The 144,179-nt window shown below is 47.8% G+C and overlaps 4 protein-coding genes across 5 annotated transcripts in view; all 4 read left to right on the top strand.

The window, feature by feature from the left end:
* The first annotated feature begins 54,787 nt into the window (after positions 1–54,787).
* Positions 54,788–56,413, top strand: LOC135910769 (glycerophosphodiester phosphodiesterase 1-like). Its single transcript, XM_065442857.2, has 2 exons — positions 54,788–55,556; positions 56,391–56,413. Exons 1-2 carry the CDS (start codon positions 54,788–54,790, stop codon positions 56,411–56,413), a joined length of 792 nt encoding a protein of 263 aa, XP_065298929.2.
* Positions 56,414–61,222: 4,809 nt separating this feature from the next.
* LOC135910796 (disintegrin and metalloproteinase domain-containing protein 10-like) lies at positions 61,223–108,346 on the top strand. Its single transcript, XM_065442895.2, has 14 exons — positions 61,223–61,367; positions 69,208–69,364; positions 73,046–73,164; positions 77,338–77,594; positions 80,960–81,205; positions 86,653–86,805; positions 89,949–90,141; positions 92,241–92,425; positions 95,461–95,638; positions 98,583–98,742; positions 101,343–101,441; positions 102,083–102,273; positions 106,140–106,345; positions 108,082–108,346. Exons 1-14 carry the CDS (start codon positions 61,238–61,240, stop codon positions 108,244–108,246), a joined length of 2,439 nt encoding a protein of 812 aa, XP_065298967.2. The 5' UTR covers positions 61,223–61,237; the 3' UTR covers positions 108,247–108,346.
* Positions 108,347–112,917: 4,571 nt separating this feature from the next.
* On the top strand, positions 112,918–137,248 carry LOC135910797 (serpin B4-like). Of its 2 annotated transcripts, XM_070538481.1 has the most exons (7): positions 112,918–113,161; positions 118,351–118,457; positions 123,029–123,293; positions 124,288–124,479; positions 131,833–132,051; positions 132,530–132,569; positions 136,933–137,248. In XM_070538481.1, exons 1-7 carry the CDS (start codon positions 112,982–112,984, stop codon positions 137,217–137,219), a joined length of 1,290 nt encoding a protein of 429 aa, XP_070394582.1. In that variant the 5' UTR covers positions 112,918–112,981; the 3' UTR covers positions 137,220–137,248. The 2 variants fall into 2 exon arrangements, with proteins under 2 accessions (XP_070394582.1, XP_065298970.1); XM_065442898.1 differs by lacking the exon at positions 132,530–132,569.
* A 6,641-nt stretch (positions 137,249–143,889) lies between these two features.
* The window catches only part of LOC135910770 (WW domain-binding protein 2-like), a 16,947-nt gene continuing 16,657 nt past the window's right edge, over positions 143,890–144,179 (top strand). The window contains exon 1 of the mRNA XM_065442858.1: positions 143,890–144,031. Coding sequence (XP_065298930.1) covers positions 143,976–144,031 — 56 coding nt within the window. The 5' untranslated portion in view covers positions 143,890–143,975. The remainder of the gene's footprint in view (positions 144,032–144,179) is intronic.

Here is a 144,179-nt window from a genome sequence, read left to right as displayed (position 1 = left end):
TCCTGCAGACCATCAAGACCAAGTCGGCTCCGGGCCCCGACAAAGTGACCAACAAGATGCTCCAGAACCTGGACGACGAGGCGACGAGCCGCTTGACAGACTACATCAACGAGGGCTGGCGGAACGGCGGGATACCCGACGAATGGAAGAGGTTCGACGTGATTGTCATCCCCAAGATGGATAAATCCTTAGAAATACAGAACATACGGCCGATCTCTCTCACTTCTTGCGTTGGTAAAGTGATGGAGCACGCTTGCCTGAGTAGAGTTAACGGCTGCCTGGAGTCAAGCGACCTGTACCACAGCAACACGATTGGCTTCAGAAGAGGGCTCTCTACCCAAGGCGCCATGATACAACTCAAACAGCAAGTCGTAGACACCGCGGGGTGGGGCTTGAGGGCAATACTTGGACTTGATCTAAAGAAGGCCTTCGACAGGGTCGAGCACATGGCCATCCTCGACAGAATCGCGCAACTCGGCCTGGGCTAACGAACGTATATTTTTATTCGAAATTTCCTTACGGGAAGAACAGCCAGAATCAGACTGGATGAGGAGGACAGTATCTAGGTGGACATGGGCAGCGCTGGCGCACTGCAAGCGTCCGTCGTGTCACTGATGCCCTTCAACCTCGTCATGATCGGACTATCGGAAAAACTGGACCGAATAGAAGGCGTTAATCACACCGTTTATGCAGACGACATTACGATTTGGACCACGAAAGACGCAAGCGAGGGCGATATGGAGAAAATACTTCAAGGGGCCCTGGAGGCAATCGAAAATCATCTGGAGGACACCGGACACCGGACACTGCACTAGAATGCTCGCCGGAGAAATCGGAACTGCTGCTCTGCTGCCCCAGAAGGCTCGGCGAACCGTCCAGAGACGTAGCGGTACTACACAAAAGGGGAATCAGGCTAAACACGAGGAAAGACACGGAGATACCCATGGTCAGAAAGATTAGAGGCCTGGGTGCCTGGATCGAAGCCAGGGGAACAAACACGGAAAGTATAACACGCCTGGAAAAGAAAGTCACGCTGACCATTCGGTTAATACAGAGAGTCAAAACAGGAGGGGCATTAAAGAAAGAAACGTCGTAGGGCTCGTCCAGGCCTTCGCGATCAGCCACGTCGCGTACGTCGCGGCGTTCGTCCACTGGAACAAGGCTGAGAAAGACAATATCCACGCGCTCATTAGAAAAGCGTACAGAACAGAACTGGGTCTCCCTCAATACACAAAAAACGAAAAGTTAATACAACTCGGGGTACATAACGCGCTGGAGGAAATCGCGGAAGCACAGATGATAGCGCAACTCGAAAGACTCTCCGGAATCAAGGCGAGCAGAGAAACCATGGAAAAGATCGGCATAAACTACCATGGAATGAACGGCCCCAAGATGCAGATTCACCCAGGCGTCCGAGCCGCAATTAACACGGAAAATATTCCGAAGAACATGCACCCCGTGCACAATGTCTAGAGAAGAAAATGCTGCACGAAAACGATTCTCAAAAACCACGACGCGCGGGAGCGGGTGCTCTTCGTAGACACCGCGCGGTACCCCTGAAACCAGGACGACAATGGGGGTGTCGCCGCTGACAAAGGTAACTCCCTCTTCGCAATAGCGCTCGTATGCACAACAGGAAAGACCGTGACTGCGGGCTCCGTAAGGACCAGACCGTCGGACGCAGCGGAAGAAATGGCAATCGTATTGGCTGTAATCAACGGTCGGCAGCAATACAGAACAATAATCAGCGACTCCAAGACGGCTATTAGGAATTTCACAAAGGGCTGGGTCTCCACCGAGGCGGCCAAAATCCTGAACCGCTGAGCAGCAGCCTTTGAGGACGGCACAATTACACACAAATACCTCAAATGGGTCCCGGCACATATGGGAGAAATGTATTTGCTCGTGGTGTCTTCTTGTCTCGTCTCTTGTCTACATTTTGCGCTGTTACTAGCAGAATATGGGAGAAGTTACCATGAATGCCCCTTCCAGCCTCAACAAGAAGGCCCACCGAGTTGCGCGAAAACTAACCCACCGTGGCACGGATAGTGACGGCCCAACACCCCGCAACCCCCGGAAAAGGAGGAAGGACTGCGACGGAGGCGATGGAGAAGGCGGAGGAGGCGAGAACGACGACGAAGCGATAAAAGACGACAGGGACAGACTGGTCACGCACCATGACATACTGACACACTACACGAAACAAAGAGAAGCATACCCACAACCCCACAAACAACTCGACAGATCTCAAGAAACAGATTGGTGAAGATTGCAAACCAGAACGTTTCGAAACCCAGTACACTTAAACAGAATAAATTCAACACAATATCCTGACGCGAGCTGCAAGCTCTGCAAGCACGAACACGCAGACATCGCACACATTATATGGAAGTGCACACAGATGAGATCAGTATATGTACACGCCAAGATAGAACCGGGCCTTCTCGAGGAGTGATGGCTAGGCGCTCTGACTAGCTCAGAACTACACGAACAATTATGGGCTATCCAGCGGGCCCGGGCAGTGATGGAAAGGCTATGCCTCATCGCACATAATGCCCGGGTGGCCTGAGCCCGGGCTGGCAGCCTCGCAGGTCCTTTTCCCATTAAATTTTTTTCCGTCCGCCCGTTCTTTGAGTGAAGCCTGTTTTACAAAGCACAGGTTCGCCCAATAAAACGCTAGTTTCGTCCCTCACACTTCTGCTGCTTTCGTCACCCCCACTACTACGCCACAATATGTTAGAATAAAATGAATAAATGAGTGGAATATAGTAGAATGTATTTCTGTAGCATATATAAAAACATTACAGGCTCGACGTGTACACGAAGCGATTCCCTATGTTTCCAACAGCCTCGTCGTAGTTCAACGCATAAAGGAGGTAAGCAGTAATGGTACTGCCCATTCGTAAATCTGCGTTAGGGTATTGGAGAAAATAGCCAACTTTTCTTCTCGCTTCGATATTTGCTGTTAGCTTCCTCATTTTCTGTTGGATCACTCAATCAGTCGACATTCAATGGTGTCATAGAATTCACCAACATTTAAAGAAAGGACGGCAAGGAGATAGGAGCAACATTTGGAAGTCAATGTTGGATTTATTTCAAATTAATCTCATCAACTGTCTCCCACGGACCGAGGTTCGCGGAAAGGCAGCTGCACGTGTCGCCATGGCAGCGGCTGACGTCAGCCTCAGAAACAGAAATCTCTGCCATTGAAAAGAAAGTAATGTGCGTAAAAAGCTCTCAGTCTGGGGTTCCACTGGCAGCTTTCATGAGGACTTCATTGATGTAGGCTGCCAGGTACTCTCCATCCTTCCGTATATAGCTTACCGGTGGTCAGCCACTCAGAGGAGAATATGCCGACGTTAAAGAAATGACGCCGACTAAATGGCGCGCCAGACGGGAAAAATATCATTAAGACATCACGGTCCCTTTGTAGGATTTAGGACAAAAGGTAAGAGCAACGTTGTGGCCGGCCTTCATGTCCCGTGTGCTTCTTAAATCTGAGCAATTCAAAAGGAAGGCGGCTAGCATTTCTTATAAACGTAAAGTAAACATGTAAATTATTATTTTTTCGTCATAATAGTCTGTTTTACACTATGCAGTCTCGCATTATGCAGCTTCCTGCATGGTGAGCAAATGAGAAAGCGAAGAGCGTGGCTATTTGAGCCCTTGTACAGGAATTGACAATGTACCGCCCGCGATTTCCCCTTAAAACGGCTAAGTATACTTAGTCGGAGGTCTTGTTTACTGGTATCATATGCCTCTGCTCTGAACGACAGCGGCCGAGAAAAATGCCTGCCGCCTACAAGCAGAAGCGCACATGTGCGAAAATTCACATTCCCACTGCCGCGTACTTAAGGTACTCAAGAGACTGTCCGAAAGGTTGCGCGTCTTTGGGCGCGTCAATGGATAGATGATATCGTGTTTAACCGTACAAACGCAGAAGAGAGTTTGGGTATAAAAGAGCATAATACGTTGAAGAACGCAGACACATACTTATACATTTATATTCACACGTGGGCTTGTTTATCTTTTTCGGGTGACCGCTTTTCACCGTCTAACAAATGTTATCGCTCAGCGCGGTATGTGCCGGCATGTATCGGAAGTTTATCGAATGTTATGGATGGTCCTGTTGTCATCGAAGCTTCTGTAATCTGATTGCATTTCCGACGCGAATTGTGTAGAACTTTCTGGAAGACACGCGGTCACCCCCGATTACTCTGGAACCTTCAATGACTCGTGTATAAAAGCCGACGCGCTTGATCGTCAGAGCAGATTTTCAGCGATCGCCGACTGTGTTCGCCGCTATCGTTGTTCTTTGATTGTAGCCCCTTCTTGAGGGCACTGTTCCGCCCAATAAAACGCTAGTTTCGTCAATCACAGTTTTGCTGCCTTCTTCGCCGTCACTACTACGTGACAATATTCATATATATGTGTGCTCGTACACAACATATACACACACAAGCATATACGCCGCGGCTTCGTTTTCTTCAAGAGAGCGCCAAATCACTTCCGCAGGACAGGCATCGACATAACAGGAGTGGGAATGGTGAGTCGTGTGGGTGAGCTAACTGGGTAAGGTTGGTTGAATGGCGCGCTGTGGGTAGCGCATCCCGTCACAAATGCATCCTCGTCGTAAGTCGTTTCTGCATACTATCTGATGGGCTCTAGTGTCTCGTTCAATTCGTAAGTGGCGCTGTGGCCGAGAAATTGCGGCCAACCTTTGGAAGGCTTGGCCCGCCTTTAGCTGTGGTTGTTGTAGCCTGTGACACGTGTGATTCCTACCCACGATGGGGGATCGGCCAAGAAATGGGTGGATTATTCCAAATTAATATGGAGCATAAATTTCCTGATATCTAGGGGAATAGCGTTGAATAGGGTAGAATTACTTGTTAAAATAAAATCAGGAAGGTCATGTTGAATGAGTAATTAATAATTTAAAAGTAAAAAAAAATAAGAATTTAGCAGGGCGTTCGTTTAGATTCTGTAAGGAATGTTTGGACAGCGAAGCATGCATCCCTGCGGCTGAATCCCAACGTTGACGCCCCGAACGAGAGGATTGCACGTTCTGTAAAGTCCAGGCCAATTATTCGAAAAGGTATCTCCAACAATCTTTATCTTAACTCAGTAAATCGGCGACAAGATAGAAGAAAGTGCTGTGTCGTCTCCTCCTCTTCACAAAAAGAACAGAGGGCAGAGGGAACCAAACCCGACCTGTGCAAGCAGAAATTTCAGGGAGGGAATGCGACAGCGTAATTTGGTGAGGCAGACCTCAAGCATCTTTGCGTAACATGATTCGCTATATGCCAGGGAAATGCCAGGTGATTATACTCTAGAGAAGCAGTCAAATGTGGGTTTGATAACGCTAATCTAATTGATCGCGTCAGAAATCTTGCCGCCGTGATCTGTGCTGTCACTGGTAGAATAGGAAGAACAGGGCCGGATAGTGATGCATGTGCCAGGGAATCGGCAGTTTCATTAAAAAACAAACCTTTATGACCAGGCACCCAAATCAAATGAACACTTTGCACATGGGCAGGAACTAGTAAGTGGAAGGGTTTTAGCATGAGTTACTCATTAGTAGCGATAAGGCAAGAGCATACAGAAAGGAAGTCAGTAAGAATAGCAACCGTTGTAATCATTCGGTCTAATTTACGTAAAGCTAGGATTACTGCTAACAACTCGGCCAGAAAAATAGGCACAAAATCAGGCAATCTTAAAGAAAAAGACCAGTCTAGCCCAGGACAAGATATTCCAATGCCAGCTTTTTCCTCGCACTGTGAGGCATCTGTTTTTTTTTTTTTTTAATGCGAGGATAAATGCCTCAGGGCATACAAGGGTATGGGATGGGGGTGAACAAGGATGATTAAATGAATGAAAATAGATTTGCTGACCTAATGAAGTCCAAGAGGGATCGATAATGCGGTCCCTGCGTCCAAGCAGTGTAATGGCTTAGATTATGCGGCGAGAGTCCCGCTGCTGCGAGGTGCCGGAGCCTCGTCGGTTTCAGAGCAGGGCAAACCCACAGCAGGTGGTGGATGTCGGCTTCAACGTTTGGCGACTTGCATAGTGGGCACTCAGGACGAGGATATAGCGGGCGAAAGTGCGGCCACTTCCTAGTCACGGCAGGAGTGAGGGCAACCCCGACCCGGATCCTCCGAAGCGCAACCTCCTCTGCACGGGTAAGACCGCGGGGAAGGTTTACCGCACACGGAGGTATGAGAGCACGTGTGCGGCGCCGGAGGTGCTCCTTTCTTGTTAAAAGGAGGGTGGCATCATCTAGGTGAAAGAGTTGAGGCGGTGACGATGGAGAGGTCGTTAGACGGGTCGCAGAATCCGCACGGCTTTGGAAGCTTAGAAGATCGCGTGGGATCCACTCGACAGATATTGACTGCGGGATGCGTGCCGCCAGAAGATGGATCTGTTGGCATATGTCAGGGCTGCGACTGACGCGTCGCAGAAGCCGCGTCGCCTGGACAGCATCAGTGCGGATGACGATGCGGGCCGTGGGGACCAAGGGAAAGGCGGCCACAGAGCACAACGCTTCTCGGACAGCAAGGAGCTCAGCACAAAAGGAGGAAGGAGGTTCTTGGACTTGAAACCGGGTCGTCTTATTAAGGGCAGGTGCGCATGGGCAATAAATTGCAGTGGTTGTTTCACAGCCCTTAATGCTTGCATCAACGTAAAGGACGATGGAGCCAAGCGGCAGGTGGGCATCTTGATCTACAATTCGGTCACGAAGCGATGCCGCCGCGTGAGTTGATGTCGGGCGATGTATATCAGTTGGCTTGTTGTCACTCAGCTGTACAAAACTCCAGGGAGGAAGAACTGGCGATGGTGGTGGTAGAAGCGAGTTCGAGAAAGCGTAAGCCCTGAGAGCACTCGTTGCGTGTGAAAGGCTGGCCTTAAGCCTGCGAGCATCACGCCGCTGCTGCACCAGCTCATCTAGTGTGTTGAGCTGCGCATTTTCTTGGAGAGCCACGATCGGGGTGATTCGGGGAAGGCAAGTGATGACCCTCATTGCCTCGCGATTAACAGCCTCAAGGCGATCCCATTGTGCCCTCGTCAAATGCTGGAATTGGGCTTGATAAATAAGGCGTGGTTGCACTACCGCCTTTACCAATTGTCGCGCAACATACGAGCTGGCGCCGCCCATTTTAGGGGCAATGCGCCTAATCAGACCCAACGTTTGAATTGCCTGCTTTTTAGCGCTGGAGAGCCAAGCAGTTCCGGTTCCCGACTCGTGTACCGTCAGACCCAGAATTTTTATAGTGGAACATTGTTGAAGAGGGGTTCCGGATAGATGAAGACGAATGGGTGTTGCAGAGAGTTTACGCCGGCCCCAGCGATTGGCGACTGACATGTAAGCAGATTTGCTGACGGAAAGCCTAAGGCCGACCGAAGAAGCGTAAGTCGCCGTGATATCTAAAGCTGATTGAAGGGCAGCGGCTTGAGTCAGCAGGTCGTGATGAGTGCTCCATACCGTGATGTCATCAGCGTACAACAAGAACTTTATGTCGGGTACATCGTGTAAGCGCCATGCAAGCGGGATGAAAGCAATATTGAATAAGGTGGGTGATAATACAGATCCCTGGGGTACGCCACGAAGAGGGACAAATGAGCCGACAGCGTCACCACTGAGGCGAATTGCAAAATGTCGGTCTTCAAGGAAAGATTTGACAAAATTCCGTACTCTGGGGGGAAAATGCAGCATGTCAATTGAAGCCAAGATGGCAGCATGACTGATGTTATCATACGCCTTTTCGACGTCCATAGCGAGGACAGTACGGACACTGTGGCTACGAGTTGACGATAAAACCGAGGATGCCAAGACAGCCAGCTCATCTTCAGTACCTATGGATGGACGGAAGCCAATTTGAGCAGGGTGGTAGAAACCGTGGTGCTCTAGCCACCACGACATTCGTGTGGCAAGCATTTTCTCAGCAAGCTTGCACAACGTGGACGTTAGGGAAATGGGTCGGAAGTTGCCAAGGTCAGTCGGCGGCTTGCTTGGTTTCGGAATCGGGATCACAATAGCTGACTTCCAGCCTGGAGGGACAACGCCATCTAGCCATACCTTGTTAATGGTGTCGAGGAGTTGAGGCAGCACAGCGGAGCTCAGGTTCTTGTAGGCCTCATAAGTAATAGAGTCTGGACCTGGTGCTGTCTTGCGACTGGTACCATCGATCGCTGCAAGCAACTCAGGCATGGTGAAAGAGCTTGCAATCCCCTCGGAGTCTGCCGTAGATGGTAACCTGTCGATATGTGTCGGAAGGCCTGCCAAGGAAGCACCATTGGCTGGTCGAGGCAACACGTCGTACTGCGGGAAGAACCTCCGGGCTGCTTCTCTGGCGAAATCATCCGGCGACAAGCCAGCAGCGAAGCAGGCTGTGGCTGCCGCGTCTGGACGGCTACCACCGTGTTCCATGGCGCGGAAGGTTCGCCAGAGAGAAGCATTCGATGTCTTGGATGAAAACCGTTCACACCACGTATGCCAGTGCCTCCGCGAGAGGTCGCGTTCATACCTGCGGGCTTTAGCAGTAAGGAAATTCAGTCTTGTACGTGCTTGTGCAGAAGTGGGGTCTCGGGATGCTGCCAGCTCAGCTTGTCTGCGAGCAGCCCACAAGTTGAGCAGGCCGATATCCGGTGCCGGTCGATTGACGTCTACCCAGCTGATGGTTGTGGCTTCATTGAGCGCGCTTTGTATGCGGTCAACAAGTAGTGATGACGAGTCCACAGAGGTGTCTACAAGGTGTCCACAAGGCATCTGTTGCAATGATAATGTTTGTGCTTAGGGTGCTTAGGTGGTCTTGCAACGTGGCTTGTAAGATGCCGTAAGGGAGTAGTTTCGCGTGGTTTGGGAAAATGTCATCGAACGTGATCTCTGGGTAATTTTAATGTGTATTATTAGGAAGCGCATCACTAATTTGCACATTTAGTGGTTCAAGTAATGTTTGCACAAATATAATCTGTTGTCTATGAAACCTGGGCCGATTAACAGGAAAAAATAATTCTGGATCGGAGATGAAAATTATTTAAGGACGGTTTAATGGTGATTCATATACCCTCAAGAAGGTCTGAACGGTCAGAAGGTGAAATCGGCATAATATGGGTGGGATTCTTGCTTCCAGGTATAATACGGCATTTGCAACGTATTTTGGAAGGCCTAAACACAGACGTAGTGCTTCTCGTTCTAACAAAACTAGCGGCCGAAGCTTGTATGATGTAACACCTGAGAATAAAACACATCCAAATTCTAACACCGGACAAACGTACATTTTATATACCATCAATAGGCATTTTCTTCGCATACCTGTTCTTCGATTGCTTAACTTGCGCAAAATGCCCATTTTACGAGCTCCTTATATATTGAATATGCGGCCGCCTGTTAAGACTCCCGTTGTAAATAACTCCAAGGTACTTTAGTAACTCTACTTTTGGGATATCTTCGAGATGATAGTTAAGCGATATGTATACTGGGTCTTTAATGGAAAAACAAGTATAGCACACTTATTAGCATTCAGGTTTAAGTTTAAGCTATCCAGCCAGTGTTCGAGGTCCCTTAGATACGACTGCGAAATTTCGTAAAGAGAGTATATGTCACTAGCCATACCAGAAAAGGCAATGTCATCAGCATAAACGTAGGTACTGACACCTGGGTGAACGGGGATTCTGCTCAGTAAAATATTAAATAATACTGGTGAGAGTACCGATCCCTGAGGCACACCTCTTGTTAGCTTATGTTTACTAGAAGAATAGCCGCTTCGAAAACAATAGAATTTCCTGTCCTTTAAAAATTCATGCGCCCATGCTACAATATAGCCTGAAAAACAATGGCTCTGTAACCGATTTGTTCACATTGTGTGTTCATTGCTGTCATAGGCTTTACATATATCTAAGGTGACTAAAGCCACCTATTGCTTTTTCTGTCTGGCGATGTTGATTCCACTTTCAAGGTCTACATGCGCGTGCCATATTGAATAGCCAGATCAAAATCAAATTCGACAAGGACTCAACAATTGATTTTCGACAATAAACTCTATTATGTGTCCGAGAAGTACTCTTTCAATAAGTTTCACAATGTTTGATGTCAACGCAATTGGTCTGATGTTGCCGATAGTGTAACCTGCCCCTGCTTTTTGAGTACCGGAATAATTTTGGCGACCTCCCATTCTTGTGGAACCCATGCATTGCTAACAGAGTAGTTTACGAAGTTCAGAAGCTCACGTGGAGCCTCTTGAAAGAAAATCTTTAACATTGCATTTGTTATTCCGTCCGGGTCAGGCGCTGCAGTTGGCAACCGTAACATAACTTGTGCTTCTTCCGAATAGGATATTTCTTTGTAGTCCAAGAGTGCAGGAGTAAAAACAGAAGTTTGATGGCGCGTTGCGAACCGGCTCTCCAATCCTTTAGCCAATAGCTCTAAGGACTCCTGCATTTCCTGTGAGGTATAGACGATTGAGTCTACATTAACGCTCATTGGGAGTCTGTTACGAAGGTAATTACATAAAGGTAATTAAATTAAAACGAAGGTAATTAAATAAAGCACGCTTGTTTTTAGATTTAGATAAGTAATCGAAATGGTTTTTATCGTACACATCTTTTGCGTATTTAATAGTACGTTTGAAGGTTGCCGAAATAGATTGATAATCTTTCCAATTTTGTGGGCTCTGATTATGTAGAAGCTTTTTTCCAAGCAGCTTTCCTTCTACGATAAACTCGCGTGCACTCACTGTTCCACCAAGGACTAGATGGGGAACGCTTATCGGGACATCTGTAACGCTGAACAAATATTCAAGCCAATTTCTTCGTCGTTACTATTAGTTAATGATCCAATGGTGGATCGCAAGCAGTCTTTAAATTTTTCGCAAAAAGAAATATTCTGCCTTGTCGTTCAACTGATGTTAAAGGGCATGCCATTTCAAAGTATACCAGGAGATGATCACTGTTTGTACCGAAATCAATCGTAGTGCAAGATGTCACGGCGACACTTATGCTAGAAAACGTCAAATCTAACACTGAGCAAGATTGCCCACGGAGAAATGTAGGTCGTGAGACATTACGGCATGAAAGATATTTATCTATGGTCCAATCCCACAGACATGTCCCACATGCATCTGTTTTGTAACCCCATGACACGCGATGCGAGTTGAAGTCACCAGTAAGGACGATTTCATTTTTCTAGCTGGCAAGCGCACTATCCAATTGGTATGTACTGTGTACGTCTGTAGGGAAATAAGCAGTTCCCACTTCGGTATAATTAAGCAACCACTTTATAACAGAACCAAACAATATGTTATATAAGTCATGATCAGCAAGCACTTCGGCATCGTCGTTATTTACAATGTCCCCGCTTTAAGCACTCTAACAATCTGTACTAGAGCCGACAAATATTTCCCGCATCCCATTTAGGAACATCATGAATGCTATAATAAATAGAGTCAAGAAGCCCTATTGGATGGAAAAGACAAAAAAGTAAAATAAAGGTGCTCTCCTGAATTCTATGGAAGCAAAAAGCGAAGAAAGATACATTCCCGCGAGCTATCGAATCATCGCATGGAAAGTAAGCATTCTGATGGGGCATACTTTGGTGGGGGTGTCCACAGTATTTCAACATTTCTTTCTGGTAACCTGGCTGTTCGTATGCGTTGTGCGATTGTTCCACAACGCTTCAGCGTCCTGTGATTCACTGAGTGTTTGCAAGCACGCACAAGTTCGCGAAAAGAACGAGCAAAAAATGCAGCCACTAATGCGCGAAGGTTAATAGAAATTTCTCAATAAAATGGGGAGCTTGATTGATTGAAAACATCTTTATTTGCAGGATATTCGTAGAACTCGTGGGTGGGCCGCGTAGTCCGGTAGCCCACTGGTTACTGCTGCTGCGCTGGCCCTCCCCACCAGCCAGTGCTGACGGTCAGGATCATCGCTGAGCAGAATAGCCTCCCACTGTTCTTTTGAGGGATTTGGAATGGGGTCAACTATGGGATTAAATCGACAAGCCCACATCATGTGGTAGAAGTTAGCTACCTCTCCACAGTGTGGGCATTGCACGGAGTATAGTGTAGGGTACCACTGGTGTAATTTAGCTGGCGTTGGGTATGTATTAGTTTGTAGTCTTCTAAGAGTGTTCTCTTCCAACTTATTGAAGAATTTATGCGGTGTTGGGTACTCCTTCCTGGCTGTTTTGTATGGCGCGAGATTGTCAGCATACACTGCTAAAGCAGTTAGGTCGCAGCACCCTTCACGGTCATCAGGGGGAGACGCCCGGTATAGAAGAGCTCGGGCATGCTGCTTCATTTCCTCCTGGTGGTTCCAGGTGACCGGGAAGCAAGATGACTGAGGCTTGGCTGGGCGGATGCTTAGTCAGCAATGACAACCCTGACCCGTGAATTAATCCATTATTGAAGTTGCGACAGGCGTTCTGGGAGTCAGTGAGCACATCGGCGTTGGGGTTAGATGGTATAGCTAATGCAATAGCTGCTTCCTCTACCTGAGTGGGGTTGGATGTTTTCACCGAGACGCAATTGACCATCGATCCTGAAGGCGTTGAGACCACAATAGTCATCGCTCCATTCCTTGTCCCTGCGGCGTCCACATAGAGGGTGTTAGGTTGCTCGTCCCATTTCTTCTGCAGGGCTTCCCCTCTTGCTTTTCTTCTTTTGATGTTATACGCGGGGTGCATGTTCCGCGGAATGGGGTACACGTTGATGCGTCTCCTCACATCACGTGGTACCTCTTCCCTTTGGTCTATCGTATAAGGGCAGATTAATATGGATCTTTTCGAGCAGATCTCTACCAGGTTTTGTAAGTGCGAGCCTATTGAGTTGTGAGAGGCATTGGGCTTCCCACATCTCTTTGAGGGTATTATGTACTCCTAGAGCCTTGAGCTTTGCCGTTGGCATGGAGTTGGGTAGCGCCAGTGCCGTCTTGTAGGCTTTACGGACCAGTGTCCCCAACTTTTCAATTTCCGACTTGGAGAGGTTAAGGAATGCCGTCCCGTACATTATTCGAGAAATCATGAAAGCCTGCACTAAGAGGATGGCGTCCCTTTCCTTCATACCATGGTGCTTATTTCTGATACGATGCATCATCCGGAGGATTTGCCCAGTTGATGTTGTAAGCTTCGTCATAGTGGTGGTGTTCTGTTGCCCCTGCGGAATATACAGCCCTAGGATCTTGACCTCCGTGGGTTTTGGTACTGAGTGGTTGTGTATATAGACCGTGATGTTCTGCGCCAGGGGTGTCCTCGGTTTCTTCAGGATGAGCGACTCGGACTTTTCCGACGCACACTGAAGGCCTCTTTCCCTGGCGTACTGGTCCGCCACGTCCGCTGCTGCTTGAAGACGCTCCTCGATCTCGGCGTCACTGCCCGAGTTGCACCAGACAGTGATATCCTCATACAATGTGTGTTTGATACACGGGATTTCGGAGAGAAGGCCTGGGAGATCTTTCATAGCCAAATTGAACAAAAGGGGTGACAGTACAGCCCCTTACGGAGTTCCTCTCGGGCCTAGAGTGATGGGATCTGATTTTATTCCACCGAAGTTTATAGTGGCTTGCCTTGCTGATAAGAACTTTTTGACATAGTTGTAGGTTCTGGCGCCGCAGTTGATGTTGGCGAGGCTTTGAAAAATATTTTTATGCAGAACGTTATCAAACGGTCCTTTCAAATCAAGTGCCAAGATGGCCCTTGTCTGTGACTTGGGACGTGTCTCAAGGAGATCCTTCTACATGTACAAGAGGGCGTCCTGGGTCGATAGGTGAGGGCGAAAGCCGAATTTTGTGTTAGATAGGAGGTTGTTCTCTTCTAAGTATCTACTGAGCCTCGTGTTGATGACCCTCTCTATGAGATTGCCCAAGCACGAGGTCAGCGATATCGGTCTTAGATAATCCAGTTTAAGGGGTTTTTTCAGCTTCGGAATGAACCGAACCTCGGCCATCTTCCAGGATATTGGTAGCGTTCCTGTAGCCCAATGCTGCTCGTTGAAGCATTCCACCAGCGAGGTGATGGTGTCATCGCTGAGGTTAAATAAGAGCTTTGCTGTTATTTGATCTGGACCTGGAGCTGCATTTTTTCTCTTGGCCCCTATTTCTGCTTTCATCTCTTTCGTGAGTGGGATGTCCAGCTTCGCATTCGGCAGCCCAGAACACTCCGGTTGTTCCACGACTGGGTCGGTGCACAGATACCTGGTCTTGAGCTTTTCCATCAACTCTGTGTCCGTACCCAGGATGGTGTGTATAATCTTCGTGAGCCTGTCTTTAGTGGCCGACTTGCTGTTGCTGTGGTCGATTAGGACACGCAGGAGCTTCCAAATCTTTGACACACCTAGCTTCCCCTGAATACCATCGCAGAGCGTATTCCAGTTCTGTCTGGCCAAGAATATGGCGTTGGATTCTGCCTTTTTGTTTATCTCCTCTATATTTTTCCTGAGTTTGCGGTTAAGCCGTTGTCTTCGACATCTCTTTGGCAATGAGTGTCTTGCTACCCATAAATGTAGAAGGTGCAGATCGACCGCTGGGCAATCTTCTGTCGTGCAGACCTCTTTCGTAAAGGCTTTCAAAGCTTGCACCTCACCCTTAACCCATTCCTCTAGGTTTGTTATAGGGTTTGCAGTAGATTCCCGGGCCTGTCCCCACCTGTCCCAGTTCGTAATTCTTGCGAAACCTATTTTGTGTTTGCACGCGTTTGTGCTTACCTCCAGAGAGAGGATGAAGTGATCGCTTCCCAGGTGCTGTTCGGTATTCTTCCAAATCACGCTGTTTATGTTCTTGGTGAACGTCAGGTCCAGACACGTATCTCTGCTAACACTGTTTCCCAGCCTCGTAGGGTAAGAGGGATCGGTGAGGATTGATATCCCTTCTTGCGTCACTAGTTCTTCCAGTTTTCTGCTTTTTGGTGTCGCCGCCGGGTAGCCCCATGAAGGATGCGGTGCGTTGAAGTCGCCCCCAATCACGCAGGGGGCATGGCCCGCCAAGCTCAGAAATTTCTTTATGAGGGGAACTCAATCTTGCGTGCCTGTCTTTGGGAGGGCAGTAAACATTCAATACATGCGTGCTTGTCGCTCCTCTTTGGAGAGGAAGAATAGTAATATAGCAGTGCGCAATATCCGGCTCGAAAGGGTCGTGCAGTATGGCAGTGTATAGTCTGTGCACTAACGTGGCAGTTAACTGGTCTTGCTGATAAGTCACATAGTCTTGGAGTTTGATAGGTTTAGGTGGGGTTCTTGAATTAGGATAGCTGCCGGTGGGTCAGATTACTGAGATAGTAGGAGATTAAGAGCCGCCTGCTTTCTCCTGCAGCCCCGGCAGTTCCACTGCCAGATCTTTATTCTAGGTTTGGCTGGCATGGTGAGTCCGTATCGGAGGGCTCGTCGACTTGCATTGTACGAACAAATTTGGACTTATGTCTTTTATCCGCATGTTCCTTCCAAAGTGCAGAAATTGCCGTCTCAGTGTATCGTCTGTTGTTTGCAATCTGCTCTCGAATTTCTTGGAATTGGGCGTTCACGTAAATTGGAAAGGCTCGAAACTCCTCCTTGAAGGATCGGAGTTCTTGGATAATTTGTTGGTAGACCTCGCCTAAGGCAGGCTGGGAGCTAAGTACCTGTTGTGTTTGGCTTTGAGGAGTCGGCTGAGTTACCGGCGTTATTGCATTAGTAGTGGCTCGCTTAAACTCTTGGTTTTGGATTGTTAAAGCGCTGACTTGTTTTTTAAGACTTTATATCTCTTTTTTAAGTGCTGCCAACTGCGTGTTATTCCGCGGGAAGGACGAGAGGAGGGGAGGCCACTCTGCAAAGCTCACCTTCGAATCTGAGAGCTGACCCAAGGACGTCTTCTACAGCGCCCCGGTGGTCGTCGTGAGGTTCTCCTTCCCTTGTTCTTTACCCGCCTCCACGTGACTGCCGTTCTGGTTGGAGCCGGTTGCCCGGCGTCTCGAGCTCGAACGGCCAAGAGGGGTGGAACGAGAGTGGGAGACTCCCCGCCGTGGTTGCTCAGTGGCTATGGTGTTGGGCTGCTGAGCACGAGGTCGCGGGATCGAATCCCGGCCACGGCGGCCGCATTTCGATGGGGGCGAAATGCGAAAACACCCGTGTGCTTAGATTTAGGTGCACGTTAAAGAACCCCAGGTGGTCAAAATTTCCGGAGTCCTCCACTACGGCGTGCCTCATAATCAGAAAGTGGTTTTGGCACGTAAAACCCCAAATATTAGAGAGTGGGAGACTGATGATGACGCTCCTCGCCATCGCTGTTCATGCCTCGGCCTGCTCCTACCTTCTTCATCTTAAAGTTCCGTTGTTGATGCCGCATTTGATGACGTGGCACTAGCGTTCTTGTTCAGGGGTCTGTGGGATTTCTCCTTGCAGTCCCTTGAATAAGTCTTGTGCGGACTTTTGCAAAGCGCGCAAACGGGTGCGCACTCGTGCGTGTCATCTGGACTCGGCATTGCACAGTTCTGGCAAGCAGCCCCCCTGGGTTTCAAGCAGACGTCTGCTCGGTGACCTGACATTTTACAGTTGATGCAAGCCGCCCTCGTTTTCCGGTAGATGTAGCAGCGGCACTCTGCCCACCCGTAGTTGACCGTGAATGGAACTTTCTGGCCGGCGAAGACGGCCAGACGGGGAGACGGCCAGACGGGGAGCTTGAAAGAAATAGCAAAGTTTGCCGTTGCGTTAAAGATACTCATACATTTCTGAAAATGTTTTTATTTATTTTATTGTTATAATACTCATACGGGTTGTCAAGGCACAAAAGCTCCCTCGATGCAGCCGCCGCCGTTATCGTGCTGTCCTGCTCTGGGACACTAATTGCTCTTAAGTTACAACTTCGGTTGCTCTTAAAGGCTTCCTGAGAATTTCCAAACACTGCAGGTTTGTCAGGTCTTTTTAGAGCGCACCTTTTCGGCGCCCGTTCTTGCGACGAACGTCGGCGTGGCCCCTCGTAACCGAGCGAACGAGCACAGCAAAGATGAAAGGGATCGCGGAATGCAACGAGAGATGAAAAACATCGATAGCAAAGAGAATGCGAGGAGGAAAACAGAGGAGGAGACTGCAGTGTGACCATGAGGCGGAAAGCGGAGGAGGACGGCACGGCGAAAGCGTGAGAACAAAAGCGTACTAGCGCGCAAGACGGGCTTTGAGGCGATGATGGCTACGAGATGGCGCCAGGGTAGCATGCACCGCATGATGGAAAAAAAAGCGCTGCATGAGCGGGGGTCCATCTGCGGCGGGTACTGTGAATCGCGCCCACGCGTCACCCACTCGCCGCCTTTCGCAGTATTCCAATAGCGACGCAGTCGCGACACACTTCGCTCCGTTTCGGACGTGTCGCACGAGACAGATTGCCCCCGACAGCCAATATATCACGAAGTGAAAACACGTAAACAGCTGCAAGCAAATTTCGCTGTATGTAGAATCGTAATCGTCGGTGATATTGTTGTTGCCGTTGTTGTTCCATAGCCTTGACGCCGGCACAAAGACCGCCTAGTTCAGATCTCGTCATGTTGCGATGTGCAAATGATTGAATTATTGAACAACGCGAGCTAGAACAACAACAGCGCTGGCAGAACTTGCCGAAATCCGACTGTCCGCGCAAACGTAAATTCTCTCAGTCTATAAGGTTTGCAACTGCAACCTGCTTGGGAGCGTCTCAGGACAGGCTAGCCGTCTTCGCGATTCTGGAGGCTTTCAGGTATGCACATTACCTTTTTCTGGTCCCGAAAAGCAGGTCCCTTCCTTGCTGCCGGCGAAAACTCAATGAAGTGGAGGTCTCGTAGGTTACATTCATTCTTGAAAATGCAGCCTTGCAGTGTCTTCCCTGACGAGCGAGCGAGGTACTTAGCCCAGCTGCTAAATAACAATCGGCACGATATGCGACTATGGAAACAACGGGGTTTGTCCGCTACCTGTATAATTCTTGCTCACTTATTACCTGCCTAACAAGAATATTTAAGCAAGCATTTTAACTTTTAATTATGGACCGCACTTCCAAGGAGAAAGCCGTTATTGCCTACTAAAATATCCTATTGAGTCGTTTTCAACGCAATTTGCCCTGCGCGACTTACTTTCCCGCGCTTTACTCGTAGAGCGCGAAATACGAAAAGTGCTGGCATTATTACGCGTCCGCGCGCCACGAAACCAGCAGTTCCAAGCTACAAACGCTGACGCTTTTTCTCTTCGCCCTCATCTCGTGCATCACTGAGGTGAGAATCCTTTTCAACGCCGGTGGCGGCGCTCGTGGTCAGGCGAGCATTGCGGGGCACCTGGTAGCTGCCACGGTGCTGTTCCTGCTGGGCAGCAGAAGTTGCTTCGTTGTGTCACTGCTAACATACTCCCCTCTTCCCTCGTGTTCTACGAACACCATCTAAGTATCTTGAACGCAACGGTAAGCTTTACTATTTATTTCAAGCACCCCGTTTTATTGAGAAATTTCTATTAGCCTTCGCGCATTAGTGGCTGCATTTTTTGCTCTTATTTTTGGCGAACATGTGCGTGCTTACAAACGCTCAGTGAATCACAGTATGCTGAAGCATTGTGCAACAATCGCACAACGCATACGAACAGCCAAGTTGCTAGAAAGAAATGTTGAAATAGTGTGGACACCCGCACCAAATTATGCCCCATCAGGATGCCTACTTTCCATGCGATGATTCGATAGCATGTGGGATTGTATCTTTCATCGCTTATTGCTTCCATAGAATTTGGGAGGGCACCTTTATTGTAATTTGTTTTGTCTTCTCCGTCCAATAGGGCTTCTTGACTCTATTTCTTATAGCTTTCATGATGTTCCTAAATGGGATGCGGGAAATACTTGTCGGCTCTAGTAAAGATTGTTAAAGTACTTAAGGCGGGGACATTGTAAATAACGACGATGCCGAAATGCTTGCTGCTCAGCCTTATATAACATATTGTCCGGTTCTGCTATAAAGTGGTTCCTTGAAAATGCCGAAGTGGGAACTGCTTCGGCTACTTCATTTTTTCGCGTTCTTCGGCAACAAGGAAGAACGTGTAAAGCGATGATAAAGATAATGACAAGAAATACTACGGTATACTACGACATAACGTTCAATCACCGCCTAACTGCGCCCAATCCGCTGCCCCAAAGCCGAGGTGAACTTTGCATTCTTCAACTTGTGGTGAAGGAGGAGGAGGAAGAAGAGGATGTAGTATTGCTGCTTGCTAAAGGCGGGCCTAGTCTTCCAAACATTGCCGGCAATTGCTCGGCCACAGCGCCACTTACGAATAGAACGAGACAATAGAGCCCATCAGATAGCATGCAGAAACGACTTACGACGAGGATGCATTTGTGACGGGATGCGCGACCCACAGCGCGCCATCCAACCAACCTCAGCCAGTTAGCTCAACCGTACGACTCACCATTCACACTCCTGTTATGTCGATGCCTGTCCTGCGGAACTGATTTGGCGCTCTCTTGAAGAAAACGAAGCCGCGGCGTATATGCTTTTGTGTTTATATCTTGCGTACGTGCACACGTATGAATATTGTCACGTAGTAGTGACGGCGAAGAAGGCAGAAAAACTATGATTGACGAAACTAGCGTTTTATTGTGCGGAACGGTGCCCTCAAGAAGAGGCTACAATAAAAGAACAACGATAGCGGCGAACACAGTCGGCGATCACTTAAAATCTACTCTGACGATCAAGCGCGTCGCCTTTTATACACGAATCATCGAAGGTTCCAGAGTAATCGGGGGTCACCGCGTGTCTTCCAGAAGGTTCTACACAATTCGCGTCGCAAATGCAATCAGATTACATAAGCTTCGATGACAACAGGACCATCCATAACATTCGATAAACTTCCGATACATGCCGGCACGTACCGCGCTGAGCGATAACATTTGTTAGACGGTGAAAAGCGGTCACCCGAAAAAGATAAACAAGCCCACGTGTGAATATAAATGTATAGATATGTGTCTGCATCCTTCAACATATTATTCTAGTTTATACGCACACTCTCTCCTGAATTTGTGCGGTTAAACACGATATCATCTATCCATTGACGCACACAAAGGCCCGCAACCTTTCGGACAGTCTCTTGAGTATCTGAAGCATGCGGCAGTGGGAATGTGAATTTTCGTGCACGTGTGCTTCTGCTTGTATACGCGGCAGGCTTGTTTCTCGGCCGCTGTCGTTCAGAGCAGAGGCATATGATACCAGTAAACAAGATCTCCGACTAAGTATATTTAGCCGTTTTAAACGGAAATCGGGGGCGGTGCATTGTCACTTCCTGTACAAGGGCTCATATAGCCACGCTTCTTTGATTTCTCATTTGCTCACCATGCAGGAAGCTACATAATGCGAGAGTGCACAGTGTAAAACAGACTATACTGAAAAAAAATTATTACTTTACCTGTTTACTTCACATTGATAAGAAATGCTACCGCCTTCCTTTTGAATCACTCAGATTCAAGAAGCACACGGGACATGCAAGCCGGCCACAATGTTGCTCTTACCTTTTGTCCTAGATCCTACAAAGGGACCGTGATGGCTTAATAATATTTTTTTCGTCTGGCGCGCCATTCAGTCGGCGTCGTTTCTGTAACATCGGCATATTCTCCTATGAGTGGCTGATCACCGGTAAACTGTATACGGAAGGATGAAGAGTATCTGGTAGCCTACATCAATAAAGTCCTCATGAAAGCCGCGAGTGGAACCCCAGACTGAGAGCTTTTTACACGCTTTACTTTCTTTTCAATGGCAGAGATTTCTGCTTCTGAGGCTGACGTCAGCCGTTGCCACGGCGACACCTTGCAGCTGCCTTTCCGCGAATCTCGGTCCGTGGGAGACAGTTGATCAGATCAATTTTAAATAAATCCAACATTGACTTCCATACGTTGCTGCTGTCTCCTTGCCGTCTTTTGCTTTAAATGTTGGCAAATTCTATAACATCAATGAAGGTCGACTGATTGAGTGATCCAAGAGAAAATGGGAAAGTCATCGGCAAATATCGAAGGGAGAAGAAAATTTCGCTATTCTCTCCCACACCCTAACGCAACATTACGAATGGGGAGCATCATTCCTGCTTACCTCCTTTATTCCTTGAACTACGGCGAGGCTGTTGAGAACATAGGGAATCGCTTCGTGCATGTCGAGCCTGTAATATTTTTATATATGCTAAAGAAATACATTCTACTATATTCCACTCATTTATTCATTTTATTCCAACATATTGTGGCGTAGTTGTAGGGGTGAAGAAAGCAGCAGAAACGTGAGGGACGAAATTAGCGTTTTATTGGGCGAACCTATGCTTTGTAAAACACGCTAGACTCAAAGAACAATGACAGTGGCGAACACTGTCGGCCATTGTCGAAATCTTATCTGTCGGTCAAGCGCATCGGCTATTATACAGAGGAGGAGGAATAAACGTTTATTTACGAAACATTATCCGGGGTAAGCCCCGGTTCTACTCTAGGTGCGAGGTCTCCTCATTCCTGGAACCCTCTGATCTTCACTGCCACCTCGGCCCTGGTGACGAGGCGTCGTTGTTGTTCCAGGTCCACCCGGACTACCTAGGCGAAGCAAACGAGTGGCTAGATCGAGACATTGAAGTAGGGAAGTAAGAGTTGCCCTTCACGATCTCAACAGCAACTCCGCCGCTGGTCCCGACTGCGTTACGAACAGAGCGCTAAAACATCTTAACGAAGCGGCCATCGAGAACCTCACGGCATACTTCAACACTTGCTGGCGAGCCGGGTCATTACCCCGGCAGTGGAAAGCAGCCAAGACCATCTTGATTCCCAAGCCGGGCAAGCCACCCAACATTGAGAACCTCCGGCCGATCTCGCTTACGTCCTGTGTGGGCAAAGCGTTGGAGCATGTACTCATGAACAGGTCGCAGAGGTACCTGGAAGATTCGGGCCTCTACCCAAACACCGTCATCGGGTTCCGAAACAAGCTCGGAACTCAGGACGCCATGATACAACTGAAAAATGAAATCCTCGATGACACTACCAACACGAAAGACAAGCGAGCCATCTTGGGTTTGGACCTGCAGAGCGCTTTTGACAAAGTGAGACACTCTGCGATTCTGGCCCAGCTGTCACGGCTAAACGTGGGCAAGAGAACACATGCGTACATCAAGGATTTTTTGTCGGAGCGGACTACCGAAATCATCGCCGGTGACCTGCGGTTCCCAAAGAAGAAGCTCGGCACTGTCGGGACCCCCCAGGGCTCAGTCATCTCGCCATTACTTTTAAACCTTGTAATGATAGGAGTGGCCGAGTGCCTCTCACGAGTCGCGCGGGTCCGACACACCATCTATGCCGACGACATAACGCTCTGGGTGCCAGGAGGAAGTGACGGACACATCGAGAATACATTGCAAGAGGCGATTGACGCTATCGAGGAGCAGATGGAAGGGTCTGGGCTCGTTTGCTCCCCAAGCAAGTCTGAGCTGTTGGTGATTCCTCCGAAAAGGGCAGCAAAGAAGACGAAAGGCAACGAACCTGAGAGAGAGCACGACACAATAAAGATCAAGACGAGCGGTGGTCACATGATAAGGGTTGTCGAGAAGATCCGAGTGCTGGGGATGCTGATTGAGCGCAAACGAGTCAACGGCGAGACGGTCAACCGTCTGGCGGCCAAAGTCACCACGGCCATCCGCGTCATTAAGAGGGTGTCGCACAGAACAGCAGGCATGAAGGAAGAAAGCCTCACCCGGCTAGTGAAATCCTTCGCTATAAGCCACATTACATACGTTGCTGCTTTCCACAACTGGAGGCAGTGCGAGCGAAATAAGATCAATGCGCTCATACGCAAAGCATACAAGGCTGCACTCGGACTTCTCGACTGCACAAGCACAGGCAAGTTCCTGGCCCTGGGAGTGCATAACACCCTGGAGGAAATCGCCGAGGCGCAGAGGACCGCTCAGCTCGCGCGGCTATCGGAAACAAGAACGGGCAGACAAGTGCTGCGTGACCTAGGCCTGGGACCAAAGGAAAGGGGACCCGGAAATACAGAAGTGCATGTACCGGACGCAATTAGTAGACGGCTACGGGTATGTCCGGTGCCAAGAAACATGAACCCTGATTTCAACAAAGAGCGGCGAGCGGCGTGGGCCAAGACAGGGGTGCCGTGTTTGCGGACGCGGCAAAGTACCCACATGACAGAAAGGCATTCGCCGCTGCAGTCGTCGGGGCATCAACCGGTGCAACGAGAACAGCGGTGAGTGTGCGGACTCGAGGGGCGCATCAAGCCGAGGAGGTGGCCATTGCTCTGGCCAACGCCGGCCCCGAGTGCACGACTGCGCTCTGTGATTCTAGGACGGCAGTGAAAAATTACGCCAGAGCAAGGGTGTGTGGTGAAGCCGCGCGTGTGTTGCGTGTGGTCGATCTCGCGAGTGAAAGTCGGTGTGTGGTGATAAAGTGGTTTCCGGCCCACATGGGCAGTGATGTGTCGGATCGCGGCAACGCTGACCACAACGAGAAGGCGAACGCGGCGGCGCGAGGACTAACCAACCGTGCCACTGCTACTACAGCCGACCCGTCGTGGTGGCGGGAAACCAATTACGATAAGATTTCCTACAACGAAATTTTGAAATGGTACCGACTAGAGCGAAGGACTATGCCGCCACATCATCCGGGCTTGACCCGTAAGGAGGCGGTTTTATATCGACAACTTCAAACGGGGTCGTTATTCACCCCGGTGCTGATGAGGCACGTGTGTCCAAGTGTTTGTGAAACTGATCTGTGTTGTGTATGCCGAAAGGAAACAGTCACTGCAGCTCACATCCTTTGGAACTGTGCTAAGAAGCCGCATGAAGCTGCAACGATAACAACAATCCCACCGCGGCTCGAGGCCGCAACGAGGTGCTATAGCCAAGATGTACAAACCCAGGCCGTCCAGCAGATCTCGGCGGCCCTCGAAAGGCAACGACCGAGCGAAACCGGAGGGAGGCTGCCACCCCAAAAGAGGGGCAGGCGTGGTCGACCAAAGGGAATAGTGCGGCCGCGGCTGAAGTAGAGGTGCCACACGCCACGAAGACGCCATGGCCGCGTCACGGTAACGCCTCCCTAACATGGGGAAGGCTAACCGTTCTCCAGGCATTCACAACAAAGTTTCTTCACTCACTCACTAACTCCAGGTCCTCGGAGACGAGCTTGGCATTCCACGTTTCGATGAAGTCTTCGCTTTCTTGTCTGGCGTTATACTCTTTCGGTAAAGGCGATGCGTCTATGTCTAAATGCCATGGATACTCGAGCATCAGGTGCGCCAATGTGTCCTCTCCGCCGTACATTGGGCAGTCTATCCTCATAGCGGTGGGTAGAGTCTGTGCATCAGTATTCCGTGGGTGAAAGTGGTAATTTGTAGTATTTTGAGTGCGGTACTTTCTTCTTTGTTGAGCTTTGGGTGAAGTGGTGTGTACACCCTGCGTTCCAGCCTGTGATGTTGAACGATCGCTGAGTAGGTGATGGGTACGGTCTCTGGCCCCGCTGAAGCAGGCAGGGCTTCTCGACACTAGGAAGGATTGGCCCGACAGGTCTGGCCCCGTACCGCTTCGTTTCCTTCCAGCCCCTCGTGCCGAGGAAGCCACGTCACGCAAGTGCAGGGGATCGGAGTGCTGTGGTGCTTCAATATCTTTAGCGCTACTGTCGGCACGCGACCTTTAGCATAGTTCCTGACAGCTGCTTCATAATCGGAAAAGGCGACAGCAGCGTCTATGCATGTGGTAGTTGCTGGGGCGATCGCCGTCTCTTCCGCAGTTTCAGGGTTTTGTGCACGGAGTGTGGCAGACGCTAGCTCTCTGCTCTGAGAATCTACGACGCTCAGGGCGTAAGCGTTTGCTTGCAGGTATTTGGCTGCGTCGGTGTATCTGGCGCCCGGATATTGCCTGTTTCTTCGCCGTAGGGCATCCAGTCGCGCATGTCTTCTTTCCTTGTGGTACGCGATGTGCATAAAGAGTCATCAACGGTTCCAGAGCAATCGGTGGCACCCGGGTGTCTTCCAGAAAGTTCTACGGAATTCGCGTTGCACATGCAGTAAGATTACGCAATATCCGGTGACAACAGAGAGCACATTCGAGAACATTCGAGAAACTTTCCATACATGTCAGCGCGTCCCGCGCTGAACGATCACATTTGTTAGACGGTGAAAAGCGGCCCCTAGAAAATGATAAAAAGTACATGTGTCACTGCCCCCCTCTCAAAAAGCATCGTCGTGATGCTACAAACATGAGAGCGAAAAAAAGGACACGTAATAAACAAAAGTAACAAACCAACAAAAAATAACAAAGTCGTAAGTAACGCAGTCCCCAAAAGAGATAGTCCGAAGTTCATCTAGGCAAAGTCCCAAAGTTCGTTAGCGCTGGTAGAACGACTTAACGTGCCTCATAATCAGAAAGTGGTTTTGGCACATTAAACCCCATATATTATTATTATAGAACGACTTAAGTCGCACAACATGGACTATATAAACTCGTGAGCGGCACCGCTGTGATAGCGAAATGCCGCCTGGCGTCTGGAACCACCTCATATTCGAGTGTGCCAATATGTCAAATGATCTTGTATTGTCCGAAAAACCTGCATAAAAGCTCCCCGCTCAGTCCTTGTCGGGGTATCGGTGTTCAAATCGAAACACGTTCACCGGGCTGGTACTCCGCGTAGCATCGTCGAAGGTTGTAGTGTAGGATGTTGGTCCTCTGCTGGTTCTTGATCTGCAGGCGGTTGAGCTGTCGAATTTCGGCGTGCTGGAAATAGGTGGCGACGTCAAGGTTCTCTTTATCAGTGACGTGTGGCAACATGGGGTCGAGGGTCATCGTAGGGCTCCTACCGTAAACCAGCGTAAACACCGTGATTTGTGATGTTTTTTGCACCACCGTGTTGTAAGCGGAGGTTACGTACGGCAGGACCACATCCCACGTCTTATGCTCGACTTCGACGAACATTGCTAGCCTGTCGGTGAGCGTCTTGTTCAGGCTTTCCGTAGAACCATTCGTCTGCGGGTGGTAGGAGTTGTCCTCCTGTGGCTTGTCTGGCTGCATTGCTGAATGGCTTGGGTGAGCTTTGCTGTTAAAGGCCGTTCCTCTGTCGGTGATGCGAACTTCTGGGGCACCATCTCGCAGAAGGATGTTCTCGACGAAGTTCGCAACTTTGGCTGCGCTGCCTTTCGACAGAGCTTTAGTTTCAGCGAAGCGGTTGCGGTTAGTCCGTCGCCACGACGATTCACTTATTTTCGGCTGTTGACGCCGGAAAGGATCTCAAGGAATCCATTCCGATCTGCTGAAATGGTCGGGAAGAAGGTTTGATCAGCTGTGGTAATCCCGCTGGCCTTGTCGATGGTGTCTTGCGTCGCTAATCGCTAACAGTCTCGACATCTCTTGACTTAACGGGCGACGTCGGTGGTTAGGCGCGGCGCGGCCAGTAATATCTTTACTGTATCCTAGATAGCGCCCGGGAGAATCAAAGGTGCCCACTGGTTGGATCGTCACGTAGGACTTGCAGTACTTCTGGAAGGAGTGTTGAGTGATGTTGCGTACTCCAGGGTAGCGTATCGTACTGCTCCCGAGTTGTAGCGACGCCTGCCTATCGAAGCTCGACCGACGTTACTTATTGGGTAGCATGGCGTTGTCGGCGGGCTGCAAGCATCCCGTAGACCATGGCGACCAAACAAGGGTGAGACGATTTCTACTGCGAAACTCGCACGGTTTATTTAAAGGTAGATGAAAGAAAATGAGAAGAGCCTGAAGTGACGAAGCACATTTCGGAGCCCCTAAATAGGCTCTCTACAATCATGGGCGGGATCTTGCTTCCGTCGACGCCACGTGACCAGCACAGAAAGAGGGCCCCGCCTCCTCTGGTCATACGAAGCTTGCTGCAGAGAGGAGGTCGTCAGGCCTCCTGGAATTGTAGACGCTTGTCCGTCTCTTCAGCGCGTTGCGGGTTCGTGGAACTTCTCCTCTAGGTCCAATTTGAGGAAAGGGCCTCTCTAAACTCGCACATCCACACACACATACACACACAAAAGATGCCTGTACACTGCGGGGCTTCCGGCAGACAGGGAGACACTCGAAACGGTCCCGGTGAATTCGAAAGTCACTCTTCATTTTGACAAGGCCTGGTGGAAGAAGGTCGGGTGAGAGAAAGTTCTTTCTGCACGTGGTGCCAGACGCCAACCCTAACAGGGAACAGCAAGAAGGAACTTGGCGTGGACTGGGAAGAAGGTCTTCTTCCCGAGTAGGTTGTTTTGAAGCAAAAAACGAAGACAATTTCCGCTTAAATGTCTTACGGATAACGTCGGCGTTCCCTTCCAAATACTCGACGAGGCCTTTTACCTCCGAGTCTGCTCGTCGCTGTTCAGCGAAGCCTTCAGCACTTATTATTCCAAGGAAGGCGTCGTCACGTTCGCCATCTTGCCGCGGAGGGTCAATGGGGGCGCGTGATAGGCAGTCGGCATCAGGGTGTTTTCGTTCGGACTTATAGATTAGGGTGATGTCATATTCTTGCAGTCTGAGGCTCCACCAGGCCAAGCGTCCTGAAGGGTGTTTTACATTCGCTAGCCAACAAATAGGATGATGGTCGCTTACGGCTTTGAACGCTCTGCCATATCGGTAAGGGTGAAATTTTACTGTAGCCCATATGATGCCAAGGCATTCCGTTTCAGTTGTACCATATTTACATTCCGCTTTTAACAGTGACCGACTAGATTAAGCTATTACCTGTTCAAGTACATCTTTGCTCTGGGACGGCGCAAGGGCTTAGGCTGCTGGCGTCAGTGTGGATTTCCGTATAGGCTTCCTCGTCGAAGTGCGCAACTACCGGTGGCGTCTGCGTGCGTCGTTTGAGTTCTTGAAGTACATCGTCCTGTGGCGTTTCCCACTTGAACTAAACATCACATTTAGTTAGCTTTGTCAGCGGCGCAGAGATGCGTGAAACGTCCTTGACAAAGCTTCTGCATTAGGCGCACATGCCAAGGAATCCACGCACTGCCTTCTTGTCAACGGGCTCCTTGAACTTTGCGACGGCAGCTGTCTTCTGTGCGTCGGGCCAGTCTCCAGGCTTGCTGATTACGTGGCCTAGGAACAGAAGCTCATCGTAAGCGAAGTGGCACTGTTCTGGCTTCAGAGCGAGCCGTATGACTTGATGACCTCTAGTGCTGTCGCAAGCCGTCTAAGGTGATCGTCCAAATTTCCGGCGAGGACAACCACGTCATCCAAGTAGACAGGACAGGTCTGGCACTTCAACCCTGATAACACCATGTCCATCACGTGCTGGAATGTTGCATGCGCCGAGCACAGACCGAATGGCGTGACATTGAATTCTTAGAGGCCGTCTGGCGAGATGAAGGCGGTTTTTTCTCGATCCCTCTCGTCGATTTTTCATTGCCCGTATCCAGACTTGATATCAATGGACGAGAATTATTTTTCGTTGCAGAGCCGATCCAATGCATCGTCTATCCGGGGCACGGGTATACGTCCTCCTTCGTTATCTTGTTCAGTCGAGTATAATCGACGCAGAAACGTAGGTTTTCCTCCTTTTTCTTCAACAAGACCACAGGAGATGCCCACGGGCTTTTCGACGGTGATTATGTCCTGCAGCAATTCGCCAACTTGCTGCCATATAGCTTTACGTTCTCGAGTCGAAACTCGGTATGGGCTCTGTCGGAGTGGTAGAGCACACTCTTCGGTTATTATGCGATGCTTTTCAATTGGTGTTTGTCGAATCCATGATGACATCGAAAAGGAGTCTGTGTCGTCGGAGAAGACTTCTGAGCTGTTGCTGCTTTCTCATGGGGAGACTGATTTATATGGAAGTCTGATTCGGGAATAATGGTCATCTAGGTAGATGCTGCACAATATAGGAGGACAAATGCATTGCTGGTTTCGAGAAATTACTCGATATATGCAATCGTCGTGCCCTTGTTGATGTCCGTGAACTCGTGGCTGAAATTTGTCAGCAAGACTTTGGTTTTTTCTCCACGCAGTCGAGCGATCCCTCTTGCGACGCAAATTTCACGATCGAGCACTAGACGTTGGTCACCCTCAATGACGCCTTCTACATCTCAAGGTGTTTCGGTGACAAATGACAGTGCTGTAGTGGTGCGGGATGCCGACTTGATTTTCGAGCACACTCGAAGCATAGTGACTTCGAGAGCCCTCCGGCAGTACCACTTGATCTTCGGATAGCGTTATCGACTTCGACTTCAGGTCGATGACTGCGCCGTGTTTGTTCAGGTAGTTCATGCCGAGAATTACGCCTCCTGAACTCTGCTGGAGGATAATGAAGGCGGCCGTGTAGGGGCGGTCATTAATTGCAATTCGGGCCGTGCAGATTCCAGTCGGCATCATCAGGTGTTCTCCAGCTGTCCGTATTTGAGGGCCTTACCACGAAGTCTTAACTTTCTTCAACTGGGCGGCAAGGGTTCCACTCATCACGTAGTAGTCGGCTCCTGTGTCAGCTAAGGCAGTGATTGCGTGGCCACCGAGAAGCTCGTCGAAGTCGGTGGCTCTTTGCCTTGCGTTGCAGTTAGGTCTTGGCGTCGCATCACGGCTGCGTCGAGTTGATGTGTCGCTGGAACGGCGCGTCGTCAGGCCTTCTTTCTTGGCGTATTCTTTGCTTCTAGGCTTTGTCGGTGTGGCGGCGTCTCGTTCATATATCTTCAAGATATACTTTTCAGCGTTTTCGTAGGCGGCGGGGGATCATTGTCAGTTCGACGAACATCAACCGCCCCTCCATCGGCTGCTGCATTTAGTTTTCCGGATATGGGCTCGCAGACCGGCCCCGGGCTGGGCCAGTGTATGGTTGGCGTTGCAGCAGCAGGTAGCGGCCTGTTGACGGCGAACGGAACGGAAATCGAGAACTCCACTGAATGGTGGCGAGGTAGTCTGCGATGTCACGAGGGCGCTCCACAAGTTGTGGACGCAGCGCGTTGACGGCGAAACCTCGCAGTCCCAAGTCGAGGTACGGGCATAGGCGGTACACAATGGTATCAGAGCAGGTGGTGGTCGGGACTGCTCTAAATGACTATCTTCTTCGGTGCGCTTCGCTGGCCGACAGGTAGGCTGAGTGGCAGCGGCGACTGTGGCTGCGTCTGGCGACGGAATCTGCGTATGATGGGGCCCTGGCGCGGGCGCGCAGAGGGAACCTGGCGGCGGGCGAAGGCGGCACAGGTGATCGCTTCCTGCTGAGGTCGCGGCGATTCAGGGACTCCAAGGGACTGCCGAGTCTCCTCTCGGACGGCGTCGGCAATGGGTGCCAATTAAGGCTGCGATCTTGGGAACTTCCTCTGAAACTCCTCTCGCACGACCACTATGATGGTCTCGCGCCGGTCGTCGGTACCCACTGATTGAACTTCGGCGTAGTTCGTTGGGAGCTTGCGTCAGTTGAAGGGCCTGTTCGTAATTTTTAGTGTTTCTTCGATGCTTGTAGCCTCGGAAGCAAATTCAGCTGATGTCTTGGGCGGGTTGCACTTCAATGCGGCGAAGAGCTCTTGCTTGACATCCCTCATCAAGGAGGGACCTTTTTTGCCTTCTGGTATGTCGGGGCCGGTGTCTCCTCTGTGAAGATCGCGATGCTCTCATTGGGAAGTAGCATTCGGGCTTCTAGCAGAGTTTTGGCCTTTTCAATGCGCACGAGACTCGTAAAGGTCTGCAAGATGCCATTGCGGAACAAGTCCCATGTTGTCAGGCTAGATTCGCGGTTCTCTAACTACCTTCTGGGGGCGTCTACTAAGGCGGAGTATAGATGCCGCACTTTGTCGTCAGAGTTGCAGCTGCTGAATGTGGCGATTCTTTCCTAAGTCTGCAGCCAGGTTTCTGGATCTTCAGTCGATGATCCAGGAAAGGTTGCTGGATGCCGAGGTTGTTGCAGCAAAATGGGGGACACTGGGGCAGCCGTTGTGGTTGTTGACTTGGGCTTGACCCTTTTGTCTTCTCAGGAAGAGTACCGTATTCCGGTAGCAGTCTTTGCTTCCTACGGCTAGCTTGCTGGTACTTCGCGACATTGGTGTGGTCGTCGCGCTTCGGGCTTCGACCGCGGCTTTGCGGGAGCGTTTGGTAGACGAACGCACTACCACCTCCACCTGATGTCACGAAGTCGCCGTAGTCGTCGTCATCATCATCATCATCATCCTGGTTATGACCACTGCAGGGCAAAGGCCTCTCCCATACTTCTCCAACAACCCCGGTCATGTTAATTGTGGCCATGTCGTCCCTGCAAACTTCTTAATCTCATCCGCCCACCTAACGTTTTTCCGCCCTCTGCTACGCTTCCCTTCCCTTCCCTTGGAATCCAGTCCATAACCCTTAATGACCATCGGTTATTAAGGGTTATTAAGGGTTATTAAGAGTCACGAAGTAGTGACGGTGAATAATACAGCGGTAAAACTGTGAATGACGAAACTAACCTTTTATTGGGTGAACTTGTGCCCCCAAGAGCAAGTTACACTCGAAACAGAGCAACAGCGGCGAAAACAGTCGGCGATCACCGAAAAACTGATCTGTCGGTGTCGGTCAAGCGCGTCGCCTTTTATACACGAGTTACCGAAAGTTCCAGAGTAATCGGCGGTGCCCGCGTGTCTTCCAGAAAGTTCTACCCAATTCGCGTCACACATTCAATCAGATTACATATACTTCGGTTAGAACAGAACCATCGATACTATTTGAGAAACTTCCGATACATGGGGACGCGTCCCGCACTCAGCGATAACATTTCTTAGACGGGGATAACGCTGACCCGTAATAGATAAACAAGCCCGCGTGTCAATAAACAAGTTGCTTGATTAGTTGGACGAGTTCATAGGGTAGTCATCTAATTCTTCGGGGAACACTTTTAAGATGGACAGAAAACTAGTGTTCTGTAAATACTCAGCTTGATTGTAGTTACGTCAGAAAAGCTACATTTTTGTCGCATATATTCCCTTTCATACATATTAACATTTTTACTGAACGCGGCCCTGGCTCCATGCATAATTTTACACGAGGAAGCAGCGAATAACGGCCGAATGCTTTCAGACACTTTCATGCAATTTTTACAGCTGCTAAAATTTAGCAAGACACTTAACGTCACGTTATCATCGGCCATAATGTCCCCTCTCCCAGCCCCGCTCCACATTTTCAATACAATCGATGCTAGCGGCTAGTGCAGTTCTCTTGGTACAGAAGACTAAGTTCTGCACCGTTCGTTTAACACACGTATAAGGCTACGGAGAACTTGGATACGCAGTTTACTGCAAAGACTGCTATTAGTTTATAAACTTTGTACTTCGCACATTACATGGTTAGGGGGCCACCACCCCCCTCGTAATAAAAGAGAGACATCACAAAAAAGAAGGAAAGGACGCGCCACAATTAAGTGCTACTCCCAACTGTTTATTCCTCGCCATCGTCATGTAATATACACAGAATGTTTTACAGCGAAGCTGTACATTGCGCTGTTTATATATATATATATATATATATATATATATATATATATATATATATATATATATATATATATATATATATATATATATATATATATATATTACAGTGAAGTAGACGCGCGTATGAAGCGGCTTATTGACGTTTCGGCCGGGCTCCGGCCTTCATCCGAAGTCCGGACTATATATATATATATATATATATATATATATGTATATATGTGCCACTAACGTCCAAGAGGGACATTGAGACGTTTTCGACCGACATGTTTGGTTGAATCATTCCTATCGACTCGCATCATCATGTAGGCGATTTCAACATCGAGTCGCTATTGTTGTTCCTGCTGGACAGCTTTGACATTCAATACTATACACATGTCAATATACTAACTACGTGTCATCGTTTATGTTCGGACTTCACGTTTGCTAAAATATTTCCAGCAACGTCGTTCAGCCCATGGCCGTCTACCATGATGACCATAAAGCGATGATCACTATCGTAACAAAATAAAATGAGATGATAGCATCAAGAAGTCACGTGTAAGTGCACTTATTGAATACATATAGTAATGAGCATATGTTAAATCAATTTAGCCATCACCATACACAGCTTCGCTGGTCAGCCACATTCACAGTAGAATGGCACTGAATTGTTTTTTAGACAATACATATTTTTTTATAAAGAAAGCTATAAGCGCGGTAAACGTGGTGTACTTGTAAAAGAGTTCTCAGTCGAGGCAGCCAATTATACTTTGCTGATAATAACGGGATCTGCAGAAAAATAATTAACAGTAATGTGTTCATTAACATTTCATTAATGTCTTAATTGGGCGCAGTTGCTTAATGGCAAATTTGGCGCCAGTCACATTTTATTGTACGTTTCATTTTATTTCAGCAGTAAACGCAGAAAACCCGGCCTCGGGAGCGTGAGCACCTGAAAGGCGGTCTCGCTAGCATATGAAACGGGAACGCCGCGTGAAGAATAGCGTGACAATCTTCATAAAGGAAAATCACGACCACCCTCGGCAGGTACTGATACATCGCGCTTTGCTTCGCAAGCTTATACGGCCTGTTGCCATGTCAGGATCTTCCGCAAGGTGCCATCGCCTAAACTTCGTCACACCCCTTTTTTTTTTTTGCACGGTGTTGTCGTCTGACTTAACACCTTGGCACGCTCGGTTTTCATAGGGCTTCAATGGCGCTTTGCAATATCCTGACACCCATCTTTTTCATTTGAAGCTTAACTAAGCCTTCCAATTTTTTATAATAAAAGGACCTGCAACCATCCCTTGTTTTAAATGTTTCAGCTGAAATTCACCAGCGCAGAGCTGCCACCAGCTCTTCTAGCTCATAACACAACTCAAGGAAACGTGCCCGTTGTGAGTTTTCTGCTGAATAAATACTTGCAACGCTTTTGCAGAACGTTTGCCTGTACTGCTTGCCAGCTTATTAAAGTTAAAGGGCTTTCACAAGTGCTCAAAGGCTTTCATAACCCACGTTCGTTTGATGTTACAACTGACTTGCCTGAAGTTCTTGCGAAGTGTTTGTTGCGCTTTGTTTTTGAACTCAGAGTTGGGAAGGGTGGCAAGTCCACCTTCATTCATGAGCGTTTATTATGCAGGCTCACACCACATTCACGGAAGGTGCAAAGTACTTGCCCCCTCGTCACATTTTCTCGTCTGGGCTGTTGTGGGTACCAGGACTTCACAGGGCCCTCAATATCTTGCAGAAGGCAACTTTCGGTGGATACTGGGCGGACCTCTTTCTTGCTTGTTTCCCTAATTTTCACAGAAGATAAACAAAGTAGCTCAACTTATTCACTGAAGATATCGGGGGAAACCGACTACGAACGTCATATAGCGCATGAAAGTAAAAAAATGCAGTACGCATAATCGAGCTTTAAACGCTGAAGTTATAGCCACTCATTACAAAGAATATGACCCTCTTTTTTCACCAAACTTAAACTCGCCGCAGAGTATAATTCGCTCGGGACACTGGGAAGCACACCTGATAACAGCCGTGTAGCGCTTTGGAGCACATAGTTAAACAAAATTGCAAACAATGTGATTAGCTGATGCCCTTCAAATATTTGCCTTTTTAAATATGCCTCCTGTTGCCTCGGAACGCTAACATTGTCGCAAGCTAAGCTTTTTCAGAACGATGGGAAAACTTCCTACCCGATTCGTAAAATGAGGTTGTAAAGCTTTCGATACACGTCAGCGATAACATGGCACCCATTCTATGCAAATATAGATTACTACCACCTATTCTCCTTTCAGGTCGGCGGGGTAGCTTTCATAACGTTTTATTATCTCCTTTACACAGTAGAAAATCCGAAGGTTTAGTAGTTCCGACTTAGTGAATAGCAACCTTCATAATTGAACATGTTTCTCTGTATTCCCTCTATTGCTCTGCACATTTCCTCGAAATATAGGTCAGATAGATATTCAGCGCATTAGGAAAAAAAATCACGTACACAAAGAAAAAGTCGGCGGTCACTTTAGCATGCGCTAAACAGGATGAAGGCAACCAATAAATTACTTGGCATTCTCATTCGCATCCGTTGTCACCTCCTATTGCGGTTTCTCCCGCCATAAATCGCGAGTTCGAGCGTCATAAATAAATATTCCCTCATTAACTCTGTCTTAGGTAAATTGGCCCTAATTAAAAACAAAGGTCCAGGGCTCAACTCTCACCGAAGGCCGCTTGTTCGAGCACCATAATTAAGTTTATCTAGCCCCCCATGGTTGCTTAGTAGCTATGGTGTTCGGCTGCTGAGCGTGAGTTCAAGGGATCGAATCCCGGCGATGACGGTCACATTTGGGATTTTTTAACTTTATCTTAATTTACTGGGCCTTAATTACCGTCACCGTAAGTAACATCGAAGGCCGTGGGATCGACTCCCACCAAAAGCCAGGCGTGGAACTCGCCGCAAAGGTCATGGCTTCAAGTGTAATAATTACCTACTTCTTAATAAATTATTTCGTAGTAACCTGCGTCTTCGTTAACTTCGCCTTAATTAACACCATAGGTAATATCTTTGACGACAACCGATGGTCGTGGGTTCGACCATTAGTAGTGGCACGATCAATTTTGGTGTCGTCTAATTTTGGCGCCATTGAATCCCGGTGGGGTGGGTGGCGGCTCAAAAAGGTAGCCACAGAATACAGAATGCAGCTACACAGAATAATCACCTATGATTATGCACGCCCTATCGACCAGCATCCGTATGTTGTCTCGCACAAGGAACGCGAGGCAAATAAAGCCCAAGTAAAGGACATGAATGACAATGGCGTTATCGAGCCTTCAAGCAGTCCGTGATCATCACTGCTCGTACTCGTCAAAAAGAGGGATGGTACGCTTCGCTTTTGTGTTGATTATCAAAAGCTCAACAACGCCAAAAAAAGAAGACGCAGACGTTTACCCGCTGAAGCGCGTTGATGACTCTCTCGACCGGCTACAGCGAGCTAAGTATTTTTCACCTCTTGCTTTAAAAGTAGCTATTGGCCGACTGAGCTCGATGAGCGGGACCATGAAAAAAACCACCTTTTTCACTCCGGATGGCCTTTACGAGTTTCAGGTGCTTCTCTTCGGTCTCTGCTGTGCTGGAGCAACGTTCCAACGAATGATGGACACTGTGCTGGCCGACCTGAAGTGGTAAAGCTGCCTCGTTTACCTAGATGATATGGTCGTTTTTTCAGCCAGATTTTGTGATCATCTTATGCAACTACGTCAACTACCTGGGCCAATCCGATCGTCCAACCTTACACTCAAGCCTCAGAAATGCCACTTCGGCTACCAAGAGCTAAAGTTTATCGATCATGTCGTGAGCGCGCAAGGCGTCTGTCCCGATCCCGACAAAGCTGTCGCGGTGGCCGCTTTTCCTACCCCTGCCAATAAGCGTCCGACCCTTCCCGGGTCTGCGCGGGAACTACCGGCGGTTCATAAGCTTATAAGTAATTTTTCGAAGATTTCTGAACCACTTACTCGTCACACAGCAGACGATATGCCGTTCATTTGGAGCGCTCAACAAGAAGCAGCTTTCACCGATCTCCAAAAACGCGTGGCATCGCCGGCCATTCTTATGCACTTTGACGAACAGGCCGAGACTGAAATTCATACAGACACCAGTAACATTGGTCTGGGCGCGGTGCTCGTACAGCGGCAGGAGGACGTTCAAAGAGCTATCGCTTTCGCTAGTCGCACTCTAACGCGCCCAGAGTCCAACCCAACCACTATGGGGAAATAGTGCCTTGCCATCGTATGGGTACTTGCAAGGTATCGACCTTACCTTTAAGGCCATGCATTCATGATCGTTACAGGTCACCGCTGGTTGTGCTTGCTCGCAAACTTAAGGGATCCTTCTGGACGACTAGCACAATGGAGGCTACGCCAGCAAGAATACAACGTAACCATCGCGTGCAAGTCCGGACGCACGGACGAAGACGCCGACACGTTGTCGCGTGCGCCTGTCGAACCTGCGGATCAAGGCATTGATGACGACAGCGCTTTCCATGGGGCTGTAAGCGCGACATTTTTGTCGAGACAACAGCGCGTAGATAAGGAATTACGCCCTATATCACCATAACTATCGAAGGCAGTAACGCCTCTCTGCCCCGGCAAATAGTTCCCGGACGGTCGTCCTTTTGTGGATAATTATGTTGCTAGCAACAAACGCTACCTTCTTGACATGGCAGCAGAGCTACACGTTGAAATCCTGTTCCCCTGCCACGACGAACCTCCACCTGGCGAGCTAAGCTACAGAAGAACCCTTGCTAAAGTGCGAAAATCGTACTACTGGCCGAAATTCGCCAGTTGTGTTAAATGGTATGTCCAAGCCTGTCGTGAGTTCCAGTGCCGGAATTCGCAAGCTGTGACACCTGCAGGGTCACTGAAAACAATTGACCCACCGCGAAGACCATGTGAACAAGTCGGTATGGATCTCTTGGGCCCGTTTCCTAGGTCATCGTTGGGAAGTCGATAACCATCGCCACAGATTATCTAGCGCGCTATGCTTAGGCAAAGGCTAAGAAGCACTGCTTCCGAGGTTGCGCAATTTTTTTTACACAACCTCATACTTTGTCATGGCGCCCCATCGTTCGTCATTACCGAACAGAAACATCATGTATGGCACGGCTCATTGAAGACGTTTTCCAATTAAATTACACGACGCCTATCACCCCAAGGTCAAGACCGAAAGGCTCATAAAAATGATGACTTACATGCTGCCTATGTATGTAGACGTACAGCACAAAACGTGGGCTGAAGTTCTTTTGTACGTAACGTTTGCATACAACACCGTTACGCAGGAGACCACATGCTGCCCACTGTTCCACCTTGTTTGCGGTCATGAAGTCCAGACCATATGCTTGAAGCGATGCTCCCATGCGACATTTTTGACGATCTTGACCAAGACGCCGAGGTAGTGCAGCGCGCCGAAGGAGCATGCCAACTGGCTCGCACGAAAATAAAGAAACAACACTTCATGGACGCACGACATTGCAACATCCGCCATCGACAAGTAGAGTACCAACTAGAAGACCGGGTTCTGGTCTCGACTCCTGTCTGCTCCAAAAGGATATCCGAGAAAACTTCTCAGCCGGTAGGTACTTCGAACCTTACACAGTGCTGCGGCGAGTGAGTGATGTGGGTAACGAAGTTCTTCCTGATGGAAGCCAGCCAATTCGACGTCCAAAGACGCTATCCCAGATTGCGCACGTTGTGCGGCTGAAACCACACCGCCGTCAATAAGCACCGTTGTTTTTCGATGATGCAGTTCTTTTTGTTTTATTTATTTTTGTCTTAGTCGATCACTTTATGAATAAATGACCCTACCATGCGTTCTATGACTGTACATCAGTAAGCGATCGTGCGTCGTGCATGCTTCTTCGCTCGTGTACCGCTACGTTTATTCACATTGTATTGTGTGTGCTTCTTTTAGCATCGAGTCTATGCTCTTACGAAGGGAGGCGAATAATACCACAGCTTGCAACAGCCGCCGCACAATTATAAAGCAGAAGAAAACGCGCGCCAGTCCACGGGTCGTGTACAGGCACCTGCTTTGATGGATTCCAGTGAAGAGGCAGACGAAGGCAGTCCGATCAAAGAGCGGGCGCTTGTGTATTCCGTGTGCGCAGTCGACGGTTAGAGAGGGGGGCTCAACGCTTCAATTAAAGGTCACCTGTTATCCTAAGACGGGACAATATATGGACCATGTCTGCGCAATTCAATGGGCATGCTTGTTCGCTTACAAGGACTCTTTTGTGTTTGTACGGGCAAACACGAGATCATCTGTACATTTATGGGCCTGAATTCCCGCAACCTCTCGGACAGTCACCCGAGTACCTTGAGTATGCGGCTGTGTGAATCTGTGGGTCTCCGCACGCGTGCTTCTGCTTGGCAGATTTTTTCTCGGCCGATTTTGTTAGGCACAGAGGCATATAATACCAGTAAACAAGATCTCCGGCTAAGTATATTTAGACGTTCTAAGAGGGAAGTGGTAGCGGTCCCTTGTCAGTTCCTGTGCAAGGGCTCGTATAGCTAAGCTATTTCGTTTTATCATTTGCTCGTCAGGAAACTACGTAATGCAAGACTGCATAGTGTAAGGTAGACTAGCAGGAAGAAAAAATATTGCTTTACATGTTAACTTCTCGTTCATAAGGAATTCTACCCGCCTTCCTTTTTAAGCGCTTCGATTCAGGAAGCACACAAGACAGGTAAGCCGGCCAGAACGTTGCTCTTATATTTTGTCCTAGCTCTTACAAAGGGAAAGCGATGGCTTAGTGATATTTTCTCGTCCAGGCGCGCCATTTAGGCGGCGTCGTTTCTCTGACGTCAGCATATCCTCTTCTGAGTGGCTGACCACCGCTAACTATATAAGGAATGGTGAAGATCACCTGGAAGACTACATTGACGAAGTCCTCGTCAAAGCCACCAGCGGAACAGCACATTAAGAGCTCCTTACACATACTACCTTTCTTCCAGTGACGAAATTCTTTTCTTCTGGGGCTGATGTCAGCCGATTTGCAGCAACATCTTCAATATTGTAACAGTGCGTCCGTTCGCAAGACGAAGAGGAAAAGGAGTGCTGGAAGAGTAAGTAGACTCTTTGGGCTGGCGGCCTCATCCCATGCAGTGTTTTAGCGCCGAGCCTTCTATATAAATTCCTCCTGCCTGGTAATATTTCCGGTGGAGGTGCTGATTACCACCTCTGGCCGCGGAAGCTTCCCCATCAAGTTTTCGCCGTGGTCGCTGTTTTGCTGGTCCTCCATAATCGCTACCTGGCATTTACTGCGACGTAGACACTATGTTGTCATCGCCTTCTGGTTCTTGCCAACAGCACAAGGAACCACGCTCCTACAGAGGAAAAACTGGGGAAGACATCGGTGAATGGCTGACCCATTACGAAAGAGTGAGCAGGAGCAACAATTGGGACTCGGAGGGCCAGGTTAAATATGTAGCGTTCTCGTTAAGTGATGCCGCACTCGTCTGGTACGAGAAACACGAGGACACACTGACAAACTGGGGCACTTTCGCTGAAGAACTAAGAAGCACCTTCGGTGACACCACTTCCAAGAAAATGCCCGCAGAGGTATCTCTTGCCAAGAGGGTCCAGCATGCTGGGGAGACTTCCGCCTCATATATTCAAGAGATCATGAGGCTGTGCGAGCAGGTGAACCCAAGCATGTCTGAAGAAGACAAAGTTGTCTATCTACTTAAGAGGATCGCTGAAGACGTATATATCTTCCTCATCAGCAACGATAATTTGAGTTCGGTGGGCGACGTCACACGACTTTGCCGAGCCTTCGAAACCATGAAGATGCGCCGAATAACGGGCGATTCCGGACGTTTCGTCAACGCGACAGCAGTGGAAAGTGTTCACGTGAGCCTTACGTCGGAACTGACCCCGTCGATACGCCAGATCGTTCGTGAAGAGCTGCTCAATCGCGAAGTGCCTTCACCGGCGCCGCGATTCTCGCGTGCCAACTCGTCGCAGAACACCGAATTCCCATCGATTACTTCCGCTCGGCGATCGGTGAATGCTGCGGATGTCGACTACTACGGGGAAGCTCCATGTGCAGTGGCGTCATTGTCGGCAAGATGTGACTACCGTCCCCGCTCTCAATCCGCCGACCAGTATCGACGATCTTCAAGTGATTATGGTGGGGAGACCAGGTTGGGTTATTCCCGGTATTCCGACGTGCCTGCCCACTTCAAAAAGCCGCGCGTGCGTCAACTTCTGCCTTTCCCTGTGTGTTATATCTGTGGTGCAGCTGTGGACATCCCACCCTTCTGCGGACGCGGTCACTCACCTCGGTACAAGCCACCAACTGTGCGACCTCGCCTCTGTGACGCCGCCTACCCCTGGGCTCAATGGCCGACTCACACGACGCCGGACAGTAGTTTCCGGCTACCAATCTTCAGAAATGCTTCACCGCCCTCTGACTAGAGTTTGACACCGCCTCCGGCGCCTCAGTCACGCCGTTCCCCACCGCCACAGTGGCCCTCGGCGTCGCCACCGCCGGAAAACTAACCATGCGCAGCCGATGGGTGTGACGTTGCTGGAAATTTGCTACCAATAACGAATTCGCTGAGGCCTCTTCCCGTTCTTCTGTTAAGGAAGAACGTGCCCATACTTGTTGTTGTTGTGTCCATGATGGCTTTGGTGAACATGACTGAAAGTATTTCAGTAATGAGTCTTGTATTTAAGAAAACACTAGGCTGCAAAGTGATATTTCAGATGGATCAAGCCGGAATGTTCTTTGGAGTAGGTGAGGATTGGCGTCCTGTTGCTGCGTTTACTGTTGACGTATTACATTAGCGAGATGCATTTTGCTGCCGATTCGTAATGGTTTTCCGGCGCTCCCACAATGTAATTTCAGACATTTACTTTTTTAAGCAGTGTGGTGCTATAGTTAACTGTCGAATTGTGCAGTTGTCAGTACGCGGCCACCTTCCGTCTGGACTCTTGGAGGACAGCAGCCTCTGCCACGAAAGTACGGTTTCTGTCTTTAGAGATGTCATTGTGCCAGCATTGTCACTTGTCTACGTTCAGGTTGCTTGTGCCAGCACTACGCAAACTATGTTTGATGCCCCTGCGGAGCCTATTAGTTTGATTTGTGCTAAACACGTCGTGATCCCGCGCTACCTAGTACCTGTGAAGCACAGACGTGCCGGTTTGTTAGCTGGGAATTACTCCATGGAGCCGGCGATACTCCCTGATGGCTTAAAATTTAAGAATGGCCTCACTCACCGAAGCAGGAACTTCGGTCAAGGTGGTAAACCTTGGATCTGCAGACTCCCGTCTTCTTCGCATGGTCAACAAGTAACTCACTATCAGTCGGCGCAGTGTCTTGGTCGATGTTCTATTGAAACTTTTGACTGAGTTCAGCTTTTTGAAGCACGACAAAGTACCTTCGATCCTTGCGTCTCGCACACGTCAGAGGATCAGCAGAAGTACTGTATATCCGACAAGACAAAAGCCTCACCGACTTTTCACACCAGAATGCAGGGTAATCGTTGAGCAAGCTGGCGAAATGTTTCAATGTTTCAAGTAATTCAGGAGTCAGCAGCGCTTAGGCTGCGGCAGTGATGCTCATCATAAAGGCAGCTAATGGAGGTTTTTGCGAACTATCAACGCCACAAAGCGATCACTAAAAACACTCGTATCCCCTTTCCTGAAATGATGACGCGTTTGACTGGCTCGATCCGGCCGCGTACTTCAGTTGACCTTCTCTCAGATTATTGGCAGTTCCCGATGGACACGGCGGTCAAAGAGAAAACGGTGTTCGTGACTCCAGCTGTACTCTATGAGTCCAATGTGAAGACGTTTGGGCTGCAACACCCCCGCAACTTTGTTGGGGGGTATTGTTGGGGGATGTCAGTTTGGGGTTATAATTCTTCGTAGCTTAGAGTGAGAGATTTGCATGTGCTACCTCGATGGCATTGTGATTTTCGGTGGTGCACTTGGTGCACACAGTGGCGCTCTTTTGCCACTTCTAGCCCTTGCGCCAATAAACGTCATAAATCATCACCACTTAGTGAACACACATAGCACATTTATATTGTTCTCAACTTTATCGAGAACGCAAGACAAATTCTGGACTCTAAAAAGCGTCATTTCGGTGAGCGGCAAGCATCGGTGTTAAGTCATCCAGTGGTTAATGATGGCAAGCAACCCAGTCTGCAGAAGGCTGAGACTATTGAAGGGTTTCAGGCACCACGGTCTGTAAAGGAGCTGCGCAGTTTGTTGAGACACATCTTACGTGCGCCGCTTTATTCATCGGTTTCCTGACTTTGCTTACCCATTGACATTTCTTCTAGAACAGGATCCACCCCTCGACTGTTGCCGAATGTGGCACCTCTTTTTGACAGCTTAAGTTTCTTTTGATGTGTATACTTGAACACTTTAACCTTTCCACATCAACAGAAGTGCACACAGATGCTATTCGTGACGCAATTGATGCAGTACTCGCCCAACGCTAGGGTGGCACAGAACATGTTATTGCTTACGCCAGCCACTCACTAACAAAGCCAGAGCGTAATTACAGCCTGACCGAACAGGAATTCTCGCCGCAATATCTGTAGTTCAGCGGATTTTTGATACTTGTACGGCGGACACTGAACAGTTGTCATGGGCCACCATTCACTACGCTGGATGGTGAACTAGCGTGACACTTCTGGTCAGCTTACGCGCTGGGCCCTAAAACTTCACATGACTTCACTGTCTCCTACAAGACTGGCCCATGTCATGCTGACACTGACTGCCGTTCAAAGACGCCACTTGGTTCCACTGACAGCTACGCTGAACACTGACCATTATGTCGCTTCCCTGACACCTGCTTTTCCCGACAGTGACGCGTTCAAGGCTGAACAGCTGAAGGAACCGAGTTTGCAGCCGTGCTTTCGCGATACACGATGTCCTACACTATGACGCAGGTGTTATGTTCTCGAAGGCTTACTATACAAAAATAACTACACTACAACTGGCGCATCCCTATGGTCGTTCTGGAAAGCCTCCGCTTTTCTGTTCTACGGGCTATGCCCATTTACCCCACCTCTGGCCACATGGGATCAGGGCGGGCACTGTGCCAGATTCAGAGCTCTTATTGACCCAGAATGTGACAGGCTACCCAACAATAGGTTGTCAGCTGCATGGCGTGTCAGCGCCATTAAATGATAGCCCAACGCTCCCGCCGGTCAACTTCAGCCTGTGCTGCCTCCCAGCTCCCCTTTCAAGCAAATTGGCATTGACATTCTGGGCCATTTCTCACCTTTCTCTGAGGATAACCGCTGGATACCATACTACCATACTCCATATTCCACCGCTACTTTCGCGGTTTCTCTTTTCTTGCTTCACTGCAACATACCCCGGCTTGGACCGCCTCGAATGATAATCAGTGACCCGGGGTACCAGTATCCGGCAGATGTTGTGGAAAAGCTGCTACGCTTGTGCGCTTCTACCTCCCAACATTCGATGCTATACTATTCTCAAACAAATGAACTGACAGATGATGCCAGCCATACGCTTACAAACGTGCCTAATGTACGTCGCATCAGATCATAGGAACTGGGATGAGATTCTACCGTTTAGTACGTACATTTTCAGCACTGGAAAATTAGTAGCGGTTGTATAAACTTTATTTATGTTATGGTCTTTAGGCGCTGGGCGGGTCCCTCAGTCCAGTGCTCCACTGGTCTCCGCGGTTCGCTGGGCTTGATCGCGAAGAGTTCTCTGGCTCTCTGGATCTTCGTTAGCAAGCCAAACCTCCCACTACCTGTCACTCGGCATTTGCGCCGTAAGAGCGGATTGGAATTTCGAGGCCGTTGTTTAAGTGCCCACGTGATGTGGGCAAGAGTTGGACGCTCCCTGCACCAAGAGCACGTATCTCCATAAAGTGCAGGGTGTATCTAAGTACTTGGAGTTTTGGATACGTACTTGCTTGTATGTGGCGCCAGTATGTGGGCCAAGGACTGGCATTGGCCAGTTCTCATGGAGGGCAGGCCAAGGCCAAGGACTTTTCGTCTCCCTTTTCTTTGGTTTGTGAGGTTGCTGTGCGGGTGGATCGGCGGATCCTGGAAAGGCTCGACCCATGCTCGAATGCTTATTCCTAGACCGGTTCGGTCCGCCTTCGAGCTTCCCTCAAGTCCATTCTGTGAAGTTCTGTGAAGTAGCATTCTGTGAAGTTTGTGTGCGATGGTACCCGCAATGAACGAATGGCGTCCTGCCTGGGATTTCGTCATGAACAATACAGATTGTTCTTTGACGTCTGCATCTAGAAGGACAACTGCTATGGCTGCTGCCTTCGCCGTGCAGGTCGAAGAGGTTCAGAATGGAATCAGTTATCTCTGTGGCCCTATAGAGGTCAATAATTGTGGATTTGTCTGCTACAACTCTACTCACGTTCGTGTAGTATGTCTGTATTTCCTCCATATGTGTCTTCTGAAGCCTTTGATTGCGCTTTTCTTTTCCTTTGGTGGTGTTCCGTGCTCATATCTTTTGGTGTTGGTACAGCTATAACTCTTTCCTCTTGTTTGTCTGGGTAACAAAACTTCTTTCCCGCTGTACTGTACTCTCATAAGATATCCCAACTTTTGCAGCAGGAACCTTCCTTGCTGTGTTGAATTCAGGAGTTCTTCCTGCGCCGTGACTACCACCGTGGCTTGTATTTCATAAGTGTTGTAAATAGCAAGAGCTTGCAATCTCTCAGTACTTGTGTTGTTTTGGTAGCCCCAAAGCAGCCTTATATACTGCCCTGATCGTGGAGTTCGCTTTGGTCATTTCTGCTTTATTTAGTTTTTGAAGGCGGCCGCTATGTGTCACCTTGCTTATAACAAATGCTTGCACGAGTCTGGCCACCTCCACTTCTTTGAAGCCTGTTCGTTGTTTTGTGACTCAGTGGATCATTCGGGCCACACTCGTTGTGGTTTGCTTTAATGTGTGTACCGTGTGCGATACCCTGCCGTCATCTTGTATCTATATGCCTAGAATTCAGATTTTTGTACCTGTATAATTGGCTGTCCGTACAATGTTAAGCTTATATCCAGGTAGTCCGTGGACGAGTATTTGGCTTTCACTTGTATATATTCCGACTTTTCCAGTGTGCATTTCATGCCTGCCTTTAGGGAAAAGTGTTCCATTGTCTCAATCGCCTTCTGCAGTGTGTCCTGTTCTGCCCCTACGAGTGTGTGACAATAGCATGATGTGGTCTGCGTATACGGCGAGCGCTGAACATTGCGAAAGAGAGAGAGGGAATAAACATTTATTGAATGACCTAAAGATAGGTTTCGCCATAATGCTTCAGGATAGCACGAGATGACTTGCTACAGTCCATTCTTTCTCCTTTTCGCTAAAACCATATTTCGTGCCAAAGAGATTCGTTGGCTTTATTAGCTACGCACGCTATCTTCGCAGAATTAATCAAAAGCAAGATACGACAGCCACCACCGCCCCGCTATTGGAACCCGGTATTGAAGCATTTTCTGTGCACCAAACTTCTGGCACGCTATCTATGGTCGCCCTATTCCCATACTCGACTGCTAGTTGAACTAGAAAATAGAGCGCCTTCCAGCCAATGCACGCAGGTCTGCCCAGACTAAAGTAACGTATGTTGCCAGACTCAAACCATACAGCGAGCAGCAGGCCACTTTACTCGGGCAGCGGGCTCCGTCTGCACAAAAAGCAATGTGGCCGCATGTATGCACACAAGAAGAAAAGGAGAAGGAGCGGTGGGAGAAACGAGAGACAAGGACTTCATTTTTCGTCTGGCGGCTTGATCCCGTTTACTGGTTTAGCGCCCAGCCTTCTAAATGCACCCCCTCCCATCTCGTAACACCATGCCTTCTCGCTAATCTTAATCTCTTGGAAAGCGATATATAATACCTGCACAAGAGTGGTGAATACTCCGGAGATTTTTTTCTTCCCATGCACTCCTGGTACGCAGAGGATGACGATGCCAACCTACAAAATTGCGGCACCTGCCCATTGTGCAGGATTAGCAAAAATTTGGGCGCTGTTGCCAAAGTTATATTTAGAAGCACGCGTGCATGGGTATTAAGTAAACGCAATTTTGGACTTCGATTTGTTGCTGTCGTTTGTCGGCTACCTTTGTCTTTAAATGTCGGCAGATTGTGTACAAACAAATACCTTTATTGGAAGTATTGATTGATTGATCGATCGATGGACCCCTCCCACCGCACATGCCACCACACCACCCGAAACCGGAGGCTTTATATGCCCTCGCAATTCAAGGCATACTATAGCAAACTCGGTCGTTGATAGCTCTACCACTCCCAGTTCACTAATGACATGGCTGGTTTGGAACATGTATCTTGACAGAGCGATGAAGCGTAGTCGATTCCAGCAAATCTATAGCGTTAAGGCATCTATTCTCGCATGCTGCATTCCTGCGGCCATTTAAAGAAGGTTACTAAGCCAGCAATTCTCTCTTCCCCTGTCCTTATTGAAATTTCTTGAATATTTCAGTTGGGCTTCACTTTACCCTTTTGCCACTTTCCTTATTTATTCATTTACTGTAGTGTATATGGATTCGCTAGTGCCATGTAACAAGATATATTCTTTATCTTTTCAAAAGATACTACATATGTATTCATACAACCAACTATATTTGGTACTTAAAAGATTATATTTTATCAAACGTTCTTACAATTGTGTCTCAAACCTGGTTCCTCCTGTCAAACATTAAAATAGGGCCCTTCAAAAGTACATAACTGTATAGCAACCCCTTGACGTGTCTGGTAAAACATTTGATTAATTAATTATTTCATTTCATCTTATTTATTTCTCCTTAAACGCCCTAAGGCATTGCATAAGGGCGACATAATGACATGTAAACTTCAATTATTTAGCAAAGCTGCAAGAAATACACCAGAATTACAGTCAGTGAAGTCAAAAGTACAATTGGGAATACATTTAAAATATGAAAGGTAAATAGTAAAAATAGTCAGGGCAGATAGATATTTACTACGATGAGTTAGTGCAGGAAACAATGGTCGTCTGAGGCTGTGTAGTGGATTCTTAGCCTTTCGGCGGAATTCTTTGCGTTCGGTGTATCACACTTTACGTACTGAGACGGAATTTCACAGCACTGTTTCATTAGGAAGAAAAGACTTCATGTGTGCATCTCGGCCGTCTGCACGCGCCATTTCCTTGGCATGACTCAGTCGAGAGGTTTTAGGAGCACGTGGTGTGATTTAGGGTGATAGGAGAAAGAGTGGAGTAGGCAAAGGCGAGACATGACACGGCGTGATGCGAGCGATAACAAAGCAAATGATCACTTGAGTGACGAAACACTGGCATAAGACGAGTTTTTTGAGGTGACGAAGCGAGCGGATCGGTTCTCATTATTTCCAAATGTGCGCCTGATATGCTTGTGATGGATGTCAAATGAACGATGCATATTCTAGTTTTGGAGTGAGGAACGTAAGGTATGCCAGTTTTTTAACCTCTGGTGGTGCAGTGTTGAAATTACGACGGAAATAGCCCAGCGTTCGTAAAGCATTGGAACACATAATTCTATGTGACCTTTCCATGATAGCGATGATGTCACATGCATGCCGAAATATTTGTATGCTGATGCAGCTTCAATAGAGACATTATTCATCGTGTATGTGTTGGTAATGAAGGTGTGTTTGCGAGTAAATGGCAAATATATATTCCAAGGGAAATAAAGTTGATTGATTGATTGATTGATTGATTGATTGATTGATTGATTGATTGATTGATTGATTGATTGATTGATTTATTTATTTATTTATTTATTTATTTATTTGCACTTTTGTGATTTAGGGGCACATGTCATTTATTGCACCAGTCGTCAACGATATGTAGGTAGAGTTGTAGTGGCAAGGAGTCTTCATGAGAGGTAACTGGATTGTAAATGACGCAGTCATCAGCAAATAACCGCAGTTTTGTGATCATGTTAGCCGGTAGGTCGTTAATACATATCCAAAATAATAGTGGTGATAACCTAGTGCCCTGGGGTACTCCTGAAGTGACGTCACTTAGCGATGAGCTATTGTTATTAGTTGAGTTGGATTGCTTGCGCCCATTGAAAAATTTCTCGATCCATGAGTTTAGGTTCCGTGGTAAGCTGAAGTTAGAGAGTTTGCAAAGCAATAGAGAACAAATTACACGATCTAATGCCTTCGAGAAGTCTAAAAAGCAGGTGTCTACTTGTAGATCGGTGAAAAACCCCGCATCAAAAGCGATTAATCGAAGGAAAGCTAAAACGATGAGTGTTTATCCGATAATCAATTTTAAAAATTTAATCGACCATTTCTATTTCTTGCAAGGTCGTGGAGCACATCATTTACTCTCATATCGTGAATTTCCTAGACTTGATCCAATTCTTTAACCCTTCACAGCGTGCTTTCTGCAAAGGCCTGTCATGCGAAATCCAACTGGCCACCTTCCTTCACGATTTATACACGAACCTCGATCGGAATGTACAGACAGACGCTATCTTAGATTCTTGCAAAGGTATTCGACAAAACATCACATCAAAGGCTAATACTATAGCTTAGCCACTTAAACATAGATTCTAATATCCCAGAATGGATCAAGATGATGAGCAAAACGAGAACAAGGTGAAAGCAAGAGCCAACGTTTCGACAAGTGGACTTGTCTTCTTCAACGCGATATATGCTTTCCTCGGCGCAGTATATGTAAGTAGGGTTCTTCTAAAGGGAGAGAGGGTAAGGCGGGTGGGTGCGGCAACGAGTGAAGGTGTGTTAACGGCGAGGTTGTACAACTGAGAATAAAGGCATGCTGCACACAAGGCCGGTGACACGGCTGTGCGTCAGCCGGCGTGTCAACGGCGTGCCACCCCTCTATTATATGTTTCGCAGGTGGTCGTGGACTATCCTGTCTGTGAAAGAGACAATAGTAGGAGCAGCAGAAACCGGTGCTCATGACAATATATATAAAAGATACTCAAATGGAATAGATAAATAAAAGGAAAGAAAGGCGAAAAAACGAAAGAAAGAAGGGAGAAAATGAACAAAAACAAACAAAAAACACTAAGCGACCAAACTAAGTGTTGTTGCCGATAGCTTGAAATTTAACATAGCGAATAGATTCTAAAGTTCCGTTTGAAATGTTTATGCCTGTTCATCGCAATGTTTTGAACTTATGGAAAGTATGATTCACTGTATCTTATTTTTCGGTCAGAACGTAAATTTGACTGTGAGATACAAAGTTTAAGTTCATGAAGGTTATGACCTGGTTGTTTGAAATGCTCGGCGACGGCTTTGGGAAGCTGCTTAGCTGTGTTCGTGCGATATCCGTTTAATCTGACGTTCTTTGATTGTCGCGTTTCGCGGAGATATTGTTTCTTACAGAAGGAACATTCAAGCATGTAAATCACGTCCGAACTTGTACAAGTAAAGCTATTTTGACTTCGTATTTATAATTATTTGCGGCGCCTTTAATTTTAATGTCACTGTGAAGGGGCCCGCAAGTTTTGCATCTTGGGCGACAACATGTTTAACATGGGGGAATGATGTGGGCTGACTTTAGCGCGCACTAACAGGTACTGAGCGTACTGCTGATAGTCAGACGTGGTCGTGGCCGCAGGGCAGAACAATTAATCAGGCAGACGCACAGACGTGCTGCACAAGACATTGGCAGGAATGCAGGAGGGATCTTCTTTGTTAGCTGTGCGGAGCCCCCGAAGAACTACGTTTTCTTCCTTTCACGAATTTCCTTTTTCCGGTATGTGCTTGCTATTTACCGAACGCGAGCATGGCAGTGCCATAATGTCTAGATGACCTTTTTCAGCGGAGTTTCGCTCATGATGTCACACTTCACTGACAAACTTTCCACAACACAGAAAGCGTAGCGAAAAGTGTGTGTACAACGGCCGAGTGGTCGTCATAGAGTTTCTCAATACATTACCTAGAGGGAAATCTGGCGCTGCTGCGCTGTGGTATGCATGGGAATGCCGGTATATTGTGGATTCGGATTGGCATCGTTCTCATAGATACAGGACACCTTGAAGACGCGCTTGGCAAGTACCGTTCCGTCTGTCACAATCATTCATTTTCAACTAGAACAGCACGTGAAAAGCTGTTTTAGCTGTATTATTACGCGAAAACATGTTTTGTTTAACTATGAGAACTTGTTATTGTGTGTACGACTACATGCTACGTCAAAGGTATCAGCGGGCCGCTAAAGTTGGAGGACAGACGACAAGGTTCGCGCTCGCTTTGCAACAGTTGGTCGTCTTCGCTTGGTCATGCATCGTGGGTGAGTAAAGATGTAATATGCGTGAATGGATATATTTTATGAAGATTTTACTTTGAGAACGCGTTATTTGCGTAGCCATATCCACGTTTTAGACGAAGCCTTTTACAACACCAGCCAACACGAGCCTCGCAGAGACATATACCGTCATTCCCATGACGGCATGGTGCCCCCTTAAGAAACTCCCGTAGACGGTGGCGCCAGATTACCCTCTAGGTGTTATAATGAGAAACTCTATGGTGGTCGTTACCTGGTAGAAATGGTCCCTTTACAAGGACTAGCGTGACCTATTGAGTGTGGGAGTGATGCGAATGCACAGGGCCCACACAGGTGTTCACGTTGCTGGAAATGAACTGCTGACGTTAGCGCTCGCTGATATCGTCGTCTATATCTTGTTCTTTTCCCTTTTTCACCCGGAGCTGAAATGTTATCTTTATATCCATGCTGTGTTTTTAAATCAAGCGGGCACCTCCTCGCAGAGGCTATAAACAGCAGCGTCTCACTATAGGTACAGCATAGATAAGGCCAGCCAGGGAGATCAGACCAACACATTAGCTCCCGTTTTAACTGACTTCCCTATAGACAACTTCAACAAAATAATCTCCCATGGGGATACTTTGCAAACTGCTCTACTCACCTCCGAGCAACAGACGAATTGGCACTGTAGCTATGCGTAATCCACTGATCCACGTTGCAGTCTGGGACATTAAACTCCATTATTTTAATAGCTCGTCTGGCAGCTTGCTAGCACGCTAGAAAACTTTTGACTACTGAACGTTCACGGTAGCATGTAGAATCACCCAATGAAGTGTTGTCGTTGTTTTTTTTTTGTTGCTTGAAATACTCTTCTTTTTTAATACCCACAAAGGTCACTCGAATCGCGTCATTGCAGAATAATCATCTGCCTGGGCGGACGTAATTTGCAAGAAAGTACCAAGGTGATTTCTTCATTTATTAAATTAATTACATTCATAAGCTTCTTAGTTACAAACATTACGTCACATATTCTTAATGGAAAGTTGTACCGAATCATCATAACAGTCTAGTTCTGTGTTTCTGCATTTCAAGACGGCCGTGTAAACCGAAATAAGTGGCGTACAATTATTTTTTTACTTACCTTACTACGCACGCAGCATTGCGATGCGTGGCTTGCGTTGCTACCCTCCTGTAAATAGTTAAATAAAAGTAAATAAATTTGGTTGTCTCTGCGTCGCGATAGGGCGGTCGGTCTTGCCCCGTAGTCTCGCCCCTGCTAACTGAAGTGACTGTGCATCCTATCGGCAGTTTAGCGCAGCGCTAGTCGAAAGAAAGTCATGGAAAGGAGGAAAGTGCAACGGCAGCTTCATTTTAAGCTACGTTTTTACGTCACACAGAGGTTGGGCTCCATGTTCTGCGGTTCCACGTGTGTAATCGGGTAAATCGAGCAAATAATTTGGGCCCAGTTCTTTCTTTTTTTGGTTCTGCATGACCATTTTGAAATGTAAGAATACTGAACTTGACTTTCTTGACGATTCCCTTCAATTTTCCAATATAAGCATGTGCCTAAAAGTTGGTAATTACGAAGTTACTTCTTGCAGTTAGTGTAATTAGTAGATAGATCGTTCTCGTTTTTTTCCTGCAAATGACGTCCGACTGGGCAGGTAATTCATCTGTAGTGAGGCAATCTTCGTTAGTTTTCGTAGGCCACACACACACTCACACAAACTGCGTGAGCCAAAGTCCTAAACCCGATGGCATGCGCCTGGATGCTGGGCGTAAGTACAAAACAGGCCAGATCGTACACGCTTGCCGAAAGAGACATTCATGAAACTATGCCTAAGACTCTGCATGAGTCTCACAGCAGAATAAATTGGGCGGCCAGGCGGGGATGTGAGGCGGGATTTCCTGCACGGTTGAGTTGAAAGTTATAATCTAATATGCTTTGCAAGAGAGTTTGATCAGTGGTGGCTGTCAGTGGAAAAAAAAAACTCGAGCTTGCAGGAATGAGGATAGTCGGCTATGAAAAGGTCGCGTGCGGCTGCTGCTGCTGCGTTAGATGATTATGATGATGATGATGATGATGATGATGTCATGACCTTCGAGGTGATCATAATCCGCCCGTATAGTTACGAAGAGACATCGTGAAGCGACAGCGCAGCGGGGGATGAAAAAAAGGCGGCCACAGCGGAGAAAGCGCAAGGAGAAAGTGGAGGAGGAGGGTATGGCGAAAGTGCGAGAACAAAAGCATAGTCGTGGCGAAGACCGCTACGAGATGGCGCCAAAGTAGCACGCCGTCTTTTGTTCACCGATGACTTCTTTTATCTTTTTTCGGTCACTACTTTTCACCGGCTAACAACTGTTCAACGTTATTCCTCGACACAGTATTGGCCCGAAAGATGTTCATTGAAGATCGGCACACAGCCCGTATTACATACTAAGAGACCCAAGTACTGCTAACGGTTCGTTTTGAACATGGTTCTTTCCCAACAAAGCAGCCCGAAGCTATGCCCATCAGAGCATGGGTATGAAATTCCTTTAAAATTTATCCGGTGCTGCGCAGAATCCAAACCATGTCACACGCGTTCCTGAAAGACAGCAGCTCGACATATTTATCGCGCTGCGCCATGAGTGCGCGTGGTCAGTGCGGGAACAATTCTCAGTGTTCACACGCGTCGGAGCGCCAAGCATCTCGGAGGTCACGCACGCACTTTGTAGCGGCAGTGCTAGACGGCACGGAGTGTTCAGAGGGAAGCGCGAGAAAGGAGGATTGCTGCGGTACACACTTCATACATCACGCGTTTCGTTGACGACAATATGGTGGGTCGTTTCATTGCTTCAATACTCACCGCGTAAACACCGGCATTCAAAGTGAGCAGAACGCCTTTGCACCGGGCATTGGGTGCATGCTAAGGGACCGCAGGGCCCTGCGGTAATGTTGAGCCCGGGCTCAACATTAATTCGAAGTCACCGTCATTTCTACATGGAACTGCACCCAAATCAATAATCAAAATTTTAGGCACTCAACTAGAGGGGCACCACACTATCGTATGGTGTCCGGCACACGGGCGACTGGAAGGAAACGCGAGGGCAGACCGTATTGCTCGAGGATTGAACGTCCGAGCAACGACATGGCCTAGCGACAACCTTCCACCGAATTCTCGTGACATCCTCCTACAGCAATGGCAGGAGCGGAGACGTTTTGGACATCCTGAGTCCGATTTAAACAGCCAACAGGAGGGGGAATGGCGTCGTATTCAGACGAATACATACCCCAACCAGCACCACCTACACAGAATACGCCCCACGAGGTTCACTGACGAGTGCCCGTGGTGCACAGACATGCCCACACTAAAACACATCACATGGGAGTGCCCCACGAGGCCTCCGCACATAGACAGCCCCATATTACACCAACATCCACTAATGAGGAATAGGCATGCAGTGTGAGGCATGGCTTGCGGACGACGGTCGGGAGAGCCAGCTGGCTCTTCTGGACCAAGCCCAGCGAGCCGCTCGTGGCAGTGGGGCCCTGGAATAGGGGCTCCAACCATCGTGCCTTATTTTATTTTTTGCAATGAAGTTTTTACTCTATCTCTCACTCACCATCTGCAGCGTGCCTCATAATCACATGCGGGTTTTAGCACGTAAAATCCCATAAATAAATAAATTCATAATTAGTATAATTATGCCAGAATATTTCAGTTTGTTGTATAACATTCTCTTTATTTCATTTCTATTGTATTGTTTTATGCACCAAATACTTCGTAACACCCCCATAAAGGCTATTAACCATAGGACGATAGGCAACCGTTACCAGCTGACAGCCTTTTTAGGTATTCAAGTACATAATTGCATCGTGAATATTTTAAAGCTTTAATATTTTCGTTATTACTATTATACGATCGACCGCCTCCTTTCTTAATGCTCTACCGCACGTTTCTTGGCCAATCTTGCGCTGTAGGCATGTGTCATTGCCTGTGATCACCACTATCGTCATCGCGATTGCGCGTTATGCATATCACGAGCCCTAGCTGCTTCCGCGTATCTCCTAGGGCTCGTGCGTCAACCCAGTCGCATCCCTAGCCGTCGGGACGTCCACAGCGCCTTCCTGCGCACCCTGCTTCTGCTGCACGTTCCACGTCGAGCTCGCATGCGGCTTCGCTATACTCGAGGCTATGGCTTGGCTCCAGTTGACGTTAATATCAGTAGCGATCACCTCTTACGTCATCCGATTGTGTTCTCTGTCCCCCGTCGACAACGAGGTCGCCGTGGAGGTGATCTTCGGGAAAGACGACGACGGCGGCGACACCTCGCGACGGCCGCCCGTGTTCGCGCACGGTGGCGCCGGACGGCACGCGCCGGAGAACACCCTGGCCGCCATGCAAGTGGCGGCCGAGAAAATGGCGGAGGGGATCGTGGTGGACCTGTCCTTCACGCGCGACGATGCAGGCGTCCTCTTCCATGGCGAAAACCTGGAGCGCACGACCAACGGTGAGGGCTTACTCGCAGAAACGTTTTTCGAAGACCTGCGGCGACTGGACGCCGGCAGCAAGCATCCGCTGTCCGAGAACTGCCTCTGCCTTCGCGTTCCCACTCTCGAAGAAGGCGTCCACGAGTGCCTTCGCCTCGGCCTGCGGTTCATCGTCCGCGTGAAGCGGTACGATGAGCGCGCCGTGGCACTGCTCGACGCGTTGTTCCGCCAGCGACCCAAACTGTACCGTAGAGGGCTCGTCTCCTCCTATGACCCGCTCTTCATTTACGCCCTCCGGTACCGCAATCCAGACATCGTGACAGCGCTCACCTGGCGCCCCGGGTTGCTGGCCTACGAGGACGCGGAGAAGTGGCGTCCGCGATTCGATACCCTCAAGGAGCATCTTAAAGCGAGCGTCGCCGACTGGTTCCTCGAGCTCGCATTTAACACCGGCATGCTCCATTATGTGACAGGTGCCTCCGCCTTACTGGCGGACACAAACACGCTGAACGAGGCAAGCGTGCGCAGGTGGCGTGATAGGGGTGTGCACGTCATCGCCCGGACGCCGAACGACCGCGTAGAGAAGAAATATTTTCTACAGGTTCTCCAAGTGCCCATCATAACGGACACATTGAACTTAAAGGCCCGACCACGTAGAACACGGCGAACGCACCTCGCTGTTCCTCCGCATTGGCGTTCGGGTATTTGCCCGGCTTCGGCGCTCTGGAGAAAGAGTTTCCTAAAGCCGATTCAATGCCGATAATAAACTTTTTCGATTCCTCGTCTTTCCGAATCTGCCCGCGCTTGTGATAGACTTCTCGCGTGGGGAGTCACCTGAGTGTGTCGCGCAGGTCTGCACATAGCAGGTGTCGGCCTACGTGCATATGGGAGCTGTAGGGTGGAGTGACAAGATGTGTGCCTGCTTCAGGTGCACCTCTAAACTGACCAGTGAACAAATGTGGGGTCTCTAAAATCACATTCTCTCCATAATGGACTTGCGCTCCTTAAAGGAGGTTCTCCGATCCGGTATATGCTCACCCTATTCATGCCCACTGTTAGGACTGATCTTCCTACCCAAAGGGAGGTACCCTAACGCTGTTCCTCAGGACCATTAGTAAAGTTCTTTGTCTGTCTCCCCCCCCCCCCAATAAAAAAGAAAGCTCGCGCCATGTTGGTTCGATAACCATGCGCCGTCTGCTAGGGATCTGAAGCATGCATTTCTTTTATTTATGGAATAAAAGACGAAGCGCAAACATTAAGCGGCGTTAGTTTTCAAAGGTTCATATTGTGACACCTCCTCCTTTCAGATTATCTTTACGGAGACCAGTAAGAGACTTGTTTGCGTGTTTTAATTGATCTTCGTAAAGGAATTTCAGTTTTGACCTGCGAATCTTAAGGATTGACCTGCAGTCTCGAAGCTGACGTTGCATACTGTGTGTTCAGTAGCGATTCATCTACCGGTGTGTCTGGATTCGCTGCTGCCAGTGGTGCCTCGTCAGGTGACACAAGTTCTTCGCTAGGTTTATATACGAGATCTGAATTTCGCTCGGGAATTTCTGACGCAGGACTTGAAAATTCCGATCGTCAGGTCTCTGATAGCCACCCTGCCAACAGCGATGCGATCCCTCTTCTGTTTATACTTGTAGGGATGATGCACTTGTGGGCTTGATAACTGTTGCTGGCCACCACAAAGGTACAGACCTAAATTATATTTAGGATGACGTGAGATCCAGGGTTTGGCAAATTGCGTTTTGGTGCCCCCTTGTCGCATTTTTTTTCGTTTATCTTGCTTTTGAATCACGTTCTTCCTGAGATTAAGGCACATAGACTTGAGAGGCATAGGCAATGTCTGGCCCATAAGTGCCTCGGCTAGGTAGAGTGCTGTCGGACTGTGTGGCATCGTCCTGTTCTGCATAAGTAGCCTAACAATCTTCGTTTGGAATTCTCCTGAAGCTGACTTCGTAAGATTTTTTAGAGCGCAACTCGTAGGCGTCGTTTCTGCGCCGAGCGTCAGCATCTGCGTCCCTCGTAACCGAGCGAACGAACATAGCGCAGGATGAAAGAGCGAGCGCTGACTGCAGCAGGGGATGAAAGATGGCGATAGCGGAGAGCGTGAGGAGGAAAGCGGCGGTGGAGGAGGCAGCGGAACAATAACGCGATAAACGGAGCAGGAGGGTATAGCAAAAGGGCGAGAAGAAAAGCGTAGTGCCGCTCAAGATTGTTTTTGCGGCGATGATGACTGCGAGAGGGCGCCAGCGTAGCGCGCGTCGTCTGTGCACCGATGACGCCGCTGATATCATGTATGGCAACGAAGCACTGCGTCAGCGCAGGTCTGTCTGCGCCGACTGCTGTGAACCGTGCCCACGCGTCACCCAGGCGCTGCCTCTCGCGATCTCCCCATTAGCGTGGCCATCGCGCCACACTTCGCTGGGTTTGCAACGTACCGCATGAGACAAATTGTCCGCACCAGCCAATATATCGCGAAATTAAAACACGTATAGAGCTGCGCCCAAATTTCGCATTAGGGAGTATCTTAATTGACTGTAACATTTTTTTTTGCCTGCTGAACTAGGCTACCCGTAGCGACATTGACGCAGGGTGGTAAGGTTTCACCCTGATGCCTCTCATGCTATTCCTCTTAAGGAATTACTTGGAGTTCTTTCTTTGAAATTCTTGTGAAAGCGGTGCCATTATCTTATACAATGTTCTCAGGTATTCCAGGAGTTGCAAAAATAGTCCTCAAACAGCTCATGGTGGCTACAGAAGCTCGAGATGAGACTGGTAAAACTTGAACCCACTTTTAGTAAGCATTGATGACTACTGAGAAATAGCGGAATTGCAACGTACAGCTGAAAAGAATGTGTAGGCATTACTACGGTTTCTAAGGAAGCGACCTAGACCTGGTATTGTTCCGCTGGCTTAGGCATACTCTGATATCCTCGGCATACAATGCCTTTCGAATGATATCGTGGCCCGGTCACTAGACAAGACGTCGGGTAATGGAACTTATTATATTATTACTTGTATGGCCTTCATGCAGATGTTTAACGTTGAAGTCCAGATTTTATGATGATCTTTGCTCCCCAAAGAAGACCGCTTTGTTCTGTATATAAGTTGAAGGTTAGGTGTGTCAAATGCTTTGCAATCAGCCTCCTGGAAAAGTTGAGCTCCACGCAAAAGTTCAGCATGAACTCCAGACAAGACAGGATCTTTTGTCGAGGCCTGATCTATATACTGCTGCAGGTGACAAAACACAAGAGTAACGGTCTTACAGCATGAATATATCAGCTGGACATTGGACTGTAGGTTTATTGCATTTCCGTGGCAAACGACTCAGCCCATCAGCATACACCACACACGCACTCATGTCCTCACCGTGACAGGTTTGCGTAACGAGTATAGCGGCGTAGCTGACCACCAAATGAGCGAGCGCGAAAGCGTCGCGATGTTCCGCTCCCACGTGACCATCTTCAGAGACATGACGTCATGACGAATACATCGCTGGGGAAACGAAACCATAACTGGCTCGTAGAAGAGCTCTTATAGAAAATATTTTGGGCCCTATATGAGGCTTGCTAGTACTTTTTGTGGTTCTGAAGTCTAGGATCTCCATTTAACGTAAAACAAATGACAAGTTCAGTTACCATGTCAATACTCTTTCATGTAGGATAGCGGCTGAATGATTCAACAAGGCACCTAAACGCCTTCAATAGTAACTATAATAACGTTTATTTTTCATCATCACACTTGTGAAGGAAGCTATAGGTAAAAGCTGCTCTACATAGAGGAAGCTTGACAAAGGCCCTCAGCTACCTTGGTACAAAACAGTCAGCAGTGTCAATTACAATACCAAGCAGCATACAGCAAATCTCTTAAAATATACAGAAGAAGCCTTAATCTCTTCAACAGACAAAGCACAGTGCAATTAAGAAATTTAACATCACCTCCAGCCACTGATTACAAAGCACTAGAGTTTTGGACTCACCATCGCACTTTCCCTTCCAAATTATTACCAGAAAAAATGCAGTTGTAGAGGCGCCAAAGAATACATCTGGTCGCGGCTGCCAGTCTTCCACGTATATGCAAAATACACTATTTATGTTATAAATTGCATTCTAATGATTCATTACCTTTTCATTCATCCACATTTGAACCCACTAAAGTGAACAAGACGCTAAACACTGATTTCTTTGGCGCTAGAACAAAAACGTGGTCCTTCTTTTCCAATGTGTCACTAAAGTAGCGTATGTAGGAATGCGAAGTAGAATACTAGAAATTTGAAAGGCAAGGCTGATTGACATTCCCCGAATGCATAGTTGTAGGCTTATGGCCTCGGCGCACGTATAAACAGTAGAATTTGAAAGCGTAGCTCCCCTTCACCTACCACTGAGGCTAAGCAGCTTTGTGTTCGTCTGATAGCTTTGAGGAAGACCGACCATGCGCTCGTAATCCAGCAACGAACTATTAATCAGGAACTACATTGGACGTATCTCTGGCGTATTTCCACGATGCATAACCCGACCGACGTTCGCGAGTACATTTCAGGCTGTACTACAACCGCCCTCTAATTATTGCCACGTTGCTTCCTGTGTGGTTGAGGGCTAACGTGGATATCGGTGTGCAACATCACGATCATAAAAATGGTACGAGTATCGCTTGCATTGAGATAAACTCACCGACACTGGCCGACGTAACGACAGCAAAATACGCTAGAAAAACACTCCTTCGACTTGCAGCTTTACCTGTAAATTTTATGCGGACCCCTCAATCGAAGTCAAGCACTTATTATTATATCTATTGAGAAATTTGGCAGATATTCACAAAATCCAAGCTCATGACACCTACCTGTTTCGCTTTTTCCGACTATTTTGTCGATTTGGCAAGTGGCAGAACACAATGAGTTCGCGCTGTAGCCAACTTTCCTACACTTCGATTCCTCTTGCCAACCGACATACAGATAAGCCATGGCAGCCACATATGGCACAAGACATTGCGTACTCTTTACTCGGTACTGTTAGCTGAGCGAACCACGGAGGAAAGAACTTTTATTTCCTTCCTCCATGGTGCGAACAGGCTGCACCGCAGCTGCAGACAGCAGCGCATCGTGTCAGGATGATTGTTCATTTTGCTTTCTGCGTGCACCTATTCTGGCGCGGAAGTCGAAGACTGTCTGATTAGCGCGTACCAACAACAATCCAATGGTGTCCTGGACCGAAGACGACGCAGCTAAGACACGAAAGGGATGCGGTACGGATGGAGGAGAACGTTTCGTATTCGCTGCAGTTGCTTTTCTTGCCTGGGTCTGACGCCGGGTACCACCTGTGAGAGGTCAGCCGCGTGTGGCATGACACAACAGGTGCTTTTCTTTCTTTACATTCTTGCCGGATGATTTGCCGCAAGGCGCATGCAATAAAAATAACAAAAAATGAAATAACGTAAACGCATGAATTGCTGTGAAATGCAGACACTGCAACAATGAATTTCAGTATTTGTTGCCATTAACCAACGGTCCTAGCTGCCTGAAACATTAGGCGTGAATCTAGCCTCCCTCAGCACATTGTTCACATGTGGTTTTAGGCCATAGCAGCAGTAGCTGATAAGTGCCCGTCACAGGTGCAAGAGCCGGGTATTTAAGGACACGTTCCACTGTTTTAACTTGTGGACCCCAGGCCCATGTGGTATCAAACTTCAAGAAACATCCAGCCCGTAGCGTTCACAGACAAGCTTTATCCATCTGGGAAAGGTTGTGGGAAAGAAGCAGGAAGCGCGGAGGGGCACATGTGTGCCGTCAGAGAATGGATTTCTGCTTTGTTGTAATACTTTTATACATTTTGTTTACGACTACCAGCCTCGATCTATGTCATGTGTGCTCGAAGGGGTAAGGGAATCGGCCTGGGCTCGGAGGAGAGCTCGAAGTTCATGAGGGAACTAGGCTGACGGGGTCTCAGAAAAGGAGGACGAGTGAGTCATTTGGTCCGTCAAATTGTTGCGCGGACTTCAACCCCATGACCGAATCCAATGCACCGTAGCGCTGAGGGGCGACGACTTCTTTAGGCTGTGTATTCATTGGCGCCGGTTCTTGCCTCGTGCGTACTGCACATAACGATGAATTCCTCTGTGGTCCCACCGTTTGCAACAGCGCGCGCAGTCAGCCATGATGACTGAAGAAGAAGTCAACCGTGCTGCTCGTTGGTGGGTCAGGATGAAACTGCGTTGGCGACGCAAGGGCTTCGCTGCTTCTCTGCTCACTACGCTGGTTCTTTTCAGCCAAGAAATGCAGGCCGGTAAGTTTAGAACTTGCTACTAATAGAAGAAAGTATGGCACTGACCGATTTCGGAGGCAAAGTAGGTGAATGCGGAAGCTGCGCGCTTGCTTATCCTTTCCAGCGCATCTGGTGATAGATTCAGTGTTTTACGCTAAAGAAGTACTACGATTCATCTGAGTAGCACTTGTGATGTAAGTTCCGATGGCTCCATTGCGGTTTTTGACAGAAAGTTGCCTCGTCATTGCTCGAAGAAGATTCAAAGCGCAGAGAAGGCAGCGTTACCGCGGTAACTGTCTTCGCTGTTCGCCTACAAACCACTGCAAGTTGAGGCTGTCCTGACACTGCGTGTTGAAAGAACTTCGGAGTAAATCAGCACACCACGGCGCGCGCAAGCTTATCGGTGGTCCGTAACTGGGAAATGAACACAGGTGCCCCCAGCGCAGTCAGCTATGTAACTATGCAGTTTCCTACAAAAGCTATTAGAGGAAATTTTGGCCCTTTAGCGTCTGCAGGATCCTCAAATATGGTGGTTCAGTCAGCACGCATTTAATATGGATCTGCCTAAAGTATGACAGTTTAGCTTCAAATGGCTTTCTGACTTTGCAATAAATGCAATAATCCGCAATACTTATGCATGTGCGCACAGTCTGATTCCCTCATTGTGTTTATAAAAAAATATGATTGCTTTGAAATTTAGAAACCCTAACCGAGAACGCCGCAAGAACATCTGAAGTCTCAAGCACGAAGATTAAACAAATCCATTTACTAGCGGTAATTACCTTGGTAAAGCTGAACAATCAACGCGACAGTTTCCTCTGGTGATCTTTTTTTTTTAATTCTATGGCTGTAACAACAGCGGTCGCGACTTTACAACTACAATAGTTGGGGGGCGCTGCAAGCGCTTGATTTCGTCGGACGTGTGTTCCTGCAGCTCCGGCTTTTGAAGTGCTTTTTCCCTTTGGAACTGTGAAATTCCGCCACCTCTGGCCGCTCCTCGCAGCTAGTCCACCTGTGGCACCGAACCGAGCCATCGACGGCCCCCGGGATGCTCCCGGGGGCAAGACAGCGTCGCCTAAAGTGAGTCAGAGCGCTTTAGGCTTAGCCGCCTCATCGCGTGAACAGCGTTCCCGCCAAGGCGCAATAACGCCGCGCAAGAAAGAGCAGCTGCGGCAGCAGTTAGCTGTGGAGATCATGGCGACTACTCCTGCTGCTGAGTCGGTTACCGCCACCAACGAAGAATCGATGGAAGACGAGGTAGGGGACCCGCGAACACAGGCGTCTCTGTGCAACGCTGCATCACCGGGCGCGTCTCCAGTGCTTGCCTCGTCAGGTGCTACTGTCCAGAAGCGTCCGTGTCTGTTGAATCCAGATGCTCTCCCGGAACGCCTGTCTAACAGCCCCCCTGCATCGTACAAGGTTGCCATCCGTCCAAAGGAAGGCTACAACATAGAAGACATCCCTACGACGACCCTTCAGAAAACGCTCGCTTCTTGCGTCACCGCGACGGGCTTCTCAGGCTACACGTATCACCGGGCCTCCAACACGGTGTCGATGTGGGTGCCGTCCTTAGAGAAAGTGTGTGCCCTGTGCACATTGACAGCAATCACCCTTCCCAGTGGACGCGTCTTGCCCGTTCAAGCATACCTGCTCTCTGGCACGGACATCTCTCGCTACGTGGTAACAGGGGTCGATCCCGACGAACCGCCGGAAACTCTACGTGATACTTCGACTTGTGACACTCATCATGTGCTGCTAGCCCGCTACCTAGGACGTGGTCGCACATGCCTGATAACAGTTTCCGGACCCGCTACCCCACCCAAACGGTTTATCTACAATGGGTGCGTCCTTCGACCTCGTTCGTACCGCCCAAGCGTAGTATACTGTTACCAGTGCCTACAACAAGGCCACATGCGTGCATCGTGCCCTAACACTGCTCCGGTGCAGACAAATGAGCCAAACACCTCCCAAGCATTCCGATGTGGTCTATGCAAATCCAATGACCATTCAATAACGGATCGCGCTTGCCCAACGAAAGGTAAGGCTCAGAAAAGTAAACGCGGCGTTCGTACTTTTAGCCCTACTCCACATACCCAGGACCTGTTGGTGTCTCCCAACCGCTTCGCTCCGCTAACAGAAGAGGATGAAGCCATCGAGGAAGACGACCCCTCATCAACTAAGGGGCTGTCTACTCCTCAGGCAACTTACAGTGATGTTACTAGCCGGACTCGCCACAGGCATCGTGCGTCTACAACGGCCCAGGAGGAACTTCAAAAGGAATTGGGTGACATCGATCGCAACATCGAAAAATTGCAAACGGAACTATCCAAACTCAACTCTCGCCGCAACCGCCTTGTCACTGCGAGCACTTTGTCGACAACAAATAGGTCATCGGCGGCACAAACGCCTCATAAATGTCATTCACCAATGCCGGCGTCAGGTATTGCGTCTGTGCGTGAACCTGCGCCTAAAGTCGCCTCCGACCCGGCATCGCTTCTGCGTTATGTTGTGCAACAGTTACAGGCCCTAACTGCCACTCTTGCGGAGCACTTATTATGATGGATCCCACAATGGCCTCCAACCCGCCTTCATATGTAATTCAATGGAACTGTCGGGGTCTCGCTAACAAAGTTGGCGAGCTCCGAGAACGCATTCGCTTGGGCTCACTTCGAGCTTGGGCGTTCCTCCTGCAGGAGCAGAACTCTCTTCCTCGAATCTCGGGATTTACTAGCTACGCAACACCTTCCATCCCAGATCGCCGTGCGTGCCTGTCGGGTGATAAACCAGGCAAAGCAGCTATATATGTTCGTACCTCCCTCGTTCAGACGGCTATACCTATGGTGGCATGGTGCACTGCGTGGCAAGAGGTCGTGGCTGTAAAGGTGCAACTCTCTCAGTGTGCTGTTGTGCTTGTGTCGTGTTATGTGCGTCCTCACTCGGGACAGGCGCCCCGTCTTCGTCTAGGGTGGATCACCTGGCTTCGCCGGCATCATCCTGGCTGTCCTATTCTCATCGTCGGTGATTTCAATGCTCCTCACCGTGAGTGGGGGTACTGTGTGTCTAGCGAACGTGGACGTCTCCTCCTTGATACTCTAACCCAGAACAACTTTAATCTGATTAATGACGTATCCATGCCTACACGACGTTGCACCCACCCACGAATGCCAGCGTATTCACCTGACCTGGCCTGGTGGTTGGGCCATCAGACAGTTACCTGGCATCGGGAACCGGACTGCTGGGGGAGTGATCACCATCCCATTCGGCTCGGCTTAGCCCCTCAGAAAACTGACCGCCTCCGTCGCCAATGTAGGGTGATCGAATGGGACACGTTTCGTGCTTCGTTATCAAGGGACGCTCTTGCCCCTCTATGCGACCCCATCCCCATGTTACAATCGGCGGTCAAAACAGCCACTTTAACGTCATGGGTCGAGGAATCTCGTCCGGCGCCAGATCTTCGACTCCTGCAGCTTTGGGCACAGCGTCGCCAAGCAGAGGTTCATGCCAGCCGACACCCAGATTCCGTGGAGGCTCAACTCCGCCACCGTCAGCTGACAGCTGCAGCTAGACGCCACGAACGCCGCCTCTCACGTCAACGCTGGTTGGCCTGGTGTTCTTCGCTAGGTCCAACCACCAGCGCCGCCTCAATTTGGAGAACGTTCCGAGCAATGGAAGTTGGTGGACGCTCTCCTGACCCGGGTTCCAGCGCGTGCCTCGCGTCTGGCAAAACCGCAGACGCCTTTGCATTTGACATAGCGCAGGCATTATTTCCCGGTTATGATACGCGGCTACCTGTGGTCTCCGCCCCATTTACGCTTCCGCCGAGTGCAGGGGCACTCCCATCAGCTCACGCTATCGCTGGGATGCAGTCTCCGTTCACGGTGGCTGAATTTCTCGCTGCAATAGACCAAGCCAAATTGAAGACTGCCCCGGGTCCTGACGGCGTGACCTATGAAGCGTTTAGAAACCTAGAAGGAGCCACTTTGGAAGATGTTCTTAATTCGTTAAACGCTGCATGGCTGTCAGGAGAAGTACCGGAGCACTGGCTGCAAGCAGCTATAATCGCCATCCCAAAGCCCGGCAAACCTCATGACAACATATCAAATCTTCGACCAATTTCTCTTATGTGTACATTATGGAAATTGTTGGAATGCATGGTGGCTAACCGTCTCCAGTGGTGGCTAGACGTACATCACTGGTACCACCCGTCGCAAGTTGGCTTCCGCCCCCACCTTGGTGCAGAAGACGGCCTAGGTCACTTGTCCTCTATGGTTTTGATTGGTGGCCGATCGACCCGAGTGAGGTCCGTGCTCGGCATGGATGTGCACAAAGCATGCGACCACGTCAGCCACGCTGCCCTCGTTGAAGTGCTACGCTGGATTCACTTACCCGCCCACATATGCAAGTTTATTCACACCTTTCTTACATCTCGTGAATTCGCCATACGCATCAACAAGGAGAATGTAGGATCCTATCGCCCACATCGCGGTGTACCGCAAGGGTCAGTGCTGGCCCCCATACTTTTCAACATTAGCCTCCTACCCTTGGCATGGCGATTGGGCGACATTGCTGACCTGCACGCACTCATTTATGCGGATGACATCACAGTCTGGACTGTCCACCCGTCTCTCCAAATTCAAGCCACAAGGTTGCAGCTCGCTCTTACGATTACTGATCAATGGTGTTCTTTTCTGGGACTTACGTTGTCGCCTGAAAAGACGGCTCTGCTTCCGGTCGCGAATGCGCGCGGCCGCCGTGCGTTCAACACGACCCCTATCGTCCTTCTCTTGCACGGAAACAGAATTCCAATCGTCAACTCACTCCGAGTCCTCGGCCTGGACTTGTACGATTCCGGCTCCGCCGGCCCCTGGATTCGCACAGCACGTCAGAAGACATCCCAAATGCTGCACCTCATCCGTAGGATTTCTCAAAAGTCAGGTGGTGCCACAACCACCATTGCCCGCCTCCTCATACGTACTGTGCTACAGCCAAGATTGATATACCAAGCCCAGTTTCACCACATGACACGAGCAGAGTGGGACCGCTTGGAATCTATCAATCGAGCAGCAATGCGGGTTATTACGGGCCTCCCACAAATTACACCAATTCACGCACTCCAGGCCGAAGCGCAATTAAATACGCTAGGCGAACTGGTCCATCAGCGTCGCCAAGCTCGTTCCGCAAAGTGCCATAATATCCCAGAAGCTGCAGCTCTTGAGAAGTATATGGTAGACGGTTCAGTGATGCCCTGCGATTTCTGCTCGCCACGACCACCATGGCTTTATCAGCAAGTTACGGACAATCGGCCTCTGACTCGCATACACACACGATCCATTGGCCACCTTAGAGAGTCGAGTATAATAGCAAATAGCCCATCAGCTACGAGTGCAAGCTCTTCGTGCAGACATGTAGCGTATGTCGACGCTAGTGTGAGTGATGACCACGTCACCACGGCTATCGCTTGTCCTGAAATATTGTCAGACATCGCAACCTGCTCGTATGCTTGCTCCCCTGCCTGGCCGTCGACACAGGCGGAGCTCTTGGCAATCCGAGACGCAGTATCCATCCTCTGTCCACTGCTTCCGCCGTCTAGGAGACACATTGATATCTTCACCGATTCCTCAGCTGCCATCCGTTGTCTGCGGCGTGTTCTGAATTCCGGCGTTTTGGCACAGGAGATTCAGGACACAGTGGAGAAATTATCCGTTACAGTACGTGTACAATGGATACGTCGCAATGCGCATCCCACACAAGCCTTAGTGGATGCAGCGAGCCACAACAAACCTTCGCGTCCACTTCAACTGGCCCCCATCTCTCCGGAGACAAGGCTCCTCGCAGAAAAACAACACCTTCGGCGCGCCACGCGAGCACTTCTCCCACCGTGTGGCACCGACCTCCCTGGCGGCCTAGCGCGCTGGGAAGAGGTCTTGTTACGAAGGTTACGCCTCCGTGTCGCCCTCACCCCTGCGATAACCTGGTCGTGGTCGGCACAGTACCGTGCCTCCATGAGCGATTCCTGCCCCTTCTGTCCCGCTCCTGTCTTCGAGGTGGACACTGGGCACCTCCTCTGGACTTGCCCTTCTCTACATGCCCTCCGCCAGAAACACCTGCTTCGCTGTGGACCACCCCCAGGTCGGCCACCAGACGTAGAAAGTTGGATCTTGGGGCCCCACCACCGGACATTGCTGGACTTCCTCCGCGAATCCGGAGTGTATATACATGTTTAAACATTTCTTTATGCCAGAAGGCACGCTGTCGCAATAAAAAAAAAACTACAATAGTTCCCCGTATCCCGTTAGCTTACCTCAGTAGCTATGGCGTTCGGCTCCTGGAGCCGAATTCACAGAGCTTTATGTTCGTAAGTGCTTTTTCGCCATTGGCCAACCGCCTCCTCTAATGATATGTGAAGCACCAGGATTGGCTTAAGTTTCCTCTTACGAACAATGCTAGCATAAGTGATTTTTGTGAATGCATGCAGGCACTGTATACGAGGTTGCGGGTGCAATCGTGGCCGAGGCAACGACATCACGATAAGGGAGCGGAGCAGGATTACTCCCTTTCGATTTAAATTTTAACAATTCCAGAATTACAAAATTAACTTGGGGATTTTTACCTTTCGATTTAAATTAAAGAAATGCCAGAACTACAAAATTAAATTGTGGAATTTTACTATATGCGGCTATCATAATCCCAGGCTTTGTAGCTCCTAACCAATTAGCAGTTGACGAAACAATCAATAAATCAAATTTAACGCTTCCGAAAGTCTTCGGCTTGAGATATGCACGATTCATTGGGAATTTTCGTAATGAGATGGTTGCCTTAAACTTCATTTTCGTCCGTTCTTGGACATAAACTATGCATCGCCATTCTTTCACGCCCGGTACCGGTGCTCTTGAAATTATTGCACTTGAATTTTCTCATACATCACAACCGGCACGCGCTAGTCCACCGTAAATCACGCAACAGTGCTTTACAAATTAACACTTCTGCTATTAGCAGTGAGCGCTAGCGTATATGTAGACAAGCCGTACTGATATTGCCGAGTAAGTACGCAGGGTATCAATAGAGCGATATACACAGCCTCCCAACTCAACGAGGAGCGGCATCCTCAGCAGTCACGGCCGTCTTGCAGCCTGACAAAAACAAAAATAAACATACTGCACACCTTCTAGGTATTACTGGGAAGCAACCGAGCTTTAAAAAATGTTTTATTGCAGGACGTATTCGTAAAATAAATGAGAAGAACTTGAACAATGCAACATAGCGGGGAATATCTCAGCTTCACACGCTGACTTATGCAGCAGTATTATAGCTATATCGCGAAATGGGCAAAAATGAGAGTAAAGTACTCAGTGAATTGTACATTGTTGCACGAAGGTAATCACAATGCATGGGAGCACAGCGTGTTTTTCGCCACCCCCAATTTCGGGTTCCGTTGTTGCCTTCTCGATAATAAACGAGTGAAAAAAAAATACACTGACAATCAAGTTGCGTACTTCTTTTTCCAGTTTAGTCCGTATCAGCGCTGCAGTAATCTCGCCACATTGTTCAGTCTCCATGGCATCTACTGAAAATACACCAAGCCGAAGAGGTAAAACTGGCACAATACTTCAACTCTTCACGAGCGAGTGAAGTGAGCCAAACGAGCGCCAAATATTCCATTGATGTCAGTGGTCACAGCACGTCTAATAATAAAACTCATCGCGCGGGCCTCGTTTCAGGTACAGTGTTACTGGGCGAAACAAAAGCGCATAGTCCAAAACGAACGGGCGACGCCGCTGTTTTGCCATGCTTTGCTGTGGGAAAGTACTACGCTTTACTTATGAGTGAAATGAAGTGAAAGCTGTTTCTGTGGTTTACGCAGCGCGGGTGCTGAACCGGTTCGTGCGCCACTACGAGCCTCTGTCGTACGAGCCCGTCGGCGTGCGTGGCTTGGGACGCTGGAAGCGATCGGCTACCGCTCATCGACACGACAGCAGCAGGCCACGCATGGTACAGGTCGCCTTCAAGGCCCACGGCAGGCGAGTCTCTCTCTCTCTCTCTCTCTCTCTCTCTCTCGCTCACTCACTCTGTCTATTCGTACCCAATGACGTCTTTCCAAGGGAGATAATTCTCGGGGATCGAAAGCCAATTCAAGTGAAATTCTTCACCATGATCTCCATACCATCTTCTTGCTCCTTTCTTTTTGAGTCCTGTTTTTTCTCGCAGCCTTCTCTTCCTGTGTTTCTTGTTTTATAAATTGGCTTGTAGGCAGACTCTAACAGGTCCACAACAATAATTTAACAAGAAATAAATGAAAAGTAGGAAATGTTGTGTCAGTCGTGCATGGATTTATGGCAGCTGCTCACTTCGCACAGTAGCGAAGCGGACCCAGAGAGAGATACAGGAAGCCCCAGTTTCTGACTTCTGTTGCAGTTAACAGAAGAAAAAACACAAGACAAAGTGACCAAATCAACTTTGATTTTGTAGAGTAGTGGGTTGGAGATGTCCCAAACAAAATGAGATGTGATTGGGCATTCCCAGACAACTTTAGGCTATTCCATCAAGTCATGCCAGCTATCGTACGTCTTTAGGGCCAATCGACAGAGTTTAACTGAGTAAACCTAACTTAAAGTGTCTTTCTTATAACATAATATGCAATATACGGTCACCTTGGCATTGTTTTGACCAAGGAGAGAAAGCATAGTTTGGTCATTTTCCATTTCTTTTCCAACGCTGGACAGGCTCAAATTACATTTCGCCATGTACTTCTAAATTGTCTCGAAACATTGCAACATACACGAAGTTTCACGGACTCCTATTGGCCCAGTCAACGTTAATCTTCAATCCGTATTCGTCTAAGTCATGATTATCAATATGCACCTACATTAGTCGACTGGCCCAAATGTCAGTGTTGAAAGTCGAAGCAAACATAAATACCGCTTCATTTTCAATCTGTAGCTGGAATCTGCAAGTGACATGAAATCTTTTGTTATGCTTTTCTTTTCTCTTCTTTTCCTTTTCTCTCTTTCTTCTTCTTTCCTTTGCATGCCATTTCAAATCCATTTAGTTCCTGATTTGGTCACCGAACCACCACTACGGCGCAGGAACAATTAGTATGCCCACATTAACCCGTCGATATGCCGTGCACAGGCATGCTTTCGATTGGTGAAACGCCTAGTCTGTGGTTACAATATGCAGTGTTTGTAGTAAATTATTTCAATTTACTATAAACACATCGGAATGCACCTTGTCTCAGCACAAAAAGTACAGCGGGGATAGTGAAACCGTTCTGTGTGGCCGAAACAATTATGACCCGCAACATCTAATTTGTCTCCCGCGGGCGTTTCAGCAACGGCTTTGACTTACTCCTTGAACAATGCCAGATGTTTGGGTGGCGCCCTCTCGCGTGTGTTGTTAGAGGGGGACGTCTGTTGTAGCGCCGCGCGCGCGCTCACCACGTGACGGCAACTTGGCGCTGTCGGCCGACCTGCTCTGCTCGAGTTTTTGAAACGCGAGTCTGCAGGTTTGCAGAACAGCGTGCACGCGATATTTCAGGATGCTATTTCCTGTGAAGTCGAGAGGCGGGGCCGTCGTCGCCACGCTTTGTGTGGAGTCATCAGCATACAAGGTTTCTTATTTTCTTCTTTTTTTAGCTGCACCAAAATGTTTTATAGATTGCCTATGGCAGATAGCGCAATTCTAGCCCTTGACCTAAGTTACTCGTTGAGGCGACCATTACTCTTACCAGAAATCAAAATGTTCAATTGAATTATTAACGTGATTACGCTTTTTAACTGTTTAATTAATTACTTTACGCCACATATTTCAATCTACGAATTATAGCCGCTGAGTTCGCCCGGTGTATCCACTTGGAACGAATTCTCTGGACAGCGCAAGTTTTGAGATATTAATTTTCAAGGTGGCCGCCGAAATGCGTTGGTGTTCCGGTTACTTTTGTGCTTCAATGCATGAAACAGTGCTTTTTTTTATGCAACTGGAATGCCAATACAATTTTTTGTGCTATCTGCCACTGCCAGACTTTAAAAATTGTGGTGCAGCTAAAGAAAATCAAGAACACCCTGTACCTGTACGGCTTTGGTTATGCGTCATTGCTGTTCCGATGTCGTGGCAAACTCATAGTCATTTTTCTGCCCTTTCTCATCTATGCTACTGCGTCTTCACTGTAACACTGTGTTTGTCTGTCCAGCGTGTGCTAGCTACGTGTTCTATCGCCCGCCCCGTTGGCCACAGAGATTCCAATTTTGTTGCTGGCCAGCGCGTTAATCATATCGCGAAAGACCTTTGATGCCATTCTCAGGATGCGCGGGGATCACTGCACTGCCTTAGCAGCATTCATGCACTGCCTTAGCAGCATTGACCCAAAATTCCGTACAATGGTACGAAGGCGCAATAAAATGTTCACAGGAGTTTCTCCATTTTCTTTCTTTTATAACAATATCTTTGTTTTTACGCTGATAAAGTGAGGTCTTCCGAGTGGTCTCCGGTAGTCTGACAGTACGTTGAACGGAAATAGTCCTATACTAACCTAAACAAGCAATATTATTGCATTAGAAAGTGGCAATCAGATTTACTTGCAACAAAATAGCGCAACGTATGCTTGACGATCGTCAAACATGACAAAGCATGTTGCAACTAATGTTCAAGCTGGACCATTTATCACTGAAAAAAAAATTTTCTGGTCAGAAAAAGTTTTCTATAGGCAACACCTAGGGACTAGATTCTGAACAAAATTAAAAATTTACATTCAACTACAAGGCCACTCAGCCGACGCGAAACGTTGTGAATGAGTCCTGCGATCGTGCTTCGTTTCAAAAACTGCGCACGCTCTCATTTACTCGCTCAGCGTGATGTTTTATGACCGAGTCGGGAGATCTGCCCGCGAGGGCTGTGGTGATAAGAAAGCATTGAATTAAAAAAACTAAAATTTTGGAATTTTACGTGTCAGAATTACCATATTATTATGACGCACGCCGTAATGGAGGACTCCGGATTCATTTTGACCACCTGTGGTTGCATAACGTGCACCCAAATTGACGTACACGCGAGCGTGTTCGCATTTATTTTTCATCTAAACGCAACCGTCGCGGCCAGGATCGAATCGGCAACCTCGAGCTTAGCTGTGCAATGCCATAGCCACTGGGATATCACATCTGGTAGCGATATAACAGACACATTAAATGTACAGCGTTTGTTGTCTTCCTAATGCTGTCATTTATAGAACTAAAACTAAAAAAAATACAGGCATTAATTGGGCATCGCCGTGCTGCGCAAGACGCAGACGCAGAGCTAGAAAACGCATTTAAAGGAAGTTATCCTGTAGCCAGAGCATAGCAGAGGACATATTTGCTGGACCCCCGGATGACGTCACCGCAGCGCTGTTCGCAGCGCCGCCATCGGTCGCGCACGAGGCCAATAGGGAGGGGCAGGTTATCTTTTGAGAAGCAAGAGCCAAATTCACAAAGCTTTTCATTCGTAATTGCTGTTTGCCCTTGGTCGGCCGCGCTCACTAACGATATGTCCAGCACCAGAATTGGCTATAATTTTCTCTAACGAAGAATTTCAGCGTAAAGAAGTTTTTGTGAATACGGGCCCAGATTGCTCGCATCGGCGATTATCGTTTTTGCTCGAACGTCTTTGCTCGTTCTGTCCGCTCGTGTTAGGTGATTGCGAGGCGTGTACTTTTGCGTGTCGCCTTGCAGAGAGTTCCGGCTGCAGTTGACTCAGGACCGGTCAGTCTTCTCCGAGGACTTCTCTCTGGTGACGAACCGAGGTCGCGTCCAGGCCAACCTCGACCACATCTACTCCGGACACGTTGCAGGTGCCTGCGTGTTTGCGTCTCCCACACAGTACTCCTCAGTATACTCTTTACCATAAATGGTTTGCATTGGCCACCTATTGTATTCTATACTTCTTTCGTTTGAATTCACTTGCTTTTCAATGCAGCTTTTTGCGCACAAAACGAGGACGAAGGAGAGGCTGAGGCAAACGAGCGCAGACTTGCAACGTTGTTTTATTTTAAAGCAAGTGACCACATATATAGCCGGATCTGTGACACATCACGTGTGCGACGCCCACAGAAAATACCTGTCTCTGCGCAAGAAGGATAGCTCCGTGCTGGAAAGGGCGATGGATGGTTTCGACACACGCACAGGTGTCACCACACCTGTCAATTCCGCTTCGATGATTTCCCGAGTTAACTGATTACGATTTCAGCTGATGATTGAGCATGCACTACACGCCGGTTTACACGGGACCATATTTTTGGCGTCTGCCTGATTACACGTACAATTTCTACAGTGGACATTAAAAAAAAAACTTCTCATTTCTATCACATTGTAACGATGCACCCGTAGCCTGTCATAAAGGCATTGTCCCGTTCTGGCCAACATAGTTACACGCACAGTTCAAAGGCATATTATAAGCTATTCAGAAATCGTAGGCAGGTCCACAGAAATAGTAAGCAGGTCCACATTGACCACATTGACCGCACATTGGGTGCACAGTGCCTCTACATAAGTTCGACGTTGGTGCTACGTTAGGGTTACGTTGGGCCTGCTTTTAGTACTATTTGTTTTCTTCACCTCTCATTCAGCAGCATCAAGCGCCCAGGTGCATTGGATCTTGTGTTATTACGCTTACCTTGGTGTCGTTCTATTGCCACTAGGGTTGACAAGTGCCATATGAGCTGCATCGTAAAGTATAGTTCGTGCGTAGTAGTGGTATCTAGAAACGGCGATGGCTATTCCAAAACACGGCAGTGTTTTAGAACTACCTCGAAGGGAAGTTTATTGACTTGCTAATGGCAATAACAGCAGTAAGACCGTAATTTCTAAAACCGTGTACGCTAATACCAGGGTCCTTCTATACCTTCCATCTGGTCACGAAACTTCCTCGAAAGTTTATTATAAGTACAGTAGGTGGCACCAGAGGTTCTGGCGTAAGTTTAAAGGGAACATTCTGCCGCGCCAGGTGGTCGGGCTGCGCGATCTTGCAAGTCTTCCACGAGGGAAGGTGCCTCACCCACATTTATTTCAGCATGTTTGCGCAGTGTACCTGCAACACGAATCTTTAGTAAAATAAGGTAACGTTCGATTTGCTTGTGCTTAAATTATAAACGGTACCGTTGTATAATTAACGTGGCCTCCTCCCCCCTAGTAGCCATCCTCTAACAAACTGTTTCGGTTGGCTGTCTCTATATGCACTTTTTCTGGTTATTCAGATAAGTTAGTTATTTCTGGTTAGCAAGTTCAGTAAGTTAGTGAGCTGATTGGTTAGGTTACTTACTAGGTTAATTATATTTGCGTAGTCATTATAGTAAGGTAGCTTATTAGTTAGAGAATATTGTTATTTCAGGTGGATAACATAGTTAATTAGTTGGTTACCTCTGTTAGTGCGAATTTTTAAATACTTTTCTTAGTTAAAATAATTATTGTCTTAGTTTGCTAGTTGGTAATTAGTTCGCTTAGTTTTTTAGTTAAATTATTTATTTTGTTAAATCATTTAGTGTATTACTTAGTCATCATGTAATTAGTTTATTAGTTTTGTTACGTTAGTTGTTATTGAGTTTGTTTAGATATTGTAGTTAGCTTTACTAGATTGTAAATTAGGTTAGCTAGTTTAGTTAGCTATTACTTCGATAATTATTTAGTATTGTAATTAATTTAGTGTTTCCTTAGTTCTTAATTGTATAATTATGCAATTATTTTAATTAAATTTATTAGGATTTTATTATTTATTTCAGTTAAGTACCGCTTTAGTGGGTTTGGGTATAGGTATATCGTCAGTTTAGCTAACTCAGCTTCTTTTTCTTAGTTATTTAGTAAGGTTAGCCATTTAACTGCTACACTTAGTAAGGTTAGTTGCAAGGCTTTGTAACTTGACCGAAACGCAGGCTTACAACGAATGGTAGGCACTTTTGCTATCACGAAACATGCTATCACTACACGGAGATAGATGTACAGTACATAAACGGAAAAACGAGTGACTAAAAGGAGTAGCGCATATTTTTTACGCGTATTTGCCTAAAAGTGCGACGTGAACTTGCTTTGTAGTCGGCTTCTATCGATGGAGTAGTCCCGACCCTACCGTTTGAATTATGAATTAAGCCGTAGCAAATGCCGGTGAACCTGCACATGAAACATTCGAAATTACATGACACAGTAATTACATGACAAGCAACATCGTTATACAATATTAATACGCAACGAATTCAGGTTAGCATGGAATGTTTCACGATCAGAGATGGATGCAATTTGATTCGGGAGACTTGGTAGGGGTGAGTTGAATGCCTGCGTTTGACCGTAAATACGCATGAAACTAAGTGCGTTGGGAATGCGATGAGATGTGCGCACAGGAGCGTGAAGCGGCAAACAGTGAAAATTATTATACTATTATATAAGTTATTATATTGGTTATTATATTAGTTATTACTAGGAAAACATCGCCTCTTATGATCGTAAAACTTTCGCGCTCTCTGTGGGAACGCTGCGTTTTAGCACATCCACTTTAGCGCCACTGACGGGTGGTCAGTCTTTTAGTATACGTCTACGCTAACAATATATCTGCGCTTAGCTACAGCACTCTATAGGAGATACCAGCAAACGGTAACCAACAATTAAAAAGTAAATATGATGCAATATAGGGTTGTGAGACCTGTACGGTGTTCGATCATCAGTCATCTTCCGACATGAATAACCAAATTAAACAACTGCCGTTAGACAGGACCACCAGTATACTGTTACCGTTACTGCTACCTCCTCTGCGAGGCACCAATCGATGATGCGCATTGCAGTGCGACAGGTGCCGATGCTGCACGAGGGGTACTAATTGCAATGGTTAGAGCATAGACACTGTCCTAAGATGCCTTGTTGTTTGTTGCGGCCATGCTCACGCGTGGAGGCTAACCTGTTTTCCCAGTGCCTATGTCTTATTTATTTCAACTACAGCAGACCATGTTGGCCCTCTCACGAGGGGCACAGTCAATCATTTTACAAAACAAGAAATAGCAGGCACATTTAAACAATATTAGCAGAGAAACAAAAGCAAACAAGCAAAAGCAATCAAATAATTACGAGCATCGAAAAGCCAAACCAAAATCTCATGAAACAAGGAGGTGACGTTCCAATTGTTTTCCAATATTACTGGCCTGAAAATTGTGAGAAGGTAAGTCATTCCAATAAGATACAGTTTCAGGGAAGAAAAATCAGTACCCTTCCACTCTGTTATGAACGATGACCAGCTAAGCTGTGTACGTGGGCCCCTTAATGGCGAACTGCTCCTGACCCACGCCTGGGTTGTGCTTAACGCCTGCTTCACCTCCGCTGCGGGTCGGGCCGGCATTGCACTACCTTCGGGATTGGCCTACGCCTGCGGTTTCCTTAACGTCTGCTTCACCTTCGCCGCGGGTCGGGCCGGCATTGCACTACCTTCGGTATCGGCACAAGTATGGGGAGTGCTTCACGCCTGCTTCACTTCTACCGCGGGTCGGGCTGGCATTGCACTATCTTCGGGATTGGCCCACGTATGGGTAGTGCTTAACGCCTGCTTCATTTCCGCCGTGGGTCGACCGAGCATTGCACAATCTTCGGTATCGGCCCACGTATGGGGAGTGCTTAACGCCTGCTTCACCTCCGCCATGGGTCGGCCCGGCTCTGCACTATCTCCGGGATCGGTCCACGTATGGGGAGTTTTTTTTGCTTACCACGCCAACGACACGAAAATTTCCTTGGGCGCTAGAGGTGTACAGATTCGCTATAAAAGTATTTTTAAATCTGTTTGTGCCAGCGAAAAGTGGTGTCAGTGAATGTTCCTGCGTGTGAATATTCCTGGATGTTACGGCTCGCTTACTTATTTCCGCCTACCTCTGTGGTCGGCACCATCTATGCTTGTCGGCCACCTCGATTCTACGCGGTTACGTTGAATACTCCACTGTGGACGTTGCGGTGTCTTCATTGGGGCGCAGGCATTGCATGAAACTCGATCTATGTCGCAGGCGCCCCCGGCAGCCGCGTGGTGGGCTCCCTGGTGGACGGCGTGTTCAGCGGACGCATCTCGCTGGCGCCCGGTGACGACGATGGAGACTTCTACGTGGAGCGCGCTCACACGTCCTCGACCACGTCACCCCTCTTTCACTCGCTCATTTACGCCGCTAAGGACGTGAGCTTCGACGGCGCCGGATGCGGAGTGCACGGACGCGCGCGCAACGCCCCCGTCGACACTCGACGCCGGCACGGGCGCGAGCCGACAAAGGTGAGCCTCCCGAAGGTGTAGGCTTACAGACGGTGTTATACTTAACCCGAACACATCTTAAGTGTCATTTTTTACTGATCCTGCGATTGTCCTGGAGATTTATGGGGGGGGGGGGGGGGGGGGGATGCCTTGGTTGTTCAAGGTTTAATCAGGGGCGCTATGAAGTAAAGCAATTTCAAACTTTTCTAGTCCAATTCTGCAACCAGCCCTCCATGACTGGTAAAAAAAATTTCGGGCCTGTCTGTCACGCGACGTCATGAAAACCGCTAAAACGGCCCATCTGTTATTATGTGTGCACGCTGGTCATGCATGATTACACCGAACAAAAGAAAATGAATGTTTCTCATTCGGTGCCTTTTTCGCCATAATACTGAGCCATTGATCAAACGTTTTCGAGCGGCGCCCACTTAGCCTGTCGGTCACGCGACGTCACAAAACCGCGAAAACCCACCGCGTCAAAGTGACGTGTATGCGTTAAAGATGCATTACTGTGCCGAACAAAACTAATCTTTTTTAATAGCCGGAGGTGCCCCGTTCCAAAAGGAATTAGAGGATGGCTGCCTACCGATTGCTCTGGCACTAGCTGCTGGGAGCGGCCGCATGGCAATGGATTTATTTGCGTATAACAAATACTTTTCCGCAACACTACAACGTTATTCAGCCCTTTCGGCACTTATGCGACATCACTTGGCCAACTACTCTTTGCTGAGGATTCGTTCTGGTGGCATTTTAACGTTCCGTTGCACGCCACCACGATTTTCGACCATCCACCGCAAGCTAAGTAAGGGGAAGCGGATCAATCACAGACATCTGTACCACCCTCTTCAGCCGGTTATCTATTTTCACTGTTCTGGCTCAGCCCCATTGAATCCCTCTCTACTTGAGCGTGCTCCTCGCCTCTTGTCAGCCAATTCGATTGGGAAATCGGCTTGTTGCAGGCAATGCTATTCGCTTTCAAGTCAAATGAAAATACGTGGCCTCCTATAAACGAGGAGCGGGTTTCATTGGGCATTTCAAACAACGCCGCGGTTTACCGCCTGATGCTTGCGACGGTGATTACGTAAAGTTGACGTCACGAGATTGGAATAACAACATACTGGAACAGTTTTGCATTATAGGGCCCCAGTTTTCCTTCCAAAGCAGTCCATGTTTGCTCCTTTATACAGCCCGTATTACTCAAAGTTGAGGAGTATTGAGGAGTTGAGTATTCACTGTGTGGGTAAATCGTGACAGCAGCCGTGTACCTGGGCGCTAGTGTAAGGACAAGGGCGATACAAGCCGCGGTGATCCAGTAGTATCGGTGTCCTGCTGCTAAGAACGAGGCTGCTGGTTCGGCACCCGGCCGTGGTGGCCGCATTATGTGGTTGGAGAGGTGTGCTGAAGCGCTCGCGTACCGAGCACATGGGTGCAAGTTAAATGACTGCAAAGTGGTCCAAATCAGTAAAAATCTGCCCGATACGACGTCTCTCATGACCCCTGCGTTCCTTTGGGACATCACACTTCGTGAATTCAATGAAGCGTGGAGTTTTCTTGCGCTTGCCTGCAGAAGCCGTCATTATCTACGAGTCAAAAAGATTAAGCACTTTCGAAAAGTACATTATAGAGGAAGCTAAATTCCCCTCTACTTGTAAATTACCAACAGCACACCAAAACGTTTCCTCTTGCTGTGACAGGAGCCTTTGTAAGCCAGGAAAGACGCAACGATGAAGGAGGGCAGAGCAGCTTCTTCGACGCCCCTTATAAGTTGCCGCACCAATGCGCCGTAACTCCGTTGGTTTTGATATCGTCCACTCCGGATCAGTTTATTTCCTTTTATGATATATAGCGGTGAACTATCGTAATAAAAATAATAATAATAATAATAATAATAATAATAATCAGCCTGGTTACGCCCACTGCAGGGCAAAGGCTTCTCCTATACTTCTCCAACTACCCCGGTCATGTGCTAATTGTGGCCATGTTGTCCCTGCAAACTTCTTAATCTCATCCACCCACCTAACTTTCTGCCACCCCCTGCTACGCTTCTCTTCCCTTGGAATCCAGTCCGTAACCCTTAATGACCATCGGTTATCTTCCTTCCTCATTACGTGTCCGACCTATGCCCATTTCTTTTTCTTGATTTCAACTAAGATGTCATTAACTCGCGTTTGTTCTCTCACCCAATCTGCTCTTTTCTTATCTCTTAACGGTGAAATATAATATATTGAAAAAGAGGCAAAGGCTAAACTTGGCAAGTTCCTAGAGACATTGTGCCCCAGAGTGTCCTGAATAAAAAAAAGAAAAAAATTAAATATATGATGTCACACTGGCGTACTGACGATCAAGTTCCCGCGCGATTTTTAAGAAATGAAACTCTGATCTTCCTTTTCTCTTCAAAGAAAGCTCTTACCGCGGAATTAACTATGGTATACGGTTGAAAGAATAATCGAAGAGGTTAAGCTGTGTTTGCGTTTCTCATTAGGGACCCTTTTAAATACCTTACCATGCAAAAAAAATGCTTGTCGAATACAGTGTCTAATGAAAGGATGAGGCATTGTTCCACGACAGCACTGCATAGGCACCGCGTGTCATGAAACAGAAAAAAAGAGAGGTATCTGCGCAGTGGACATTCCTTGTTTATAGCACGCTCAGTGACATGTGCATTTAGTGCGTCTTGCTAAATTTCACAGGAGTTAATCGAGTATACAGATTCCACATATGAGGCTCTTAAATTAGCTATAAAAAATCAGGGCTCACTACGGTTGACACCGCAAAGGCACAAAGAATTAAGTAAAAACAAGCACAGGTTGGAACAAGTGAAAGGTTTGTCCACAGAATTCGAAGTTTAACAAGAGCCTGCTAAACAACACAAGCATTAACGCACAGCGTATAGGAATAACCAATATTACTTATGGTGACATCCAACGACTGTGCGGCGCTTATAGACCGCTGCGGATTAGCACTATATATATATATATATATATATATATATATATATATATATATATATATATATATATATATATATATATATATATATATATATATATATATATATATATATATATATATATATATATAGTTCCAGAAAAATTGCCTTACAATCAACCGCAGATAACACGATCAGTGTACTAGTGCACTGAATCTCAGGCAAGAATATGAGTACCAGAGTTTCGGGCAGTAAAACTTTCGAACGACCCAAATCGGGGCTTGTTGTGTCGGCTCTACTTCGCCATTCGTGTATTTCAGCTGCAAGTATGCGGTTTTTTTTTCTTTTTTCTTTCTGAGTGAATTCGCACCAGCTGTAACCCTCCAGTATCTAAAAACGACCCGTCGCATACGATTCACCCTGCCTACGGGTCGCACTTCACATCTTCCCTGTACAGCCTTCCAATCTGAGGCGAGCCAAACGCTCTGTGGCGGCTGCTGGAGTGGCGGCGCCTCCAGCATCGCAGGCTGCTGATGCCAACGCCTTGGGCAACTCGTCGTCGGCGGATTCCGGTGCCTTTCGGGGGTCGTCCGGTGGACGAGCGGCCGATGAAGACCCGCGGGGAGACGCCGGTCATCGCCAGGGCAAGAGCGTGCAGCGCGTGTGTAACATCGAGCTCAGCGTCGACCACACCTTCTACGAGGTGGGCCAGCAGAAACACTCGGCGACTGTCGCATTTTGTGCCGTTACAGACAGATAGATACCGAGCTCGTTGGACTGCTCTTTAAGCTTTTAATTTTCTCAAGCTCAGCATAGAGCGACCCGATGTTCCAGCGCCGTGTCATGCAACTGCCATGCGGAAGCAGCGAGACTAAGCGCATGCGCGCAGAGCGTCCTCCGGTGTCTGAATCCTGGTTCCGAAGGTTGTATGCAAAGCTATACCATTCAGTTCATTATGGCCCCTACGGAAGTCAGTATGAGATGCGACAGATCGAGGCATATACTGTGGGATAGAAGTTGTATAAACAAACACAAAAAGTACTTCAGACAGGCTGTCCGACGTTTCGATGGGTGGACCTATCTTTGTCAGAGGCGGCTTCGTCATCCTTGGCGTGTTAGTTTTAATGGTTTAATAGGATTATGTCTCGTGCTGCTGCTGACGGTGTCGGCTGTCTGTAAAAGAAGAGATTGATGAGAAAATCAGTGTTGTCATTTCGCATTTCTAGGCATCGTGGTTGGAAAGAACGGGTTCGGAAACGAAGGGAACGGGGGCGGAGAAGAGGGGTGAAGTGGAGAGGAGGCGGTAAGATAAGCAAAACAAAAAAAGGGGAGAGAGGGGCCATGAGGCAGTCTGAGATAATTGGTCGCAAAACCACAGCAGTGAGCGGCATGCGTTTTATCCGCCCACCTGTTGCTTGCAACTACTTGTTGTAACCACTGTGTGCGCACTATTGCCACGGAAAACGAGGGTCAAATGCAGTTTGTTCAAAAGCACATGAGCGCATTTCTGTTTGCGGTTAAGCACCGGTGCTATATCGATATGAAGGGAACAGCCAAGCACATGACGCTGGATAGTAGAACACGTCGTGGGCATGCGTCTACCAGGAAGTATGCGCAGTGATTATCCGAGACGCGGCATTGACCGTATCGACTGACGCTCCCGCGAAATTTTTACGGAACCAAAAGAGTTGTTCAAGCCGATTAAAATGTTTGTACATGCATAAAATGTGCCTAATATACCGGCTTTTCTGTATCGCTGTTCTCATGTTTTACATGTAGTTGCGATATGTTAATCGTTGGAACGGCTATCTCGTTTTTCAAGTCGTCATTTGTGTTTCAAATTCGCCTACCGAGCCCCAATTGTTTTCCGAGATCATCATAGTCCAAGAGGGTACCACACAGCGTTGAGGTATCCGAGTTTAAAGAAAGGTGGCAGCATTCATCTCTAACTTATGGGCACAACATAGCATGATCACACTTTCTTCGCAAGCCCCTACGATGGCTTTAAACAGGCTCAAGAACCGGATCGCACAAGCCTCTGGGCATAGCAAGGCGAGCCCCGACACATGTGGCGGCACCTTTCGGCAAGAAAAGAAAGTGGTGCCAGACTTTCACTTCTTTTGACGTGTCGTCACTACACCTAAACTATTTCTAACACCGTGGCTGCGGCTATGCCGGCAAAGAACGTCGATCACTTTATCGATGATGAATTTGGAGGTAGGCGCACGTAATGGGAAGAGCTCCACAAACTTCGTGAACTTGTCGAGCACCACCATGATGTACTTGTGGCGCCGCGGGGTTGTGGGCAGTGGCCCAATAAGGTCCACGCTTAGCTGCTGCATTGGGTGGCACACAACTCGAACTATCAGTAACGCCTCATTGCGTACAACCCTCTATTTGTCGAGAAAGAGTTTGCGCAAAGTTCTCACCACGGTCTATTTTCATAAAAAAGTCTTATGATAGAATTGTTCGTTAAGGAAAATTTCAGCCAGTCCTGGCACCGGACATATTATTAGCGAAGGTGGCCAGCCAATGGCGATAAACACAAATGAATAAAACGTTTTGTAAACTCGGCGCCAGAACTTTCGGGTGGGGAGACTACGGGAACGTAAGATCCAAAGTACGGCCGCGATAACGCTAAGCCTGTTTTGTCGCCTGCTTGCCGCCAGTGAGCAGACAGCTGGCGACGAGGGATTGAGACCAAGGGGGCGCTTGCTCTATATGGGTGTGCAAGAGTAAAATATTTTGCGCCGAATTCACAAAGCCTATCATTCGTAAGTTCTATACATAACAGAAGTATATTGACACGTGAACTCGTTTATCTTTTACGGGTGAGCGCTTTTACCGTCCTCGAAATGTTATCGCTCAGCGCAGGACGCGTCTAAATTTATCGGAAGTTTCTAGAATGCTATCGATGCTTCTATCTGCTGTCTGTTGTCGCCGACACTTGTGTAATCTGATTGCATGTATGCGCCATGCGAACAGCGTAGAACTTTGTGGAAGGCATGGGGGTCTCAGCGATTACTCTGGAACATTCGACGACTGATCCATAAAAGCCGACGCGCTTCACCCGCTGATCAGATTTTCGACGATCGCCGACTGTGTTCGCCGCTCTCGTTGCGCTTTAAGTGTAGTCTGTTTTGTGGGCACAGGTTCGCCCAATAAAAGCTAGTTTCTTCTTTCACAGTATTGCTACTGTGTTCTTTAACGTCACTACCACGTGACAATGTAATGGTCGTTCGGAGACATGACGACGCGATAGCTTGCGTGTGTTCACAAAAGTCCAAGCATCACTCCTTGTTTTATGGGCTGTCAGCTGATCGAAAAGCTGAATAGTGAAAGGGGAGGGGCGCTCCACGTTCTAGGGAATCGACAACATAGAATTCTCTCACCCATGTTTGTACTCCGTATGCAAATTAACACCCAATGGAGCTGAAGAGAAATATATATGCAGGATTTAATTGAAGATGACTAACTTGGGTAGTAAGCGCAACCAAAGACAAGCCCACACAGGAAGGGGATACGAAGAAAAGCGCGACTTCCAGCGTTTGTCTTCGCCCACCCTGCCTGTGTGTTTGGGCTATGGTTCGCCTTTGGATGCGTTAATATTAAAATTCAAGATAAATTCGGGGTTTTACGTGAGAAAACACCCATCTTATTATCAGGGGCGTAGTAATGAGGGACTCAGGGCGTTACGAGCCTCTGGAAACGCTGCCAGTCGAAATTACAACACGAGAAGGGCACCCCATTCCGAAGGTGAACTCCATCAAAATTTTAGGACTTCTAATCAACGCCAAAGGCTGTAATGCAGAAGCTCTAAACAAGCTAAGCGCGCAGGCGAAAAACATGCTAAGACTCATAACTAGAATCGCAAGCAAAAGGGGGGGACTCATGGAGGACAGCCTACTCAGGGTCTTCCAAGCTTTCTTTATCAGTCACATTACTTACACGGCACCGTACCTCAAGTGGAGCAAAATTGAAAAGAACAAACTCGACACACTCATCAGGTCCGGCGTCAAAAGAATACTCGGTATTCCACAATCCGCTAGCACATTAAAACTACTTGAACTCGGAATTCACAATAGCACAGACGAATTAATTGAAGCACAGTTTATTGCACAGATCTCCAGGCTTTCGTCAACTAAGCCGGGAATCAAAATTCTTGATGAAGCTGGTGAACTCCCTATACAGGCACCGCTCAACCGACACCCCCTGTCTAAATTAGCCCGTGAAGGTATAAAGGTCGAGCCCGTGCCGAGGAACATCCACCCAATATATAACGAAGGTCGCAGAAGAGCGCGGGCTAGAGCCATCCTTCGACGAATAGATCCTTACGGGGCAGATGCATTCTTCGTTGACGCCACCAAATATGGCAGCGAAGACAGGTTTGCAATCACGGTCGTTGACGCGCGCGGAACGCTTATCAGCGCCGCATCAATCTACGCCAAACACGCGAACGAGGCGGAGGAAACCGCGATAGCCTTGACTCTTCAAGCCGCAAAAGGCCCGGCGTCCATTTTCTCTGACTCGCGCACGGCGGTCAGGGCTTTCTCGTCCGCTCTAGTTTGTAAACACGCAGCCAACATCGTTAACAGATGCTTTCGTATTAATACGCGAGAAGAAACTGCAGGTCATATCAACATAGCGTGGTTCCCGGCACACATGGACGATGCAACTAACCGAGCGGGTTGCAACCCTAACGAGCGGGCCAACTGCCTGGCGCGTGAATTCACGAACCGCGCCAGAGCTAGCAGTCCGGCTCTCCCGCAGGATTGCCCCTTCAAAGATAAACTTACAACCTTTCACGAAATTACGTCACATTACAGACACAGCAGGAGAAAATTCCCTCCCCCGAGTCCGAAACTGAACAGGGCTCAGGCTGTTACTTTCAGGCTTTTACAGACGAGATCGTACGTCACCCCGAGAGCGCTTAGTTGGATAGACGCGAACTTTCCGCAATCGTGCTCCAAATGCGGTCACGCGTGCTGCTCCTTCGACCACATGCTCTGGCTGTGCCCGTACAACGCGGGCTACGACTTTCATAACGAGTCCAAGTGGGACGCCTTGCTGAAGAGCTCGGATTTCACAAGCCAACTACAGGCCGTCCAGAGGGCCCGCGACGTCGCGGAGAGTCACCATCTCCCTGTCCCGTCGTGGGTGGAGCCACCAACTTGATCGGGGAGCCTTCGGTTGCCCCCTAATCAAGTTCCTCAGGACACTCTAATAAAGTTCTTGTCACTGTCCGGATTAATTTTGACCACCCGAAAACATTTAAGACACGGCCGTTGTTTTCCGTGTCCCCGTTAAATGTCCCCATCCGAACCCCATCGAAATGCGGCCGCTGCGGCCGGAATTTGATCCCGCGACATCGTGCTTAGCAACGCAACACAATATAGCCACTACAGCGAGCGTTGCGCTAATTCCCTTCGTCACCTATGCAATACGAAATAGCGAAACAGCTAGTCGTTCTTAACTGACGAGGATAGTCGACGTAGGCGAAGCTTCTCGTTGTTTGATCATCTTGCCTCCCTCTCGCCTCCCAATCGACACATATTGGAAAAATCAGAGCCTAACAAGACAAAGTACACAAGTGAAGAAACATGATGAAATAGTTGCTACACTGCAACACCTTGGGTTTTTTTTTTTTTTTGCTCGTGCTTTTCGGTTTGATTCCAGCCACTTTCAATACCGAAGAGATTAACCGGCTTGGGGCTCACGCAGGAAGAGTGAGTCGATACACACTCGGTTATGGGTGGCATACCGCGGTCCAATACCGCCTAACTCGACAAACTCGCTGGTTTGTAATATCTCGTGACCAATCACTAAATTCAATATGCCATTGCTGTGAAACCATGAAGCCGCAAACTGAATAGCACGCACATTTGTAACTGCATGGTCGCATGACAGTATATCATTCTTATTTATCCCATTCTGGTGCAAATGACAACCCGCACTGTAATTCCCCGGCCACTGCGATAGATAATTACGCGGGAACCAATCGGAAAGCTATACGTCACCACCCTTTTAAAATGTGCTCTGGCCTCTTCTGCAGTGGCGATGGCTTCTCGAACTTCGAGGCGAGACCGCCGTGCTCTTCGCCACAGGATCCCTGCACTTCTACAGAGTTGTACGGTTTCTTGCCTCTTTCAGATGGTGTCATCGGACATGTACGGCGACGCGGCCAAGATTCACGCGGATATCACGAGCCTTGTGCACACGCATGTCGCCTCTGCCTCGGAAATCTTCGGGAACACAAACTTCAACGGCATCACAGACATCTCGTTTGTCGTCCAACGTTTGCAGGTACTTTCAGTGCGCGCCGTCGGCACTGCCAAATTCTCTTTTGCCGATAAAAGTACCTATTCACCGACCGCAATCAAAATCACGCACGACCAGCGAAGTCTCACTGATACGGGCAGAAAGTCTATTTTTCGGTTCTTGTTCCTTCTGTCCAAGGTGGCCACTGAACAGCGAACCTTTACGCTTCTCAAACATTGGTGATTGCGCCATTAGAGTTGCAACCTACAGTAGACGTACTAGCTCGCGCTCATATTACTCGAATGCCATAAAAGCGTAGATGTGGAAAACAGCAGTCGTGACAGCATCTTACGATGGTTTGTCAAAAATAAATAAGAAAGAAAGCTTCAAAACTCGTGCCAAATAACAGGCCACAATTGCAATTCATGGTTTGAGGCTTTCCACTTACCTACAAGGTAAGCTTACCTACAGGGTGTCGATGCCAATGCCGGCGCCGACACCGATGCAGGAATTTTTGCGACGCAAGACACTTAACGCTCTCGCGGTAAAGAATGGGTCGGTCACTGCGGTACTAGCATTGCGTGATCTCTAGTTGAACCCTGCGTCGCAAGATGTCGCTACCAGCGTTGTTGCTGCCGTACACTTCTCCCGTAACTTGTACTTTAAACATTTGGAGGTCGCTTAAGCTTCACCTTAAAGAGTGGAACATGATGGCATTAAAAGATCCCTGACTGCTTTCCACGCTTCCCGGCAACTGCAGCTTATGTAACCGTCACGTTTACCGGATAATACGCTGGCGGCGAACGCTATGTACGAAAGCTTTCTAGTAGAAACGCGGCCACTTGCGTTGGCCGCGGATGTGCGGAAGCGAGCGCCATCTGTGTGGTGTTGCAAGGAACCGGGCACGCCGCTCTATGAGTGGTAGAAACGCTTAAAAAGTGGTTTGTGTTTGAGTTTCTGCGTAATAGAATTATGTTTTCCCGTATATTCAATCCGACGTTACCATGCCTGTATTTTGTGTGTAAATCGCGTTTTACGCTTTTCTAATTAGAAAAATGAACTAATTAGGAAAATTCAATTAGTTCACCAACGCCTCTGCGCTACACGGAGGGCCTGCGTGATAAGGTATGCGTGGTTCAGAATCATTTTTCTTTCACAAGGTGGTCGTCGCCGGACGCCGGAAGCCGACGCCACATTTTTTTTTTTTCGACACGGGGCTCTTAAGGCTATCACGTTAATGCAATACAGTTTAAAGTTCTGGAAGACTGGAGACATTGATGAAAGCCGTTGCACGGGTAACGCCATGCTGTGCCGTTTTTTTTATAGCGAAGCCTTCTATGTCTCATTGATTCGTCCGTGAGCGCCGAAAACGCACGGCAGGAAAGCCAACTTACACATCCTCGTAGAACACTGCAGCTTACATTCGCAGTACCGCGCCAGCGTCAACTGGCCGGCCGGTCAGTGCCTGATAACGGCCCCAAGCAACGCGCTCAGCTAGAGTAGCGCGTGTGCACAAAGTTCACTGGAAGCGCAAGTCGCGTTTGCTAGGCAGACACCACCCCTGTCGCGATTAACTGAGTTTCTCTGCTTATCGGCGACAGCAAGTGCGCGTGAAGACGTCTTGGAATCGGGGGAAAAAAATGAAAGCCCCTTTCTTAAACAAAGATGGTCGAACGCCGCACTACCTAGACAAACTGTATATATCTGTATTGCATTTACCTGGCCCTTGCGCCATAAAACCCCATACATCATCATGTATTACATTACGTGCGTCACGCAATGCATTCCCGGCCGTCACCATAGGTTGGCCACGGGTGCAATGCACGGTAGAAGAAGCTGCCGCACGCGAACGTATGCGTGAGCGTGATCGTGCCCGTAAGGCCGATCCCTGTATCGGCAACGGCGTGCAGAAGCCACGTGGGCTACGCTTGTGCAGTCGCCAAGCCTGCTCGTCTTGTGATCGTCAGCGTGTACACCAGACCGAGCACGTCTCGTCGTGACGCGGAAACGTTCCTGGCCTAACCTCGTGTGCGGCGACTTTAACATGGATGTGGCGAAAGAACACGGCAAATTGATCGAGAGTTTCATGATAGATCGCAACTCGTTGAAACTGAAGACGCTACGAAGACCCAAGACGCGATACCGTTCCTGTATGGATCTCACGTTTGCAAGCAGGCTGTGTCACGTTACGATGGCAGAGCCTCTGACCGTCTACCAGAGCGATCACAAGGCAATACCGTGCATATGTAGAGTCATCCGGGAAAGTGCGAGTGTGGGCGTGTAATCAACGGCTACATGATCTAAAATAAAGGCTGTGCAACTTAATGAAATGTGCCTTCATTCAACTTCAAGGTTAACAAAACACAATCCTAAACAAGAAATCAAATCACATATGCATAGCATCGGGTCGCTCAGCATTTCTTGGGTTTGTTGCGTGGTCGTTGGTTTTGGACTTTCACTCTCATTAAGTTTGCATTTGAGAAAAGCTTCGCGTTCAACCATCTTGCTTTAAGAAAATGGGTTTGATTTTTTTTCCACTACGACGCCCCGGAAACGTTTTAGAGTTACGTCATTGCTTGCACAGAGACAGAATAGACAAAGCAAAATGCACTGTTCGCTAATGACTGCTGTGGTGGACCCCTTTCCACCAGCATATATGGAGATCATCACCTTTACGATTAGAATTCTATGTGCCATAGCGGATGTCAGAGTCACAAGATGGCGCCACCGGTGCAGCTGCGCACGTCTTTCTATTTAGTGTTCCAGTGCGCCGTAAACATAGTTAATGGAGAGACTAAAAGAAGCGGCGCCGAGAGGATGACGACGCCAAGCCGGCCGAACCATCACGCTTTGACCCTTAACGTTTAACGTTTCTGCCTTTATTTCACGTCTCGGTGCCCCCTTACCACTCCAGCCTTTCCTACGGCGCGCATTGCTCTTCCTTGCGTCACGGGCCATCTCCGGTTGTCGAGCGAGAAAGACTCACCACGCCAACGCACGCGTCCGTGGATCGCCGTCCCACTACTCTCATATTGTGGTTTGTTGTGAAAATTAAGCAACCACGTCTGTCTCTCCCAAGGTGAACTGAATCGCGTGTTTCACAGGCCAGAGAGCACTGTAGCGCACAAAGAGATCACGGCTGTTCTCGGACTGAACGTCGTTTCTGGTTTGCTGCTCCCTCGCCGCAGATCAACGACTCCAGCGCGTGCGAGGGCTCGGTGCGCCGGTCAAACCCTTACTGCGCCGACACACTGGACGCAACGCTCACGCTTGTCGAGCTGTCCAAGACAAACCACAACAATTTCTGCGTCTCGTACCTGTGGACGTACCGCGACTTCCCGGGTGGCACGCTGGGTCTGGCGTACGTTGCGGAGCTCAGCGGTATGTCTCGTGGCACTTGCGCGATATTATATGGGCGGGATTTATATTACCGTGCGAGTATTATATGTACCGTATGCATTACCTATAGTATAGCATAGCGCAAATGTGCAGACTGGCACAGCGCAGCTGGTGACGACGCTGTACTGTGGCTACGGAGATGTGCGTCCTTCTGCGAGTTACCTGCGAGCTCTCTGCGATTTTTCTGAAGCTAATCAATCAGAAATGTAAGAAGTGAGGAGAGCTTTTGCAGCGCTGATCATCATTTGCTTTTAGGTCTGCTTTTGACCCGCTAATACAAACAACGGAAGACTGTGAGGCAAGATAGGCACAACAATAGGAAAACAAAACAACAAAGAGTTTGATTTGTTGGGTTCATTAACGAGCAATGGTGAATTTTACTGCCGTGGGTAGTATTTAACTAGAATTACCTAAGCTACTACTTTTAGTTATGTCCTACTACCTTATTTCTAATCACTTGGGCATCCGTTCCCATATGAATGCTACGTAGGTCGTACTGAAAGTAAGGAGCAGCAGATCTTCAGAAACGATTATGCGGCTTTACGGAAAGCGAAATTTTGTCATTTTATTTTTCAGACTTTCGTTCATTTTTTAACATGCATATTTCAGTGCATAAATTTTACCCCACCAATTAAGAAGCTTGACTATACATCTCTGACAGAACACTGTTCCGGACAGTGGCGTACTGTTGCGCTGCGTTCTTGCCGCTTAGTTCGAGTTGAAGCGAGCACGAAGGACAATTCACTGGCTGCTGCTGCTGCTGCTGCTCTTGCTCGCATCAGCGTTTTGACAATGAGGGCTCGCGGTCGTCGAGTGAGATGTGCTTATGTTTGCTTGTGCACGCGTGACACCATGCTTCTTAATTTTGATAGTAAGTGAATGTTTACAAGTTTATAATGCCGATAAATCTACTATGCTGTCTTCGTATAGCTGTGTAATAACTTACTATAACAATCGATGCTGCGCCTTTCAGGCGAAACTGCAACATTTCTTTATTATTATTATTTCCGGTCACCTATGCTTTCAGTCATCATCTTAAATGCATTGTGCCCTATTTCAAGTATACTCGCCCTTTCGTTTATTGTTGCTCACCTGTCTTCTGTAATTAGTGCATCAACAGTCTCCTTGTTGGCTATACCATTCAGGTTGTGCTTGGGTGACGGCTTTATGGTTGATCTGCAATTAATGCTCGTCTCGTCATGTTTAGAATGTCTGCCTTATCGTCGGACAGTGCTCGAAGTCATGCGGGTCTCCATAAGGGTGTTGAAGCCTTTTATAAATTGCTGCTGAAGCTTGCGGTCTGACGACAAGCTATATCACAGTGCATTGCGAAAAGAGATGAAAATCAATATTTGCACAAAGGATGGCGCCCCGTACCAACCAACACCCATTCTTGTGCCCGTTGCAACTTCGGCAAAACAGAAAAGTGTTCAGAAACCATTTACAATGATTCTAAACTTAAGTGAATAGTTGAAGGCTTCTAGAAGCCTATTTGCTTTCATACAGCAAAGATGCGCTGGAAGGAGTGTAATTGCTGCAGTGAGGATGTCTCTGTACGTTCGGTGCTTCACAGCTTAAGTAGTAGATAGCAGGGCCGTTAACAATGACATTTGTAATTGTATAGGTGCAGTATATAGGTGTAGTATACGTACAGGCCTATTGGTCATATGCGCGTTGTCTCCAGCGGTACCGGCGTGGTAGACGAGTGCCACCCTCCTCTCCCACTGCCAGAGCCCTCTCCCGCAGCCGCTGCAGAGGGAAGCGGCGGCAGGTGAAGATGACTGTCTGTCCCCAGCGCTCCCACACAGCTTCGCCACAAAGCTCTCGCGCTGAAGCACGTACAGTGCGATTGAAAACAGCTATAGCTGGCGTTCGGCAAAGAGCCCGGACTGCAACTCGATTGCTCGAGAGTACGCACGCGTTGCATCAGCGCCTTTGTATCGGCCGTAAAAAAGTTCGACCGCCGACCACCGACCGCCGCGAAAGAGGCCGAAAGGGCAAAACTAAGTAATTAGCGGCCCTTGTACACTGTCTTCGTGGCGTGGCGGTCAACGCTCATACGGTGCTTCTGTGGTTGGCAGGCAACGCGGGTGGCCTGTGCGAGAAGTTCCAGCCGGACGTGGCGCTGCAGTTGACCTCGGACTACTCGGGGCGGGTTAGCCTGAACACGGGCGTCGTCACCTTCGTCAACAAGAACGTGCGCGTCCCCCACCGGGTCTCCGAGGTCACCTTCGCCCACGAACTGGGGCACAACTTCGGCGCCCAGGTACGTGACCGCACCCTGGCACAAAGACAGTAAGACAATACAGATTGCGCCTATACGGTGCAGCGCGTGGTGTGCTGCCCTGGGAACCACTGTCCCATTACACTCTACTTCTGATCCGAAACAGTCCTGCAGCTCTTCACAGCGATCGCAATGACTCGCCAAACTGTACGCATGATCGGCTAACACTGTGCGCGCAGTCGACGCGTGCTGTCTACACAGAGCGTCACCGACGCAGAGTCGTGAAGGATTCTGAATTTTGTTCACGGCCCCTGCTGTGTTCGGGCACACCAAGCTATTGGTTTTGTTGTCCCATATGCGTGTCTAAGTTTAATTGCACTTCAGCTTCAGTGGCTGCTGCTGTTCCTGCTGCTCGATGGGGCTTTGCGGAAGTATTTCAGGCAAAGTGCCCACGGAGACAGCTAAGTAAGATCAAGTGCTTACTTTGCTTCGCTGCGCCCGGCTGAGAGGCGACACCGCTGTACTATCTTTGCATGTTTTAGATGGCATTCTTGCTTTTTTGGTTTATTCTTTAGTGTGTGTTTGCGGCATGCATGTGTGTGTGCGTGTGCGTATTTTGCGCGCCTTTGCGAGCATGTGTGTGTGTTTGTGTGCTCGTGCGCGTGTGCGTATGCGTATGTGTGTGCGCACGTGTGTGCGCGTGTTGGCGCGTGTGTGAGGCGGTTTGTGCGCGCGTTTTGTATGAACCTTGCGGTGCTGAGCATGCGCATGGTCGCGGGTGCGATAACCACCGCGGCGACCGCTTCCCAAGATGATGGTTTCGAACGGAAGGCGTTCGAATAGCAATATTTTCTAATTAAATGAAATACGAATATTAGAGAAAATAGACCGTGCTATGTGGAATACAATATCACATATTTCCGATGTCTAAAAAAATTAAATGAAAACTTACGCGGCGCATATTTGGCAGCAAAAAAAGCTTTTTTTACGTTATTACGTGTACACCGCGATAAAGTGCAATCACATCAGGCGCATGATGACATCGAAAGTAATAAAAAGGGGAAAGGAAGATCCCAAATGCATCTAGTAGAGTGTATAGTGCTCAGTGAAAGACCAAAGGGCAGTACCACAGCGCCGTGCATTGTTTTGAAGAAAACCAAACATGGTGAGATTGGTCAAACAATATTGCATAAACTGCATAAATATTAGTATTACATAAATCTGTAGCAAAAAAGGAAACAGCAAGTATCGTTTTACTCAGTTTTCTGCTCTTCTTGCATAAATAATAGCAGGTTAGGTCACTGATGCTTGCGAAACATGAACAAGGACAGTTTGTGCTAAATATTGCGGCGATATTTCTTATGCAACTGCATCTGACGCAGGTTCTTCCAGTCACTAAGCGCCGATAAAAAATAGTCCAAATCACACATATTGTGCCCGAGGAATAATTTACAGAAATAGAAGAGCGCTGTACTTTGCCTGGAGGCGTCAAACGTCCGTTGTACTATGGCACGCAACAAAAGCAGCTTTCCCGTGCTGTTCATTCCATTGTTACCGCGCGCTGAAAAGGTGACAGCATTCATTAGCGACCGCAGTGTCATTCTAACAAGGAGTCGTGCTGATGGACTTCTTAGTTTTTCCTTCTTTCTTTTTCTCGAGGAAATTGGCTTCTTGTATCCTGACGTGTGCGTTTTATAGTGTACCTGCTAAAGTAGGGAGCTGACCTAACGGGCGAATTGCGAGATTCCGCAGAAACGAATATTCTGCGGTGCCCCTGAAACTACATTTCGATGAAACTACTGGCCCGGCCGACTTCATAACTTTAAGGGTCTGTGCCGATGTGGCCATATTGCTACCCGCACTCACCTATTCGTCTATCCCCACTTTCGCACACAATGCAACTCATGGGTCGTAATGATCTCGTGGGGTGCGGCGAATGAAAAGGAATTATTTCGCGGAATGAGTTGTGCATTGAGCATTCGTTCGCACCCTATATGCTTGAACCGTTTCGTGCCGAACCGGTAATCGTTATCATTCTTTTCTAATTCAGATTCGGTTCGAGCTCAGGCACGTTCTGAGAATGTCGGTTCGGGTTCAGTTTCGGCTAGCATACCGGTTCGGGCACGGCTCTCAGTTCGGGTTCCTTTCGACACCCTGGTCAAAAGTGATTCCGATCTGCCCGCTGCGCCTTCTCTCCTCGCCTATCTGTTGCGCGTTAAACTCCTGGAGTTGTTCGATGCGTAGCCCGATCGGTGGGCTTTAGCTTCCCGGAACTGAGTATGAGCTAGAAGCAAGGCCGCAGCGGTAGTCGTAAATTAACTCGTTTAAGTCCCTATATGGGCTTCTCAGTGTGCATGAAGCTCTCTGAGCGGGCGTTCTCGCATTGCGTCTGCAATAATAAAGCTGCCTAGAAACAATCCCGCCATTCATTGCTGTGGCTCAGCTGGCGTAGCGTACTACTGCTGAGCACAACATGCTGGCTATGCTTACGGTTCCCCACCAGGTTCGCCGCAGTCAAATTAAGGCGGAACGCAATGATGACTTTCTAGATCAGTCTAGGTTCATGTCACTACATTCCTGAGCTATACACAACATTATATTGCGAAAATTGCCTTAGCACACTAGACGCACACTACCTGCTCTGGCCTTGTGATCGGGCCCACGCAAACAAGAATCAAGACTCCGCCAGGCTACAAGAAGCATTACGCAACACGGACCTGGTGGAGCAGCTCTAGGCTGTCCAGCGAGCCCACGATGCGGCCAGGGAGTTACAACTCCCGGTCCCAACGTGGGAGTAGCCCACTCTATGGGGCCTTGCGCCCCGCAGCTTGCAGGACCTTTCAGTAAAGTTATTCCATCCATCCATTCATCTCAGTGTTATCCTTCGTTCCCGCTTTAAGGAGAGAATGCTTGGTCAAATTCTAAGCGAAAGCGTATTGGTCGGGCCAAGGACCACGCATATTTTCGCTCGAAATCGGGGCCGTAAGCAAGGTGCACAGATCCCATAGGTGCGTCGCGACATGACCGATTCCTCCTTTCTTTCTTCAATTATTCTTCGTTGAATTCCCTCATTCCAGCACGACCCTCCCGAGTGCGTAGCGGGCGGCAGCGTGGGCAACTTCCTGATGTTTGCCAGCGCCTCTCACGGCACGATGCCCAACAACCGGCGCTTCTCCGTGTGCAGCATCCGCGCCATCTCGGGCATCCTCGCGCAGATGTTTTCCGACCACGGCCCCCGAGCAAACTGCCTTCAGGGTGAGTTTGTCCACGCCCAGCCTCTCCACCTGGTAGGCAGGCCTGTAGATTCGTTGAGGTGTGCTGCGCATATTCTCTCGCAGAGGCTTTCGGACCTCAACGTCGTCCTTTTTCTTTGTTTGGTGTTCATCAAGCCTGTACACAAATGGAAGAAACACTGCGATGTTATAAATTTGCTGCCGAATGGGCAATATTTCCGTGATTATTTATCGAAAGTGATTACCCACGAATTAACTTATCGATTACCAGGTTAGTACAAGACTGTCTGAAAACACCTCAGTGATGTTGGACGCTAGAGAAAGATATGAATCTTTGACCACAATGTTCACAGATCCGTAAATCAGAACAAAGAACAGATACATCGCACGTCTGTAAATTTGACCTGTTAAGCTCCAAGAAATTCGGTTTATAGTTACAGCGTCTGGAGCGAACAAATGTCATATCTGATTTTACTGCTTACATAAGATTGCTCCAGTAATTAAGAAGGTTCCGCTAAAATTCTGCTGATAATTATCGGTATACGTACGTGTTTCGGAATGACCGATTATAATACATCTATAAGATTTGTTGCAGGGCGAGGTGGGGGAGTGCAAAGGCATACTTAGGTTGAATACTAAGGTTGAATACTTAGTGCTAGAAAAAAATGAAAGACTTAGGAAAGAAGGAGTAGAAGGAAACAGAGCTAGCACACTCTGTGTTTCATTGTGCTAGCTCCATCTTTCCTTAGAGCTCTTTTTCTAATAGCACTAAACGTATTTCTTATAATACATCACCTTGGCCCCTTTTGAATGTCTTGATAGGTGCGTGCAATCGACAGCATTGTGATATCGTTTTCTTTTTTCTTGGTTACCGAGTTGCAAGCTCGCTGCTTTAGATTATTTTTATTTCTTCGAATTTAAAGAAACAATATAAAAAAACAGACGTGGGTTAAATAAAAAATATGCCGCCTGCAACTGGTAGAAATCACCTTTTTTATTTTTAAATTCTGCGAACGTCATGAAGTTTGGTGCAGTGCATGCCGAGAAAAAGCTATTCCTCCTTTTTCATGCATTTGGATAGGCACATTTAGATAGGGGTATGTTCATTCACTCCTGCAATCCTTTGGTTATTAAATGCTGTGAAAGGGTTCTGAACAAGGTTACGCAACTGAGATACAAAAAACAAGTGTGTTGGATTTGCCACCACATTCCAATTTTCTCGAAATCGTACTTTTACGGACGACGTCTTTTCGTAAGCAAAATAAACGGAGAAACTGTTCTCGAACAATTTATTTAGCAGCGCCTTAGTAAACAAACGCTCGGAGAATCAAAGCCGAGCTTTTCAATTCAGCGAAGCAGCACACATAGCAAAATCCCACAATACTGTGATCTTCGTAGTCACACATTTTGGTGGTGGAAGGAAAACCAGGAATAACATGCAACGAGCTTCAGTGCTCAGTATAAATTCTAGTAGTGTGCATTCCGTTGGGTGTTTTAGAGTCGCCTGGAATGCTGTTTCTTGTTCGAGTTGGTGAAAGCGTGCAACAGAAACGCACTCGTCTGGCTAGGCCGGCGCAATCGATTCACAATTGCACAAAACTGAGGCGTTAAGGTGTGAAAGGCCTTGTTCACGTTCGTTGATCGGTACGACCTTAGGTTGCGCTGAAGCGAAATTATGCGAAATTTAGATCCATAATACAGAATTGGGAGTGTAAATAGACAAACGGGAGTCATCAAGAACGAAGTGGGAGAAACAGAGTCAGCAAATTTGATGCAAAGCAAGGAAGCAAAAAAAAGACCATTGAGATTTAGAAGAAGGAAAGAAATTGCAAGCGAAAATCTGTGCGATACCACAAAGTGCAGTGCCTTGCTAATTTAGGCCTGAAGTGCTTGACTTAAGGATAAAAAATAATGGTGCAACTAATTCGCCACAGCATCCGGAAACAACTTAGCTCATTCTAAATGAGCGCGAAAATACTCGCCTAGCGAGACCAGTAGGCATGACATCCACCTTCGAGTAGAGCCGAGATTTAAAGCGAATCGAAGCATTGAATGGTCAACACCGAGGTAAGCAAAAAGCGTTTGAAGTATTGGTCGAAAAAAAAGGGAAAGAGATTGGTAGGACCGAATCTGCTACAGGTACAAATAACGGTACAAGGTAGCTAGATAAGTTTTAAGGAAGAGAGAATAGATTAAAGAGAGAAATAAAATGCTAGACTGATAAGCATGCATATATTACCTGACTAGCACAAGCAGTCTATAGGTGACTATTTGTCATCAACCCGTTTTGAAGGCTATGCTATTAAAGTATAGTTGTCGTTATCATGGGCAAGCCTGTCGCCGCTATTCGTTGTTGGGTGCCCTGAAAACATAGCGATAGCTCCACTAGGACGCTGTAGGGGTTCTTGGTCTTTGTATTCCGCTGTTAGCATGAGCGTCAGCCTATTTTGTGCGCTCTGTAGGAGGAAGACATCTCCCAGCGACTTCCAATTACCCTTGTCTTGCGCCAGCCGGATCCAGCCTATGCCTACAAATTTCTTAACCTTAACGCACCAGCTAATCCCCTGTCGTCCTCGACAACGTTCTCACTTTTTTGGCATCCTTTCTTTTACTGTAATAACTCCGCTCGTTGTCTGTTCCACGCATTACATGTTCTGGCCAACTACACGTCTTCCTCACGACCTCAAAAAGAATATCAGGTCACAACCATTTCCTCTCTGATCTATATGTCTTCTTTCTGTCTATTAGTGTTACGCCTATCACTTCGCCTTCCCTCGCTCGTTGTGCTGTCCTAAATTTTTGCCCTCGTATCGTACGCTATCCCATTGGGGACGCCGATGCCGTTTTCTTCTAAGAGTGCAGTACCGGAGATATTGTGATGTGCCGGCACTCAGAACGGCTATGCGGGGCTAAACTTCACATTTAGTGACGACTAGGCGACCGCATTTCGGCGCCTTTCTGTGCAGAGCTGCGGGGTCCGTTCTGCGGCAACTCTATACGGGAGGAGGACGAAGAATGCGACTGCGGCTACGACTGGCACGACTGTCGCGAGACGTGCTGCTACCCGCGCGAGCACGGACAGCTCAACCGCAAGGGCTGCACGCTACGTCCGGACGCCAAGTGCAGGTGCGTGCGCCGCCATAATCTTTAACTTTCAGAAGGGAAAATGCGATCACGAGTGCGCAACGTTTGCGGTGATGCCGGACGGAAGGCGAAAATTGCACGCTCACTAGAGTGCGGCGGCGACGTCCGTTCTGTGGGCGCTTTTGCACCGGCCAGAGGGCGCTACGAAGTTTTCATTTATCGCCTCAGCTTCGCTTATTTGAGTGTTAAGCATCAAGCTTTGCCTAGCTTAAGCTCACGGATGTTTGTGTTTCTGATTTCAAATCGCACACATTTTTGCAATGTATGAACACCTCGAATGCTCCTGCTTCCTAATAAGTGAGCTTCCCTCAAATTTCGCTTCCACTGCTTGATAGCCTACATGTTAAGGTGCTGATGTCGAATGGTGAAAGCTTCAGCTCAAGAAGTCTATAGGGTCAACTGAGAATTCCGCCGTAGAAACAGAGGAACGGGAACAAAGATTTCACCCTTGCGATGACAGAAAGCGCCAGTGTTGCTTCTTTAGCACCAGCCGACATCGCAAAAGCCGGCTCCCTTGCAAAAAATGGTCAGCCCCCCACACCTGGTGAAACTTTAACACAAAGCGAGGCAGGAATTCAAACTTGGGTCATGGTGTATATGATCTAGAAACGCTACCCGCTTGACTAACAAAGCTAAGCTGCTCGATCAGCGCCCGAAAGACAGCAATGTCACGAGCAGCTTGAGCACCTGGATGCATGTCGCTGCCAATATGTATCGCGTCTAAAGGAACTCGACGAGGAGGAAGAGTTAGTTTTTCAAAATCCCGCTGATGCGCTGAGAGCAGCCGCACACACCAAGGTGGAAGTACGCGACAGAGTTTTCATATACCGGGTGTTTTATTTTAACGTTAACAAAAAAAATCACCTGTGACATACAGCCCTAGTCTACCCATTGAGCTGGAATGCTAGTATATATTACTTACATTGGAAATTAGTGCGCATTATGGACAAATAAAAAAAAAATTCGCTATATAACTTTTCAGCTAATTACTTTAGCGCATATTATTGCAATACACAAATTGAAGCTAGTGATTTCACAAGGCACATTCAGTTGGAGCAAATTCTCAAAGAAGCACCAGCTTTGAGATAAGCGCAGTCAAAGTTGCCGGAGGAACGCACTGCTGTTCCACTTACATTTTTAACAAAGCCTCTTTTTATGCACTGAAGCTCAGTGGTTATTGGAGCGCCAATGCATTTCGTTGCAAACTTCGGGAACGTATATCTCGAAACTGGTGTCTTCCTTAAGATTCCTTCCAAGTGGGTACTAATTTAAGTATCCCCGACTAAAATTCATAAATTGCAATATTTGGTGCAATCAGTTTAGAAGGTAATTCGCGAAAACTTGCTAATTAGTTGGGTAATCGCTTTCATTTTTTTTTTTTACTTTGTCTGCCTCTGCGAGTAATGTAGCGCAAGTAATAGAACTGGACTACATGTCATGGGTAATTTTAAGAAATTTTGTTAATGATAACCTAAGACAGCCTGAATATATCTCGCTTGCGAGCAGCAGAAGACGCGACAGAGAAAAATGTGGATAAGGGTGGCGGTTTAGGCTAGCTTACATGTCATGAATACTGGGAAGAGTGGTAGCGCGAACCAAATTCGTAGGTTGCTTTAATGCGAAAGCATTATGTGTTCCATGAGGCAGAGAAGCCGACATTGTCCTCGACGAGTGGCAATAAAAAGCATTGTCATCAGTAAACGTCATCAATCATCAGCGCCTTGTATGACGTCAGTAGTAATGCAGGATTAAAGTTAGAACAAGTTAGAGTAACGTTACTTAAGGGGAAGTAAAGTGAATGTTGGGGAATTAACGTGGATTAAAGTGGATTAAGGTGGGTTAAAGGTTAGTACAAATTAAAGCAGTGTGGATAAAGGTTGCTTAAGGTTGGTAAAACAAAAGCAAGGTGGATTAAGGTTGGTACAAATTAAAGTAATGTGGATTACAGTTGATTAAAGTGCATTAAGCTAGAGTTGTGAAGGACACACGACAAAGTATGACGTCACGTATCATGGACGTAACCAATTGCATGGAGAAGTCAATGCTTTTGCATTCAAATTATGTAAGAATAGTTAAGCGACTAAATTTGTTTTTGCTTCGCGGTACCGGTCTCCTCAGTAACGAATAAAGGGTTACCTGTATGCTGTGCCCGAGCTCGTGGGCAGGCTATAATCACATTCACTTTGGCTAACGTAGGATTAAATCTCTCTGATTTGCAAAAGTGCTATACCCCGCTTTCTCATCCCTCCTTGGCGTCTCCCACGCACCTCGGCGTTCTGAACAGTTAACGAGCAGCACTGCTCATCGCTGCGCTGATCGTAGGGATGTGTACAATCTCAAGGACTGCCTAATGCTACCTTGTGCAACATCCGACCTTTTCTTTCCAACAAGGCTTCGGAAAAACAGGGCACTTTTGCGTTGCGCTTATCCGCAGTTTCGCACGCATTTGAGGAACTACAAGTTCTGGGCGTTCTACAGAAATTTTTTTTTTAAGAAATACATTCGTACGCCGGCGTTTTCTACGCCAGGCGGGAAACCGGCGTGACTACATTGCGCTCCCCAATCACAACGTTCCGCTGCAGTCCTACGAACAGCGCCTGCTGCAGCGAGACCTGCCAGTACCGCAACTCGTCGTGGCTCTGCAGACCAGACGACGACTGCCGATTCGAGGCCTACTGCGAGTATCCTTTGTGGTTGAAGAGGGGTTGTGGGGCGCTAGGATATATATCACAGCGGGGCGCTGTGACACAGCCGCCGGGAGAACCGCTTAAACTTCGTAAAGTAGCGACACTCTCCTCCTCCGCCTTCACTCCTCCTCGTTGACATAAAAATTGTAACAGCGCAAACACGTACATGCAGCCACAAACTACCAAGGACGAGACACAAGCGCTGTGTCTCGTCTCGTCAGCGCTTGTGTCTCGTCCTTGGTACTTTGCGGTTGCATGCGTTTGTGCTGTTACAATTTTTATGTCAAGTATGCACCAACTCGCCCAGAAAGAAGTTTTAATGAAGTCACTCCTCCTAGTTTCTCCTCTCTTTCACGCTCCCTCCTCGACCGTGGCGCCGCCTACACCGCTCGGACGCAGCAACGGCGCCAACATGCGCTCCTCGCCGTTTCGTAGACGCTTCTCGAGCGAAAATGGCGCTGAAGCACGGCGCGAGGGCCCACGTGATGTTATTAGGCCAATAGAGACGCGGCGTCGGCCTCAACCAGAGCGCGCGAGGAAGAGGCGGTATTCTTCAAAGCGCGGCGCTATACTTCACGGAGTTTACGGGGTTTTAGGCGCCGGCGGCGGGTACGACCTTGACGGCTACGTGTCAGCGGCTGGAACGGAGAGTGTCCCGCGTCGGCGCAGAAGCACGACGGCGTGCTGTGCAATCGCGGCACGCAGGTTTGCGATGCCGGAGAGTGCAAGCGCTCCGTGTGTACCGTGTACGGCCTCGTGGAGTGCTACCTCACCGGGGCGCAGCGGACGCCGGACGAGATGTGCCTCATCGCGTGCCGAGAGAACGGTATGCGCGTTTATTTACCCGGCATTCCCATCGCTCGCACTCGTGCGGTTCGTTGCGCTGACTGCACTTTGACGCGCCAATTAGATGACGTATTGCAAGAAATAAAAAGCCATAATGAAATGTGCTTCCTTTAGTGCATGTTGGTTCATACCGTGTCAACAGGTTTTGTTTGCGGAAGACGTCTGTCCTCATTAGAAGCGTATGCGTTTGCGGTGCCTTGTTCGTGACTTGAGTGGAAACAGCTCAAAATAACGGGACGGGAGAAAAGGGCCACAACAGCGCTAACAAGCAAATGTTATTCTGTCGAGTAGCATGTATACGTGCCCCTTTCCAATAACCAGAAAATACGCGAAGAGAGCGTACGTGGAAGCAAAAGTAATGTGACCACTCCGATAAGAATGAAATTTCCTTCGGAAGGAATGGAACAGAACGAAAGCGTGCACAAGTATCGCTACTCGTCTGGATGTGGAAGGCTTCGGAGATTAGTCGTGCGCGCTCATCATGATAGTTTGACAGTAGGACGCAATCTTTAAAAGGTGGCTCGCAGCCACATTCAACACAAGGCAATGACAGGTAGCTATCTCTTTCTTGCTTACTGATCTTGTTTGAATGTTCGCGCATGCGGTCATTCACACAACGCTCCCTTTGTTTGACAGAGTAACGTCCGCAAGAAACAGGAAGCCAATAATCAACGTTACAACGGCACTTGACAACGGCTTCTTTCGGGAACTTTTTCCCCTGTTCGTGTCGCGATTGACCTTCTGGCACGGACTTCCCAGCCTATTTGGGGCAGAGAACACCAACCCAATGCCTGCCGTGTCAATGACCTTCTCCATATTTACGTCAATAAACACATTAGACCACAAAAAGCGCATGTAAAGCAGGAAATGCTTAAGATGTATAAATAGTGTTCTTAAATTGAAGTGTTCATTCGAACCAGATTGAAAAATTAAACTTCCGGAATAACGAATTCGTCAGTCGTAGCGAGAACAAAGCTCATGTAAGCGAGAAAATGAACGTATAAGAGGCAAATAGGAGTGGTGCGACGTATTTTTAACTATGGTAGCTCTCACGTAACATCTGCACTGGCTGATTCAAAGAGAGCGACAGAGTGGGATGTCGCATGGGAAGTACGTCAACGCGTCGGATTTGACGTGGACAGTTCAAATCGAGAAGCAGCATTGGGACCTTCAGCGTCGATTTTCTGCGCAACAACGTCATATATTTGTAATACAGCGACAATAGCAGACTTCTAGATGAATAATCTATCGATCTAGCTCATTTTAATGTTTTCTTTAATGTCTCTAAGTATACGCCTGATCGTTTAGCTGCCTCGAATTAATCACAATAGGAGATTCTTAATGCTACATATAGTTTCCTTAATTCGTAACCGTGACGATAATGACAAACTGTGCAATAAGTGTAAATGCCATTGAATTACTAAAATGTAGCTAATTCATATATTAATTAATAAACTGTAGCACTCATGTTCGAATTGCGGAACAGAAGCCAATTAATATTTGAAGCACTTTTGCTTAATTGAGTTCCGGCGTACCTGCCCTAATTATCACGCGAAAATACACCGGTGCTCTATGCAGCATTTCCCCACAAAGTCTTCCTTATTTACGAATTAGGCTTGCATGGGAAAGGAGAAACCTTTTTTCACGGCGATCACTGCCCCAAATTTGATTAGACTTGATTAATTTAAGAGGAAACGTTAAAATCTAGTGACTGTAGGTAGCATATTTTCGACTGTGGTCGTTGATATATTAATTAAGATTGTTGGTAATCGCAAATTTTCATAAACAAGACTATCAAATTTACAACTGTAATTCAGCAATGCAAAATGATATCTTAACTGAATTGCATCAAAAGCGGACAAAATTGGTGTATTACATATGATTCTCAACTATCCCACTAACATGCAAATAAAGCGTATCTAAAGTCCTCGAAAACTTTGTAACAAATAAACAAAACATACAAATATATACATCACATTTCTCCAAGTTCGATATTTTAAAGGATGGAGCTTACAGAACGGCGGTGTCTGTCTTTTTTTTTTTGCCGAGTTAGGGAATTTGTAAACTTAGCGCGTCTATTTCTTTACAAACCTACAAATTTTAGGCAATTTTTGTAAAAAAAATTGAAGCCCTACAGTTCACTTCTGCTTACAACAGTCACTAGCATTTAACTTTCTCTCGCAAATGCAACAAATGTTACTCAAATTCGTCCCGGTGTTGTTTAAAAGAAGGAATTTCTCCCTTTTACATATATATCTATAGGTGGCGTTGGAGTTAATGATTAGGTGATGCCTCCCCTTAAGCACTGCTTAACAAAGCCTGGCAACACACCTATCCATTGTATCGTTGAATTAGGGGGGAAACATGATAATCTCATAATTATCCTGCTACGTTAGTAAGTTTGAATGTATTTCTCGACTAACTAATTGACGAGGGGACTGGCCATTTAGTCTGGCTTGCTGGTGTCGGCCATTGCACTACATTCTGACTAGGAAAACAAGTGCATCTTACTCAGCGTACTATATTCTGAATACGGAAAATGTCGTTGGTAAAGGAAGAGGTAAATACAAGAAAAAAGCTACTAAAGGAGCCCACCTGAGTGGCAGATAGCTGACGCGTGAAGGTCCTTTTATCATTCCTGACAAGTTCAAATTCCGGTTACATCATCTGAACCATGAAAGGGCTTCTACCAAGTACCGACCGTCGCCGGTAGAGATTTGTACCGATCGTTGTCAGTAAAGACGCCATATTAGCGTGCAGAAATCTACCCGGCCCTATGACGAATTCTTTTGTCCAGAATAACGCAGCTGGTTAGCGCTTCATCTCATGGTAAGGTGATTTTCGTGCGGTAAAATAATGTGGCTAAAACTTTCAGCAATTTACCTCAAGGTGACATTTTTCTCTAGTGTTCTTTTTTTTAATTATTGGCAGGTTTGCACCACTTATACACATAGGCCTGACAGGGCTTTGCGAGCCGCAGACCATATCACTGTTCATTGCACCATGCCGCAAGAGCTTAACAGTCTTCTCAATCCAGTCAAAATTGATCAGCAAATTGCTTAGGCAAAATGTGAGTGAACTGCGACATACGGGAAGTGCTACAGGATGGAAAGTTTATTTACGCAGAAACTGAAGGGGTATCAACGTCGAGCGCGCTCCTTCAGCCTATACTGCTCTGCGTTGGGGGCATAAAAGAGAACGAAACTTAATTATTACTGCACGCAAATGATACTCGCGGCTTGCCAAAGCTGAGAGACAAGACGCAAGACAAGGCGAATGCAGATAATAGCTCTGCGGCTCCATTAATGGCGTAAGGAAGCACATATAGGCACAAAAAATCACCGTAACAAACCATCTTGTGCAACTGGGCCGAATTCGCTCCTACTATTCGATGGCTACGATTACATGTACCCTGTAAAGTCGGCTCGGGTAGACTTGCTGGGCCGAAAATTAGTCATCGAGTTAATCGATAGTTTTAAGGTAGGGGACGCAAGCGGCTTGCGTACGCAAGAACTAGGGGCCACAGACCTACGCATGCGTAGGACCCTACCTCTGTGTCTGCGCATGCGCAGTACCGCCGCTCCTATTGGTTGCGTACGCAAGCCGCTTGCGTCCCCTAACCTAAAGCTCTCCTATGTAAACAGCATAGCGGGTTAGGCCGAGTGAGCTTCGAGGTGAGTTTGGCGAACCCGCCTACAACGGTGTACTGTTAAAAACTCCTCTTGTCAAGACGCATGTAAACGTGGTCGGGTCGGAGTGGGTCAGCCCGATTTCGAACGCGACCCGGTCGCGTCGTCGAGTTGGTGTAACCAAAGCTTGTGGAACTGGCGTCGCTCCGGTGTGCAGTGTCGGACAGCGTCTGCATGGAGGCGTGCCAGTTCGAGCGCATGAAAGACTTCTGCAACAAGAAGATGGAGCCCGGAGCGCCGTGCGACGACCTGCGCGGCTATTGCGACGTCTTCCAGAAGTGCCGCCTGGTGGACGCCGAGGGACTGCTCGCCCGCCTGCACTGGCTCGTCTTTGGAGCACGCGGCCTGCACAACGAAATGGTGGTGAGAACGGGGTAGCTGTGCGGGCACCAGTGCGCCACGTATACGGCAGCACAGTGCACATCTTGAAGCGCTTTCTAGAGGAGCGCCGTTCGTGTGTAACTCCACATTTTGTTTTTTCTATAGACGATGTGAAACTCGGGCGTCTTCTTAGATTTGAATACACAGCGTGGGTAGTGCATCGCGCCATTGCAGCCTCACAAATGCAGTCAGTGCGAATGCTTAACGCGTTTTCTGGCAACGATTACTATGAGCCATGAAAACAGAATTAAGCTATGCGGACGTGAAAAACGAATGATCGTTTGCGGCTTAATGGTGGTGCCAAGACGACGTATTCTTGTGCCGTGATTCAACCACGATGTCATCAGGACACTGGTCCCGTTATAGTTAGAAATACGCATTTTGATAACCGAAGCTCATTGCTTTTCACCACCACTCCCTCCCTCCGTCTTAATTAGGCTTACATTCAACCAAGCTTTTTGCACCATCTATTTCACGGCTCTCAGTCGATAGCATAACGGAATGTTTATGTTAGAATAAGTGTGGTGTTTGTGATGATTCTGTGAGCTTTGCGGAATATTAGTAAACCGTATTAGACAATGGTGCACGCCTCTCTTTTATATCGTGTACGCTGTACGCAATACGATCACTTAATCAAAGGCTGACGATTCAAAGGCTGACGTCATCGTCGTCGCGCGCGTACGTGAAAATTATGACAGGAAGTGAAGTATGCGAAAAGTAACATGGTATACCTACATTGTTAGAAACACATTGAGTGTTTCACAGCACATTCGCACGTTTGGAAGGTCTCAGTTGATTATGGTGATCTACCGCCCATGCATGTTAACCCAGCCTGAATGTAAGGTATGTAGGAGGAGTCCCTGAACATCTGAACGCTTTCTGTGTGATATTTTCCCCAGAAACCGAACAGGCGATGAGGCTTTTCCATTGCAGCATTGAGGTGAATCCTTAAGATTTGCAAACGCTACTTTCGCCACTCATTTCAGTTATAATATGATGTACGTCAGCCAACAATAGCGTCAGTTCGCAGTGATTGCAAGGTCCCATCAGTTCATACAACGCGAGGGGCTCTCTAACAGTCACGTCATCGGTCCCACTGATTATTTCGGTGTTTGAAGAGTTTCACAACGCGACTGATGATCTGTGCCTGAGGTCCCACCGTATGCAGCTGCCTCACAGCTCCCTTCGCTGGCAAGGCAACTCGAATCTTAATTATTGTCAGACAAGACAACAAAACTAGGTGAATATTACACAATATTCATACACGGACTCGTTACGGGTAAATGGCCACAGTTACCTGCGCACTCTCATATCAATCTAATGATGACAATAATCGTCAACTACGGCTCGTGCCTGCTACATGGGTGAGGCGAAGAAAACATGCTACGAACGAATTCTGTAAGCAGTAATAAATGGATGAATAATTTGTACTGGTGAGGTCACACTAACTCTTTCTAAGCCTACGAAAGATAATAACAAAATGGCGCAGTCTTATACAATTCGTTGTACAAACAAACTGAACCATGTCAGCTCACCTCCTTCTCATATTCAGGGAAATCTGCTCAGAACAATATAGCATAACACAACGCCGAATGTGCAGTGCCAACCTGGTCACGTCAAACCTGCTCGTATAACTGGCGAATTCTCCAAATGCCCGCGTGCGGGGCAAACATGTAGGGGGAAGTGTTTCCGGTGCTCAATGTGTCTACCCCTTGCAGCAATACTGGTACCTCACGCTGTTGGCCGTCGCGCTGGGCAGCGGGGCCACGGCACTGTTCATCAAGCTGTGTGCCGTGCATACGCCCAGCAGCAACCCGCACCTCAAGGGCCCGCGCAGCTTCGTCGAAACCTTGCGCCGACCCACAAGTTTGCTTCGCACGTGACCGTCCCCTGGCGCCTATGACTATGACTGTGACTAGTGCCAGCTATGACTATGTTTCGCATCAGCAGATTGATGGCGCGAATTACGCATGCTGATAACTACGCGTTATCTTGGGTGTTGTCTCGTTTGTTTTCTGCCAATCTCTGTGTATGGATCAACGTCGCACTCTAATCAAAGTGCGTCGCAACGACATAGCTTCAAAATTACTGCTTACATCAGATAACAAGGAACGTACCACGAACACAATAAACGCTCAGGATTCGTCAAATGTGAATGACCTGGAACGCTTCTGTGGAAAGCAAAGTAACAATTCAAAGGAGAAACAGGATCAAGAAAGCGTGACAAAAAACAACACATATTTACTCTTTTGACAGATCAAACCGCAAGGGGGAACAAATGAATTATGAGCATTGCAACAACATTAGAAGCTCAGGTGGAATTTGTATGCTCGGGCTATGAAGCAAAGTAGTTTAGAATTTTGCAGAAAGATGATGCATTGTTGAAGCAACAAGTACGCCTCGACGATGTTATAATGTTTTGAGAGCCGCGATGCATCGGAACTTTATGAACAATTTTCTAACGGCAAGCTAGAATTTATGGAAATAAAATATGCCAATGACAGGAAAGCCTGACGGGCTGATATTCGCGTACCACCCAGCAAATTAGAAACTCTAATGGGCTAGTTGGTTGCTGGCTTGATTGAACATGGTCAAAATGGCATGTTTTGAGGACAGGACAGAGAAATCGGACACAGGACAAAAGACGCGACACAGAAAGATAGGCGAATGTCCTCTATGCTTTCTTTCTTTGTCCTCTCCTCAAAACACGCCGTTATAATCATGTTCCACCCGGTGAAGCCAAGACAACGGTCTCAAGCAAAGGCAGTGTCTCTAGCAAACAGGGGGTCGGATGAGACTGCAGATAATCTGGACACCTGTGTCTGCCGCTATATCTGAGAAGAAATGACCTGCGATGGTGTAAAACGATGGCCAATTTCGGTAAAGTTATACTCGAATTCAAACATGGTGAATGCGACACAGTTTCAAGGTAGAAAGTGATAGATATTGATGGAACGATACGGCTGCTTAAAAAAGCGAAGACGATTTTGAACGTTTGTTAGCAATGAACCTGCCGCCTCCAAGAAACTTCTCACAACCAGAAAACATCTAGAAAGATCAATCTATTCTGCAGAAAAAAAAAACGGCTTGTGAAGTTCACTCGACGTAGGAAATGTGCCTTTGTACGTTTCCTAATAAAATGAACGTTTATCACGCTTAATGCACAGATAATTTTATATTTTTTATGTAGTATACGGCAAAATTAATTTGTACTTCCGTGATCACCTGCAGATAAAGATTGTTGGTAAAGTATGGCCACCATACCCTGCCAGGAAGCCCGGCACGATATAATGGTCATATGCTTCCGAGATGGTTAGGTGACGAGCATGAGGTGGCCATGATTGCGTGTAAATGAAAGCACGCCGTCGAGAGACCAGCATGGAATAGCAATCGTAGGTATTCTAGGCATTCAGTACAATGTTCACTTTGAAATCCAATACAAACTCGGTTCACTCAAGTTCACAAACGCTATAATCAAGTAAGTTATACCAAGACACCACAATTCTAAAAAAATAAATTTTCTCTTTTAGAAAGGAGTGGCAGTGAGTGAAGAGTAAGCAATGTTGCCGCAGAGAGCTCTCCAGGTGCCAGTTACGAGCACTCTCGTGAGGCACCTTTCCAAGCGTCTCATCACTAAAACCCATCACTCGTCGCATCGCCATTAGAAGAGCGCCAGCAACGCCTGGCGCATGGCGATACAGCGCGTGTCTCCCGTGCACGCGCTCACGGCAGCGCCCGAGTCTGCCGTCCAATGAGAAGCCACGGCGTGGCTCTTGGCCTTCGGGGCGCGTGAAAAGTGCGTTCGGCGGAGAGACGCGGTTGACTGTGGAACAGGCTGCTGTTAACTCTTCTTTTCAAGTGTGTGAATGCTTAATATTGAATTTCCGGGCACAAGTTCGCCCACAATAAACCAGTGTGTTTAGTGTGCTTCATTGAAGAGTGCTACAATATTATCGCCATATTGAGGTGTCACTCTGGTGGCGGTATGCGAAACCAACTATGAACTGAAAATAAAGGACACATCTGTTCCAACCTTTAAATGTGAACCCGCATGAGCTGAAATAGAGAGCAATACAAAAGGATGCTTCTCTTTCAAGTTCTAAAGAAACTAAGACAATATTGTAGCGGAATGAAGTAGAGCAAGATTCTAGGCCTATCTGCCTAACGAGCACATACTATAGTTAATAGCTGTCCTCATCATCTAAAGTGCGTCAGCTATAAGTGAACGTAACAAAGTGTTAACTGTCAGTGAAGGTCCCGCTTGCGTCAATCCCATTGTTACTCCTCTCAACGCCAATGACAACTACCTATTATGGTGAATAGTTGTTTCCATTTGTTTTTGCTTGCTTGCTCTGCTCTGCTCTGCTCCGCTCCGCTCTTCTCTTCTTTTCTCTTCTCTGCTATGCCTTGCTTCTAACAAGAAGGGCCCGCAGGCCCAGGGAAAGCAAAGATGAATTATAATAGAGCAAGTAAGCCAGCGGCACCTATGTAGTCCAGGAGGCTCCGCGCGCCGAAGTTGAAGCTCGTCCAGGTCCTCTGGGCCCGCAGCCCGTATCTCCGCCAGGAAAGGTGGTGTTCGCAAACCGTCAGTATCTGCTTTACCTGTCACTACAGCGAGGGCCGCCATATTGACAGCGCATCCCGTACTGCGTGCTGCGCAGCATTTTCTGTAGCTGTGACAAATCGGCGGAAACCCAGACGGCACACGGTGCAAGCAGCACTCGCGTGCCTGCGCGGATCCTGGACTTCATGACCAGAAGTGTTGCAAAGGGTGCACGGGAAGAACATGACCTCGCAAGTTCTCTGACATAGATGCCCGATCAGCCGCTTCATGGACAGTCATGTTACCTTGCGCAGACCCCTGACGCAAAACTCAGTCGGTTATCACTGTGCATGTGAAGTGGTTTCGACCAAGAATATGGCAGCGCGCGCAAGAAAGTGGTAGTGCGGTTGTGTGATGTGCTCTAATGATGCAGTAGTGTCAAAAGCATCAGTCTACAATTCCAGAAGTACTCGAATTAGGTTCATGAAACTCTTGAAGGAAAGGCAGTGTTGTATATATATATATATATATATATATATATATATATATATATATATATATATATATATATATATATATATATCAAATCAACCGAACGTAACTTCTACCTCTGCCGATAGCGGCTTTGTCCACACCGGACGCAGCAGTTTTATTTTCATTCTCATCGGTTAAAAAGTAAAAAGATTTTCAGCATTGTTTGTTTACATATATCTGAAATTTGACACTACCATAGTTCAAAGCGCCGAATTCTTTTATTATGATTATGACTGTGCTAAATATATCCCTTCACTATCTTCTCGTCAATTTTTTCTTTTTTTTTCCTTCCACTCGATTCATTGTCAATCACCCAGAGTGGGTTGTGCATTTCAGTAAGGAGCAACCAACCAACAAAACTCGATGGCTCTGTTCGGTTCGTTAAAATGAGGCAGTGTCAAGATCCGTCATCTCTGCATACACGTGTTGTTGTTGTAGTAGTTGTTGTTGTTGTTGTTGTTGTTGTTGTTGATGATGATGATGATGATGATTATGATGATTATGATGATTATGATGATGATGATGCTGATGATGATGATGATGATGATGATGATGATGATGATGATGATGATGATGATGATGATGATGATGATGATGATGATGATGATGATGTCGTCGTCGTCGTCGTCGTATCCCCAATACCTGGCTCGTATCCACGAGGCTGATTGGCCACACTGTATATAATGAAACGAACACCCAACAACATACGAAAAGGGATCTGCGCGGATCTCTGACTCGTGAAACTTGAACGAGGTAGCACACCGCTCTGCGCGAGAACTGACCCGCCGCGCAGAATCGGAGACCACCTCTTCGAGTTCAGAACTGCTGGCTCAAAACACGCGAGAACGCCTGGTCAGGTACAATGACATCACCAAGCACTACCAGCTTGGCAGGCGGTTGTTGCCCCCACCTCACCCCATGCTGAAACGTCGCCAGGCAGTCATCTGGCGACAATTGCAAACACAAACCTTCCCCAGTCCGGTGCGATTGCAGCACATTTTCCCCGCGCAGTACCCGACTGCTCTTTGCAAATTATGTCAGGAGACTAGAGCGACGCTGTCACACATGTTGTGGGAGTGTCGGGTTACATCAGCTACAATGGCAGTAGCTCCAGAGGCTCTTGCGTCGAAGTGGGCCTCCACTCTGCGCAGCTCCAACCTCAAGACACAAGAGTGGGCTGTCCAGCAAGCCCGAGAGGCGGCGACGAGGCAAGGCCGCGAAGTCCCCTCTTGGGAGACCTGAGCCCGGGTCGTCAAATTTGCCGGATTCAGAATAAAGTTGTTTCCATCCATCCTACGAAAAGGGATAAAGTCGAACATTTAGAACGAATCATTTGACAATTGGCTGATGACACCGATTGTTTTAGTACCTATGCATAATCTAAGCAAACAAAGATAAAATTTAACTGAGAAGCTAAAAAAAATAATTTAAAAAAATTAAATGTCCCCCCGTCCATCGAAGCAGTATAAGAAGAAGAAGAAGAGCTGGACGCAGGGACGGTGCTGTTGCGTTGCAAGGGACTAGCAACAACGGAAAAAATCATGGTCGACGTGAACCGAGCCGTGCGAGTCCTCGGCTGCAACCTGCTGAAGGGTCTGTTCTCCCGCTGCGACAGTGGCGAGAACCTGCTGGTGTCGCCATATGCCGCCATGGTGACACTGTCGCTGCTCACCGCAGGGGCACAGGAAGACACCGAGCAGGAGCTCGCCGAAGCTCTACAGGTACTACGCACTAAACCAGATTAGCTGTCTGTCACAGAGTACACGATAAATCGGAATATACCGGTGCGTTCAGATGGGTGCGTACCAAAAAAAGTTGACAGCCGTTTTCAAACACACCTGCAGCTAACAAGAAATCCAAGAAGCGGTGCCGTGTATCAGTATCGATGATCATAGGCGTTCCGATGGTCTTATGTTATAGTGAATATGTACTTAAATCAACATGCCGATCCCCACACCCTCAAAACTTGACCCCGCGAACACACTCATAATTAGGATAATCACCGAGTCCTGGTCCCCATTAAACAAAACACGACATAACTATAATAATCCCCCCTAAAGTGGCAGTGTCAGGCGGGAAATTTCACTGTTGGTACAGCGATAATATTTCCAAAAGTGCTTATAGAAGGTGACATGTATCAGCCTGAGATAATGCCGACACTTCTACCACGGTAGCGACATTAAAATGCACAGCGCATACACCAAGTTGCGGTGCCGTTCACACCGCCCTAAGGCGTGGAAGAAAACGCAATGTCCAAGCTTTAGCTCTGAGTTATTCTGTACTAGTTGCTGAATACTGTGCTGCATATGCTTTCACTCGTGTATCCACTCGTGCGGATGACCCTTCTATTACTGATCTCTTATCTGATAATCTCGATGCGTTTTGCTCTCTGTCAGACAGACAGGACGTGAACTGCCTTGTTAATTACTTTGAAGATATTGTCGAGTCACGTATCCAACGATTTGTGCCCGTTAAAACTAAGAAGAGTAATGCGAATTTTCTCCGGGTGACTCGCGACATCTTGCATTTATCTGCCGGGTACAGCCCGACAAGCCTTCATGGCTTGGGCTGACCGATTTCTGAATTTCCACAATTTTCATGAAATAAAGGATATTATTATTATTATTATTATTATTATTATTATTATTATTATTATTATTATTATTATTATTATTATTATTATTATTATTATTATTATTATTATTATTATTATTATCGTCATCATCATCATCATCTGGTCGTGTCCGTAGGTTTACGTGTTCTAAACGAATCAACCACCCTATAACCCTGGACAGGTTTCACGAGGCAAAAAAATGTATTTAATTTCAAATTGTGAACGGCCAAGGATTGCTTTTTTTTCGCGTTCAACAAGAACTAATGCCTCTTAAATTTTGGACTTCTAGTTTAGCTCACCATGCTTCACCCACTCCATTTAAAATTAATAATAACGTCATCAGTGATCCGTAAGTGATATCAGATGCTTTCAATAAGTTTTTTCAGTCCGTATTTATAGCCGACAATGATTTCATTCCTTCTCTCACCAATATAGTTTGTTCTGGAGCAATCAGTGACACTGACATAAAGAATGAAAGCATTCTTAACCTCGTATAAAACTTTGATACCAAGAAATGGACCCGTCTGGACGGTATACACAATGCATTCTTGGTTCGATATTCCTTGTGGTCATCAAGATATGTGACAGTCATATTCAACAAACCTTTATCATCAGCCACTGTTCGTTCCTCATGGAAGTTAGCTAAAGTATTTCCACTTTATAAATCCAATAATAAACAGTCTTTGTCGAACTACAGACCGATTTCAATAACATCACAGTGATGCAGAATCTTAGAACATGTCATTAATAAACACATAGTGCTTTTCCTGCAACTACATAATATGCTATCTAACATACAACATGGGTTTAGGCGCAGTTTCAGTACGACAGTGCAGTTAGTTGAGTTTGCGCATGACATTTTCCTTAACCTTGATGTTTGCAACCAGGTTGACACTATCTTATAGACTTCTCTGAAGCATTTGACACTATTACGTTCTAATTTCTTGCTGAACTTAACGCTGCACTTAATAATCATCAACTAGTTAACTGGATCTCAAGCTTTCTTGCACTTCGCTCCCAATTCGTTTCTTACAGCCCGACCGACTCTACTGCTATTTATGCGACATCTGCAGTACCCCAAGGCTCCGTTCTTGGGCCACTGCTTTTTTCAACCTGCATAAATGATTTGCCTGTTAACATCTCCCCTAACATTGGTTATAATGCCGATGTTTGCGTTTTATATGCAGTTATTAGCTGTTCTAATGATCATTAGCGCCTCCAGCAGTGATTTGCTAGGTTTTGCACTTAGTGAAACACTTGGCAAATGAACAATAACTTTCGCAAAGCCGTCCTTATGTCCTTCTGTAAAAAATCGTTCGCTTCTCTTTTTCATTACTTCAATAACCGCGCTTTGTTTAGGGTATCTGAGTATAAGTATCTCTGTGTCATTTTTACGCATAGCATGTCTCACATCAGATTGATTACATTTGTAACAAGCTCTACAAAAGAAAGGTTACCTACGTCGTACACTATCCAACTCTCCAAAAGATACTAAGCTACTACTATATGAATCGCTAATCCATCCTGTTGTTGACTACGCATCTGTTGTTTTTAACCCTTATAAGCAGTGTGAGATCGACCGGCTAGAAGCAAATCAGAAAAAAAACTGTGAGATTTATACGTCATCGTTATGATCGTGACTTTTCACCCTCTTCTGCACTTCGTTCCTTGAATTTGATTGCGCTTTATTCACATCGCCGCATAGCATCATTAGATTTCTTGCACAGTGTCACCAACTCTTCCATTGAACTTTCAAAAAACAACTATACTAATCTCGCACCAGAGTCATCAGCGAAAGGACATCACAACTTAAACTTGATGCCCTACTTTGCATGCCCCCCTAATATGTTTAAATTCAGCTCTTTCCCACGTTCTAAGTAAACTGGAATGCCTTACCTGGGTCTATTCGCTCATGCCTATCTCAAAGTTTTGTATCGGCCATCGAAGATGCATGGTCTTAGCACATTACCCTCATTATTGTATCGTATTTTGCTGTGCATAATTTCCCTCTGTTAACCCACTCCTGCTATACTGCTCGTTGCGCCGCAGTAGGCACAGATAAATAAATAAATAAATAAATAAATAAATAAATTACAAATAATAAATAAATAAATAAATATTTCCTTCTTGGCTGTGTGGTACAAAAGAACTTGATCTTTACCGCATTAATTCATGGTGGTCAGAACTACACTTTAACAGAAAAGGAAAGACTGATGGGCTAGTTGAATGGCATCATGTACGGTGTGATGTGAACTTCACACACAGGAATGAAGCCTTTGTTGATTAATACACTATTCCTGTCCGAGGATGCTGATCATCTGATTAACGAAATCGTAGAAGCTCTTGATATTAACAAAAGAAGTGATAATTGCGTCAGTCGCCCGTCTGTATCTTTGTCAGAAAATGAAATCATGTTTCTTTTCGACAGTGGTCTGTGACACATAGATTGCCGGTTATTCCGTTAGTGCCCTTATAGCGTTCCTTTTGTTGTGCGATGACATATATCTCGATCACGTGCAAGAAAATCCTCAAATGCTAGTAGCGCCACGTCTCTATCTTCCTGTCGCCTTGTGTGTTCAGTTTGCGCTACACAGCTCATGAACTTTTACGCAGTTGTATCGTGAGAAGCGTTAAGGTTGAGCCATGCACAAAGATACTATTGCGTCATCTCCACGTGCTTAGTGCAGTGCCTGAGCAAATAGGTATCAACGGTATTTCAGATGCACGCCTTTCACCCAATAAAGTTATTTTTACCGTCACGGTGTATTAACTGCAGCAGTAAAGAAGCGGAATCTTCTACAAGCAAGCCTACGTAATGCTGTCTAGCACTGCAGTGAAGTTCCATTTCAGCGTAATACGGTGCTGGTACGTACCTAAGCTACAATTCGAACACATCATAAGCATGATTATGTTCAAAATGTGAGAGATTTCTATGAGCAGCAATGCTTTGAACTGAGAGTTATTAACAAAATGTGCTCCTCGTTAAAAAACTTCCTTTCAGACTTTCGTGGCAGGCTCGAGTCCGTGCGCGGCATTAACTGTTGCGGAAAGGCCTGCAGTACTTTAAAAATTATAGTCACGGATAAGTTTACCTACGCGCAACTCCGAAAACAATACATGATTCGAATGTAGCAACATATATGTATTTGTTTCAAGGCGAGCAATCATTGCAACCATTTATGAACCTAACGTCTGGTATCACAACAAGTGCACGCTGCCATGCATTCATTCCATCTATTGTGCCTCACATTAGATTCGAATTGCTACAATGTTGGCACATCCCAGCACGAACGCGGCACTCTGCATACTTCAGGCGTACTTTAATTAAGTAGCCCATCGTAACCCACAGCTATTAATCTTTGCGACCACTTATCGACGTTTTCGCCCAGCGTCAGCTTTTGAGATGGTGCCGGAATATTGTCCAAAAAGAATGTGCGTCTACCGGCCCCATCAATCCGCAGACGGCGTGCCCTTTCACCCTATAAGAATGCCGACGCCGAACCGCCGAGTATATGTATCGCTGGGGCCAAGAACCAGAGAAGCAGCTCATTATTGAACACTTCGGAGACATGCGTCGCACTCCAACATAGGCGCACCCGTCGGCAATGCTTGCTGGCGGGACAAGATAGCGTGTTTTCCGGAAAGCTTTGCTTCGGTGTGGCAGGACAGCCCTTCTTTTTTTTTAAATGCGAAGCTTGTCTTGGCGAACATTTGCCACTTTGTCAGCATCTATCTATCTCGCAGCCTACATTTCGGTGCTCTCATGGTCCCTTCGTTAACTTGGAATGTACCAAAATTGGCATAGTATGGCAAGAGCGTATGACGACCATAAATGATCGGTTATGACATGAATATCATGATATTTGTGTCGTTTAGGTCATGAAACGGCCGCCTACGTCTTGGTGCTCTCATGGACGTTTGGTTAACTTGGTAGGCTTCCTACACACTGCTTCGTATAACATCGATTCCAACAGGACGTGGTACCTGCCGGTTTCTTTTTCTTTCAAACAATGTTGACGTTTTGTCGAAGGACAACGAGCGCAGCGCCTAATGACGAGAACAAGGACACGGAGTAACAGTACGTACGTCATTCGTCCTACGCGCGTCCTGTTGCTCCTGTTCTGCGATGGTCATTCTCCTTCGGCAAGAACGACTATAAGTAGCCCAAAACAAGATTCGTCTTGCCCAAGTATTGACTACTACAACGCCGATGGCAAGAAATAATTTGTCCCTACATTCTCACTCGCATAAGCGCTCAGAAAGCTCGCCCCCCATGGCGGAACCCGCTTCGCGCAGGTGCGTCTGCCGCTGATACACGCCGCCATGCGCCGCACCATCCTGTTCCCCTCAGGCGGCGGTCCATCGGCGGAGCAGGACAAACGGTTCTTCCGCATGGCCAACAGGTGGGGAGTCGCCTCCAGTCTCGATTATCTCGGCAGGCGCTTCGCAGTAAGGAGTTCTCTTCCGAAGCGAGCGCGCGTTCGTGCCTTCACGAAACGCATATTCATCGATGGCATGGCCGCGCGCCAAGAGTATGGGGCCCTAAACGAGAGGCACCTTAAGAGGGCAAAGAAATATGCGCTTTCGAAGGCAAAAGGAGCGACCCTGAGCTTAAGTAAAGTCGTTCATTGGAGGCTGCAGACGCACACGTAGCAGCGCCCGCTATGAAAGAGATGTAACTTCATACTGCGCGTTGCTAGGCTACTCATCTGCTCATGCCGCCAAGAAGCAAAGCAGCAAGCACTTTTCTCGACGGCAAAAGCAGACACGTGGAACAGGCGCTGCCCTGTGTCTGTGCTAAGGTATAGACATCGTGGCTAAAGACAGAAGTTTCAGTACTTTCCCGCTACGCGCGCGAATGGCAAATGTCGTCTGCTTTCTTAACGGGACTGGGCAAGGAGTCACTATAAGGCATGTCGGCAATGAATTCAGGATAGAGGATTCAGATGACGGTCGCATTTGTGGTGTTACAAGCACGTGCACTATATTCCTGCGATCTGCATTCGCGCCAATTGTGGGAACAACAAACATACAGACTGAATTTCGATTGCGGGTTGGTGACAAACGCTAGTCACGGCAGCTACCTTTGGAACAACTCTGTACGGCTGATAAAGGTCAGTGCTGTGGTATGTTACTAAGCCACTGCGAGTGCGTATAAATTTTTCCTTCAAGTTTTATTTTTCTCATGCCCCAACTTCGTATAGGCGTTAAGACATAAAATGCCATTTCACACAAGCGTTAAACAGGAAAGCCTCCTAGCAAACTGGCTCTAGCTGGTGCTTCAGCCATTTTATTACTTGTATGGTTTATAGTGGCACCATTGCTACCAAGGGGAAAATGCAGAGGGATCACAAGAATTAGTGTTATTTGCATGTCGCCTATATCTTGAATGCGCTATGAGAATGTCCATCGCTTCAGCGAAGTAACGTACTCTACGCCACGTCACGTAAAAGTGAATGTATGCCCGACGGGATTGATAAAGAATAAAGCCCAAGTACAGAATTCTATGCGGATAACTCCTCATAAACTTTCATTCTAACCTGCGACAGAGTTCAGCGCTGTGCCCCATTTCATCTATGGACACGAAGTTTCCACCGCCTCACCACTCTGTATTACAAGACCTGAACACAAGACGTGAAATGTACGCCAACTAATGTTCTCGAAATGCTCATAACTCCACCTTTCGCATGTAAGTGCGCCAAACGGAAAACGATGCCGTCCACGTCGGTTAACACTTTGGCGAGTCACCACTAAATCGCGTCTTGGGAAAAGACAGCTCAAGGGCAGAATTGCGTTCCTGTGTCACTCATTTCTATCTCACCCTTTATTTCCTCACGTATTGACCAGTAAGCCGTCTTGTAATTCTCTGTAGCTCAATTTCCCCTTGACTAATTTTTCATGTAATACCACTTAGTGTAAGATGGTAGCATCATTCCTCAGCTTCGCACAAAACGTGTTTCTCAAAGCGTTGTACAATATCAGGCGCGATTGACTGTTTACACAGGTAGAGATGAGCGCGAGGACGCGTAAAGTTTTGTGGACAGGGTAATAAACTAGATTTGTCAGAGCATGAAGGAAACCACGCTTACGTAAATTTCACTGTATGACTGTGAGTTCGGTTCCCACCTGCGGCAAGTTGTTTTTTCACCCACTTTAATTTCCATCAATTTATCGTTTCTTTATTTCATTTATTAGGCACAAGTAATTTCCCATATGTTGTCCTTGGTGTCAGTGTTTGTCGGCTTCTGATGATATGACTAATAGAAAGCGGGCCACTCAGTTAACCCCTTTCTTCTCGTTCATTACAAAACGAGGGTCTCGAATCCGGCTACGTTAATGCCTTCAGGTAGCATGTGTTGGTTTGTTGACCAGTTGCCTTCACCCAAAAAGATCACGTTCTCGTGATGCCTGCGGCAAAAAAGACGTTCCACGTTCGCCGCCAAGGTCTGTGAGTGGTGGCGCTGGCTAACACTCCCAGGGTTCTACTAGGACACACAAATATCCAAGAAAGTGGATGGGGAAACAGCGCCGTGGTAGCCCAATTAGTAGTGCATCGCACGCGAAATGCGAAAGTTGTGGGTTCGGTTCCCACCTGCGGCAAGTTGTTTTTTTCATCCACTTTGATTTCCATCAATTTATCGTTTCTTTATTTCATTTATTAAGCACAAGTAATTTCCCCTATGTTGTCCTTGGTGTCAGTGTTTGTTGGCTTCTTATGATATGACTAATAAAAATCGGGCCCCTCGGTTAACCCCTTTTCTTCTCGTTCACTGTATGACTAAGTTGCACTTGCCAGTTGTCACCACCCTAACACAACGGAGCAGCCTTTAATGTTTGGGCATTTATCTATCGAACTTCGTGGCACCTTCACACGCCTCCGTTTCGTAAGTGACGCTGCTAAGTACATCCATGCGGTATATGCTCAAGTTCGTATCTTCAACTATCGGTGTATGAATTCTCATGCATTGCAAAGCGCTCACCAAATCAAGGAACCCGAGCTATTAGCTGAAATCTAAAGGTAGGATGGAATCCCATAGGATCGAGCCAGGACATGATGAAAACAAAAGGAGACAAATGCGAGCCAGAATAAAACATTTAGCAAGGTTAACGCCCCGGCTCCCAGATGGGAGTCTTGTTCAGGACGAGATGCAAAATCGACTAAGTAGTTGCTCACGTACAGTCGACCGCAAAAGCTTACGGACGATGGTATCCAGGAAAACGTTAAACGTCCGAGCGGCCTGTAACAGATAGCCAGTAAAACCGTAAATCACAATGGTGTTCGCATGTACTCGTCGATCCTGGAAATGTCGAATACCAGGCCCTCTCGTGGGGCTGCGGAGATATGCATATTTTGCTCAGATCCCGTGATCCGCAAGCTCTTGTGGTCCACCGTACGTTGTATAACGCCACCGAAACGCCTGGCGTGTAGTGGTGAAAAATCACCGCCGTTTCGGTCGACTGTACGCTGTAGTTTGGTGGTTTAACAACTCTAAATAATGACGCATGTCTTGATTTTCTTCTTTCACAATTACACGTCTCTCTTCCTGGTTACTAAAATTGCCTGAGTATTTACTCAGTAAACACGTTCGATGACACGTGTTGCTTTTTGACGTCGTTTTGACGCTGGTACGGCTACTAGCCAATGTGTTTTTAAAGCGGCCCTCACCAGGTTTGGTCGTTGTAATTATACAAGCGTGGTGCATATATAACGCGCTGGTAATCGTGTCTGAAAAGTGTAACACCGCTGCACGGAGCGAGAACAGCTCAAGTTTCAAAGGAATCCCCTTGCACCGTTCCTCTCGAGGGAGCTCCGCTTAATGCTCTCTCGCAATAATGTCACACGCGTAAACGCCTCCGTGTCAGATGCACTGCCAGCAACATGATCGATTATGCCGCGTGACTTCGGTAGATCATCCAACGTTTTAACGCGATAGCGTTAAGGAGCTCGTGTCGCAGAAAAGCCGGTGTCGTCGGCGTCGGTGTCGGCGTCGGCGCTTTGCGGCGTTGACCGTGAGCGATAAATCACGGCAGGCACTCTATAAATAAAAAGCAACTTCCAAGATGGGCTGGGTGGGAATCGAACCAGGGTCTCCGGAGTGTGAGACGGAGACGCTACCACTCAGCCACGATTTCGATGCTTCCAAAAGGTACAAACGCGCCTCTAGTGAATGCGGTGTTGCCTTCGAAACGAGCCGTGGAAAGTTATACTGTGGTGTATATCGGTAATTATGAACGTGTAACTTACAGAAGTTGCAATTACACGAGTAGCGAAGTGCGTTTCGCTGCATTTCTTCTGCGCTTTCCGCACACGGAGAGCCATCTTGCGGGAAACACAGAAGACCCCCTCCTCTCCATGTACGGCACTGCCCCGACAGATGGCGCGCCACGCGCGCATTGGAGCTGTCGCGGCTCGGACTCTCTCCCCTGACAACGCTTCGCCTTGCTCCCTCTGTAGAATCAAGCGTCCTTCCTTTCTTTAGATCACTATCTTTCTATCTCTCTGCCCGTGCCGATCACGGCGTTTGGCTGGCGTGCATCATTTCCCCCTCCGGGATACCGAGTTCTTTGGTTCGCTCCGCTTGCTCAGGCGCACGTTTCGTTGCTGCGCCGAACGCCGCGTTGCTCGACCATATGGCTCGACGCTCACCGCGTCTGATGCGGGGTGCCTCGTAAGTGATGGCTGCCCTGTAGCCCATTGTCTTACACCCATTGGCGGGTCGACGGGAACGCTGTCGCGTTCCACTCTTGAAGGCGAAGCTTAAGCGTCCTCCAATTTTTTTTTCATCCACTTTAATTTCCGTCAATTTATCGTTTCTTTATTTCATTTATGAAGCGCAAGTAATTTCCCCTATGTTGTCCTTCGTGTCAGTGTTTGTTGGCTGTTCATGACATCATTATCAGAGCGTGGTTTAGGCACGTAAGACCCCAGAATTCAGTAAATGAGTGATCGTTCGTCCGCCAAATGCCGGCGCAGAGTGCTGGTGGGCTCGGCGCTGTCGCTGAACGACTCCTACTGCAAGATCGGCAGCCGCGTGTACGGCACGACCGTCGAGGAAGCGGACTTCGCCGACGATGCCGACGGCGAGCGCCGCACGGTCAACGAGTGGGCGAAGAACAAGGCGGGCATCGCCGGAGACGTGCTCGGCGACGAGTGTACGTTGGCCGCCGACACGGGAATCGTGCTGCTCAGCGCCGCGGCCGTACGAGCTGCCTCGTGGCAGCAGCCTGTCACTGCCAAGGTTTGTCGTCCTTGTGCCTCATGTCGCAAGTGCGATGCGGGCTCGCCGGTGTTTTCATCGCTAGGGCAATCAGCGTACACGTGCGCCACTTGAGGGTGTCGCTACTTTTACGCATGCATGCTCCACCGCTGTGGGTGCCCCGGCGCCGCGAAGCAGACAATACACCTTCACAGTTACGACTCAAATTAAAGAAAAAACGTTCTTAATGAACAGCGAACGCTACGCATCAGGATACATGCAGTTACACAGATTAAAAATGAAATGATTGGGTTTTACGTGTTAAAACCAGGATCTTAGGAGGCATGACTACGGATTAATTTTGATCGCCTGGGGTTCTTTGCCGTGCACCCAACGCGCGAAACGCGGGTGTTTTTGCATTTCGCCCCCATTAGAATGCGGCCGCGGCGGCCGGCGTTTAATCCCACGACCTCGTGTTTTCAGTGCATGGCGGGTCATTTACCAAGATGCAGCGATAATACATAGGTAGCAGTTCAAGTATACAGTTACATCCAACATATTGTGGTTCTTCCACTGCTTCAAACTTTTTACTGCGATGACCGTTATACGGACCCGAGAGGCGAATCCGTGCTGTCGCCGGTGTCGTGCTTTCCTGCGATTGACGGCGCGTGATGCATTAGGGCTTCAGAGACAGCGCAGTGCGCTTGACTTCAAAAGCAACGAAGCCAAGATGTTGATGTTTGTAGACCTGCGCGCCTTACTCTGTGTAATAGCGCTGACATTATAATTTCAATTACTACAGCGTACGTCCTAAAAAAATTGACAGTCACTTAAGTATTCTTACGTGATGTGAATGCGAAATCATTATGACTTCTTTAGATAATTTGGTCCGCCCATGATACGTCACGCCATACAATGTCACGTGCGCTTCACAACTCGTACCTAACCCAGTTTAATCCACGGTGTTCGACTGTATTCGGTGCTCCATGTGGTTTGGTTTCATTTTAGTTTTATTTTTTCCCGCACATGCGTGCAGCTGAGCCCGTTCGGCGAGGTACCCACGGCACTGACGCTGGAAATGCGCGCCGTGTACGGCTACGCTTGGCTGGAGGAACTGTCGCTGCAGGCCGTGGACGTGCCCTTCTCGTGCGAGGCCTTCTCGGCCACCGTGCTGCTGCCCACCGGCTCGAAAAGCCTCGAGGACCTCTGTGACAGTCTCACCGCCGAGGTGCGCTCGGAGCACCTCGCGATGCGCACAGGGGCACACGGGGGATCGTGACGGCCTGCTTTGTCAGTACAACCTTAGTTGGGCTAAGTTAGTTTAGGTTAGATTAGCTTACGTTAGTATTGGTTAGGTCACCACACGTGGCAGCGCAAAATTGAACTCTTTGACACCGAGTTTCGCTCAATACTTTCGCTCATGGCAAAACGAAATCAAATTATACACGTATTGCCGGGGTTTTATCGTCCCTAATGAAATCGCGAGCTTTGAGAAACGCCATAACGGAAGGATGTTGGTTGATGCCTACCAGGAACCCTTTTTTCTTCATCTTTAACGTGCGTCCAAAACAACATTCCAACGTGTTTTCTTTTTTTAATTTTTATGCGAAGCATATTACGAGGGCTCAACCCAGCTCCTCAGGCGCGGCGGTGACCATGAAATCACGTGACACCGTGACGTCACGACAGAGGAGAAGTGGCTTTGGCTCAACTGGGGGACGCTAGATGGCGGCGTGACGTGCGGACGTGTCTGCATCAGCTCCGCCAACCGAAGTTGTCCTACTTGTTCCAATGTACTTTTTCCTCACGATTTCTGCTGCAACGACTCCGGGAAGTTACAAGGAGCAATTGGATGGCGCATCTAACACGGTAGGTCCACTGAAACCTTTTTTGTGTGTCCTTTCTCCGACACCAAGGGTTAAGCCTATTTTGGCTTGGCACGACATCGGTTCCGCCGTAGCGCGGGAAGGTGCGGCCGCTCGCTGAGCCGACGCCCAAGAGCGTTCTAAAACATTCCGCCATGCCTTACGAGGCAATGGTACAGGGAGAGCAAATCTCCAAAGAAGACGCCGAGTCCAACGGCTGGATTACCGCTCACAGAAAGCGGAACGCGGACAAAACCTGCGTCGAGAACGAGACGCGCAAGGCAACGCAAAAAGGCACCCGCGTTGGCGCCAAACAAGCCAGCCAGCTAAGAAAGGTTGCCGCAGCCTCCAGGCTACCGCGCCTGCCTAAATCCCACTTTCGAGTTGTCGTCCGCCCGGGGGGAGGGCTGGACGTGCGAAAATGCAGTCAGATCAAAGTCACGAACGCCATTTTAATGGCGGCCAAGCTGCCCCCGGTGGCAGCCGAGGAGGATATTGTGTGTGCGAATGCAATGCAGAATATCTTTGTTATAAGCACACCCTCCGAACTGAACGCCACTGCATACTCCCAGGTCCGAGAGATTATCTTGGCGGACAAACGGCACCCTATCGCGGCATACATTACGCCTCCGGGTAATACCTGCAGAGGCGTGGTCAGAGGCGTCGATGCCGATCTGCCCGAAGCTGCACTGCAAAGCCTTTTTGTCACACCCAGAAACCCGATGGTGCTCGGAGTCAGGCGCATAAAAGAGTCGACTACCGTGATCATACTGTTCAATGGCATGAAAGTGCCCAACTATGTGCGCTGCGGCCCCAACATGGTGCGCTGCACGCTGTACAAGAGGCAAATAGACACTTGCCGCAACTGCGGACGGGTCGGTCACAGGCACGACGTTTGCCCCAGACCGACCGAAAAAGTGTGTGAAAAGTGCGGAACTTTGCAAACCACAAACGGACACGAATGTGTGCAACCCAAGTGCGCGCTTTGTGGAGACGCTCACCTCACCGGCGACCGAACTTGCAAAAACAGGTATCAAGTTCCTTATGTCGTGAGGAGACGACGCAGAAGAGGAAGGAAACGCGGCAACAAGAACAACGCAACGAGCAACGCAACGAGCAACGCTGGGGGTCGAGGAACCCCAGTTCCAGCCACAACGCCAACTACGAACGCTCCCAGGAACGCCACCGCGGAACGTTCTAGATCGAGATCCAGGAGCAGATCCCGGGTCCGGATCGACTCACAACCCACCTGGGCGGAAAAGGCAGCCAAAACAGGTGAGACCCGTGCTCCCGCACAACAAGGGCAACTCCAAGAGCAAACGCTAGGCAAAATTCAATCACTCGAGCGCGAAAACGCGTCTCTTAAAAAGGAACTGTCTGAAATTAAGTCATTATTGCAGGAAATGCAGCAGAGAGAACGCGCGATCGGCGGCCAAGCTGTCGCAGCAGCCGCCTCTCTTAACAGAGGCGCTAAACGCAGGGCGAGCCCCGAGCCCATGGACGACGAGGAGACGCTTAACGTCTCGGGGATTAAGCAACTGCTTGACCAGCTAAGATCGGACATAGTTTCTGAAATTAGCCCCATCAAGCTCCAACTGAACGAGCACACAGCGAGGCTCCAAATTTTAGAATCCGACAGACAGCTTGCGCTGCTCGGTACGCCCCCACTACGTAAGTAAAATGGCTAACTCAAGCAATCTAGTTATCTGGCAATGGAATTGCGCCAGCTTCCGCAAAAGGAAGGCAGTCTTGCAACAACTACTTAGCTCTGCTAACGAAAGGCCGTCAGTAATCCTCCTCCAGGAAACACTCACCGATGTGATCGCTCTTCGCGACTACCATGCAGAAGCGCACTTTTCGGAGGGCAAAAGAGGAATAGCGACACTCGTCTCAAAGAGCCTCGCCTATTTACGTCACGACGTTAGGCCGAACTTAAAAGTCGAACACATCATGATCGAGCTCATCCAAAACGCTAAACTCAACCAATCCGTTTTCATTCTGAACGTGTACAGCTCGCCAGCCGACAGAAGGGAGACGTTTAACGCTCTCTTCCAGAAGGCATGTCAAATTGCAGGCGATCATCCGCTTATCATAGCAGGGGACTTTAACGCACAACACCAAGATTGGGGTTACATCAAAGATACGGCCAAGGGCAAGGCCCTCGCGGCACAGATAGCAGCCTGCGGTCTCACCTTGGTCACCGATCCAAAATACCCCACCAGAATTGGCAACTCAGTCAGCAGGGATACCACGCCAGACCTGACCATGGTTAGGAATGCGGAGGAACCGGTATGGACCAATTTACAAGAGAACCTCAGCAGTGATCACTACATCAGCAGCCTCGCGATAAGAGTGTCATCACCACCTCTCAGAAAATTCAGAGTAACGGATTGGGATCTCTTTAGAGCTATCAGAAGGAAGGACGAGACTAAATACAGCTCGTTAGAGGAATTATTCGCCCGCCTCCGAGAAGACGTTGCTGCTTCCACAAAGGAAATAGAGACGGACAAAGAGGTAGAGCGCATGGACAGTAGATTAGCACACCTGCTAGAAGCCAAAAACGCGCTACAGGCACAATGGAAAACACAAAAGTTAAATAGACGCCTACGCAAAAAGATTGCAGAACTTAATAAGCAAATAGATGAACATAGCCAAACCCTCGCTCGGCAGCAATGGGACGAAGTATGCAACGCCGTCGACGGGCAAATGAGGAGCGGAGCAAAATGGAACATCCTCAAGCATCTGCTTGGGGACAAACAATCGAAAGCCAATCAGAGGCTCACTATTGATAGGCTCATCCACAACTTAAAAAACTCTGGTATGACCGAGAAACAAATTACGGACGAGTTGGCCTCGAGGTACCTCTGTATCGAACCCGGCTCAAACAATGACTACCTCTCTGCGACGCACGAGAACGAAACGGACCCTCTGGGCTCCCCCTTCACGTACGCGGAGGTGAGAGAGGTATTATACGAACTCAATTGCAGATCAGCACCGGGTCCCGATGGGATCACAAATAAACTCTTAAAGAATTTGGATGATGGGGCCATCGAGCTCCTCACAAATAAAATCAACGAGGTTTGGGAGACAGGCGAGGTACCACTGGAGTGGCGTAACGCGACCGTAATCCTCATCCCGAAGCCAGGGAAACCCTTAGAGCTTGGCTCGCTACGGCCGATTTCACTCACTTCCTGTGTGGGAAAGGTCGCCGAGCACGTCATTCTCAATAGGGCCGCTAAATTCACAGAGGAAAGAAATCTATTTCCGTTTAACCAAATTGGATTCAGACCATCCATGTCCACACAGGACGTAATGCTGCTTCTAAAACATAAGATTATTGACAAGGCCTCCAGAGACACCAGGGCCGTCCTGGCACTCGACCTAGAAAAGGCCTTCGACAAGGTAACACACTCTCACATCCTCGAATCGATTAAAGAAGCAGGTCTAGGACAAAAATTCTACAAGTACGTCAGCTCCTTCCTAAAGGATAGAAAAGCCACTATTTGCCTAGGAGCTCTGGGCTCGAGAACATTCGATCTCGGACCCAGAGGCACCCCGCAAGGGGCAGTCCTCTCCCCCTTTTTATTCAACTTATCCATGAGAGCTCTTTCCCAAAAGCTGGCCGAGATTGAGGGTATCGGTCACGCCTTCTACGCCGACGACATCACAGTCTGGTGCGAGGGAGGTAGCGACGGGTACATCGAAGAGAAATTACAAACAGCGATCACAGTCGTTCAGGAGTTTCTCGCGAAGGCAGGACTCTGCCTGTCGGCTAAGAAATCGGAACTGCTACTATACCGACCCACAATCGGTGCAAAGAAAGGGACACCTCCCGATATCTCTATCACCACCGCGACCGGATCCGTCATTCCGGTAGTACACAGAATCAGAATCCTGGGCATGTTCCTGGAGGAGGACGGCAGTAATGACTACACATTAGAGCGCATCGCAACCAAAGCCGATTCCATGACAAAGTTAATCACGAGGGTGGCCAACAAAAAAGGGGGGCTATCGGAGGATAATCTAAGGCGACTCTTCCACGCCTTCCTAATCAGCCACATTAACTATATAGCCCTGGCCCACAAATGGAGCAGAAGGGACGCAGCTAGAGTAGAAACAATCATTCGCAAGAGCATAAAAAAGGCACTGGGTCTCCCACAGAGCACCAGTACTGAAAGGCTGTTGGAGCTAGGTGTCCACAACACCTTTGAAGAGATAGTCGAGGCGCAGCAGATGTCACAAGTTGCAAGACTGGCTTCCACGGAAGCCGGCAGGCAGCTACTAGCGCATATCGGTCAAGGTTCGTGCATCACCAAACAGAGGGAGTGCGCGCTCCCCGTCAAAGTCAGAGAAATGTATTCGGTATCCCAGATACCTAGAAATATGCACCCTCAGCACAATTACGGCAGACGTAAAGCGAGGGCCAGGGCCCTCCTTAGCCTGGCGGCTAAGACTGAGGACACCGTCGCCTTCGTCGACGCTGCGCAATACGCTGCTTCCAATCATTTTGTTTCGGTGGCTACATCGCTGCGGGGGCAGCTGCTGACGTCGCTTACGCATCAAAATGTGAACGCCGACAAAGCCGAACAGGTGGCTGTAGCCATCGCCATGGCCACCACGAACCGTTCCACTATTTTCACAGACTCGCGAGCTGCCGTTCGAGCATTCATGAAAGGCTCGGTATGCAAGGAAGCCGCTCGCGTTCTCTCTGCAGCATCTTGGACAGGCAAAAAACACTTAATCTGGTTCCCCGGTCACATGGGCAGCGATGCTCATGAAGCCGTCCCCAACGCCAACGAACTTGCTCACTCCCAGGCGCGAGATCTCACCCGCCGCGCCGGAAGTGGGCAATCGGAGGCTGGGGGATGGCAATGGCACAGGGACCCTCTCCTTACCTTTAACGAGGTCTGCAGGCACTATCAACTAGGGCGTCGGAAGTTTCCACTTCCACACCCACACCTAAACAGACCACAGGCAATCACCCTGCGGATGCTGCAGACGGAGACGTATCCGTCTCCATTTATTTGCTCAAAGTTCCTAGGTGGCATCAACCCGGGCTGTCCGCGCTGTGGACATCCCAGATGCACTCTTAAGCACATGCTCTGGCAGTGCCCCGACTTGTGCGGGGGCTCAGGGTCTCCCTCTTCGGAGGAAGACTGGCTCCGGCTCGTCACCAGCTCCGCCAAGGAAGAGCAACTCAGGGCTGTCCAGAGAGCCCGCGATATCGCCGAGAGTCTCAACCTCCCGGCTCCGTCGTGGGTGCGGCCCGCAGACGCTGCCCCCTAACGGGGACACTCATCGTCTTCTCAGGACCAAAATAAAAGTTCTTTGTCTGTCTGTCTGTTGGCTCAACTCTTGCAAGACGGGCTGGGTGGGAATCGAACCAGGGTCTCCGGAGTGTGGGACGGAGACGCTACCACTGAGCCACGAGTACAACGCTTCAAAGCGGTACAAAAGCGCCTCTAGTGAATGCGGTGTTGCCTTAGAAACGCGCTGTTTCTAAGGCGTGCGTCTCTTGCTCAGGCGCACATTTCGTTGCCGCGCCGAACGAAGCTTTGCTCGACGCTCACCGCGTCCAATGCGGGGCGCGTAGTCGCTGCCCTGTAGCCCATTGTCTTACACCCCTTGGCGGGTCGACGGGAACGCTGTCGCGTTCCACTCTTGAAGGCGAAGAAGTAATGCATGAGTTGTTTCTTCGTCTAGCCGAACCAAATATAGCCAAGCAACAGCAGTTCACCAGGCTAAACAGTGGTTCAACAACTAAAATAAAGGCTAGTATGCTTCGCATCCTGGGCTTAACCTTACCTAAGCCACAGCCATTTTTTTTATTCCACCCTCGTCGGAATGCGGTCGCCGCGGACTGGAATTGAAACCGTGGCCACAAACTCCGCAGCAGAAAGCCCAATTCACTGAGCCCACGGCTGCGAGTGCTCCGAAGCAAAACAAAAAAAAATCTCGGAATTCTCTTGCACACTTCACGCGGAATTCAAACATCAAAGCTTTAATTCCGCCGGAAGTGTGCAGGAGGATTCCGAGAGAGAAACAACTATTACTTCTTAACAAAAATATGCAGACAATAGTAATAAGTGCACGCGTTTGCGTAGGGCGCATTTCGGGAGCGACGCGCGCTCGTGCCTGTCTGGCGCCCATGGTGGCCCGGTGAGGATTCTGTCTTCGCGAACGCAAGTACTGACAAACACGATGAAAAAATTTACGGAAGAACTCATCATTCGGTTGGCAAACGTTAAAGAAAAGACAAAATGCGCCTCCAAGATTTCACTGTACCAAAATAAAGCCCTGTCATTGAGTATAGAAGCGTTCCTTGATAACGTTAGTGCTGTTTCGCATGACGCCTAAAAAAATAATAAAAGGTCACATTAAAATAAGGAAGCCTATATTTGAGTAAAATGAGTCAAAGCCTGCTATGCTGACATTCAGTACAAACCGCTGAACACTGCGTGGTTGGCTGTAATCCCCAGCTCTCCATTATACGGCATCTCTGATACGCAGAGGTGTCGCCCCACAAACGTATCCTTCCAAACTAATTATATTTGCAATACATTGTCTCCTGTATTGGTCATACGGAAAACTAGCTTTCGACATGTCCACTTCGCGAAGTGCATGTATCACGCGGGTGCCGGTACGTGGCTTGTGTTTTGTACGTGGCGTTTGCTTCCATATACAGCACACACCAACGCACCCCGTTCTCGCCGCAGGTACTCGAGCAGGTGTTCGCGGCCGTGCGCAGCGGTCGGCGCGCGGTGCGTCTCGAGCTGCCGGCGATCAACGCCGAGACGGCCTCGGACTTGAAGCCCGTGCTGCTCGAGATGGGCGTGCAACAGGCGTTCGAGGACGAGGCCGCCTTCCAGCGCATAACCTCCTCCTCGCCGGCGCGCGTCTCGTGGGTCCTGCACAGGGCACGGCTCGACATCCAGGTACTGGTTCGGCGTGGGCAATGAATAAGTTTACCGGATATGCTAGACCTTTGCGTCAACATCCGCCGTAGCCAATCGCTAAAATGGTGTGTTGCATTACAGCTAAGGTGTATATGGCTAGCCCATTCGTCCGTGGTTCAGTCCGTCTGTACGCCGAAAATTCATCAGGCGTAACCCCATGCGCATGCGCGGAAAAAGAAGAGAGAGAAAGGGAGGCGCGCGATTAGCGAACACCAAGGACTGTTTACTCGGATCCCTGGCGTCACGCTACTTGGCCCAAAAGTTCTATTGACAAGGCTGGCCTGATGAAAGCGGTGACGTCAAAATCACTGTTGCCTACTCGGGAGCATCCCCATTAGATTATATGGCAGTCGGGCCAGGTAATATGACTTCATGAATCAGAGTGAAAAGGCCTTGTGCTATCTAGGTGGTGTTGAATTAGCTGCACCAGTAGTGATGTTGTTGCTCTCCGTCGCAGCCAGCGTGCACGCCGCAGTTCCTCTCCGGCTCCGAAATGGGTAGGCCACACTTCATACGTGCTTCTGAGGTGCAGGCAGCTTTCGATCAGCAACGCAGCGAGCAGAACCGGGAACGAACTCGTCTACGCCATGCCGACGCTGCAGCCCGGGCACAAGAACAGGCTCGTGCAGCCGAGCGCAAGCAGCAGCTCGATACCGAGGATCCAACAGCCTACCAAGCCATAGTTTATTAAGCCTTCGGGACTAACTTAGTGATAAACACCGTAACCGCACGTTTCAGGTTCGCTAGTTAACGATCCGTACAGAATGATTGGGGGGTGATTTCCTTGTTCTCAAAGTACACGATTAGCCTTGCTCATGAAAGCACAAGCTTCCACTGTATCGATGCTGCAAGATACTGCTTCAATGCTACTTGATTTCATCACAATGGCATGCGCAAACGGACATCTTACGGACTTCCATGTTTAATCACCAAGTTTGCCAGGGGAGCTATATCGTAAATGGTGGTGCAGGAGAAAACGAGAAAAATCGAGCGGCAATGAGCTTATTTATGTATTTACTACAGCACCTTATCGGCATCACAGCGGGGGAAGGGGTACCACATATACACAACATTCGCAGGTGCACTACACGAAAGAAAAGAAAAGGAAATAAACTCGAAAACAATTCCCGTAGAACACCAAACATATATATATATATATATATATATATATATATATATATATATATATATATATATATATATATATATATATATATATATATATATATATATATGTGTGTGTGTGTGTGTGTGTGTGTGTGTGTGTGTGTGTGTGTGTCTAAAAGTTAAAGGGACACTAAAGTGAAAAGTGATTTCTTCTGCATCAGTAAATCACCGTTCTACAACACCAAAAACACCACTCTTACAACGATAAGACGTTTGGTAAGCCAGAAAAAGCGCAAGAACGAAATGCGGGTGGCGACGCCTACTTGAGTTGCCGCACCTGGGGGCTGTGACGTCTTGGATTTTGATGGCATCTTCTAGGGCCTACTAATTATATATAGCGGTACAGATTGACTACATCGTGTTCTAAAGGAACCAACTAATAAACATGCCAAGTTTCGGGAACCTTTATTCAGCCAACGCGGCCCAAATGCGAAAACAAACTTTGGAATCCCTGACGTCACGCTGACGTACCGGCGCTGGCCTTTCGGCGCGAAATTCAAATACTGATACTTGGACCTTCATTTTTTCATCTAATATTCAAACTATTTTCTTGAAATGACTGCCTGCAGGTTTCTCAAACAATGCTTTATTAGTCTAAACTGATTTATTGTTTCCCTTTAGTGTCCCTTTAAGAACATGAGTGTCTGATAAAGTGAGTAGTTGTGCACGTCGTCACAAAAATATCATTACAGTAAAATACACGCAAAAGAAGATAAGAAAGTTAACGCCGTTAGTGATAAGGAAAGTTTCGACGAACTAATAACAACATTTCAACTAGCTCTGAGAGTGTAGCTTGGCTACTCAGGCGTTTGTTTGTTTGTTTGTTTGTTTGTTTGTTTGTTTGTCTTTTCGTTTTTCCCTCCTATTTTATTTTTTAGAATTCAGACTTTTCTAAAAAATAAAAAAGGAGGGAGAAACGGAAAGACAAACAAACAAACAAGACGCCATTGACGTCGTAGAAAATTCTCTTGAAGGCACGGGGCTCCGCTGTTCCCCTGAAAAGTCGGAGCTTCTCTTATACCGCCCCACACTTCGTGGAAGCCCACCGCGGGGCTCCACGAATAAACGCCCATACGAGGAAATAGAGCTCAATCTGAGGGATGGCAGACCTATACCCGTGGTCCCTAGCATTCGCGTTCTTGGTATGACCATAGAAGCCAACGCAGCTAACTCTACGGCTATCTCCAAGATCCTTCGACAGGCCGCTAATACATCCAGACTGCTGAAACGAGTGACCAACCGGAGAGCGGGTATGAAGGAAGAAAGCCTCGTCCGCCTTGTCCAATCTTTTGTCACATTACTTACGTTACGCCCTTTCTCAACTGGTACAAAGCTGAAAAGACTAAACTAGACATCATCATCAGAGGAGCCTATAAGCAGGCCTTAAGACTACCCAACCACACCAGCACGGAACTTCTACTACAATTAGGTATCCACAACTCGCTAGACGAGTTAGTCGAAGCCCAACGTCGATCCCAACTATAGCGGCTTACCCTAACGGAAACGGGCCGCAGCATTCTAAACAAGCTTAATATCACCTGCCACCGTCAACATGGAGACAAACACCCAATACTACGCGACATTCAGCAATGGATACACGCCGATCCTATTCCGAAAAACATGCACCCAGACTACAACAAAGAACGCAGGAAGGCACGAGCTACCTCCCTCATCAAAGCTTATGCCAACACCGCGAGCGTCACCTTCGTCGACGCAGCTGAGTACCAAGATGGACGGCGCTTTGCGGCCATTACCATGGCAGGCGGCTTGCTCCGACATGCTGCCAGCATCGTTCCCGAAAATGCCGAGACGGCTGAGGAAGTGGCCATCGCCCTGGCCACTCTTGACCCAGCGTGTCACACCATACTGAGCGATTCTTGCGCAGCAATCAACAACTACATCAAAGGTCGTATTTCGCAGCAATCACTTCGTATCTAAAACAAGCCCCGCATTCGCCTGAAAATCAAATCGCCCTCGTCTGGATCCCAGCACACGTCGGCGTTGTCCATCCGCTCCTCACCAACCTCAAGGAGGTTACACATTCTGTAGCACGAGGACTAGTCAACCGTGCCGGAGACGGTGCAGGTGCACCCGCAGGACGCGACCGCCTTACAAGATACAACGACCTTGTGAAGTCAATTTACCTCGCAAGAAGAACCTTCTCCACCCCTCACCGCAAGTTAAACAGGGCACAGGCAACCACCCTTCGCCTGTTACATACGAATACATACCCCTCCCTCACAGGCTATCACACTATATACCCCGACATATACCCGAGCCAGACGTGCAAGGTCTGTAAAACTGAATCAGCAACACTCCCCCACATGCTATGGGAGTGCAAACATCAATACCCAGACCTTAATCTCGTGACCCTCTCGTCGAGATGGCACGCCACCCTGCGCAGCTGCCATCTCCACGACCAACTCTGGGCGACCCAGCAGGCCTACGAAGCGGCGAAAAGGAAAGACATCAACGTCCCATCGTGGGAGGCCTAGGCGCAGCCGACTGAACTGCTGGTGCTCATTAAAGTTCACTCTCTCTCTCTCTCTCTCTCTCTCTCAGACGTTTCTACCGCCTGCAGTGATTAGCAGAGCTTAATCGACCACTTCAGTAACGTGTCTTACGTTTTCTACCACTAGCACGCGCGCATCGCGTTCTTGCCTGGTTCGTTTTGAACAAGTAGTTTTGGTTTTATACGCAAGGGCACCACACGGAGTCTCGCCAAAAGTGGCAGATGCTCTTGTCAACCAGTAAAGAGCCTGATTGCGCCTGACGTCGTGGCGGGAAATTTTGAACGCGGGAACGCAGGCATCCCCAGCTCTGTCGTCGAATCGTCAGCTGACGGAGAGTTCAACGGCGAAAGGGCGGATGTCTCCTCGTCTTGTTTCCTCCTCAGCCCAAACAGCGGGTGTCCGAAGCAATGAACTTATAAACGAGACTCCCAACGTCGTGAGCCGGATGCGCGGGGCCACTTTTAAATAGCCCAATGTAGAGCAAAAAAAATGAACAGGTTCCGCATGGTCTTCCCTTCTCATATTGCTAGGCAAAATGTTTCGTTTATATACTCGCTTGCCCAGGCCCCACTACTGCGCTCTAAGAATTCTTGCTTCTTTCACGTGGCTGTTTTGTCCCTTGTCTAACAGCCTCACCATAAATGCTGTAAAACGTTTAACTGTACACCACAGCGAGCACAACTACACCTGCGATGAGAATAGATCAAAACCGTGTAATAGTTCAGGCCTCGTAGCCTTACCAAAATATCTGACTCTAGAGTTTTACAGTGATAGCTATAAAAATTTCTTCGGTGCAGTTTTCGCATCGTAATGTTCATGTGCCGCGAAAAGCTGTCAAGAAATATCATTAATTATGCCGCCCCCACTTGGTTAACCTTGCGCTTAATGTTCAAGTGCTTTAGCCTTGGGACGAAGCAGTACAGGGTGCAAAATGGTTTACGTGTGTGCACGCGGAAAGTCAAGACGCCTTTTTGCCGAGCTCTAGAAGCAGGTTGACAAACCTCAGTCCGCAGAACACGATTCGACGTTGCCACTCCGATGTCCCCCGTGGTTCGTGTTATGCTTTGGGCTCCGTTAATCACAGAACGTCATTCGCTTCGCAGGCATTCGCAGGTCTGGTGCCTGCGTGCACCACCGATTTATTTCGGGCCCAGCAAATGTTGCTTCATCATCTTCGCAGGCCAGCGATTCTCAGTCGGCGATCTCCATCGTGCCCGGCCAGTTCCAGGCAGGCGGTGGCAGCCCACTCGCGATGGCCCCTGCCGCAGCCTCGGAAATTCAGTTCCTGGTGAACAAGCCGTTTGTGCTGTGCGTGCGCAAGATGGACATTCTCCTGCTGCTCGCCTGTATCCAGAGCGTCCAGTGACTTGGCAGCGCGATGGCTTCTTCGTTCCAATGCGCCGCTGCTCGCGGCATAGCTACGGGTATAGCTCGGTGCCTTGTCTGATTCGTGAATTTTTTTGTTGACACGTAAACTACTTTTATATTGCCGCTAATTTCACGGCGTTGATTGGTCTCCTCCTCGGAAAGCGCCCATTTTCAACTCATGCCAAGGGTGGGCTGCCCTCAATGCAACTGCGCTTGTGAGCTCGGAAGGATTAATTCAGTCCACTCTATTATGGCACGTTGGAATGCAGCCTAGGCTACTAGTGTCACTACAACGGGCGCCAATTTGAACTTTAGTGTCACTGCGTGCGTACCTGGGCCGCAGGGAGCATCATGCTGCACTTGAGTCTGATGCGTATGTTCATCTGTACGAACTGTAGTTTAGGAAGTCGAAAAGTACTACCCAAAAAAAGTAAATGAAACCGACACGTCCGCACCAAGAACGTATATATTGTCCTTTAACCTACCTTGCGTTCTTTCTTGTCATTACGACATAATTCTTGTTCTCGGTGTATTTTATGAGCACAAGTGTTTGTTATTGTACATGTCTACTTCGTGAGCTAGAACCTGGGACTTCTCTCGGCATTGTAAGCATGTGCCTATTTAACATCTGCGTAACGTTTGCAAGTTAAAAGCATTTCGCCTGCCTTCAAATGAAATTAACATCTGTGTCATGTTTGTGGAGAGACTCTCTGCCGGAAATATTTTTTTCTGTCCGAAGCACCTCGACATTTTAGTGCGAAGCATTCTTTGCTTATTCTTGGCACTTTGCGCGGTAGGTATGTGGATTCCTTTCTCACCTAGCTTCAAAAAATAATAATAATAATAATGACCGATGTGGGAATCGAACCTCGGTCGTCGATCACAGCAGACAGGTGCTCTAGTCATTACGCTACGACTTTTCTTCTCCCTTATTGCCAGCGTTTGCTCAGAATCCGGTCATATTAGAAATATTAAGAGTGAACGGGAAAAAAATTTGCATTCTAAATCGGCCAATGATCGGTTGGCACTTGTAAATCTCTAGACCACGACCGCATGCATATTTCTCTCGTTCCAAAATCATGCAGCTCTTTGAAACTCTCGGCACCTGCGTCCCGTACCACTTCGTCGTCTTGGCTACGGTGTAAGAATATTATGAGATTCTTATACCGTGGCCTTGGCTCGCGTTCTGAAAGGCTGTGTTAGGCTGGACTATCTCCGGGACCGGCCCACTTACCTCAGTACTTTGTGGGATGATGTACCGATTTCATGAGCGCCAAAGTTAATCATGTCGTTAGATTTCTTCGTCAGAGGTAAAATGTCACCGTCGTTTTAACGTACACCACGTGACATCGCCATAGGTACGTACAACTGCATGACTCGTGGCCACTTATGCTCGTCCACTACCTACGTGGAAACCAACACTTGTCGTGTCATAATTATAATCGTCTCGAACGGCCGGTGCAGTAATCGCGCCACATGCAGCCATGCGATAGTCTTCGACGTGATCGTCGTCGTGCTGCTGTTGTCACAGACGTGTATTTACTCCTAAATTTACACAATAGAAACATGTTGGTACGCTTGGTACCCTTTTGCGGAAGCATAAGCAGTGCTAGATAGTCAAGTACCTGCAAAATGCTTCGCATTACATCGATTCCTGAGTGAGATCTGCTGAATGTTTTTCTTTTCTCGTCTAAGGTGAACCTCAAGCGTATTAAAATACACTTTAAACAGCGCATTGTTACAGCCTCGAGAAACTACGCAGCTGCTTTAAGCACACGCAGGGAGTTGTTTATGGCTGGTATCGAGCATCGTCGGGGGAACATGCAGAAGGCATCGTGCTGCTACCAATTTCGTTTTCTAACGGTATCCTAATCTGCCACGGTAGCCCTGTGCCTATGGCGTGGCGCTGGTGAGATCAAGGTCGCAGGTTCAATACCTGCCGCGGCAGCTTCATACCGATGAAGGTGGAATGCGGAAACGCTCGTGTACCGTGCATTGGGCGCACGTTACAGAAACCTAAGTGCTCAGAATTATGCCCTTAATACTCTACGAGAAGGAAGTTGCTGTTGGTGCTCAAAATTCGAACTATGTGACACTGGCCTTCGAAAGAGTAATTTGATAGCTTCTGGTATGGATATCGAAATCCTAATTAATGTTTTTTGAGCAGCCGCCTAATTATGATTAAGGGTACCGGACACCTTCAATAAGGACGACCAAAGAAGTGCAAACTGCACAGCGACCTAAAAAAGCACCTAGGCATGAGCCCGTTCTTTTCTTTTCTTTTCTTTTTTTTTGTCTCCATTCGCACTTTTCAGTCACCTTTCTAGAAGACAACGTGTCAAAACTGCCTCCCTGCGGCCTTCAATAAATCTACGGCAAGACCCAGTCAAGTTTTTTAGTCAATTTCTGTGTGCTATAGATCACCGAAGTCCTCTAGAAGCGTGCTCGTGCTTTATTTTTACGAACGCTTTGCTGAGTGCTTCGCAGTAAACTTGTTACAAGGTGAAACCATTCGAGTATGAAGGAGCTTTTGAAGACGCAGGCAAAAGTTGACATGTTCGGATAGGCTAGTAATTTGTGCAAAGCTGTTTCTCGACATTTTTAAATCGGTATAGTGAGGGATATTTCCATAGCCGTAATAATTTGACCTGTTTCAAATATCGCAAAAATTTTCACCTCAGTAGCGCCTGTAACGTGTCGACATCTGACGTCTTTGTCACGAACTTTCCCAAATCCTGGTATTCTGTAGAACTGAGTTGTTCCATGTATTGGTGTATACCATACTGCGTTATTTCACTCTAGTCAACTGGACTAGCGTTAGATTTGAAACTGCCTTTCTTAACTATACATTGTTCTCTTAGCTTTTTAGCAAATGTCGCAAAACAAATGATTGAACTTATTGACAAGCTCTTGTGTTCTAGTAAACTTACGCCTTATAATCTCTTCTATGCTACATTTTGCATGCCTACCTGACAAATTCGCTTTATTTAATGTCTTTCCTAAATTCGGGGAAGTAGACATTTATTTTACTCTTGTAGTATTGCTTCTTATGCCAGTCCATTGCTCCCACCTTGTTCCTAGTTAGCCTTATTTCCACGATCAAGATGTTATTTTTGATGTCTTCAACTAAAATCACATTGTCCCCTTTTTCTTACCTTGACAAAAATTCTTTTAATTCACGGAGTAATGCTGGTTTGTTTTTGTTGGATTGCCGATAAACTGTGCAAAGGAAAGGACACGAATTATTGTTTTGTACTGCTAGCAATAGCAGCTCCGTCTTTAAAACATCTTCACGTGGGGTAAACAAAATAATTTTTTTTCAACGTAAGAACATCTCCTTCGTTTTTCTTCCTTCGCGACACAAAGGGTACTGTCGATAACCGTCAATCTGATTACCTTACTTTACTTTACTTTACTTTACTGTTGGTAGATTACCAACAGTGCTCCGTCGACATTTATCTCGGTAAGCCACCACGTCTAAAAAGACCTGCAAGGTTGTAAGCGAAATCTAAGACGACCCCAATTTTTGTGCATAACTTTTGGTATTTTATATGAACTAGATCCGAATACGCTGTCTTTCTTCACTCTTTAACGTAGTAGGCTCAAGGTGGTAAGAACACCTGGAATGAATTGCTGCCCACTTCCACGTGTAGGTGATCTTGGTTAGGCATTCCTCGTTGTGAACTTGGATAACCCCATCGCACTCTTGTTTCCTGACAAAAAACATTGCTGTTTCATACCAGCAGGAACTTGCGAGCCTCCTCTCTGACATAGCATTTCTGCCAAATACAGAAGCTGCCAAGTGCAGGCTTTGCGATCTTCGTCGCTTACACTCCGAATTATTAAGGCAGCAGTACTGTATCTGTCATTCATTATTATCTTTGTATACATGTATTTTAGACTGAGTTTATCTAACTGCCCAATTGGGGGCGCATTGTGCTCGTTTTTGAGCACCTCTCTTTCTGCCTGCTTATTTACAACTATTTAAAGTATATGAGTTTGTCTGGTGTCTCGTTGGCTCACTCAATTATTCGTCTACCCCCCCTAGTGAGTACGTGACACAGTTGAAGATAATCGTCTTCGTAACTACATAGCCTGGCTCAGGCCTTGCAACTGTTGTGTTTTCCTCGGCCTTTTCTTCAGGTGACCCTATATAACCGAAGAGCTAGTTGTTACGCGTAGTTGAACAGATGCTTTGACGTGCCCCCATTGCTATCAAGAGCCCCTGTATAGCATCGCAGCTTGAAACATGACCAGTGTTCCAAGTATATTATGTCCATATATGATACTTCGCCTATTCTTGGTTAAGCATTCGACCTTTATTTGAGCATGCGTCGACCTGACCACTTATTCGGTTTGCAGTACATTTATTCACAAAACTTCTCTTACGTAAGAGCTTCAGTGGATGATGTTCCAGCGATCACTAATAACGACATCGATTTGCGTGATAATGAGATCGCAGTAGGCGTGAATGGTGGATGGCGGTTACGTAAATGGAGCTTCGTGAATACGCGCACAGGTGTTTTTGAACGGAAGAGGTTAGTTCTTCGCAGCCCTCGTGTATATTATGCAACATATCGCAGGACTGCCGCACAAAAAGGGCGCACATCTTACCGAACGGGTACTGCCTCGAGCTAATTACTGCAGACGAGGCTTATACTTATACTTATAAGTATACTTATACTAATACTGTCGGAATTAACGGCTATGTTGGAATTAACGGCTAGAACATCAGGTTGTCATTCGCCCGTACGGGATGTTTTTATCCCACCTTCTGGGGCGCCTAATAGGCCAGTAAGAAAATAATGGGGCCAACCTGAAAGCTAGAAGCAGTATGCCTCATTCAAGTACATTTGGCTTACACGGAAAGCGTAGCTGATGCTTTATCAGTTGAAAGGAAAAAAAAAACTCTAACAACGCTGCACAAATTAGTTTTATTGTGCATTGCCCTTTGTTGCCAAAAATGTCTTCCTGCATTTTTTTTTTCGTGTATTGCGCATTTTTTATACAACGTTCACTCCCGCCAACTGGCCAGTTATTGGCCGTGGTGGGTACGGGCCACATTTGAGTCTAAAAAAAAAAAACACCGCAACCACAACAACTACAAGTAGAGCCCCTCAAGTACCTTGGAGTTATTTATAATGGATCTCCTAACTGGCGATGACATATTGAATATATCGCGGCAAAAGCACCTCGTGCAATGGGCATTTAGCGCAAGTTCAGCGATCGAAAGTCAGGTATGCGTGGAAAATCACTTTTGATGTAATACAATATGCACGTTCGTCGACAATTAGAATTTGGCTACGTTTTATTCTCAGGTGTGTCACTATGCAAGCTTCGGCCACTAGTTTTATTAGAACGGCAGGCACTAGGTCTGTGCTTAGGAATTCCAAAATACATTGCAAATCCCGTATTATACCTGGAACCGAGAATCAGACCTATTTTATGCCGATTTCACCTTATGACCGTTCAGACTTTAAGACTATATGAATCACCGATGAGCCGTCCTCTAATTTTCATGTCCAATTCAGAACAATTTTTCCCTTTCATTGACCGAAGTTTCATACGCCACAGATTATATTTTCTCAAACATAACTTGCTCCACTAAATGTACAAACTCGCGATGTGATTCACAGTAATGCGCAATTCCACGGAAATTAGGTTCGATGACATTTTCCCAAACCGCGCGAAACTGCTGCCTTACGGTGTCTTAAACGACACAATCCAAGACCGTCTAAGCACTCTAGCAACAAACATTATCACTGAGACAGATAAATCGCAGGGCGAGGGAAAAAAACTGGCATTGGAAGATTTTGTTCTGCACTCGACTGGTCTCTTTCTTTAAGATTACCTGATTTTTTGCTTATTTTTCTGGCTGACCTTACAGCAGTAATTCAAGCTTCACGCAAATTAGGCCAAAAGACTACAACAGCTGCTTTTCTTACTGACTCGCAATCTTTGTGCTCTTACCTTACCGCTACTAGTGATTCGCCCACGCTAAAACCTTTTCGCTTGCTAGTCCCTGCCCATCTGAAATGTGTTCATTTGATTTGGGTGTCTGTCATATAGGTTTTTTTTTTAATGAAACTGGCAGTTTATTGGCAGAAACGTCACTTTTCGGCCCAGTCGTTCCAGTTCTACCAGTGACAGCAGATGTCACGGCTGCTACATTTCCGATCTGAACAGTTGTGAAAGCCTTATCATACCCAGTTCTGACTACTTCTCCAGGTTTTAATCACCTGGCATTTGCTTCGTGTAGTGAATCCTGTAACAACAACAAAAAACGTTCGAGGTCTCTCATGAAACTGCTTTGCCTCTTTCCCTCCCTAAATTTCTACTTGCACAGGTTGGGTTTGGTTCCCTCCCCTCTCCGGTTGTTTCCTAATAAGGAAGTGACGATCCATCACTTGCTATCTCGTCACCGTTTTACTGCGGCAAGAAAAATAATACTGGAAATACCTTTTCGAAGACTTGGTCTGTACGTAACAGAATCTGTTCGTCTTTCATTTGGGAGCTCCTCTTTAGGGTTCAGCCGCAGGGACGCTTGCTCCGCTGTCGGAAAATGTCTTACATAATTGAACTGGATGCCCAACTAAATTCTATCTTTTCATTTTGTGTACACTTAAATTAACTGTTACTCATTAGATCTCACTTTACTGATTTTATTTTAACAGATAATTCTACGTTATACAGCGCTAAGTCCATATATATTCAGAAATTTATTCATAAGAAATTGGAATAATCCATCCGTTTCTTGGCCAAACCACAGTAGTGGGTCAGAGCAACATACGTCATAGGAAACAACAACGTGGAGGTGGAGCAGATGGGGGCAGTGAGGGGCGACCTGGTGCCAGGATGTCTTTAAACACTAGTCACGCATCGAATGGAATCCTGCTCTTCACTGGCGAGCTGTGAGTATAAATTATCTTACATCTTTAATTGGCAAAGGCAATTTTGCACTTCCGTTTTTCAGCTTTCCATGTGAATAAGCGTGCTCAGTTTGCTGCTGCCGAGCTCTTCCATCAGCGTGGACAGCTGACAACCCCTGTGCTTGTAACG

This window comes from Dermacentor albipictus, chromosome 5, assembly GCF_038994185.2.
Source record: "Dermacentor albipictus isolate Rhodes 1998 colony chromosome 5, USDA_Dalb.pri_finalv2, whole genome shotgun sequence".
Taxonomy (NCBI): domain Eukaryota; kingdom Metazoa; phylum Arthropoda; class Arachnida; order Ixodida; family Ixodidae; genus Dermacentor; species Dermacentor albipictus.
Note: the sequence above shows the minus strand (reverse complement) of the source record. Positions and strands in the feature narration are given on the sequence as shown.

Bases quoted from the DNA above. Each gene is read 5' to 3' on its own strand.
- LOC135910769 (XM_065442857.2), top strand. From the start codon at position 54,788: ATGGCTTGGCTCCAGTTGACGTTAATATCAGTAGCGATCACCTCTTAC. The intron at 55,557-56,390 runs GTGCCTCCGCCT...TCCTCCTTTCAG, and splicing joins CATGCTCCATTATGTGACAG to ATTATCTTTACGGAGACCAG.
- LOC135910797 (XM_070538481.1), top strand. From the start codon at position 112,982: ATGGTCGACGTGAACCGAGCCGTGCGAGTCCTCGGCTGCAACCTGCTG. The intron at 118,458-123,028 runs GTGGGGAGTCGC...ATGCCGGCGCAG, and splicing joins TTCTTCCGCATGGCCAACAG to AGTGCTGGTGGGCTCGGCGC. The intron at 123,294-124,287 runs GTTTGTCGTCCT...ACATGCGTGCAG, and splicing joins AGCAGCCTGTCACTGCCAAG to CTGAGCCCGTTCGGCGAGGT.
- LOC135910796 (XM_065442895.2), top strand. From the start codon at position 61,238: ATGATGACTGAAGAAGAAGTCAACCGTGCTGCTCGTTGGTGGGTCAGG. The intron at 73,165-77,337 runs GTGCCTGCGTGT...TCTATGTCGCAG, and splicing joins CTACTCCGGACACGTTGCAG to GCGCCCCCGGCAGCCGCGTG. The intron at 98,743-101,342 runs GTGCGTGCGCCG...GTTCCGCTGCAG, and splicing joins CGTCCGGACGCCAAGTGCAG to TCCTACGAACAGCGCCTGCT.